The sequence below is a fragment of the Cryptomeria japonica genome, chromosome 11 (assembly GCF_030272615.1).
Source record: "Cryptomeria japonica chromosome 11, Sugi_1.0, whole genome shotgun sequence".
Taxonomy (NCBI): Eukaryota; Viridiplantae; Streptophyta; class Pinopsida; order Cupressales; family Cupressaceae; genus Cryptomeria; species Cryptomeria japonica.
This window is the reverse complement of record NC_081415.1, coordinates 526,806,753-526,950,931: the sequence shown is the minus strand read 5'-3', so window position 1 is coordinate 526,950,931 and position 144,179 is coordinate 526,806,753. Positions and strand designations below refer to the sequence as shown.

General features: G+C 36.2%; 2 protein-coding genes across 2 annotated transcripts; both read right to left on the bottom strand.

Moving 5' to 3' along the window:
• Positions 1–51,988: 51,988 nt before the first annotated feature.
• LOC131860288 (uncharacterized) lies at positions 51,989–67,686 on the bottom strand. The gene is made up of 3 exons (XM_059214676.1): positions 67,576–67,686; positions 54,408–54,851; positions 51,989–52,219 (listed from the first exon to the last, which is right to left on the bottom strand). The coding sequence occupies exons 1-3, from the start codon at positions 67,684–67,686 to the stop codon at positions 51,989–51,991; spliced, it is 786 nt and encodes a 261-aa protein (XP_059070659.1).
• A 1,078-nt stretch (positions 67,687–68,764) lies between these two features.
• On the bottom strand, positions 68,765–131,941 carry LOC131050879 (uncharacterized). Its single transcript, XM_057985176.2, has 7 exons — positions 130,742–131,941; positions 116,434–116,512; positions 109,704–109,822; positions 105,924–106,050; positions 105,392–105,577; positions 70,628–70,699; positions 68,765–70,392 (listed from the first exon to the last, which is right to left on the bottom strand). The coding sequence occupies exons 1-7, from the start codon at positions 131,179–131,181 to the stop codon at positions 69,562–69,564; spliced, it is 1,854 nt and encodes a 617-aa protein (XP_057841159.2). The 5' UTR covers positions 131,182–131,941; the 3' UTR covers positions 68,765–69,561.
• Between the last annotated feature and the right edge of the window lie 12,238 nt (positions 131,942–144,179).

The window sequence follows — 144,179 nt, the reverse complement described above, 5'->3', positions numbered from 1 at the left end:
ATTTTAATTAAATGTGAATTTAATTAAAATGGTTACAATGGGGATTTTAATTAAATGTGAATTTCATTAAAAATGGTTAGAAGGGGGATTTTAATTAAATGTGAATTTAATTAAAAATGGTTAGAAGGGGGGTTTTAATTAAAAATGGCTAGGATAGAAGAAGGGAAATATTAATCAAATCTTTAATTTGATTAATGGGTAAATAGAAGAATAGGGATATTAATTAAATCTTAATTTAATTAATTGGAAGAATTAAGGATAATTAAATGAATAAAATTCACTTAATTTGTTGTGCAACTTTTAGGTGTCTACAAAATGACCACCTTCCACCTCATCATCCTATTACTTCATCTCCATCTTCTTACAATCCCTTTGTGGTTGTCTTTCCTCGTGCCTCCCCTTTCAAAGAGAATTGAGATGATAGTATTGCTTGGATTGTTGTTCATAGAAGAAGGAAAGACAGTTTTTCTTCCTTTTCCCAAAATCATATTCAAGTTGTGAGTGAAGCTCAATTTTCTCTTGACCTATGATTGTAAGTGAGACATCAATGTTCCTTACTACCTCTTTCATTTGTATTCTTGTTTGGCAAGTTGGTTGTAGTTGTTCATCTTTCTTTTGTTTGTGATGTTTCTTAATTGTTTATGACCTATTTGGATCTTTTTCATCCACATTTTGGAAGATTTGGTATAGGATCAACATACTTGTTTCTCACTTATATTTGCTTATGTACACTGATCTAGACTCTTTCAAAATCATTTCTTACCTTAATTGAAAAAATACTCTTAAAACCCATTTATATTAAAAATTTAGCTTAAAAATAGTTGAGCCACAACAAAAGAGAAAACAACCAACAACCAAGAAAGACAAAACAACAAAATAGGTACAACCAAGCTCCCATTGAAAAACAACCCAACTAGCCTACACAATGTCTAACATTTTCCTAGTAATCATCACCTCCTTCACTTTCAAATGGGATTTTGAAATAGATTTAGGGATACATCCCTTCCTTTTTTGGATAATCTAACAAGACACCTTTGTAGTTCCACTTGTGGAGATTTTTGGATTAATTAGGTAATCACCTTAGTAATTAATTAATAGATCACTACTTGTCTCCTATTATTTTATTTCACTTAGGATAAAATTAGGTATTCTTTTATATTATTAGATTGAGCTATATTTAGGTCATGTTGTCTCCTCTAATAGGATGAGGACACTTGTCATGATCTAAATAAATCCTCACTATGGCTTTCATCTAGGGTTTTATCTTTATGCTTTTATAAGAATTCATTGCATTTAATTTAAGTTTATTGAAACAATCAATACATGTATATCTATTAGGTTTTCTTGGTTCAATCTTTCTCTCAAGGAAGCATAACACTCTATCATAACTTTTTCTCTTCAGATATGATAGGCATTTTGGTTGGAGGTATGTTTAAGAGCTATGGGGTTCACTATCAACTCCAACATGGTATCAAAGCACCAAATTTATGAGTTCCTATCCAAAGAGTGATCTAGCCTTGAAACAAAAATGGCTCATCCTCGAGAATAAATGGTCATCATTGTTGGATCTAAAATGGTAAAAAAAACCCTAAGAATTCTTGCCAAATCATTGAAATCAAAATTAATAAAATTTTGGTAATTTTTTCAAGGGCATGCAAATTTGTACTAATCCCTATGACCTTGCACACATCAGCTTCCATGCATTCATCAGTTTCACAATTTTATCCCTTATTTTTTAAATTTTGTTTATAAAAATTGTAAAAGAATCTTTGCAAAAAAATCAAAGAAAAGAAAAATAAAGAAAAACTAAAAAATATTGGCAATCACTGCCTCTACAAGGTTTGTACCTTGCCAACCTCGCACATGCAATATAGAAAGCTCCACAATCTCATCACCCTCCCTTTCATCACTTGGCAAAAACACAACTATTTTGGCATCCTCTTTTTGGCATAGAAAACCTCCTTGATGAATAGAACAAAACTAGTAACAAAAACAGTCAAAAAAATTTGTTTTCACATCATCTATTTGTTAGTATGAAAAGAGGTATAATCAAACTAGTTATCTATAGTCTATTTAGTAGAGTCTTATTCACATTACATTTAAACTCATTTAGAGGTTATCTAGACTTTTTTCTCACGTCATGTAGACTCACCAAGAGCCTCAACACTTGTCCATAGAACCCTACGCTTGTTTTATACTTGGAGGGGTAGTTAGAGTTTAACCCCTACCATCTCACCTCTTCTTGCTTGCTTTTATAAACAAGGCTTGTCTATACATTTATATTGCATGCTTATGATATTTCTCATTTTTCACATTGCTTATTTGTGGATTGTTTTGAGTTTACAAGTGGATCTTGACTACAACATGCTATCAGAGAAAGCTTGCAACTTCTCTCTCTCTTTCTCTCTTAAATTTATGAGGTTTGTTGGCATAAAATTTCAAAATGGTTCTTGCTAGAGTGAAACAAATGCCACAGTTGCACTCAAAGAGGCCCAAAAATGAATTTTGATATATAACACTTGATATTTCGACAACATACAAATTTGACATTTTTGGAGGTCCTTCCATGGACGGGAGTGCAAAAAATTATACTTTATACATATACATATCATTATTGTACTATTCAACATCAACAAATTGCATTATTTTATGTGTATCAATTTCTATGAAGTCATCTTAATTTTTTAGCTGATTTGGGCTTCATGCAATTAATTTTATTTTTTTATTTTTTTGGTTTTCACAAGGTATATTATTGCACAATGATGATAAAAAATAATCAACACACTACCTTGTTGATGTTAGTGTTGCACTATCAAAACCATCAACCCTAAGATGGGTGGTTTTGTAGCTAACGAAGGGTGTATGTGCACTTTCTAGGTGGTTTTTTGACAACCAAAAAGTGGTTTCAAAATATTCCATGTTGACATTATCATGATATCAATATGATGTCATCATGTTTCCTCACAGAATTGGCTCATTCACCATTGACCTATTTTGTTTTTTGCCTTAATCTCAAAAGGCTCATTCTTGGGCATATGGATGTCCTTTTGAGCAATTTTTTTCATTATGCATATTTTTTCCTCTATCCAATGGTGTGATTGTTTTTGCATAATGGTATATGATTTTTTTCTCTCTTTTTGTAACTTCAAAAAGCTTGTTTTTGTTTATATAGACTCCTTTTTTGTTCCTCTTTTTTTGTAGCTTGCACAATTTTTTGAGCTTTATACAATGGTGGTGTTATTTTTTCATGACTATATTCCATAATCTTATATTCTAAATATGCCTCTTTTGAGGACTTGTACATTAGTTCCAATCCGTAATACACAAAATAAAGTGTCATATCGCTCTATATTTTTTAGGGGGGTTCATATTTTCAATAATGTTGGTTTTATTTTCTATTTGTTGTCATTTTGTTGAGGTTTGAAAGACATACTTGATATGTCTTCTTTGTCCACCTCAAGACAAAAACTTGTAAGAGATCTATAAACAACAAATAACTTTGTAAATGCGCTCATATAAAGTGCCACAAAACTGAATGTGTGTTCCTTAGGGAGGGAATATTGTACTACACTAAATTATAAAGTGTATTAGGGAGTTGTGTAGTGCCTTATATTTACCATCCCTATAATGAATTCTCTCCTCATGTGAGTGTACCATGATGCACACCCTATTTTTATTTCCTTATACACATATTGACCTAATGTTGGGTCTATATTCCTATAAAAAAAATTGTGCCCCATTTCAATTGGTTTGCTAATATCACTTCCTTATTAGCATTAAGGGGGGATTATGGCATGGTTATGATATGCTTTATTGTTTTAGTGGATTAGTGGAGTAACTCTAGTGGATCCAAATGGACTTCACAAATTTTCATGGGGGTCACATGGACACACTCTTTTTATATCTCCTATAAGGGAATTATTTCAATAATTCATATTTGTAAGATTCTAATACTTATGTATAACACCAAGCACATTTTATTAGAATACGATAGGTCACTCATGCTTTGTTGATAGTGTTCCCTGATTATAGTTCTATATACATCTTTAGCTTCATGGTTGATTAGTGTTCTATATGTTCACTCATGTGAAATTTTGTATCTCTTCGTCTACATCTTTAGAGGTTCGTCAATTCCAGTAGACACCAATTCATCTTTGATAGAGTTTACATCTTTGGCATGCTTCAAGATTTCTTCATCATTGTGTTCGTCAATATATGGAAAACCTTTTAGGAGGTCTTGTCATTATCTTTCTCTTTTAGAGGGGAATTTTTTGCCACTAGGTTTTCTCATTTTCTCTATTTATGAGAGATTTCCATTCATATATAAGTACCTTATCAAACCATGTTTTCAAGACTCAAATTTTTAATGATTAGCTTACTCCCTAAGTATCCCTTAAGGGGGGCATTAGTGTGAAAAGAGGTATTATCAAACTAGTTATCTTTTAGCCTACTTCATAGAGTCTTATTCACACTACACTTAAACTAACTTAAAGGTTATTTTGACTTTTGCCTCACCTCATGTAGACTCAACAAGTATCTCAACACCTATCCATAGAATCCTACACTTGTTTCATAATTGGAGTGATAATTAAAGTTTCACTCCTACCTTATCACCTCTTCTTGCTTGCCTTTATAAACAAGGCTCATTTGCACATTTTATATTACATTCTTGCAAGAAAATCTTGGTTGCTCCAACATATTTTGCCTTAAACATCTTTGTAAAATATTTCATCAATATACTTGAAGATAAAATCTTTTTTTCGCCCAACAAGAAAGATTCCATTGGGAGAAGGAAAAATGTCAGTCATCGGTAATTAATGACATCAACAATATGACAAGTGATGTTAACACCTATACCATCCTTGCCCCCTTGACCCCTCTAATCTTGTTTAGAGGGGAGATTTTTTCTTTTTGTCATAACTTGGGCATACAAAGTCAAAATCGAGTCAAAATCGAGCAAACAAGATATCACCAAAAAATTGGCTCCAAGTACTATCTAGTGGTGCAAGTCTTCTTATTATATTTAGTTGTTGGTGCATGTTATTGTCAATCAAATTCAGGTCATCATTTTTTTTCTTTCAAGTGCACAATTTTTTGTCAATATTTTTAATTTTTTTGATTCTTGGAACATTGGAAAGGTATTTCAGAGCTATTCAACTCCATCCATTCACTTTTTCTAGAATCTACCTTAGGTACATTTTATTTGAGTCTTTATGTTTTCACATTTTTGTCAATTACTTGGACATTTTGACACCTAGAAAGGATTTGTTTTCATGAGATCATCTCATTTGATCTACTTTATATGTACTGAGGTTATCGGTATTTGATTTTTTCATTCGAGGAGGTATCGTGGGTTTTTTTAATCTTTTTATTATCATCCTAACAAATGATAATTATGGGTGTTGGAAAAATGTCATCCTTACAAATGTTAGGTGCCTTGATCTTTTTTTGTATTTGTATGGATTCATACCTAAATGAACCACATTGGGGGTAGATCATGTTGGGGCATTATCATCAACCATGTTGTAGGAATTATTTGTTCTAGTAGTGATCTTGAAACTATGTGTATTGTATCAAACATTGATTGTCCCCACACATTTTGGAATAGACTTTGGGAGATCCATGGAGATCCTCATATCTCTCCATTACTAGAGAATAATATTGTAGATTTTTTCATTCCCATTGCAAATGTAGATTGCATATTCTTTGATGATAATATTTTAGAGGAGCTTAATTATATCGTAAGTCTTGCATGTTTAATTGAATCAAAGGCTTGTCTCCTAGATCTTGTTTCTCCCATTGAGACCCAATCTCCATCTTTTATTATTCTTAATCAACTTAGTATCACCACATACATGGCCCTCATTGCTTTAGTACAACATGACATCTATAATTTTCTAGACACAACTACTTAGGATTTGTATCTTACAGAATATCAACCTTGTTTGTATAGTCTCATATTGCAAATTTGGAGAATCATTTTGACGATAGTCATATCCTCTTTGTTGATAGCCATGTCATTGTTGTTAGCCCACCATCATCCTTGTCTTTGTATCTTATTCTACATCAATCTTCACAAGTTTTTGGATTGATATCTCATTGTGTCATATGGATTTAGCAATTTCCAGAGGCACACATCATTTGGATTTGAATTTATAACTCTTCCAATTTATAGAAATGGCTTCTCCAATCATTAAAGTGGTTTATTTTTCCTTCAAGGAAGAAACATTGTTTGCAAGCAATGGATCATATTTTGTCTTCTAGATTCCATCATTGGCACAAGACCTACTTCTCTATGGGAGATTCATATCCTTATATTCTCTCTCCTATAGGGGAGACATCTATTATACTTGTGTGAATGAAGTGGTCTTTAAGGGTCACATTGAGTCTTCCTTTCCTTCTATCATAAGAGCAGTTATTTCATTCTCTCTTTTGGAGAGGAGGTTTTTCCCATGTGATTTTATTTTTTTCTTTGTTATTTGAGATTGTGTTTGTTTGTACATGGGTACCTCATTAGGCCTTATAGTTGGGACCCTTCCATGCATTCATCATTGCATTTTTCATTAGGTTTTTAGATTCTCCCTAAGTTGATCTTAAGGGGGTGTCAAAGTTGTAGACGTCTAAAAATGGTCAACGCTTGTGGAGTCATACTTTGACATTTGCGCATTGCCTTATTTTAGGGTTCTTGCATCGCATTAACATTTCTTCTATGTTGTGCACTTGGTCTTCATCATTTGCGAGCATCAAGTCCTTCTTCTGCATTCCTCATTTTTATCGCTTTCAAATTAGGTCTTGTCGATAGCAATCTTCAGTCATGATTTTGGTTGATCTTATCCTGTCGCATCATAGTGCATGCTCATTTATCATCATTTTGGACATCATCAATCCTAATTGATGATAGAATTAGGGTTTTGTCCTCTTGTCAATCTTTCAATCATCTTTAGCTTGTTAGTAATCATTTGTGATTATCAACTTGTCAATCTCATCATTTTGTGATTGATTCGTCATTGATCCTTGTCCTTGTCGGCCTTGTCATTTTGCGATCGATTCGTCATCGATCCTTGTCCTTTTCAATCATGTCAATTTGGATCAATTAGTCATTGTTCCTCATCAATTGGTGGTTATCAATTTGATCTCCTTGTCGATCTTGGTCAATTTGTCATTGATTTTTGTCAACCAATCTCAATCATTTATCAACATTGGTCCTTTATCAATCAGAATCATGATCGAACCTACATTAATTTCTTATTGTCTTGACCTAATTCCTTGTCCTCTTATTTCTAGGGTTTTATGATTTGTTCATTTAATCCTTTTCTTCTTCTTTGTGGGTTAAATAAATCTATTTATTTAGTCCTAGGTCTCTTTCATGAATTAATACACCTAATTTCTATTTCATCTTTTTCCTCAATTTTCTAATTTGCTAATTTCTCCTAATTCCTAATTTCTATTTCAATCTTTTCATAATTTGTCATAATTTTTCATACATCTTGCATAGCAACTTGCCATAATTTGTGCATAATTTGTCATACTCCTTGCATAGCAAATTGTCATTTGTCATAATTTTGCCATTCTTGATTTGAATTTTCTTTCAAACCTCTTCATGCTAATCTTGTCCTCTCTCCAATTTGTCTATAAATTGGAGGATTTTCTTCAATGAAAGGAATCAATCAATCAATCACATTTTCGAGTAACCTTATGCTACGAATTTCATCTCTCAACAACTTGCTTTCCACATGCATTTTGCACTTGTAGGTGAGATCCACATCAAATTTGAAGGTGAAAGAAGAACAATGGAGCTACATGAAGGAGATATCTGCGTCGGTTTGCTTCAATTTCATTCAATTTGAATATCTTATCTTTATGTCTTCATTGATTGGATTAGGATTGCTTTCATTGCAGTTTTAGGTTTTGTGATTGTCCTAATTGCTATTGCTTTGATGATTCTCAATCTCTTGATCTACAAAAGTAATTAGTTAATCACCTTGGTGATTGATTAACAAATAATCAATTACTTAGGTCCATTATTACTTTATTACACTTAAGATAAACTTGGAGTGCCTTTCTATTATTAGATTGAGCTATATTTCTCATAGCATAGGATAAGGACACTTGTGATGATCTAACTAAATTTTCACCTAAGGTTTTCATATAGGGTTTTATCTTTATGATTTTATAAGCATTCATTGTAATCATTGTAATTAATGAGTTTTATTCAATCAATCTCCCTCTCAAGGTTGCATAACACTCAATCATTGCATTTTCTCTTTAGATGTATGAGATAATTTTTGGGAGTTGTGTGATTCACTATCAACTCCAACAAAGGAGGAAGACCTCTATCATTACCTCATTTAAATTTTCCTTGTGTGATGAGGAAGAAAGTCTACTCGAAGATGTCATATGTAAAAAAAAATTGAATGAGTAAGAGAAATAATCCCCCCACAAACCACCAACTAACAAGTGGGATTAGATGCAGATGTTTGAATCGGTTTTAGACTATAAGTTCTAAGGGATGACAAGATCACCAAAGTTGTACCAACCCTAAGGGAAGGTACCTTAAGGGGAGCCTACAAAATCACATCATAATCCACCATCCAGGAGATAGGATAAGGAATCTCGTTTACAAGAGACTTAGGAATAGAAGCATCCATGGTCAAATGATCAAGGAGATCATTTTTCCACCAAGTAGTTAATATTACAATATTGCAAGAAGAACATGGACACTCAAAAACAAGATATATAGTAACAAAGCATTGTGCACACCTCAATGGAAGGCTCTCACAATCAAGTACCTAAACCCACTTCCTATCCTCAACCATCAAGACAACATCCCAATAAAGATCCTTGGAGATGTCAATCTCCACCAAATATGGGCAAAGGTAGAGTGGTTAATGATAGATGTGGATGAATCCACCTTCAAAATTGATCAATAAAATTGCCAATATCCTCAAATTAGGAAGCACCCTATAATTGGAGAGGGATATTAGGCAACCTCACACATAATGTTGAGAAATTTAGGCATAAGGTTGAAAGAAGGAAGCAACAGCTTGAGAGAGAGAATGTTCACCTGACATCCACCACCTACCATTCAACATTATCTCAAATTCCTCCAAAGCTTAAATATTGTGATAAAAAAACTCATATCACAAGGAAAAAGCTTGATTGTGCCACCAATGGGAGGTCTCCAAGACTCCAAAACCCACCTATGCAAGTCTAGGAGAGAAGTATAGAAGTGGTTAAATCTACAAATCAAACTTTAACATGTGTAAAAGATTTGATTATCAATCAATATTTGCAAATATATTGGATGTTTCTTGCATGATAATTGGTACTATTTGTTCTTCTAAAGGTGTTAATCATAGTTGAAAACAGCAGACTCAACAATGACTCAGATGGCCCAAAAAATTTAAAAACTCGAGACTCGCCAAAAAAATTGACAATAACTCGACAAAGTTATCGAACATTTGAAAATATATAATTTCTTAAAATATTCTTAAAAAACATACATATACACCAAATTTGTAGAACATATACTAATTTTTATCATATATAAATCAAAGTTTGAGTTAAATACATAGCATTGACCAAAAAAAAAAAAGGGCAACATCTCAATAAAATTGAGTTCAATACATATCAATGTATCATAGACCACAAAACAACTACAACCTCTGAAATTTTGAATACATACCAAGTTCAAGTTTTGATATCAATTAAAATGAGAAACCATAAATTGTATCTATGACTAAAGCTCCAAAAAGACTATTGTCACTAGGTGGGTGGTGCTGAAATAGTTGCAAAATCCTCAATAGATGCCTCATCCATAGTGATAGGTGCATGGTGCATGACCAACCTCGTGTTCCTCCTCACATTCTTCCACTTCTTCATCTCATTCCTTTGTCACCCTCACCCACTCACTTAGTTGATCGTCAATAAGGAATAGATCCACATCAACATCAACATCATTAAGGGCAACAATCCAATTTGTTGGATATGTTTCAATGTCATCGAGGTCAAGTGCTTCATGTGAATCTTATCCTTCCACCTTCTTTTCATGTACTCGAGGTTACACTGCACATACACAAGGTCATTCAAGCGTTGTTGAGTCAACCTATTGTGCTTTTTTGTGTGAATGGCATTAAAAAGAAAAAATTATGGTTGTGCTCATAACTAGAAGCACTACAAGGTTGTTATAATATGTGGATGGCAAGCTTTTGAAGATTAGGCATTATGGCACCATAATCTTCCCACCACAAATTTGCAAGGATAAAAATTTCATTTATAACTTGTAAAGATTTTAATAAACTTAATAAATAACAAAATAAAACTAAACATATTTTTTTCATGTAGCTATAGGGTGTCTCTCTTATGTTTGCAATTAGGTGAAGAAACAATGGCCCTTTGGCCTTCTTATCGCTTTGCAACTCATCAAGTAATAGGTCTCAAAGGTTCTCATCATAAACTAGTCTTTGAATGCATGTGTCGAGGAAAACTTTAACCTCTACATCTACTTTAAAAGTTATGGAGAAGAAAAACTTAAGATTCAAGTAGTAGATAGTAGCATGAATACGTTGGTGGAGTTGTCGGTTCCACCTCCAATCAATTATGTGCCATATGGGTTTATGTTTGGTCATTTTTGACCCATGCAAGTGTTGAATCACCTCTTTGGCCTTCTCCATGACCTCATATAAATACCCCATGGGGTTATGATCCCCATTCAGTATTCATAGCACCCTCACCAACAGTTTGAACACATGAATATAAAAAAATTAACAAAATCAATAGATTGTAATATTAGAAATAAATAATAAATCATCAATTAAAGATTGAAAACTAACATTGATGATCTTTTCCACAATCTTGGGAAAATTAGCATAAAAAATGCAAATCACAACCTTCTCTACTCTGGGCTTCTTAGCAAAATGACTCTCCAACCATCTTTCACTGACAAACATTCAATTCAGGTTGGGCAATGTAGCTAGTATGCTCTGCAAGGTGAGGAAATTGGTAGCAAAGCGTGTGACCCCCGATCACATGAGATCCTTACCATTAGTGCACTCTCTCATAATATTTATGGCCCATGTATGGTTCTAGATGTATTTTGTGATATTCCTTCCATATTCAACCACTTCTTTACCCAACTTAGTTTTGCTATATCTTAAGGAGCAAGTCAAGACAATGGGTAGCTGAATTATCAATCACAATCTAGATGACATTTGCACTCTCACATCCCTCACCACCTCATCCAGCATGTTGTACAAGGTCTCTACCTTTTTTCATTTGAGACATCAATTGATTTTAAAAATACTAATTGCCCACCTAAAGTAACTAGAAAGTTGATAAGTGCCATATTCCTACCATCAGTTCACCCATCAAATAGAATGGTGTTGTCATTCTATTCTCAAATTCTTCTTTTCTCTTCCACTAGTCGATGAGTGTTTTGGACCTCATCTTGCAATAATGGTTCATTAAACTCATAACGACTTGGGGCCTTGAACCCCTTACCTACCATGATCAATGCAGTGACCAATTGCTCTTAATATGGACTAGAAGCAACATTGAATGGAAATTTATTGTAGAACCAAAATCTAGCACATGCCAACTTTGCCTCATGTTGCAACTTTTTATTATGTGCAATGCCTTACAATCTAGGTTATGCACCAAGAGTGTTACATGGAACATAAATGTTTTTGCCATATGCTTCAAGTGTTGCTATTACATCCGACGTAGTCTCTTTAAGATTATTTTCATGTATGGTGTAATATCTTGGCAATCAATCTTTGAAAGGTGATATTTGAGTCGATTAATACCACCTTTCATAGGTTTGATGCAATGGATACAAATGATATCTCCTCGCACTAGGCTTGGTATCTCATGTTTCCAACAAGGGTTCCTCTTTCTACCACCACCTTTACTTGCATGCAGAAAAATGCCTTTAGAAAAATAGGAAGAGAACCTAGCAAAAAGAGAGAGACAACAGAAAAAATTAGTACTCTTTTTTGGGTTTCTGATTTTCTGATTTTCATTTTTAGTTTTTAAGTATATTGACTTCAACTATAAATTGTTAGAATCTAGATGTATCATATGCATTATTCTTACATTAAGTTTAAAATAAAAAATATGTGTAGACTTGTAGTAGGCATTGATTATTGATATTTAAGACTCATATTATTGTATGTCATTTTACTCTTTTTTGTGGGTTTGTGAAGCAGTTGTTAAATTTTCTGTATTTTCTTAAATTAACAAGAATATTTAACTGTTATTAATATAAATATCAAAATACAACCAAACTTATTAGCTATAGCTTCTCATTAATTCTGGTTGTATATAATATATTACAATCAAGAATATATTATTGTATTTATTATTTATTTAATCAACAACTTACAATACAACCAAATATAAATTACTGAATAAGATTGTTTTAAATATCATAGCTCATATATGTTTTAAATAAATAGTAAAATGAAAAATACAATAATAAAAATTAACTTTGGGTTCATAAATTATTAAGCATAATTTTCTTGTTAATTTTTTTTTGTTAAGTTCAAAATATTTGTAAATAGTTAGCTAGGCTAAAACAAAACAGAAAAAAAAAAAAACATAAAAACCATTTTTTTTAAAATAAAAAACCTGAAATGTTGAAACTTGAATCCAACCTGCAATCCCCTCATGTAATTCACAATGAAAAAGTTGAATCTCATCAGATCTTTCGTCAGTTGAACCTTATCAGATCTTCTTCTCTTCTCCCTCTATCGTAGTTGCAGTTGTGTCACATTATGTGACGGAGAAAAAATAATAAAAACCTAAATGCATTTGATGCTTTTGGCGGGCAACGAGTTATTCTGCGAGTTTTTCTTTTTTTTTAAAGAACTCTTCCTATTCTATGGACTATGCACAAGCATCTAGGTCACTATCAAATCCTTGTTTGTGGTATCCCTTAGGAATATTATAACGAGCGCTCAAAATTATTGTCATTTTCAAATATGTCTAAAATTATAGGGTCTTGTTGGTCCTAATTCAAGATATTGGGTTTGTAGGTCAATGGTGGAAATAACATTTTCATGTAAAAGGTTGGTAATGTCAATATCATTGAAAGAGGCACTGATGGACCATTCCTTGGTGGTTTCAATACAATCAAAAGTTTCCTTCACTCTCAAAAACTACATCGGGTACTTTAGTTCCCAAACTAAGTGGTGTGAATCCTATTCCATAGCGATCCACATTGCTTTCTACTTGAACAAGCTCACAAATGCCTTGTGAATGAAACCCGAGATCTTTACCATTATAATTTTTTTTTGCATATATGGGATAGAATAATGTAATCATGCTTCAAATTCTCAAATGTATCTTCATCTTTATCTACTCATCTTTGTATAACCAAGAATCTATGCGTCCTTCAATTTGAACAAAGTTCAAGGATTCTTTTGATATGAAATTCATGAGTCCCAACTACTTAATTTTTGGTGTCTTTTGAGAAAATGGTTGTTGTGGATGCCCAAATTATTATGGAGAGAGAGGTAGTTTGCCAACATGAAAAGTGTTATGCAACTCATTTTGCACATCTCGTGTTGATGGTCTTTAACTTTGTGGGGTTTGTATTTTGGGAGGAGGAAGATGTGGAAGCAAACTAATCAAGAGCAATATATGAAGATGCATTTTTAACTTTATCATGATTGACAATGTTTGTACTACGATGTAATGATGAGCATTATGATAGGAAGCCTCCATTGTTTTACAATATTCAAAGGGTTGTGGATCAGCATGAATGATAACTTCCACATCATTATGTCAATGTTTTAGACATTAGTGATAAGTGGAGGGGACAATCTATATGGCATGAATCCATGGGCAATTGAGGAAAATATTGTAGGGATGGTCAAGATCGACAACATGAAAACTTATTTATTGTAGTACAAGTCCCAGTTGAATATGAAGACAAATGATTCCTTCTGACTCTTATTTTGCATTTACATAAGCCTTGATTGTAATGACGTGGTTCTAGGTTAGTTTCATAGTACTCCAACTATTTGATTGATCTCAATGTGTAAAAATTTAAGCTAATCGTTGTTCAATAGGACTCTCTTGACTTTATGTTTAACAATGAGGACCTCAATATGGAGAGCCTTTCTATATGATGGATCAATGGGTTGCATATCATTTTGGCTAAAGAAAAGATAGTATGTGGATGAAACATGACCAAGAAGGGCTTGAAACTAAGCAAGATCAATATTGTTAGGCACTCAAAATTATTAAAAAGCTTGATCTAGAATCTCTCTATGCAAAGGACAAGTTGAAGCAAATCTATGATAGATATTTGTGCTGAAAATTTTCCAATATGCTCTTAAAGGTTGTGTAGTCACATAAATTTGTCCACTTAATTAAATGAATATTTAGTATTTATTTGATTATTTAACCATCAATCAATAATTATTTAAATTAATATTTAATTAATTCATCTTAACCCTCTTCTCCTATTAATTAAATAAATTATTCAATTTATTTGATTTAATTCACTTAACCAAATTCAGCCCATTAATTAAATAAATAAATCATATTTGTTTAATTAAATCTTCTCTCACATTTAAATAAATTAATATTTATTTAAATCCCCCAAAATCTCATCTCTCACATTTAAATAAATTAACATTTATTTAAATCACCTTTATCCTCCACCCACTTGCATTTTCCTACAAATGCAAGTTGCACAACTATTTTAAATAAATAAATTATTTATTTAAAATCCTATTTATCCTCACCCACTTGAAACCTTTAATGGTTTCCCTTAAAGTGTTCAAATTTAATGGCTTCCTTCTAGAGTCTTCTTAAGCCTTTAATGGTTTCTCTTAAAGTCTTCAAACTTAATGGCTTCCTTCTAGAATCTTCTTGAGCCTTTAAAGGTTACCCTTAAAGTCTTCAAGCATTTAATGCTTTATCTTCCCTTTTCTCATGTAAATAAATTATGATTTATTTAAATCCAAAATTCACATTCACATTTAAATAAATTAATATTTATTTAAATATCTATCCAAATGCAAATTACACCATTTAATTGAAATAAATGATTTTATTTCAATTGAAAATCCCAAAATTCCTCCCACTTGCGTTCTCCTACAAAATCCACTTGCATGCCTAAATCCCTTCTAGATTCTTTTAACTCCTTCTAATTAGCCTAATCCTATCCTAATCATTGTCACATTCCTAAATAAAAGGAAGTCACTTCTCAAAAACCATTAAAGGCTTTATGTCTTCAAATGGTTAACCTCTAAAGTCTTCCAAACCATTAAAGGCTCTTACATAACCATTTATGGTTAACTCACCTTTTACCTTTGGTTAGAGACTTTCCTCTAACTTAACCATCCTTTTGACTCATGGATCTCTTCAAATCATTTATTTCTTTGACTAAGGTAACCATTTAACCCTTGCACATTCATTTATCCATTGGATAAAAGGAATATCCATTAACCTAACCCTAACCCAACCCCCCAGGGTAACCATCATGTCCCCTCAAGCATTTAATGTTCCTTATCTCTCCTCTCAAGCCTCCTCATGGTGACAATTGTCAACATGGGATTGGGTTGAAAGTCTCACATGGATTGAATATCTTTCAATCCTAACCCTTGTTAAGATTGCTCAATCTTAACCCTTCATTTCCCCATTTCTTCTATAAATAGAACCTTTCTCCTCAAGCAAAAGAGGAAGCATTAGAGTATTGTTGTTATACTGGTATTAGCATAGAGTTTTTTCATAGCATCACTATCTACACTTGCATAGCATTTGCTTATCATATTCAACCATCTTGAATCTCCATATGGCATCCATGCCTAGTGCTAAAAGTTGAGAGCTACACTCATGTGGAACTTGAAGAGGAGAGGAACAAAGGAGGAGCAACTATGAGCATCTTGATTACCATTTGGAGGAGTATAGTTTATCTATTCTATATTTGTATGCTTTCTATTTCATGCTTAATATCTCTCTTGATATGCCTGTTTAGGATAATCTTTTGTTGCTAACACTAACATTTGTTTCTTGTGCTCTTGTGTGTGTTGCCATCAAACAAATTTTCTAATCCTTTTTGCAGAGCATCATTTGGTGAACCTGACGTGAAGCCCACCAATACCTCATTTTTTTATTTTTTTTTACTAACTGTTTGTTTGTTTATGCAGGAATGGAGGAGTTAGATTAGAAAGCATTGATTTCTTTCTTTCACTTTGTTTTCAAAGTTGGATTAAAACAAATTCATTGTCTCTTTTGGCTTAAAAATTGAACCTCACATTTTCATTTTGGATCATAAAAAGAATCACATCTTTAGTTTTGGTTTGTAAAAAGAACCCCACTTGCAAATTAAAAAGAACCACAAACTTCAAAGTTTATTTGCAAGTTAGGAACAATCTTTATTTTGGTGCTTAAAATCAACAACACAACTTTCATTTCTTGCATCAACTTAAGGAATTCACAATCAACATTTCATTTTGGGGCCAACTAAAAAGAACAAGCCATTTTTTTTTTCAAAGTTCAAAAGCGATTTTACTTCAAGCAAAAATATGTTTTTCAATTCAGTTGACTAGGATTTCAAGTTCCTAGTTTACAACATATTTTGCCTTTGAAAGTTAAAAAGAACACCATGATTGTTGGAGAAACATCTCCAAATAGTTTGATCACATTGCAATGAAAATCAGTTAAAAAGAACAAGTGTCTTTTGTGTTTGGCGCGCTTGTACAAAATCTGTAGAGTGGTCCTACTTCTAACACACACTATCCTCTCCCTTGGCTTTCGTGGTCCTAGGTGCAAGAGAAAAGTGCTAGTAACACTCAAATTTAATATTTTTAAGAGAGGCCTACCAAGAGACACATCACTCTTGGGAATGACCTCGCACTGTAAATCCTTCGAGCCGCTATAGAAATCAGGTGAGAGAAAAAGTTGTAGCCTTGGGTATAGCTATTCCTACAGTGTAACTTGCCGAAAGGACAAATGGGCCCCACCACAAGTTACAAGGCTCTTAAGTGAGTCACTGCAGAATGAACTTATGTCCAAAAACATCAAACAATACTAAACACCTTTAAGTAGTAGCCCACCCGTTCTATTGATTGAGGATATTTGTGATAAATTTAGTGCAAGAGCATAGAAGGTTTTGCTCCCAAGATACTCACCATACATATTTCCTTGAGTAGAAACATAGCTTTTTGAAAAGTCACTTGTGGCTTGATGAAAGTGATGACTCCCCCATCATAGGGATCATCTATTTGTTATGCTCGTGCAAGACTTAGTATATCACATCCTTACTTGCCACGGCGGGATTCATAAGGTATGTAGTACCAAAGTTGAAAAAATATCAAGATGTGGGCTGAAATTATCGCAACTGGCCATTTGACCATAGGGATAAAAGTGCTTGAAGTGTTTTCATTTTTGAGTCAAGACCAGTGCAAATTGAGCCGACTTCAGGCTTTGGAAAACACCTAAAATACATTTGAAGGAAAGGGTCATAAAAAGTTCAAAAGATTGGGTTAATCTAGACCCATACTTATTTGTGCCTTTTGAGGCAACATTCTTGTGTTTGTGTGTTGTTTTGTTTTCTTGTCAAAGAAACATCATAAATCCAAAATCCAAAACAAGTATTCATCCAACACAAACATTTTCAAAAAAGATTTAAAACAAAGAGCAACAACAAAAATTATCAAACTATATGACCATTCTTCACATCTTGAGAAAGAAGAATCTTCATCAATACATGAACTTGAAGAAAAGACCATTAAGCTCAAAGAATTTTATCAAGAGGAAATTCTTCTATCTTAATAGACAAATATTTGTCTCTCATAGAACCTTCTTACGTCACATGCATCTTTACCTTCAAGGGAAATCAAACGAGTTTGATCAAGAGTCATTAAACTGCTGAGCTTTTATGCAATATCGCGCTTTGAGTTATCACAAAAACCAAGGAGGCAAGATCAATCCTAACTTCTTTCCAGATATTTGTATCACATATAACTCAGCTAGGGAAGAACCACCAACCCCTGAACAAGAAGAGGAAGAATTTGTTCCTTTTGTAACACAAAGTTTCTATTGAAGTTAAACATCTCATCCATTATAATATTCATATCCCATCAATCAATTTCAATTCTCAAAACATCAAGAGGTTTTTATCCTAAGTTCTCTTTAGATATTGCTTGAATCAAACACAAAACATCACTTTTTAGAGTGTCTCTACATCTAGGATAAACTAATCCTAAGAGGCATTTCTACGCAAGTTAAAACTAGTCTATGAGTGAATCCTCTCATTACTAGGTAGTTAAGTCTGTAACACATCTCAGATTTCTCTAAACCTTCTCACATTAAACTTTGTCAAAAACAACAATCAATTCAAGAAAGAACTTTGGTAACATCTACCTTTAGTGCTACAGATCCATATGCAAAACACCCCACCAAACATAAATCTCTCATTTCATCAACAACTCATCACCATTTTCACCTAACTTCAAGAAAAACTTGTAAACAAAATGGCTCAAACTAGATCTAGAACAAGACAAATAGAAATTGAAGAAGAAGAGGAAAGCAATATCAATGAATTCCAAGAAGCCTTGGGAGGAAACGTAAATGATGAAAATCCAGGCACTCCTACTCCTATGGCAATAGAAAGGGCACAACACAACCCTCTCTTTAATAGACTTTTTGATGAGATACTCAAGAGTAATTCTGATGCTCACTTTTTAAGACTTGTTCAAGAAGGAGCTAAACTACCCTCTGACTTTGATGTTGCCCAACTAAGACAAGCATCAGAATGCCAAAGTCATAATGAGGATGAAAGAGGTCGAGAACACATTAGATACAACCTTCATCAAGGTAATCCCCCACCTCCTCCTCCTCCAAATGAAATAGAAATGTTGCGGCAACAAGTTGAGAATCTCACCCAACAACTTCATAGTGGTGTGAAAACTAATCAGTTTTCACTTAATGACATTTGTCCCTATCGCTTTGATAGGAATCTTCATATGCCACCTTTTCCACGAGGGTTTGAAACACCCAAGTTTGAAAAGTATAGAGGAAAAGGAGATCCTCGTGATCATGTTAGAGAATTCCATTCAGCTTGCCTCGAAGTGGCATACGAGGATATATACCTAATGCGAATTTTTCCCCAAAGCTTGGGAGGAACAACCACATCATGGTTTTCTCGATTACCAGGTGGCATTAGGACATTTGAAGAACTCATCCAAAAATTCCTAGCACATTACTCACACAACATTGAACGTGATATCACAATGGCTGATCTTTGTAACACTAAACAAAAACCAGGTGAGCTATTTTCAGTCTTTCTGCAATGATGGCATCAAATGTCTAGTAGACATTCTCTTCAGTTACCTAAACAAGAACTAGTGGAAATATTTATTTCTAACTTAAATGACGAAATGGAATTTCACCTAGACGTAAAAGACACATACTCTTTCAATGACATGATCACAAAAGGCTTAAAATGTGAGTGGGCTCTCATCAAAAAAGGGCTTATCAAAATATATAATGAACCAAAGGATGGCCCTCGCCCACACTTCAATAGTGACAAGCCTAACTTATGGAACAAAAACAAAAATGTCGTCAACGATGGGGTTGTGGATGCAAGAACTATCAAAAGTGCCCAACCTGTGGTACGATTTGCAGGACAGAACCCCCCACCCAAGAATAACATCATTGCTCCTCCAAGTCAAGGACGTAATACATCTCAACAGGAACCCAGACAATGTCAACAAAATTTTAAACCTAAATGAACATACACTCCCTTAAGGGAACCCATTGAAACGGTGTTACATCAGTTGGTTTCTCAAAATCTGGTGACCTTACCCAAAACATCAAATTATGAACCTCAAGTCAAACCTTCATGGTGGAGGGATACTGAGCATTGTGAATTCCATCAAGGGAAAGGACATAAGACAAGCAATTGTCATAGATTGAAAGATCTTATTCAGGATCTTATTGACCGAGGTGAAATCGAAATCGAAGGATGTGACCCAAAGATAACAAACAATGATCATCTCATGTTTAAAAATCCACTTCCATCACAAGATCAAAGGGGTCCTTCCACTTCAGGGAGAAACATAGATACCACCGATTATCCGCAAGCCACATATAATTACACTGTGAATCACCTATATGATGTCAGTGAACAAATTGCAACTATTACCATAAAAAATCCTAGCTCCACTTGCAATGTTGTTACACATCGCGGCAAGATTACCATAAAAGCAGCTACACAAGGCATCACATCTATCCCAAAGCAATATAACCTTGTGGACCAATTAGACAAAATGCCCGCACTGATATCTATCTTAGAGCTATTGCGCCTATCTCCATCCCATAAAACAATCTTGGATCAAGCTCTCCAAGAGGCGTCAATCCCTACAAACCTAAATACAGATGAGTTCCAAGCCATGGTCAGAAATCTAAGGTCATCACCTTGTCTCACTTTCTTTGAAAGTGACAACACATCCTTCCAGCAACCTCATAACGCCTCACTCCACATTGAAGGGTTTATCAACCAGCATAGGATCAAGAAAGTCTTGATCGATAATGGAGCATGAATATTTGTACACTACAATTAGTCACTGCATTGGGATATGCAATTGAATTAGTGGATCCCCACAAGAAGATCACAATCAAAGCTTATGATGATGCAAAGCGTTCATCAAAAGGAGTTGTTGTACTACCAATCCGAGTGGGCCCCGTGGTGAAACACATTATATGTCAGGTTCTGGACCTTCCTCTGCCATACAATTTTTTTTTGGGAAGACCTTGGATACACGCCATGCAAACCATCCCATCCACTTACCATAAGTGTATCAAGTTCTCGCATAATGGTGTAGAAATCATGATCCTGGGCGATGCAAACCCCTTTGCGTATTGTCATAACATAAGTCATCAACCAGAGATTACTGTTCCCAACAATAGAGAAGCCATCTCATCCACATCATAAGTAAATCCAGCCTCTCTTTCTAGTTCAAACACCACTATACCCAAGCAAGAGAAGCTCAAGATGAAAATAGTAGAGGAAGGTCCTGGGGAGTACAATTTGAGCCAACTCTTTTGTGTTGGACAAATGCCCACTTCTCCTAGAACACTCAACGGTTACTACAAACATCACTGGTCCAACCAACATGTACTTTGACACCTTTCATCCTTGGAAAGAGTCAAGAAGAGGAAACCAGAGATGAAGACTTAGCAGAATGGATCTATAAAGATCCTATCACCACCGACATTCTGCAAGCTAAGATTCCCACAGATCAATATGGCAAAGGCCTTCTCATTATCCAAAGAATGGGTTATGATGGTCAAAGTGCTTTGGGACCTTGCAAGCAAGGACGACATGAACCATTGCAGCTGGAATTAAAGCCCAAAGATAGCACGGGACTAGGCTTTCAAAAGGAGATTTTTCCTAAACTCAGATTCAAAGGGAAACCCAGCAAACCATTGTATCAGCCTATTACAAAGAGGTCACCTTTGGTTATATCAGCAGCACCACGCACCACACCAATTGCTCCATTAAGGCTAAAAATCCCAGCAAAACCATCTACAACACCCTTCATCCCACCAATCAAACTAGCGATCCCATCAGCAGCAGCAATAACATCAATAGCACCATTAGCAGCAGCAATTATATCAAAACCCATAGCAATATCTACGACACCAGCAGTTCCAGCAGAAGCAGCAGAGTCAACACTACCAATACTCCCCATGTCAGATTCATTGATCCCCATAATCCTTCCTACAGCACCAATCATTTCATCTACGAAACCGATCACACCTGCAGTGTTTAACTCAAAGGACATCCCAGTATGGTATAGTAATTGGATACTGGAAAGCAACTCAGAGACTGACTCACATGAATGAGAATTTGATTCCATCCAGCCTAATACTTCAGATGAGGAAGACGCATCACTACCTCCACCCCACGTAGACATGCTTGTTTACGAAGAAGCACAGATAAAGACCTCTTGGGTTCCTGAGCTGGAAACATCTTCCACAGACCCTACGTCACATCCTACGCCTAATTCTGACAAGGAGAGTACCATCAATGACCTTCACCATAACGTCTTAACCCTCACTGATACATCTAACAAACTTAACCTAATCGATGAGGTAATGCCCATTATCCATCCTGAACTCATCGAATGGAACCAGCCTAATTCCCCATGTCTTGATCATTTCTAAAATGATGAGGCAATCATTGACTTTTTGGAACTACGGGATAACATACCAAGCGGGGATCACAAAGTTGGATTCACCATAGAACTTAACAGTGCAACATACTTTGGGGCGGATGCCAAACTTTTCAGCTGCAAAAATATAACAATAAAACATGGATCTTCTAGTGAAAACCACATTGTGGCGTTGTTTGATCCTACAAAAGTAAAAAGAAAGAGCGTATCCAATGGTGAAAACCTCTCTGAGGCGTCGGAGGATGAAAGGTTTGACATTCTCCCTGCTAGTACACAATAGGAACGGTCAACAATTCTCATTAAAGAGACAAAAGAATACAATGTGGGGACTCTTGAAACTCCTCACCACATATATCTAGCATCTCTTTTAACTCCAGAGGAACAACCTAAGTTTGTAGAATTCTTCCAGAAGCGCCAGATTAACTTTCCATGGTCATATGCAGACATGTTTGGGCTTGATCATGATTTAGTCATGCATCACCTCACCATTGCAGAAGGAGCCAAACCTGTCAAGCAGAAGCTTTGCAAGATGCATCCTCAAATTGCAGTACTAGTCAAAGCAGAACTTAAGAAACTCCTAGATGTTGGTTTTATTAGACCAATTGATTATGTAGATTGGATATCCAATATTGTGTCTGTCGGCAAACCAAATGGGGGCATCTGTATCTATACTGACTTCAGAGATCTGAACAAAGCATGTCCTAAAGATGACTTCCCGCTACCAAACATCGACATAATAGTGGACCTAACAGCAGGACATGCCATGCTTTCTCTCATGGATGGCTTTTCAGGGTACATCTAGATAAAGATTGCACCTGAGGATCAACATAAGATGACCTTCACATGTCCATGGGGCACATACTACTAGAATGTCATGTCTTTTGGTCTAAAGAATGTAGGAGCGACCTATCAAAGAGAAATGACCACCATCTTTCATGACATGATGCATATCATAATGGAAGATTATGTTGATGACTTATTGGCAAAATCACTAATAAGAGAAGGTCATCTAGAAATGTTAGAGAAAATCTTTGATAGACTGGAACAATATCATGTTCGACTCAACCCAAAGAAATGTGTCTTTGGAGTAACCTCAGGGAAACTTCTAGGATACATTGTCTCAAGAAAAGGTATTGAGGTTGATCTTGCAAAGGTCAAAGCAATCATGGACATGCCACCTCCCAAGAATATCAGTCAGCTAAGGATAAAACAAGGACGACTTCAATCCATCTGAAGATTCATTGCACAACTGGCAGATAAGTGTCACCCCTTTACACACCTATTACACAAAAACATCCGCTTTCAGTGGGATACCAGATGCCAGCAAGCATTCCAGATGCTTAAAAACTATCTCATGAATACACCATTTTTGATCCCACCAGATCCAAGTAGGCCTTTATTACTCTATATATCAGCAACAAGTACAGCATTGGGTGTACTATTGGCACAACATAATGCAGAAGGGAAAGAGTGTGCTATTTACTACATCTCTCTCACACTGGTTGGTTATGAACTCAATTACACCCTATTGAGCGAGCTTGCCTAGCAGTAATCTTGGCAACCACTAAACTAAGGCACTATCTATTGACACATAAAGTACAGCTCATCGCAAAGATTGATCCACTCAAGTACTTACTTAGCAAAGCAGCATTGACAAGCCGCTTGGCCAAATGGGTGATGATTCTAAGTGAATTTGACATCGAGTATGTGGACTGTAAAGCTATCAAAGGACAAGTCATTGCAGATCAGTTGGCCGATGCTCCCCTCATAGGAGATCATCCTCTCATTTCTAATTTTCTAGATGAAGAGATATTCATGATCACAGCAGCACAACCATGGAAACTATACTTTGATGGTTCATACACTAGGCATGGATCGGGGGCAGGCATTTTGTTTATCACACCTCAAGGTGATAGTATCCCAAAGTCTTACAAGCTTACATTTCCACGCACAAACAACATAGCTGAATATGAGGCCTTGATCATGGGACTCAGGCTAGCCATACAATGGAAGTTACAAGAACTACAAGTATATGGCGACTCCCAACTAGTCATTCGACAAGCAACAGATGAATATCACACCAAGGATGACAAACTCATACTGTACAAACAAATGGTGGACAAATTTAAAACATCATTCACTACTATCACCTTTGAGCAGATACCCAGAGATCAGAATCGAGTTGATGACGCTATGGCTACCATTGCATCTCTCTTAGATCTTCCTCAAAATTCAACACGCTACGAGTTCTTGGTAGAACAGCTTTGGATTCCCGCTTATGATATCCCTGAATCCGAGATCATATGTCACCTTGTCGGTTCCGAATCCCCATGGTACAATGATTTCTACACCTACCTCCGCGATCACACACTTCCTCCTAACCAATCGAATAACCAATGTAAAACCTTCATTCGCCAAACCGCTCGATATACCATTATTGTTGAAACCCTATACCAACGCAGTCTTGATGGTACTCTCCTTCGATGTCTGGAATAGGATGAGATAACAAAGGCCTTGGAAGAGGTACATGAAGGAATTTGTGGAACTCATGCAAGTGGCCCGTCACTAGCTCAGAAGATCATATGAGCTGGATACTATTGGCCATCAATGGAAAAAGACTCCTACTACTTTGTCAAAAAGTGCAAAAAATGCCAAGTTCATGGAGACCTGATACATGCACCAGCACAAGAATTACAACCAATCACAACACCATGGCCCTTTTGCCAATGGGGACTTGACCTTGTGGGTAAAATCCATCCATCTTCATCCAATGGCCACAAATTCATTATTACCACCGTCGAATACTTCACAAAGTGGATCGAAGCTGTTCCACTTACCCAAGTCACCGGCAAGAAGATCGCCTCATTCATCCTTAATTACATCATCTTTTGGTATGGTGTACCCATGTCCATCATCACAGATAATGGTCTTCCTTTCAAGAATCAGGATGTTCGTGAACTTTGTGAGAAGTTTCACATCCAACACCGCTTTTCCACTTCCTATTACCCACAAGGAAATGGTCAGGTCGAAGCATCGAACAAGAACATATTGAGAATCCTCAAGAAGACAGTCAATGATGTTGGTCATGATTGGCATGTTCAATTAAATCCAGCACTATGTGCATATCGAACTAGTATTCGAACCCCTACAGGCACAACTCCTTACTCTTTGGTCTATGGCGCAAAATTTATCTTACCTATTGAGGTTGAGATACCATCCACTATGGGTTTCCTTGCACAATCTCATCGATGATGAAGCATACAGAGTATCACATCTTCAGGACTTAGAGATACTTAATGAGAAATGACAAGCTGCATATAATCACCTCAAGGCCTATCAGCAGCGCATGAGTAGAAGCTACAATCACCAAGTTAGACCTCATACATTTGAGGTAGGTGATCTTGTTCTAAAAGAGAATCCTCATAACCAACCAAATAGAGAACATTAGGGAAAGTTTGAATCAAATTGGCTGGGTCCATATGTTATCACTATTGTATTTGGGTCTAGGGCATATCAGTTGGCTACTTCAGAAGGAGAACCGCTAGCAGATCCGATCAATAGCATGCACCTCAAACAGTTTTATACAGAAGCTATACAGAGTATCAAGCTCCCATTCATACCAAAAAAAGACCAAAAACATCCAAATAAATGTCCAGAAGAAAATACAAAAACATCAAAATAGTAAAGAAAAATCATGCATTCAAATGGTAAACAACCACTCCGGTGGCACCTTGGGTAAGTGCCATGGTGAAAACCTGGCAAACAAGCACCACTCATAAAGGCTATAGCTCCATTGTCTTTCAGACTTGTTGTGATCACATTCACTCATCCATCAGTCCAAAACCATTGCTTTTTATTGATCTGCAATCAACGGTAGTACTTCATGCGTCTTGCATCCCGCTTTTTCATAGTCATATCTAAACTGGCGGCAATGTCCTTAATCTAGTTGATGGAAGTGGATTCTACATTATCTTGTGATTCGTTGGGTTCTTCATTCAAAACTGTCTCACAAAATACCAAAAACATTAAAAAACAATCACAAAATACCAAAAACATTCAAAATCACAAAAATCCAAAAACATCAAAAAACATCAAACAAACAAAAACATGGCAACACCTTGTACATACATTTTTCAAACAAGATACCAAACAAACATTGTCAAATAATCAAACGATGAACACTTATCACATCGACCAAACAATCAACATCGACACGCAAATTGTCTTAACAGGGATAAATATTTCCTCACCAAAACAAAGACAAGATAACATTTTCTTTGACAAGAAAATTTTGTTTAAGCTATCAAGTACTTGGTCGGTTTGTTAGTTATTTATTCATTTATATCAGGTTCCTACGCTACTCTGAGATATCCACAAGTGATTAGAGTGGCCGGGATGGTTCCTAAGCATTGTTTGTATGTCTTTTGTGAATTATTCCAATGAAGTTCTCGGGCATGTACTAATGGTGTCTACGTGGGAAGTTCACTAAGCTACGTGATCTTATGCAAAATACAGTCATGGATCACTACGGTTTGTTGACTACAACATATACCTTGACCATATGAGCATGAACCATTATCGAGGGTCCATATTCTTTATTCTTTATATGATGTTTGCTTACAGGTACAATGCTCCATCTTTGGTTCCTACTGCCTCATCCAAGCTCGATAAAGGTTTATCTCTTACTACGGTATGAACTTGTCTTAAGATATGATCGGCAAAAGATCAAGGAGGACATTCCAAATCATGCATGAAAGGAGATAATCCTTGTCTATTCTGCAAGCAATACTCAGGTCAACTTGATCCATTATATCAAGTTGCTTGTATAAACTTGCTATATCAAAATCCATGAAAGGAATACTCAGGTCATCTTGAATCATTATGTCAAGTTGCTTGTATTTTCTTACTACATTTTAAAGCTCAATGATGAAAATAAAGCACTATGGATAGTCATTCCATCTCATCTGTATATATTGCATTCCGTTGCATTTCGTCCATCCATACATTCATAAATAGCTACATATCATTCATACATAGTAATGACAATGGATACTCTATTTTCCTTTTCTTCCATAGGAATGTGTCATAGGTCCTCCATTTCTTCTATCTAACATCGAACCCCCCCTCACCCTCCCCATCTCGATAATCAACATCGCATACCCTACATCATTTCCCATCAACCCAATCAGGCAAGTTACTATATCTTCACAGGTACATCGACTCACACACACCTAGACTATCAAGAGTTACTCTAATCAAGTATCTTCGGGTCTCAACAGGTAATCGATTATGGCAAACCTAGACTACAACAGGCATTTATCATAATGACCTAGTCTCAATGGGGCTGCTATGATTCACCACAACCATCCATCACATGCACACACTATCAATTGATCAACCAATCAAACACAATCATAACGGACAATTACATCAATTTTCTAAGTCTCAACGAGTATTTTGCTTCAAATACCTTGACTTCATCAAGCAATTCCATCAATTGTCTAAGTCACATCAGGTCACTTTGATTCACTTACTCAGACTTTATCTTGTCCAAGCAAACAACTAACATCAACTGTCATGCTTTGACTAGACCGGGGCAATTAAACTGATTGCACTAGATTGTCCAACGAATTTTGATCAATTGTACAGTATCAATCAAAGCACAACACCACATTTGCTTTGTATCTCTTGCTTAACCTACGGGTACTCATTGGCTTGCCATTTCTCCGTATTCACTCTGTTTTCTTCCATTCTTTCACCGTTATTGCTAATTTCTTTTATTCTACCTCCCCCCCACTTCTCGTTCTTTTTCAAGAGATCGCCCAATTCTTCAAAAAAAAAAAATCGACCATCTCTCGAGGGGGCATACCACCCACTAAATTAACATTTATGGGGCATATTTCTTCACACCTATTTTTCTTTCTTTGAAACGACGCGATAAAATCGCACCGTCTCAAAGAGGGGCAAATGTAGTCACATAAATTTGTCCACTTAATTAAATGAATATTTAGTATTTATTTGACTATTTAACCATCAATCAATAATTATTTAAATTATTATTTAATTAATTCATCTTAACCCTCTTCTCCTATTAATTAATTAAATTATTCAATTTATTTGATTTAATTCACTTAACAAAATTCAGACCATTAATTAAATAAATAAATCATATTTGTTTAATTAAATATTCTCTCACATTTAAATAAATTAATATTTATTTAAATCCCCCAAAATCTCATCTCTCACATTTAAATAAATTAATATTTATTTAAATCACCTTTATCCTCCACCCACTTGCATTTACCTACAAATGCAAGTTGCACAACTATTTTAAATAAATAAATTATTTATTTAAAATCCTATTTATCCTCACCCACTTGAAACCTTCAATGGTTTCCCTTAAAGTCTTCAAACTTAATGGCTTCCTTCTAGAGTCTTCTTAAGCCTTTAATGGTTTCCCTTAAAGTCTTCAAACTTAATGGCTTCTTTCTAGAGTCTTCTGAAGCCTTTAAAGGTTTCCCTTAAAGTCTTCAAGCATTTAATGCTTTATCTTCCCTTTTCTCATTTAAATAAATTAAGATTTATTTAAATCCAAAATTCACATTCACATTTAAATAAACTAATATTTATTTAAATATCTATCCAAATGCAAATTACACCATTTAATTGAAATAAATGATTTTATTTCAATTGAAAATCCCAAAATTCCTCCCACTTGCATTCTCCTACAAAATCCACTTGCATGCCTAAATCCCTTCTAGATTCTTTTAACTCCTTCTAATTAGCCTAATCCTATCCTAATCATTGTCACATTCCTAAATAAAAGGAAGTCACTTCTCAAAAACCATTAAAGGCTTTATGTCTTCAAATGGTTAACCTCTAAAGTCTTCCAAACCATTAAAGGCTCTTACATAACCATTTATGGTTAACTCACCTTTTACCTTTGGTTAGAGACTTTCCTCTAACTTAACCATCCTTTTGACTCATGGGTCTCTTCAAATCATTTATTTCTTTGACTAAGGTAACCATTTAACCCTTGCACATTCATTTATCCATTGGATAAAAGGAATATTCATTAACCTAACCCTAACCCAACCCCCTAGGGTAACCATCATGTCCTCTCAAGCATTTAATGTTCCTTATCTCTCCTGTCAAGCCTCCTCATGGTGACACTTGTCAATATGGGATTGGGTTGAAAGTCTCACATGGATTGAATATCTTTCAATCCTAACCCTTGTTAAGATTGCTCAATCTTAACCCTTCATTTCCCCATTTCTTCTATAAATAGAACCCTTCTCCTCAAGCAAAAGAGGAAGCATTAGAGTATTGTTGTTATACCGGTATTAGCATAGAGTTTTTTCATAGCATCACTATCTACACTTGCATAGCATTTGCTTATCATATTCAACCATCTTGAATCTCCATATGGCATCCATGCCTAGTGCTAAAAGCTGAGAGCTACACTCATGTGGAACTTGAAGAGGAGAGGAACAAGGGAGGAGCAACTATGAGCATCTTGATTAGCATTTGGAGGAGTATAGTTTATCTATTCTATATTTGTATGCTTTCTATTTCATGCTTAATATCTCTCTTGATATGCCTGTTTAGGATAATCTTTTGTTGCTAACACTAACGTTTGTTTCTTGTGCTCTTGTGTGTGTTGCCATCAAAAAGATTTTCTAATCCTTTTTGCAGAGCATTAGGTTGTAATCATATTTAACTTTAGGCGTAGAGGAAAAAGATAAAGGAGCTCAATCTTGTAATCATTACACAATCAAAGGCTTTAATATTAAATATGGTAATTTGGGCATTCTCAACTTCAATATGACTTACAACATTGTTGTAGGAATAATGCACCTTGTTATAATGGATGTTGTTGGTTTGGTTATGTTGGTTTTGATCATGTTTAGGAGAAGTGTCTTGGTATATTCTCAATTTCACATTTGGTGGATTGAATGAGTTACCTTCAATTCCAATATCTCCTCAATCTACAAGATCTTGGAAATAGTTTTCAATTTCATGCTCTTGGTTGCAAAATGACCCTTAACCACTGGCTTAATGTCAAACTTCATTATCCCAACATCAATATTGGGCGTGTGATGGAGATTTTGAAATCTTAGCAAACGGATGATTGTCCCGCCTGTCCCCTTGCACGTTCCCCTGATGATGATCCCCCCGCAGGCACAGATCGGGTCGCTGCCAATGGTCCTTCCTAAGCATCGGTGGCCGCTGGGAACCCTCGCCCTGACTCTGCTCAAAAATATGATAGGGTTCCCTCTTCTTGTTCACCTAGAGGGATTGGGAGAGGGTTTATCCCTGTCTCTTGTGACGTTTTTTTTAATGTGAATAAGGAGTCTTAACAGGAAATAGAGAACAATGTGAAGGTCTTCACGGAGCATAGTGCTATTTGTAGATTCAAGAGAATCTAGCCCAACCTCCCGAAGTTGCATAAATGGATTTCCCAGCACTGGGTTCCCCTCATTTATGGTACAGTTCACATATTCTCTATGGCTAAAAATTTCTTTGTTGCTAAATTTGAGAATGCTAATGATAGAAGAAAAATCCTATGTGAGTTTTTTTCTATGAGAAAGATAATATGCCGCTCTTGGCCAAACCTTGGCATTCTAATTTTAACCCCCTTTCAGATAAGTTCAACAAAATTTTGGTCTGGGTTAGGCTCCCTTACCTTCCTCTAAACTTGTGGGTTGATTCTCTCTTTGAGGAAATTGGTGATGCTATTGAGAGATTCATTATGGTGGATAATGACTCCTTTGGGCTTTATCATACTACTTTTGCTCGCATTCTGGTTGAGCTAGATGTTTCTAAGAGTCTTCCAGCAGAGATCGCCATTAACTCCACTTTTGGCAGCTAGGTCCAAACCTTGGATTATGAGGGTATTCCTTTGAGGTGTCGTAGATGCTTCAAAACTGGTCATGCAGTTGAAAATTGTGGGCTTGAGAAGAAAAAATATGTGGCCTCATGGTGGTTAGGGGCCTCTCACCAAGATTATACAGTTAGGAAATCTCTAGACACTTCTAAAGAATCGTTAGATGTTGGGGTTTCTTCTTTGGCTAGTTCGGATTATTTATTGACGATGAAAGATTCTTTGGTTGGCACTAAGGGTTGAAGAAGTTGAAGAAATACAACTTCAGAGATCCCAAGAACACTTGCATGCAAATACCTGTCACAAGAGAAGAATGGAGGCACATGAAGAAAAAAAAACATAAATGCTCTGAAGAAGAAAATTATCATTCAGAAAGGGAATCAATTCAATGAACAAATACAATACAATCCTTATAAAAGGATAATAGAAACCCTAAAGATATGCAACCCTAAAGAAACCCTAAAGGGATAATGTGTATTTAATAATTAGATACCTACAATATTTATTAAATTCCTAAGTTTATCTTAAGCGTAGAGTTTAATAGACTAATAATTAAATAAATAATTATTAGCTAATACAAGATAACTCTAACACCCCCCCTTCAGATGAACTTAGGGAGTAGCTAAAAAACTAAATGCATGAAGCAAAAAATGCAACTACATGATGAAGGCAAATTTGGGTCCTAACAACAAGGCCTGATGAGGCACCCAATCACAACCAAATCTCTATGAACCGAAGAAATAGAGAAAACCACGTGGGAAAAAAACTCAACTCCAAAAAGAGATGGAAAAATAAGAAGAACACCACTGAAGCATGAAATAGATGCAAACATTGTCGAAGAGTAGTTGTTGATCTAAAGAACCTCCACTGAAATGGAACATGACTAGGTAGAGAAGATTGTAATCTGCATGAGAGCCCTCAAATGACACTACTCGAATCAAATGGAAAACAAAGGCAAACAACTGAACTCGACGATATAGATGGCATGAGACACCAAAGCCTAAAGAGTTGACCAATCGAACCAAGGAAGCATTAGAACCAACAGGACAAACCTCCACATAATGTTGAAGAGGGAGAGGGACAAGTACACTAAAAAGAATGGCCAACAAGAGCTGCATGACAAAGAACCAAGAACATCGAAGGTGTTGAGAAAGTACATAGTGTCGTGGAAGGAACACTCACTTGACACACATCATGAGGCGGATGTCGTGGAAGGAACACTCACTGAACAAAGGCAGATGGCAAACAAAAGGCAAATATCAACCCCCCCATGGCACTTTATAAGTAGTGCATGTACAATAAGGCACAAGATGTGCAAGATCCCAAGTAAACAATGCATGATGGCACTTTATCTCAATCTGTTTGCATAAATAAAATGCTACAATGATAAGAAGACTGGAAATAGAAAGAAGAACCAAAACCGAGACATCCTACTCATAGAAGAGATCCTAGGACCTGAAACAACCAAGATATCCACCAGAGTGCTGAAAAGCAAAAAGTTGAATAAAATATTCCTGGAGCAGAATCTGGAAAGAAAACCCATATGGCTGGAAAGTATACATAACAAAATTTCCAACAATATAAAGTTTTCAAAAAACGGAGTTCGGATGGATGCTCAAGTGATGTCTCCCGGAGTGCATAAAAGGAACCTCTGGATTTGATAGAAAAACACACTATCAAAAAAAAAAAATCAAAAGTTTAAACCTCTATAATTAGATAGAGCTCTGAAAGAGCTTTCCGACGATATAAGATTTGTCGAAAAACGTCTCCGTATGACCAAGTTATGACCAAAACAAAAAAACCCCTCTTTTAGGGCATAAAAAGGGTAAAAAAAAATATATATATTTTTTTTTTACGAAAATTTTCTGACGCATTTGCAAGTACAGACGTATGGATTTTTGTGACTCGTAAAGCATGCCAATGAAAAAATCATGGCCCAGATGCACTTGTCATTGAAATAGGTCAAATTATATATCAAAATGACTGGAAACGCCCTTTGGAAGCCAACGATGAGGTCTTTTTTTGCCCAAACTACTCTAATTTTGTTTTTTTAATGATTTTTTTAACAAATTTCTCGAAATTCGTGCCAAAAAAGGCAAAATCAAAGAAAAAATTTCAGAACCCAAATTTTTCAAAATTTGACAAATTTTATATGGGAGTGGGGGTTTTGGGCTGTTATGAGCTCAACGGTGAGGTTCGTTTGAGCCCAAAATGATCAGAAATAAAACAGCTACCCCAGATCTAATAAAAAACTCTGAAAAAACTTGAAACCCTCCTGCAAAAAATCTTCTGAAAAATCAGGAACAAGCAGCAACAGATGTAGGCTCTGATACCATAAAGAAGTTGAGGAAATACAACTTCAGAGATCCCAAGAACACCTGCATGCAAATACCTGTCACAAGAGAAGAATGGAGGCACATAAAGCAAAAAAGCATAAATGCTCTGAAGAAGAAAATTGTCATTCAGAAAGGGAATCAATTTTCAATGAACAAATACAATACAATCCTTATAAAAGGATAATAGAAACCCTAAAGAAACCCTAAAGGGATAATGTGTATTTATTAATTGCCTAAGTTTAGCTTAAGTGTGGAGTTTAATAGATTAATAATTAAATAAATAATTATTAGCTAATACAAGATAACTCTAACAAGGGTGCTTCTAAGATTAATGATGATGTAATAACGGATGTTGATGTCCCCTCTACTGAAAACGGATCGTTGTCTCTTATCCCATCGGTTTCTTCACCGTGTGTTGACACAACTTTTTCCCCACCTGCTGGATGCGGTCCTATGTTCGCGATGGTTGTTGTTCCCTCTTCTGACACTCTTTCTTCCAATCCGGAAAGATCAGTGTTGGGCCCTTCGGATTGGACATTTGAGGTAGCCAAATTTGAAGAAGGGTGGATCATTGTTAAAGGGAAGCACTCAAAGACGTCCAAACCTTCTTTTGATATAATTCTTTGTTCTCACAAGTCCAATTGCAAATCTTGAGGGCCCTTATGGTTGGTTGTTTGGGCTAGCCTGCCTGGCCCTGTCTTTGGTTGGGTTGTCTGTTGTCTTTCGAGGCAGTCCCTGTCTTTTTGGTTGTGACTCTCTCCTCTTGGCTGAGCGGTCAAGTTATATTCCTTGTTTGTTTTGTAAAGGGTTTTGAGTCCCTTCAAAACTTATTTTTCACTTAATCAAAAACAATAATCATTATCTTTGTACCATGAGGCTTTGGTTTATTGTCGTCAAATGGTTTGGTAGCAATAAATGTGCTCATGTTAGCTTTTACCAATTTTTAAAACATAACCTTCATTAGTTCTCTGAAAGATGTGTATTTGTGTCTGGGAATGGAATTTGACTTTGGTTGTCCAAATGGAAAAGTTTCATTGGTAGCTTGTTGGACATTTTGAACAAATTTTATTTAAAATGGGAATATATTGCTTGAATGTGCTTTGACTCAATTACCCCATCATCAACTACATTTTTTTGGCCTAGAACTTTGGTTTGTTATTAGATTGATTGATTGTCTTTCATAAAGATTTTGACTAGGTAATTTGAAATAAGAGCCTTGTCAATGATGATTCATTTTTCTATGATCTCATAGAATATGGAAAACAAACTTGAAGATGAAAAGCCATTTCTTGGTTGATATTTTGGACAAAGATGTGAACAAGTTGTTTTTTCAAGGATAGACTAAATAAATGCACTTGCTAAATTTCACCATCGTTGCAAATAGGAAACAAATCTTTCACCATTTTACCACTTAGCATTACACAGATCTAACATTATGATTTCTCGTTCAATTTATAAGGCAAATATGCTATGAATATCAAATAAGTTACCAAAAAAATTGATGCATCCTAGAGTTGGGTGCATAAACCATTCCAATTCTTGGCCTCCTAAGTTTTGATGGAAAAGTCTACACAAGTATAGGTTACTAAGGAGAATTCTTGAAAAGCCATAAATAATTCCTTGACAACATCTTAGGGGTCTCCTTTTCATTTATATATATCAAATTTGGGTATTTCAAATCTAGAAGGAAAATGTATTATTTTTATACTACAATCAAATGGATACGGCCATAGATCTTCAATTTTAACTTGTTTTCATTCATTCAAGGTTCCACTTTATAAGTTTTTAATTGTATCTCTCATCTCATGTCATTCTTCGTATAAATAAGTTGGACCAACAGGTGGATTGACTGGTATATAATTGATTGATCCAAAAGTTGGTGGTTGTTGTAATGTGGAGTGAAATGCATCTGTAGATGAACATGTTGGTTTCTCTGTGGTTTCATTTCATGCTAGGGGTGGTGTTATGAATTTCATAGAAAGTGTGATAATGTGTCAATGGTTGAGTTTGATTTAAATGATGTTACATATGGTGGAAATGAAGAATGTGTTGGAATTATTCAAGGAATTGAAAATGGTGAAAGTGAACGATCAAGATAAGGCATGGATGGAAATGATAATTGAGGTGGGTGTGAAAGGGAAGAACTGTAGTACCCCTCCATGCTTTGCTTCAGATACTTTTTACTTTGACTAGTTAGACTATGTTTGACTCATTATGTGTGGTTTATTTCGTTGGTTTGTGTGTGTGGATGCATTCATATGATCTATGTTATTGAAGTATTTTATGATGCCTACATATTTCAGGACATGATTATTGTTATGCTTTATTTGAGATGGATATATTGATGTTAGTGATGGTACGTTTATGAATTGGATTCTATATTGTCGATTCATTATGATGCTCAGGCTTTATTTGGATTTTATAATATTGATGCTTATGGATTTTATGTTCATGATAGATCTTTACTACATTTTTTCTTGGGGTTGGGGTGAAAGGAATGATTTTATATTATTCATTCATGAGCTCCATACGACGTCATGATTTCCTTTCACTAGATGAGATTAGATGTGTGTGTGTATGTTTGTAGACACTTTTTTGTAGGTTGCAAGTACTAGACATCGACTACACCTAGTCAGGCGGATCTGAGCATGTCTTTAAATCCCAATGGTGGTACAGGAGATAATACAAGGCCCAAAATGTATCTAACCCTAGCCATTATCCTAACCTAGGGACAATTATCTAGTATTTATTTTATCCCATCAAATGTGTCGTCTAGTCAATATATGATCACCTTATTACCAATGATAAGTCATGTTTTGATATAGGCATTATTTTATGATTTATTTGAGTGTGTTGGATTTTATGTTATTTTAATTATTGATATTAATTGTAATTTGAGTGTTATAAATTAATTAATAATAAATTATTATTTATTGTTGTTTTAATTGTATTTTCACAAAAATAAATATGTTCTTATTGTTGGATAATATTTATTAATTGATTAATTATTGTGCATGTCATATTTTTAGAGTGAAAAATATATTTTATTTTATTTTTAGTGGAACTAATTGTTCTATATTGGTGGAACTAGTTGTCCTATTTTTAGTTGGAATTAACGAATTATGTGAGATTTTGCCAAGATCAAGAGCTCAATGAAAATTACAAAATAGAGAGACAAAATATAGGACAAGAATAAATGGTATTCTCATCAATAGATAAATGATCAAAAATAGATCGATAGTTGTTACATACAATGAATATTATGAATATTAGTCTCCATATATAGACAAGGTTATATGAATATGTGAGCACACAAACATGACATGTGGCCCAATAAGAAATAAGGGTAGGTAGAAGATAGGTGTGGTAAGTAGGAGAAACAATAAAATATTCCACATGAGGTGGATCACCCACCAAAGGTGGAATTATCACTCCACAATAAGTGGATATGATAGAGTAGTAACAAGATCACACCATAAAAGGTGGAAATTCTCCTACACACACTATCCCAATGTGGCACAAACACCCAAGTATCTCATACCCAAACTACTGTGAGATGCATTTCCTAAGTAAACTTAAGTAAGGTGTAATAATATCCATGATGAATAATTATTTACACCAACACCCCCTATTAAGTGCAACTTAGGGGAATGTACTTAGGTCTACAATGCAACTAAGCAATGCAAGATGGGTTCCCGCTACGAGGCCATGTTAGGTACCCATGTACAAATGCAAATGCATGCAAACTAATGCAATGAAATCTCTCACAAAGTGGGGAAAGAGAGAAAAACCCAATGGGAAAAACCCTCCCCCAAAAGAGAGATGAAAACTATACAAGAGAACTTTGAAAAAAATCCCATGTGAGGAAAAAGTCCCCCCCCATATGAGAGAAGAAGAGAGGCTAGGAAGCTCCCCCTCAATGTAGAATCTGCACCAATGATAGAAGCTCGATGAAGTATGAAGAAACTGCTCCACAAACGTCGAACAACATTCCTCCCCTTAGGAAGAAACAAAACCAAAGGTGCATCCATGAAGTCTTCCCAATCATGAAGGGAAGATGTATGAAAAAAACTCATGATGAAAGGAAACTCTGAAAATTGCTCAAGTGTCCCCATGTCGATGCTGAAAGATACCCCCTCCAAAGGTGGTAAACTACTCCACACTACTGAAAAAGGCACTCTAAGATCTAGTGGAGATGAATGTACATCAATAGCCAAAGACTCACATGTCTCCTCAAAGGATAAAGAGAGCTCCTCCAACTATTGTACATAAGTATCCACAATCATATCAACCTCAAAAGAATGATCATGTAGAGAATGAACAAGAGGGTCAGAGTGTTCCTTGCAACAATCGAAGAAGGATAGTCTTCATCAAAGAGAAGATGAGTATCACCAATGATGTCTCCCAAATCTGCAATGTAGGATTCCACAAATAATCCTACAATGGTTGTCAAGTAATCATCCCATGAAACTGGAAGACAAGATATATCCTATTGCACTAAATCACAAGAAGGCAAAACTGTCACACTATCTGCATCATCAGGTGCAATACGTAATGTGATATCAATAGGAGGAGATGAAGCACAAGGCTCAAGAACGGGGTCACATGTGAGAATCCCCAAGTTCAAGTACCCAAAGTTCTCCTCAAAATCTGAACCATCACAAGAAGTGTGATCATCATGTGTAGAATCATCATATGTGAAATCATCATCATCAAAAAAATATGAAAAGGAGTATAACCGAGATGCATGATCAACCACCCCAGTCGCAATGATAGCTCTAGTCTCCAAGTCTCTAATGAAAACTGACTCAAGTGTGAACTCCACAATTCTCTTTGTTGTGCCATGTATGATTTGATAGATGGAAAGGAGATTGTTTGTCAAATGGGGTACACACAACACATCATTGAAGGAGTTATCCCCAATGGCAATAGACCCTTTCCCAATCACATCCATGTATGTATGATTACCCATCAAAATTTGCGGCATGGTGCAAGGCTCAAATATAGAGAACATAGACTATGAACATGTCATATGATGAGAAGCCCCTGAATCTAGAAGCCATCTCCCTGAATCATGACTTGTAGTAGCACAAAGAGCTTTTCCTTTTCTTGTCCCAATGATGTGAGTCTTCCCACTTGTAGAAGCCATGAATGCTTTCCCTTTCCCTTTTGAATGAGAGGAAGTGGAAGTTTATGAATCATCCTTCTTATAGGCATTAGGAAAATCAATGTTGTTCTTTTTGAGGATGTGTGAGAGCTCATCAATCTTCTTAGAATGGCAATGACACTCCTCATGACCAACCTTTTTACAATAGGCACAAGTAGGTATATCCCTCTTTGGTGAATTGTCCCTCTTGGAAGAGGATGAATCTCCTTGTTGTGGAGAAGGTGATGCTTTGTACTTAGGCTTTGATTGTCATTTCTTCTTGTTTGAGTTGTCATTTCCTTGATTTCCTTTGTTCCCTTGAGTTGCCACTAATGCTTGAGACTTAGAAATCTTAAGAATGCCCATACTTATCAACTTAGTTTGTTCCATCATCAACATTTCGGCGAAAGCATCAAATGTAGGCATTGTGTAGCTTGAACCCATTGTCATCCTATGGGTTTGGAAACTAGAAATAAATGTTGCATATTCTTGTGGAAGTTTGCCCATCAAATTGAAGATCAATTGAGTATCCTTCTTATTAATGCCACAATCCTTGAGTTGTGCCATCAACTCTTTTGCCTTAGTGACATAATCTTGTATAGTATTAAATTTCTTGGGATCTAACATGGTGAGATCACTATCAATATGATATCCTCTAATCTCATCAACTTGACCATACAAGTCTTGAAACTTTTGCCAAGCATCCTTGATTAGAGTACATTTCTCAATATGAAAAATGAGATCCTTTGATACATACTTTCTTAAGGTACCAATTGCCATGATATTTTTAGTGAGCCAATCCAAGTAAAAAATAGGATCAGCCTTAGGATCAACAGGAGCAACAATAGTTCCATCAATATAATGAGTTGGTCCTTTTTCCATAAGTTTACTCCATGCATCAATTTTCCAAGTAGCATAATTATGAGGAGTTAAGAGAGGAAACTTAGGAGAACCCATAGTAGAAAAAGGAAGAACACAAGAGCACAAAAGCACAAGAGATACCCCCCCAAATTCACTCAATCAAAGTAGCCCCCCCCCCAAATGATGATTTTGGCACTTAATATGTAGTGTGTGTACAATAGGCCACTTGCAAACAATGGCAAGGTGGACTTCTGATTAAAAAGACCATATGCTGAAAGTATAATTTCTACCCAAAATTGCTGCAAACTGATAGTGTATTATGAGAGTAGACAAAACATTATGCACTTTAAAAAAAAAACGGCACCTAAAAAGGAGTTTGTATGAGCCCAAACGGAGTCCCGGAAGTTGCAAAAACGGGGATTGGACAGCGACAATCACCAAAAACTAAGATTTATGAAAAATTTGTCCATCAAAATCAGAAAATAATTCCACCGTGAAAAAGTACACGAAAAATTATCCCATTTCAAAAAAACTTGCACCCAAAAAGGAGCAAAAATGAGCAAGATATGGCCATTTGAAGTTGAACTGCAAAATCAAAAGGCTCAACAGAGGGGCCCTGCCAATTTTTCAAAATAAATGATGATGTCATCAAAACACAAGGTTAAATTTTACGTCTGTATGACTGTCATGAAAACTTCACTTCCCTACTGACTGGGCGTCTGTAAAGTACGGACTGACACATGGTGCGATCTGGTTGGCCGGAAAGGATGATGTGGTAGTACGGTCAAGTGATGTGGCGTACGAAACTGGTGAAGTGGCACTGACGTGGCATGTTGATGTGGTAGACAACTGGGTTGCTGACTGTGTAGGTCGGATGTGTCACGTGGCAGGGGTTGTCGTGGCAGATGACGTGTCTGGACATGTGGCAGGGGTTGCTGATGACATGGCGGTCGAGGTGGCAGAAGATTGCCGGTGCAGGAGACTTCCTGCGGCCGGTGCGGGAGACTGTTGGTCGCTAGAGGGAGCCAATGTCAGCGGGCTGCAGGGAGGCCAGTGCCGGCAGGAGGTCGACGACCGAGGGGCCAACAAGGGCAGATGTAGTTGGTCGTCAGGAGATGCAGTGGCAACGAGAAGACATTGGGGTCGCCAGCGAGGGAGGTCGGTCGACAGGTAGAGCCGATGATTGACCCGGTATGGTGGCCCTGCAAAAAATTAAACCGTACTGCCCAAATTCGGCAAAAATTTTCCTCCAAGCCCGAAATCTTATTTTCACCAAAATAGGCCGAATTTATACTCAAAACTCATGGAAACGGCCATCCGGACACAATGGCGAGGTTGGATTTGGTCTAGGATGCCTCCAAAAGATGCTTCTACTCATATCTGCTTCTTGACGTCGCAATAATGCCTCTCAAGGACGAATCAATGACGCTCTAATGGCTCTGATACCATGTGAGATTTTGCCAAGATCAAGAGCTCAATGAAAAGTACAAAATATAGAGACAAAATATAGGACAAGAATAAATTGTATTCTCATCAATAGATAAATTATCAAAAATAGATCAATAGTTGTTACATACAATGAATATGTGTCGACATATATAGGAAAGGCTATATGGATATGTGAGCACACAAACATGACATGTGGCTCAATAAGAAACAAGGGTAGGTAGGAAATAGGTGTGGTAGGTAGGAGAAACAATAAAATATTCCACATGAGGTGGATCACCCACCGAAGGTGGAATTATCACTCTGCAATAAGTGGATATGATAGAGTAGTAACAAGATCACACCATAAAAGGTGGAAATTCTCCTACACACACTATCCCAATGTGGCACAAACACCCAAGTATCTCATACCCAAACTACTATGAGATGCATTTCCTAAGTAAACTTAAGTAAGGTGTAATAATATCCATGATGAATAATTATTTACACCAACAAATTATTTGTTTATTCTTTTCTTGGTTGTCAAGTGGGAGTTAACTATTTTTAGGGGATTTTTAATTAGCGATTTAATATTTAATTATTATTGTTTAATTCTTTCTGTGGAGATTTTAATTTTGGAATTAATTTAATATTATTTATTTAATGTTATTTTTTATAATTTTTTAATTAGGGTTTTTGTGCATGATTTTTGTGAGCTTTATTTATTAGATAATTGATTTCTATTTATTCATTATGAGAATTATTTGACATTAGTGTTTGTAATTTTGTGAAGAGTTTTTGAAGGAGATTTTTGTGTGATGGGATTGGAGAAGGATTTGCAGCACTGAATGAAGATTATTTTTTAGTTTGCTTGAAATGTGGATTGGTTTCTTTGAGCTTTCTTGATATTTTATTGGTGATTTGAGAAAGATTTGTGGTTTGGCATTCATCTGCAAATTTCCTCTCTCTTCTCTATCTTTCTTCATAGGTTTCCAAGTAGGTTCATATTTCCCAGTCTTAATTTGAGTGTAATTTGCAATATTGGTTAAAATGGATTGTTAGGGGGGTATGGAAATATATTATTGATTGAATTTATAGTTTGAAATCAGCTATTTAATTTATGTTTTGGAAGACTATGTTGTGCTAAAATCAGGTGTGTGGATTTAGTATTCTAGTTGTTCGATTTTACTTAATTATTGATTGAAATTCTTCTATGAATCCATGTGCTTGATTTATCAGTGTTTTTAGAAGGTTATTAGACCCTTCTTAAATGGGTTTTGATTATATTTTTTCTTGGAGTCTTTTCGTTACACAATTTTTAGTGTCAAGTCTTCTTGTTCCGGCAAGCAGTCTTTGTCATGTATGTGCAAGAATAGAGTGTATATATGCAGAATTACAAAACATATGCATATAAGGATGACTCATATGTGTATCAAGATGTAAAAAATGCACAACATGATTGAATGGATGTGCAGAATCATTATTTAAGGGTTTCAATTAAGTTGTAAGTTTTTGTTTTGTTTCCGATCAGTTCCAGAGGCTTGTGTAGATCCATTACTCTATTTTTCATGTGATTTTGAGTTTTTCCATATTTTTTAAAACCTATTAGATTGGATTGATGTTTATTTTCCCATTCTCATGCTTGGTTGCAAAAAGATTCAGTGATTTATGCTTTAGTTTCAATTTCATGACTTAACCCTTGTTGTTAGGGTCTTGCATGGAAAGACATATTTTAGTTATGTAAACTGAGCTTGATATTGGATTCATGTTGGTTCATTTTATTTTGGAGTGAATTATATTTGTACCTTGTGTGTTAAGATAGCTAGGTGCGTGAAGGGGGGAGTGGCTCTCTATGGGGGTTGAGGCCCTAAGTGGCTGCCATGGTAACCCATAGGAGAGTAGATTAATAAGTGATAACATTAATAATAAAACTTTGGGCTGGGTTTCACACACTAATAAGATAATTTTTTGTGCCCAATAATGGCCTCATGTGCTTGTATAGACTGAGGATGACATTGGGAAGACTTGTCTGTCTTAAGAGATGTTGGAGCTAGCATGATGTGCAATGTCATGTCTTTGTGCATACTTGGACAGATCTTACCTTGTCCACCAGTGATTCTATATTCATACGCAAATGGTTTCTCTTTTGTAATGTATTAGTTATGTATCTTCTATAAGAAATGTAAAGAATGTGTAATTGCATAATTGTATTAATATTTGAAAGGATATTTGTAAATGAATTTTCCAAGTGGAAAGGATTGTAATAGTACTGTTATGATAGTTGCCATTGTATTAAAGGATATCTTGTAAGGGAGTGTATTCATGTGTATTATATGTTCTTATTCTTTATGAAGGTTGTCATAGGAATCTTTCATTTGGTTCTTTGAAATGAACTTAACATAGACCTTTATATGATGAGTTTTATGATTAATGAATGATAGTTAGTGTTGTTTAGGAGCAACGTTAGGGAACCCTTAGAGTTTTGTTATGAGATGTGATAAAGTATTTGCTTAACGTTGTTGTAATTCATGTAAATTATGTAGTGCATTTACTTAGTGTTGTATAGAGTTAAAAGATGGATGATATATTATGTTTCCTTTTTTAAAAATATATTTTCTATTTGTTTTGGTTTATTAGTTATTATTACTTTGGGGTTCCCTAGCAGGGTGTTACAACTTCGTATCAAAGTCCGTGTTCATACACTGGGTACTTTGGTTTCATATGGACCTGTTATGCTATCTTTGTAGAATTGTGCCTTTGATTGTATTTCTTGGGTTCAACCCCTCTTTTCTCTCTTGCTTAGTTAGACTCATGAACCTTGCCTTATATGCATGCCTTGTTGGTTGTTAGCAAAGATGCCTCCTCAAGGTAGAGGTTGAGGGGAAGGTAACCATCATAGCACTCAGCTAAATCATCTTTAGGAAGATTTACCCAAGGTTCATCAGGAGGAACAACAACTTGATCATCAGAATGACCATAGAGTTGAGCAGCAGGGTCAGAATCGACAGGGTGGTTTAGAGGGTCCTCAGTTAGTCAATTTACTACTAGATCTTCTTGCTCGTTTATAACCTCATCAAGAGATTCTTGAGTGAGCGGAGTCCCATTAGTCCTAACGTAAGGAGAGGGAAATATCTTTTACCCCTCCTCATAATAATACAACACCTAATAATTATGCCATTCAAGTTGGACACATGTGGGACCTTCTTAGGTTTCGACCACCGACTTTTGATGGCACAAGCACTAGATTTGAGGCTAAGACTTGACTTATTGATTTGGATAAGTGTTTTTCCATGCATCCTTATAGTAGTAACACTAAGGCTAGGTGTGTTATCATGCACCTCAAAGGATTCACATCTACATGGTGGCGCATAGAGAAATAGAAGCTTCATCTCAAACATGTTTCAGTATCATGGGAAATATTCTTGAAGAGGTTTCATGCTTAATTCCTATCTAACTATTGGAGACAAAGGAGAGAAGATGAGTTCCATGATTTGCGTTAGATGTCTATGTTCATGGAGCAGTAAGAACACCATTTCTATCAGCTTAAGCAGTATGTGAATATTCTAGATGATGAGGCTCTGTTAGTACAACACTTTGTGTGGGGTCTCAATTCTCGCATTAGTGGTGGAGTTCAAGTTTTCAAACCTAAGTCTATGGAGGTTGTGATCAAGAAGTCACGGTTGATAGAGGAGAACCTAACCTTGGCTCTTGGAGGTAAGTCAGGTGTTCAGGTGAGTAGTGCCCCTCCATCAGCTTCTAGTGCAAGAGGTAATCAGTTTTAGGTGTCACAACCTCATAGGAGTTTTTCAGCACCTTCGAAGGGAGGACAATTTTAGAAGAAATAGAAGAACTCTCAGAACTTTCAGCATGCTCGTGGAAGAGGTTTTCAGTCATCAAATGATCACAATTGGCATCACAATAAGCACAATCATCATAGTCATTATGTTTAGAGTTCACCATAGTTCTCTATTAGAGATAGTGTTCAAGAGTCCAATGCACCTTCCAAAGGTATAGATTTTGGTAGAGGAGGAGGATGTTTTTCATGCGATCAACAGGGTCACATTGCAATTAATTATCCTCAGAGGACCACTTTTGTACCTAGTCAGAGAATATCTATTTTTGAGCCCACAGTAAGAGATGTTGGTAGATCTCATCAAGTGTTTTCAGCGATTGATAACTACCAAGTCGAGCAACGGGGAATAGTAATTAAGACATCAGGTTTGTTATGTGATATTCCCATTTTTGTCTTGTTTGATTCTAGTGCTTTTGATTCTTTTATTTCCCCTTCCCTATTTGAGAGATGTGGGTTAGCGATAGCAAGAAAAGAAGATAGGTGGCAAGTAGAGTTGGCAAATGGCTCTAAGGTGGTTGTATATTCTATTGTTCATGGTTTCATGCTAGATTTAGGAGTCTTCACCATCATTATAGATCTTTGAGTTCTTCCTTTGGGATCCTATGGAGTCGTTTTGGGAATGGATTGGTTAGATGCACACTAGGCTTACATTGATTGATGGCATAAGACGGTGTAGTGTGTAGATGGTTCTAATAGGAGTATGGACATATTAGCGATTCAGAGACCCATTTCCCTGCGTATGATCTCAGCTATGTAGTTGAAAAAGTATATGCATCAAGGATGTCAATTATTTGTTGTCACAATGAATGACATAGATGAGGATGATAGTTGGGAGGTATCTCTTGACAGACGTCATACTCTTTGAGAGTATGCAAATGTGTTTCCAAAGAGGATTCCAGGCATGCCACCTAAGCATGACATTGATTTCTAAATTGATCTTGTACCTGGAGCTTCGACGATTTCTAAGGCACCTTATCAGATGACCACTCAAGAGTTGAGTGAACTTTGGTTGTAGCTAGAGGATTTGTTGGCTAAGGAGTTCATTCATCCTAGTGTTTCCTCGTGGGGAGCACCTATTATTTTTGTAAAGAATAAGGATATATCCCTTCGTTTGTGCATTGATTAACGATAGTTGAGTAAGGTGACGGTGAAGAACCAATGTCCTTTGCCAAGGATAGATGATCTATTTGATCAAATTAATGGAGCTAAGGTTGTTTCAAAGATTAACCTTAAGTTGGGGTATCATCAACTTTCCATTTATGATGATGACATTCATCAAACAACTTTTTGTACTCGTTATGGACACTATGAATTCACAATTGTTCCATTTGGCTTGACTAATTCTCCATCATTTTTTATGAGTTTGATGAATGGGGTTTTTCACAAGTACCTTGACCAGTTAGTTCTAGTGTTTCTCGATGATATTTTGATTTATTCAAGAACTATGGAAGAACATGAGGAGCACTTGCATTAGGTGTTGTAGTGTCTTCGTGATAATTGGTTGTATGCAAATTTGGCTAAGTGTGAGTTTTTCTAAATAGAAGTGAAATACCTTGGTCATGTTATCTTTGGTTAGGGTATCGCAGTGGATCCCTCTAAGATTTAGGTTGTTGCAGAGTGGCTAGCACTAACTAATGTGTTGAGTGTTCACAGTTTCATGGGTTTGGCTTAGATATTATAATTTTTTTATGAAGGATTTTTTGAGGATAGCTCATCCTATCACTTCTCTTTAGCAAAAAGGGAAGAAGTTTGAGTGGAAAAAGAAATGTGTGAAATAATTTCAAACTCTTAAGGAACGTTTGACCAGCACTCCTATTTTGGCAGTTCCAGATCCAGCAGATGAATTTGTGGTTTGTATTGATGCTTCTTTGGAGAGTATAGGTGCAGTTCTTGTGCAAGATGGTCGTGTGATAGCCTATGAGTCTCACAAACTCAAGAATCATGAGTTGAACTACCCTACACATGATTTGGAGTTATCAACAGTTGTTCGTGCTCTTATGCATTGGAGACATTTTCTTTTGGGTCATTGGTTTGAGTTGCACACCAATCATCGTAGTTTATAATACATCTTCACTCAACTAAACCTGAATGCTATGCAACATTGTTGGATGGAGTTCTTGTGTGAGTATGATTTTGATGTTTATTATATTCAAGGAAAGGATAGTGTGGTCCCAAAACTCTTGAGCAGGAGGAGAAATAAGATATTTGTGTTGACTCTTGGCATTGATTTACAGAGTAGGATTCTTGAGGCACTTTATTTGCATCCTTAGTATCAACAAGTGAAAGAAGAGGTAGAGTTAGAGTGACCTTTAGAAGGTAGATATATGGGTTATTCATTGGAGGTGGATGGTATTTTGTGACAAATTGGATGTATTTATGTTCCACTCACGAAGGGTCTTCATACTTTGATTATGATAGAGGCTCATTGTGCACCCTATTTTGCACACCCCAGTGTGAAGTAGATGCATGCGGATCTCAGGAAGTTGTATCATTGGTTTGGTATGAAGCATGATATTGCTGATTTTGTAGCCAGATGTCTGGAGTGTCAAAGGGTGAAAGCAGAGAATCAACATCCCGCAAGACTTTTGCAGTCTAATATTGTTCCACAATGGAAATGGGACATTATATCTATATATTTCATTATTGGATTATCGATCTCTTTGCATAGACATGATGCCATTATGGTCATCATGGATAGATTGACTAAAGTGACACACTTTTCTCCTATGAGATCATCCTATGTGGCAGCTTTTGTAGCAAGAGTGTTTATGAGGAACATTGTGCGATTGCATGGGAGTCCTCGTAGGATCATATCAAATCGAGATCCAATATTTACTTCTACATTTTAGACATCTCTTCAACATGTTTTGGGAGCCCAGTTGAATTATAGCTCGACATACCACCCCGAGACTGATGGATAGATGAAGTGAGTGAATCAGGTGTTAGAGGATATGCTTAAAATGTATGTGATGGATCACTAGCCTTGTTGGCAAGATTATTTGTATCTATTGAGTTTGTATATAATAATGGGTATCATAGTTTGATTGGTATGTCACCCTTTCAAGCTTTGTATCATTGTTTGTGTCATACTCCATTGAGTTGGGATCATTTAGAGGATCAAATTGTCCTGGGTTCTGAGATGCTTCAAGACATGGAGCAGCAAGTAATCTGCATTTGAGAGCATGTGATTGTAGCGTAGGATCGTCAAAAGAAGTATACAAATGCTCATAGAGTGGATCATCAATTTTCAGTAGGAGATCGAGTGTTTTTTAGGGTGTGTCCATGTAAGAGTCCAATCCATTATGGAAAGGGTTCTAAGTTGGCGCCTAGTTTTGTTGGACCTTTTGAGATTCTTCAAAGGATTGGTCCTATTGCCTACCACCTAGATTTTTTGTTGAGCATATCCCACATCCATGATGTGGTTCATTTTTTAGTGCTTAGATAGTATATTCAAATGTGACGCATGTTCTTGATTTCAATGATTTGCAGGTCGACAACAAGCAGCTTTCTTTGGAGCCTGTGAGCATACTTCAGCATCGTACGCTGACCCTCAAGGATTTGGACATAGAGCAGGTAAGGGTCCAATGGGACTTGAATGGCGATACTTCAGCTACTTGGGAGGATGCAGAGAGGATGAGAGAGTTGTACCCCTTCTTGTTTGTAGGCTTCCAAGAGTAAGCCTAGGTCTAGGGGGGAGGTTGTACTACCCCTCCATGCTTTTCTTTAGATACTTGTTACTTTGACTTGTTAGACTATGTTTTTTATTAGTAAAGAAGCATTAACTAGGGTGTTGACCCTTAACATAGTCAAAAACTATCAATAGAACAACAACCCAAAGGCAGTTAGAAACAAACACAGACAGACAGGCAAGGAAACCTATTTAACTGGAGAACAAAAAAGACCCCACTCAAGGGGTGGAAAGCCACCCAAACCCCAATGAGGGGGGGTTTGGAGTAGGGGAGAAGACTTCCCCTTCTTCTTACGAGTAACCACAGTCCAGGCGATGTCATTAGGTCCATCAAAAGAAAGATCAACCGGAAGGGACCCCGCAGGGTTACAAACAGTGGTGTCAACAAAGTGTTGCAACATAACATCAGTAGGTTGTTGTAGAGCAGTAGCATGTTGTGACGAGACAACAGCAGCAGAAGAAGATCCGGCAGTAGGGGATCATGGCTACAGAATAGGAGAAGCAGAAGTGGGGACCTCAAGAGATGAGGCCACAAACGTAGCAATAGGAGCATCAGTAGTCGTGAGGGGCACAACATCGACATCATCATCGAGCAGCAGCAGCTGTGATGAAACAACAGCAGCAGAAGCAGATCCAATGGCAGGGGATCGTGGTTGCAGAATAGAAGAAGCAGAAGTGGGGACCTCGGGAGATGAGGCCACAAAAGGAGCAACAAGAGCATCAATAGCTATGAGGGGCACGACATCGACATCAACTTATTAGACTATGTTTGGCTCATTATGTGTGGTTTATTTCACTAGTTTGTTTGTGTGGATACATTCATGTGATCCATGTTATTGTGGTATTTTATGATGCTTTTATGTTTCACGACATATTACTGTTATGTTTTATTTGAGATGGATATATTGATGTTAGTGATGGTACGTTTATGACTTGGATTCTATATTGTTGATTCATTATGATGCACAAATGTTATTTAGATTTTATAATGTTGATGCTTACGGATTTTATGTTCAGGATAGATCTTTACTGCATTGTTCACTTGGGGTTACGTGAAAGGAATGATTTTGTATTACTCATCCATGAGCTTCGTACGACGTCATGATTTCCTTTCACTAGATGGGATTTTGTGTGTGTGTGTGTACAACACATTTATGCAGGTTGCAAGTACTAGACATCGACTCCAACTAGTCTCACGGGTCTGAGCGTGTCTTTAAATCCCAATAGTGGTACAGTGGGATAGTACAAGGCCCAAAATGTATCTGACCCTAGCCATTTTCCTAACCTAGGGACAATTATCTAGTCTTTGTTTTATCCCGTCAAATGTGTCATCTAGACAATATCTTATCACCTTGTTGTTAGTGATAAGTCTTGTTTTTATATCAACATTACTTTATGAATTATTTGAGTATGGGATTTTAAGTTATTTTAATTATTGATATCAATTGTAATTTGAGTGATATAAATTAATTAATAATAAATAATAATTTATTGTTGTTTTAATTGTATTTTCGATATAATAAATATATTTCTATTACTGGATAATATTTATTAATTGATTAAATATTGTGCATGTGATATTTTTAGTTTTATTTTTAGTGGAACTGATTGTTCTATCTTGGTGGAACTAGTTGTCCTATTTTTTTATGGATAATTATATTTTTAGTTGGAATTAACTAATTATTTTATTTTTTTTCTTGGTTGTCAAGTGGGAGTTAACTATTTATAGGGGATTTTTAATTGGTGATTTAATATTTAATTATTATTATTGTTTGATTCTATTTGTGGGGCTTTTAATTTTGGAATTAATTTAATATTATTTTTTAAATGTTATTTTATAATTTTTCGAATTAAGGTTTTTGTGCATGATTTTTGTGAGCTTTATTTAGTAGATAATTAGTTTTTATTTATCCTTTATGAGAACTAGTTGACGTTACTTTATGAAGTTTTTGGGAAGAATTGTGGTTGTAATTTTGTGAAGAATTTTCAAAGGAGATTTTTGTGTCATGGGACTGGAGAAGGATTTGTAGCTTTGATTGAAGATTTTTTTCTTAGTTTGCTTTAAATTTGGATTGTTTTCTTTGAGCTTGCTTGTTGATATTTTATTGTTGATCTGAGAAAGATTCATGGTTTGAAATTCGTCGACAAATTTCCTTTATCTTCTCTATATTTATTCACAGGTTTCCAAGTAGGTTCCTATCTCCCAGTCTTAATTCCACTTAAATTTACAATATTGGTTAAAATGGATTATTAGGCGGATATGGGAATATGTTATTGATTGCATTTATTGTTTGAAATCGGTTATTTAATTTATGTTTTGAAAGATTATGTTTTGCTAAAATCGGGTGTGGGGATTTAGCATTCTAGTTGTTCAGTTTTGCTTAATTCTCGATTGAAATTCTTGTATGAATCCCTATGCTTGATTTATAAATGTTTTTAGAAGGTTGTTAGACCCTTCTCAAATGGTTTTTGATTAGATTTTTGCTTTGGAGTCTTTTTGTTACCCGTTTTTTAGTGTCAAGTCTTCTTGTTCTGGCAAGCAGACTCTATCATGTATGCACGGAAACAGAGTGTATATGCCCAGTAATATGACACTTATTCACAACAAGATGACTCACATGCGCAAAAATATTAAATGGGTGCACATAATCACTATTTTTAGGATTGAACTAAGTTGTAAGTTTTTGTTTTATGTTCAATCAGTTCCAAAGGCTTGTGTAGACTCGGTACTATTTTTTCATGTGATTTTGAGTTTTTAAGACCTTATTGTTAGAGTATTCAGGTATTTACTTGATTAATTAAACAATATTTGTTTAATTATTTAAGTTCCCTTTATCTCTTTTACACTTAAGCTAACTTTAGGTGCATAATAATTAATTCTTTTCTTAATTATTATGTGCAAGCCTAGGGTTTTCCCTTTTAGGGTTTCTTGACCTATTAAAGGTTGAGTTCTTTCTTTTCATTGTATGAAGAAGGATTATTATTGACAATACATTTTTGGAGATTATTGAGCTCTCATCTTTTGGAGCATATTTTTCCTGTGTTTTTGTTCCTTCTGTGATTTGCTTCCTTGCTTCTCCTTGTAACAGGTTTTTCAACTTGCAGAGATCATTTGGGCTCTTGTGGTGTTGTATTTTCTCAACTCCCACATGGTATCAAAGCTTCATATCTGCAGCTATCTATTCTTGTTTTGAGAATTTTTGCATTGGAAGCAAATCTGGGGTTTCAAAAAGTTTTTTTTATGCACCTAGGTATAGGCTTTTTTCTGAGCACTTTGGTCCTAAACAAACCTCACCATCGTGCTCAGAAGGCTCGAAAACCTATATAGTCATATAAAATTTGATCTATTTTAGTTCCTGAGCCTCTAAGAGTATTTTTTTCTCAGATCCAAGGCGCACAGCCCTGGCACGCAATTCAAAAAAAAAATTGCAGAAAAAAAATGCCTTTTTACGACATGTAGGCCGAAATTTGATTTTTTGTAAAAAAAAATCAAAAAAAGGCGAAGGTTTTTTTTTGTTAAAAAAATAAAAAAATTTTGGGGTTTGTATTTTTACGCAGGGTCCAGACCTAACAATCCAACCGACGTACGGCGACCGGACCTATCAGTCCAGCCCCCTGCCAGCCTGGCCCCCGCTGGTCCTCAGTCTCCAGCCCCACCGGCCCTCCAGCTGTCGTCGGCCCCCTGCCCCGCAGGCACCTCCCTGCGGCCTCCTACAGCGCCTTTTGGCCCCATCGCCGCCCCCGGACCCCACCGCCACCGCAGCTCCTCGGCCCCCACCGCTGCAGCTCCCCAGCCCACGCTGCTCACAGCACCCCAGCCCTTGCCGCCACCGCTGCACTGCCCAAAGAGACTCCCCGTTGGCCCTGTCCCCTATCGCCTCCACCCTGCCCCGCAACTACTGACGTTGGACACCTCTGCCTGGCCCGCCGGCCACCGGGGAACCACCTGGCCACCGAAGCTCCACTCGACCACCACCAGAGCGCCGCTCACTGGCCACCTCCACTCGTCAGAGCCACCAGACTACCCCTTCTTCTTGTTTTGAAGGGGGTTTGGTTTTTGGCCATATCTTGGGCATACGGAGTCGTTTTTTCAAAAACAAATAGGCATCGAAAAGCTGGTTCCGAGCCGGACCTCATGGTGTTGGTAATTTTTTCCAATTTTTCTGTTTGACTATGTTTTTTTCAGTCAAAGTGAAGTCTCTTTTTTGCACTCCAGGGGACGTAGAATGAGCATCCGACCTCCGTTTTTCAAAAAGTTTATATTTTTGGAAAGCGTGTGCTATGTATTTTCCAACCATTTGAGTTTTATTTCCAGATTCTGCTCCATGCATATTTTATTCAGTTTTTTCTTTTCAGCACTCTAGTGGATATCTTGGTTGTTTCAGGTCCAAGGATCTCTTCTCTGAGTAGGATGTCTTGGTTTTTGTTGTTCTTTCTGTTTCCAGTCTTACTATCATTGTAGCATTGTATTTATGCAAACACACTGAGATAAAGTGCCATCATGCATTGTTTACTTGGAATCTTGCACTTCTTGTGCCTTGTTGTACATGCACTATTTATAAAGTGCCATGAGGGGGTTGATGTTTGCCTTTTGTTTGTCATCTTCCTTTGTCCAGTGAGTGTTCCTTCCACGACATTCACCTCATGATGTGTGTCAAGTGAGTGTTCCTTCCATGACACCATGTACTTTTCTCAGCGCCTTTGATGTTTCTGGTTCTTCGTCATGCAGTTCTTGTTGGCCATTATTTTCAGTGTACCTGTCCCTCTCCCTCTTCAGCATTATGGAGAGGTTTGTCATGTTGGTTCTAATGCTTCCGTGGTTCGATTGATTAGCTCTTTAGGCTTTGGTGTTTTTCATGCCATCTATATCTTCGATTTCAGTTGTTTGCCTTGTTTGCCTTCCGATTCGAGTAGTCTCATTTGAGGGCACTCATATAGATTACAGTCTTCTCTACTTGGTCATGTTCCATTTCAGTGGAGGTTCTTCATATCAGAAGTTATTCTTCGACAGAGTTTGCAGGTTCTTCATGCTTCAGTGGTGTTCTTTTCCATCTCTTTTTGGAGTAGAGTTTTTTTCTCGCGTGGTTTTCTCTATTTCTCCAGTTCATAGAGATTTCATTGTATTTGGGTACCTGATCAGGCCTTGTTGTCGAGACCCATCTTTCTTGCTTTCAGTAGTTGTTCTAGGTTTTAGCTTCTCCCTAAGTCTAGCTTAAGGGGGGGTGTTAGAGTATTCGGGTATTTACTTGATTAATTATTTAAGTTCCCTTTATCTCTTTTACACTTAAGCTAACTTTAGGTGCATAATAATTAATTCTTTTATTAATTATTATGTGCAAACCTAGGGTTTTCCCTTTTAGGGTTTCTTGACCTATTAAAGGTTGAATTCTTTCTTTTCATTATATGAAGAAGGATTATTATTGATAATACATTTTTGGAGATTATTGAGCTCTCATCTTTTGGAGCATATTTTTCCTGTGTTTTTGTTCCTTCTATGATTTGCTTCCTTGCTTCTCCTTGTAACAAGTTTTTTAGCTTGCAGAGATCATTTGGGCTCCTACGATGTTGTATTTTCTCAACTCCTACATGGTATCAGAGCTTCAAATCTGCAGCTATCTGTTCTTGTTTTGAGAATTTTTGCATTGGAAGCAGATCTGGGGTTTCAGAAAGTTTTTTTTATGCACCTAGGTATAGGCTTTTTTTTCTGAGCACTTTGGTCCTAAACGGACCTCACCATTGTCCTCAGAAGGCCCGAAAACCCCTATAGTCATATAAAATTTGACCTATTTTGGTTCCTGAGCCTCTAAGAGCATTTTTTGCTCAGATCCAAGGCATATGGCCCTGACATGCAGTTCGAAAAAAAATTGCAAAAAATAAAAACCTTTTTATGACATGCAGGCCGAAATTCAATTTTTTGTAAAAAAAATCAAAAAAAGGCGAAGGTTGTTTTTTTGTTAAAAAATAAAATTGGGGGTTTGTATTTTTACGCAAGGTCCGGACCTAACAATCCATCCGACGTACGGCGACAGGACCTGTCAGTCCAGCCCCCTGCCAGCTCGGCCCCCGCTGGTCCTCGGTCTCTAGCCCCGCCGGCCCTCTAGCTGTCGTCGGCCCCCTACCCCACTGGCACCTCCCTGCAGCCTCCTGCAGTGCCTTTTGGCCCCACCGCCGCCTGCAGCGCCGCCACTGGACCCCGCCGCCACCGTAGCTCCCCGGCCCCCATCGCCGCAGCTCCCCGGCCCACGCTACTCGCAGCACCCCGGCCCTTGCCGCCACCGCTGCACTACCCAAAGAGACTCCCCATCGGCCCTGTCCCCTATCGCCTCCTCTTGGCCCCACAACTGCTGACGTCGGAAACCTCCGCCCGGCCCACCGGCCACTGTGGCTCCGCCACCCGGCCACCGGGGAACCCCCTGGCCACCGAAGGTCCACTCGACCACCACTGGAGCGCCGCTCACTGGCCACCTCCGCTCGTCAGAGCCACCAGACTACCCCTTCTTCTTGTTTTGAAGGGGGGTTTGGTTTTGGGCCATATCTTGAGCATACAGAGTCATTTTTTCAAAAACAAATAGGCATCGAAAAGCTGGTTCTGAGCCGGACCTCATGGTGTTGGTAATTGTTCCCAATTTTTTTGTTTGACTGTGTTTTTTTCCAGCCAAAGTGAAGTCTCTTTTTTGCACTCCAGGGGACATAGAATGAGCATCCGACCTCCGTTTTTCAAAAAGTTTATATTTTTGGAAAGCGTGTGCTGTGTATTTTCTAGCCATTTGAGTTTTATTTCCAGATTCTGCTCCATGCATATTTTATTCAGTTTTTTCTTTTCAGCACTCTGGTGGAATCTTGGTTGTTTTAGGTCCAAGGATCTCTTCTCTGAGTAGGATGTCTCGATTTTTGTTGTTCTTTCTGTTTCCAGTCTTATTATCATTGTAGCATTGTATTTATGCAAATACATTGAGATAAAGTGCCATCATACATTGTTTACTTGGAATCTTGCACTTCTTGTGCCTTGTTGTACATGCACTACTTATAAAGTGCCATGAGGGGGTTGATGTTTGCCTTTTGTTTGTCATCTTCCTTTGTCCAGTGAGTGTTCCTTCAACGACATTCACCTCATGATGTGTGTCAAGTGAATGTTCCTTCCACGACACCATGTACTTTTCTCAGCACCTTTGATGTTCCTGGTTCATTGTCATGCAGTTCTTGTTGGCCATTCTTTTCAGTGTACCTATCCCTCTCCCTCTTCAGCATTATGGGGAGGTTTGTCCTCTTGGTTCTAATGCTTCCGTGGTTCGATTGATCAGCTCTTCAGGCTTTGGTTTTTTTCATGCCATCTATATCTTCGATTTCAGTTGTTTGCCTTGTTTGCCTTCTAATTCGAGTAGTGTCATTTGAGGGCACTCATACAGATTACAGTCTTCTCTACCTGGTCATGTTCCATTTTAGTGGAGGTTCTTCAAATCAGGAGTTATTCTTCGACAGAGTTTGCAGGTTCTTCATGCTTTAGTGGTGTTCTTTTCCATCTCTTTTTGGAGTAGAGTTTTTTTCCCACGTGGTTTTCTCTATTTCTCCAGTTCATAGAGATTTCATTGTATTTGGGTACCTGATCAAGCCTTGTTGTCGGGACCCATATTTCTTGCTTTCAGTAGCTGTTCTAGGTTTTAGCTTCTCCCTAAGTCTAGCTTAAGGGGGGGTGTTAGAGTATTCGGGTATTTACCTGATTAATTAAACAATATTTGTTTAATTATTTATGTTCCCTTTATCTCTTTTACACTTAAGCTAACTTTAGGTGCATAATAATTAATTCTTTTATTAATTATTATGTGCAAGCCTAGGGTTTTCCCTTTTAGGGTTTCTTGACCAATTAAAGGTTGAGTTCTTTCTTTTCATTGTATGAAGAAGGATTATTATTGACAATACATTTTTGGAGATTATTGAGCTCTCATCTTTTGGAGCATATTTTTCCTGTGTTTTTGTTCCTTCTGTGATTTGCTTCCTTGCTTCTCCTTGTAACAGGTTTTTCATCTTGCAGAGATCATTTGGGCTCCTGTGCTGTTGTATTTTTTCAACTCCTATACTTATTGGACTGGATTAGTGTTTATTTTCCCATCACCATGCTTGATTATGGAAAGATTCGGTGATTTATGCTTCAATTTCAATTTCAAGACTTAACCCTTGTTGTTAGGATCTTTTATGGAAAGTCATATTCCAGTTATGTAAGTTGAGCTTGATATTGGATTCTTGTTGGTTCATTTTATGTTGGAATGAATTCTATTTGTACCTTATGTGATAGGATAGATAGGTGCATTAAGGGGGAAGTGGTTGCCAGGGTAACCCATATGAAAGCATATTAATCAGTGATAACATTAATAATAAAACTTTGGGTTAGGTTTCACAAAATAATAAGATAATGTTTTGTGTCCCACTCATGGACTCATGTTCTCGTATAGACAAAGGATTAGATTGGGAAGGCATGTTCATCTGAAGAGACGTTGCAGCTAGCATGATGTGCAATGCCTTGTCTTCATGAAAGGATTATATAGTACCACATGAATTCTCCATGGGGGTTGGGGTCTAGAGTTAGGAGAGGGTCAGACTACCAAGGTAACTCATGAGAGGCTCTGCGATGACACTCTTTCCTTATGTACCCTAGTATCCTATTGTGTTGTTCATTTTACTTAGAAGCCTCTGGGAATCTTTCGATTGTTTCAAAAGTTTCTTTGGGACTCTTTTGTTAGTTCCTAAAGGTTTTGGATTATTACCTTTTCCTTGGAATGTTTCTTTTGTGGTATTTTATTGTTATCCTTACTTTTTATTTTGTGTAATGGTGTCTTATGCTTAGTTCTTTAATACCTAGCCTTCTTGGTTGTTGTTTGGGGCCTTGTGTCTATCTCCAACATGAGGGTTGGACCTGTTGTCAAGGGGATTTGTACCTGACGTAAATGTGAAAAATCTACAATCCCATGAAACATGGGACTACTCTCAGGCTGTGGGTATCCTATTGTGAGATTAGACCTTCGGATTATAGGTCAGCTTCCTTTTTTATCATCTAAAACTAACGAAAATTATGACTGGAAAAGGGATAGGAGGATATGCAGAAACTGAAAATTAAACTACTAAGTGATTCACCAATGAATAAAATGATCTAAAATGCTTACAAACTTACAAAATGCTCAAGTACTGAAACTATAGAATCTCACAACTCTATTATTCATGCCTGCAAAAGTAATTCTCATGAAAGGCTTTGACTTTTTGATGTATACACAAAGGAGAACAATGAGGTTCTCACAATTTTGATTCAAAAGAATGAAACAGTAAAACGGACCTACACTATGACATAATATTCTTAGCATTCAGCATTGAAGGAATTTGATAAAAATAAAGGATAACACAATATTCTATCATAAAACTCACAAACAATACTTGGAACCAAGAATAAAGGAGAAAGAGAACAAGCTTCTTTATTGAGAAATAGGAGATATATGCATTCCAAATCTGAAAAAATTGCTTACAAAAATCTAAAAACACTCATAGGGAATGAGTTATAGAAGTGTGAATGTTTGCTGCCACAATAGGTCCAAACTCAAAACTAGAGAAAACTAAGTGTAGAAGAGAGACTTATACAAAAGACCTCCAAAATTTAAATTTCTCAAAAAGATGTGTTGTCACCTCTCCTATAAATCAAGCATGTGACTGAAGAAAGCTCCTTCAAAAAATGCATCAAGAGTTTTCAATTTGAAAACAAACTCTTGGGGTCGAATGCAACTGAAAATCCCATCAAAATAGGGATATAACTAGTTGAAACAAGTAGCTATGCCCCTCAAATCACTCCTTGATTCAACCTTCACCCACTTGGACTCTCTAACTGAAGTCAAACTCACAATTAGGTGGCCAAATCACCTAATTTTACTCTCATGTTTACAAAGAACTCAAAGACAACTAAGTCCTCTCTTTTGCTTATCTTACACAACACTTAATGACACTTCACTTTGCATTTCAAAATATCTTTCACTTAAAGTGATTTATTAGTATCACCTTAAAATAAAGATTTACAAGTTTTATAAGTCAATTGCATAGAATAAAGAGGTTTACAAGAGAGACCCTAAAAAGGTTTATTTACTATTTCTTTAAGTGTTAATCAAACACTTAAAGTAATGTGACTGCATTCTTTGATATGGGATCCATGTCTAATGTAGTGAGATTTCATGTGATCGTCTTGAACTTGGACAGTCAATGCATTGATATAGTTTTGGTGTTTGGGCATAGTTCATGTGACTGCATTCTTTGATATCACTACATTTGAAATACTCAAAAATCACTGCCAAAAGCTTGGATGTTGAATGTTGCAATGTTGCCAGTATCAAATATTCCTCATGAAGGTTGGCATGATGATCTGCAACTCCAATGAGATCCATGTATATTGCCTTATCACCATTATTGTTTGATGTAACCCTTGTAATAAAGTGTTGTTGCCAAGCATTAATGAAGTTGATTGTTGTTTTGTGAAGGACTGTAGTCTCTGCCTTTGGACAGTTTAGCAAACTCTTAACAATACATATGCTTAACTTAATGTACTTGAGTCTCTTTCTTAGCTCTTGAGGTTGTCATTACTGTTTTGTAAGACTTTCCTTTCATAGATAACTAAGATTATTTTATGCTTTGACAATGATGACTGAGAATGTCTTCTCAAATCTTTTTTGCTCTGTTACTTCATTGAAATAAATTTGTCATTTATGAAAGAATCAACTTGTATTTCTTATAAAAGGTGGCATACTTCTGACTGGTCTACAACTTCGTTGATTATACATGATCCTTGTAAATCTAAGATTTATGTGGATTTGCAATCATATAATAGGTGTTCTTAATGAGTTGGGTGGAGTCACTATACTCCCGATAGGCTGCAATCTCTTTGTGCATTCATTATTCGTAGATGACTTCCTTCATTCCATTTCACCCTTTGAAGTTTTAACTGGCTTTAGGATCAGATTTCAATGGCTACATTTCATACACACAATAAGTGATCATTGCTTTGAATGTTGACTGTGTACACACCCTAATGATAGAGATAAACTTTTTGAGTGCATGATACTATTGTCACCTTCTTTTGGCACTCACTAACAAACTTCATTATATTAATTACGTGCTCTTTTTTGTTGCATCAACATTGTTACAGGTTTGTTAACTCCTAGATTGTACATGCACTATGTGATAAGAAGATATGCCGTCTCATTACCGTGAATTGTCCTTGAACTATTGCTATGAATGTCTCCTCTACTGTTCTTTGGGGTTCTTCTTCTGGCATATAGTCTTTGTATTTGTGTGAAACCTATAACTGTTGCAAATGTGTTAATCTTATATCTTTGTCCTTCACCATGTATCTACACTCACTCTTTACAGAAGCATGGATACTTGACTATTCTTCATTCAAACCACTATGTTTTGTTATGAAATTTGTGAGTTGCATTTTGAATGATCTACTCATCTTTTAGCAGCTACCATGCATTGTGTACATGTAATGGGTCTTTGGATACCCAATGTAATGGTGGGACTGTGTATGAGTCTTATGTTACATTTTTTACATAAAAATCTTTCTTTCTTGATTTATTGGCTATCATAAAGTATTGAAACTGCTTATGTCATTTTGGAGAACTCTTAAGGTTGCTTTTGGCTTTAAACCTTTTCACATTATTATCCTCTAATCATCTCCATTGCTTTGGAGATCATAATTGCACTTTGATGCTTTATCAACATGGATGTCTTTGCCCTCTTGGAGATTGCACAAAACTGATATTTTGTAGAAGTGATCTACTTTTTCACATGACTTATTACTATAAACAGTGATGCGTGGAAACCTTATTATCTTCTTATGAGGATGTTGTAAAGATATTTGCCATATGATTTGCCTTTAATCATTTACTGCTTTGCTCACCTTTTCATTGTGCCTTCGTATGGTCACTGTCATTTCTTGAATTGCACCATTGAAGTTGACTATGGTTGCAATATAAGTGTGCTAAGAAGTAGTCTTTTGATTGAAGTGTCAAGGTTTTGTTCTAGCACACGATAGTTATCAGAGCATTTTGATTGCTCTGGATAACTATCTATCCCAAAACAAAATCTTGACACCTCTTGAAACACTCCTAATCTGAAACATTGATATGCATCTATGTCTTCTCTGCTATGGAACATTTAATGAGTTGGGCTTAACCCTTGTGGGAGCCACATTTTACATCACTCATGTAAAACTGATAAACACCAACATGTTACTTTTCTTGTATCTGCACATGAAGCAAACAAGTTAGACAAAAATAGTGCATATCTGATTTCTTACTGATGATTTGATCTAGCACATGTCTCCTCGACCTATATGACATACTAGTTGTTATAATGCACATGAAGGATGGATTATATGTTTGTAGGTGCATGTGCGTATAAAGAATGATGACTTTCATTGCTCTAACAACATTGTTTTTCTCAAATGCAGGTACTCTAGGTCGGCAAGGAGGCACAACTGGATGCAAGCTAGATGACACAAAGCTACACAAAGAGGACTCGTCATTCAGGCAATGAGGAGTCACCCTTCCTTATGTGCATTTTACATTTATGTTTTGCATCTGCAAATATATAGTATTTTCTTCATTTGCACCATACCAGTTAGTCTCACGGCTTGTGTGAGACATTGTACAATCATATCAATAAAGATTACTTTTTAAAAAATAGTGTACATTTTCTATATCATATGCATCTGCATAATGAGATATGATAGTAATCTTCTTTTCTCTTCTAAAATGTTTATGAATGTAACACAACAGAATAAAAATGTACCTTTTGTTTGTAAAAACATAAAAGCTCTACCTGATTGAGCTTGTTAGCAAAAATAGGTAATGGGACCTCTGGGTTCCACATGGTCCGGTGGTAGTGTGTTACCATCCATTGGGGTTTGTCTTCAGAGTTTCTTGTTTGTGCGCACCTAGATGGATCTTACCTTATGTACCAGTGATTCTATATTCATATTCAAATTGTTCTTCTTTTGAAATGTATTAGTTATGAATCTTCTAGGAGCACTATAAAGAATGTGTAATTGCATAATTGTATTCATATTTAAAGGCTAAAATCGCAATATTGTGTCACCCTTTTATAAAGGAAGTAGCCAACATAACTAAAATTGTTTAACTTTGACCATATAAAAGTGACATTTCAAAATTGAATTTCAAAATGATGTAAACTAATCAAATGTAGAAATATGAATGAAATTTATGTCCATTATTTTTTTAAAAATTTATTAAAAAAAATTGACATTTTTTTATATATTCAAAGATAGATTTTTTATTGCTAAAAAATGCTGAAAATCAGGAGTTCTAGTCAGCGTCACCAAAAAAAAATGAAAACGAACTTTTTTTTCTCATTTTAATTTTCCAAATAGAGGACATATATATGCAGTGCTTTAAAAAAATTGATGCATATTTTTCTCGTAATAATATTTCAAAGTCCAGCATAGCTGAATTTTGTAGTTTTCATTCGATGTCACCTTTTGTCTACTAAATTTATCATTATCAACAAAAAAATTATATCCTTTTGGAGAAGATTCTATCATCTAGAGAAAAATGTTGTTTTTTTTTATTTTTTAATATCATTTAATATTTTTTTTAATTTCAAATCAACCTCTTTTTAAACTTAAAAAACCTACTTGCAATGTTTAAAAAATAAAAAATATTAAAATTAATCAAAATATTAAAAAAATTATATGCCCAGATTCCTGACTTTGAACTCTACAAAAGGGTATTTTTTTATTTTTGTAAAAAAATATTACGCCTGAAGAAAAATAGAACGGAAGTGAAAAGTTTTAGAAATGCAGACAAAATGGTGATTTTGCTACCACATCACCTGACACATAGGCAAGTTCGGCCAACCGAACTGAGTTCGACCGAACTCTTGACAATTATAACTAAGTTCGGTCAAACTCAGTTTAGTTTCATAAATGCGGACAAAATGGTGATTGTGTTGCCACATCACCTGACACATAGGCAAGTTCAGTCAAACTCAGTTCGGTCTAACTCTTGGTGCCATCTAGGCACCACGATTGCGCCAATGGGCTCCGATCGAACTTAGTTCAACCAAACTAAGTTCGGTCGGACTATGCCAGTTAGCCCAAAGGGTGACACAGCTTTTTGCTTTTGCCCTAAAAGGATATTCATAAATGAATTTTCCAAGTGGAAATGATTGTAATAGGACTGTTATGATAGTTGCAATTGTATTAAAGGATATCTTGTAAGTGAATGTATTCATGTGGATTAAATGTTCTTATTCTTTATGAAGATTGTCATAGGAATCTTTCATTTGGTTCATTAAAATGAACTTAGCATAGACCTTTATATGATGAGTTTTATGATTAATGAATGATAGTTAGTGTTGCTTAGTAGCAACGTAAGGGAACCCCTAGAGTTTTGTTATGAGATGTGATAAAGTTTTTTCGCTTAACGTTGTTGTAATTCATCTATGTTATGTAATGCATTTACTTAGCATTGTATAGAGTTAAAAGATGGATGATATATTATCTCTCTTTAAAAAATATATATTTTCTCTGTGTTTTGGTTTATTAGTTGCTATTACTTTGGGATTTCCTAGCGGGGCATCATAAGAACCGTGTTGTTGAGACATGAGAGATTAAGTGTTGTGAGATGGATTTGGCAAAGACCAATTTTGATCATGCGAGGCTTGGGGTGAACCTAAATTATCTTAGCCAAGCTGATGTATCTTTTGAGCTAGTTGTGCATTGACTAATAAGGCAGTCATAAGGAGGAGAAGGTGGTGGGACACCACTACTCACTCATTGGTCCATGTGATGGATATTATCATCATCAGAGGACTCGGGTTTAATACTCCAAAGGTTACCAAGTGTATGTGGTGGTAAGTCTTGACGAATGATGGACTCTGATTTTGTCTTATCAAAACCTTGGGTAAGTTTAGTGCCCTCATTAAGAAGGTATTCTAATAATTGATCTTTCTATTGGGCAATAATGGCATCCATATTATCTTGGGTTATCTCATCAAGTAGAAAATCTTTAAATATAGATTTGTTTTAGGAGAAGGTTGGGTGGTTGTGGGTGTAGAATTTAATCAATGCGAAAGAGAGATTTGGGCTTGGGGAAGGCAATTTAGTACTTAGGAAATTTTAAAGTGTCTACACCATTTAATCCAAGAATTGACTTTTTCAAGACAATCAAACAATGCTTATGAATAGCATCAAAGTGTCACAAACCGATCTTTTGCTTTCATAGTTACAACATTATGAAAAAAGTGGATTAGACCATTTGATTGTGCCACATATGGATTATGGGTGATGATATAGATGATAGATAGATATATTAAGTTTCAATGCATGTTAGATTAAATGATGATGTAATGTATTTGTATTGCATCGTCTATTGGTTTATTTACTAACCCTACTAATGAGAAATTTAGTACAGCTGAATTTAGACACAATGTCGAAGACGAAAACATAACCCAGGTAGAGGTATTTAATCGAATGGCATCTTTGAATATGAAGAAATCTTGCACATACCACATACTTTTATTCATTCTTACATTGCATGTAGATGGCCAAGCATGACCGTGAATGTATACTTTGTGTTTGATTGAAAATGAAAAGAAATGGATCAATTAATATTCATTTTAATATGTCAGTAAATTTCAAAGATTGATTTAATTTGAAAATTAAATACGTTTAATATTTATTTAATTGATAAATAAATGTGTTTTCTAATGTCTATTTTGAAAAAAAAAAAAATTAAATGAATAGAAAATAATATTTTAATGATTGTTTATTTAAATTAGATAAAAATATAAAAAGTAGATTATTGTTTGGTTTAACTATTGCTTTCAATTTAAATCAACTAAAAACATTATAATGATAAACTAATCTTCCTTATTTTTCATTTAATTTTTAAACTTTATTTTAATATGTTTATTTAATTTTATTTTAAAATATTAAATTAAATGGTTCTTTATTTTATACATATTTAGTTTATATATAGAAAATCTAATCAAATTAAAAGGAAAACATTACCTTATTTTAGTTGTAAATCTCCAGCCATCTGGTAGTTCCAACTGAGTTAACTAAACATATCCTTTCTTGCATAATATTCTTTCAAAATTAATTTTTAATGCAAGCTTATTATTTCCATACGAATGAGAAAATAGTAAATAAAATAACAATTTTATTGAAACAAAACCATGCATATAACTGGCAGTTTTGAAAGAGCCGTCCATTATGTTAAGACAAATTTCATGCATGATATATGAGGCGTATTATAAGTAGAAACCACACACAGCATTGAAAGAAAATAGGAGCAGCTGAGGGGGTATTAAAGTATCTTCAATATTGATTGCAAACTTAATATTTTGCAGCAATGATCAAAGGAGGCATGGAGCAGCTGTAGAAACAAGGCGTGGAAACAAGAGAGAGTACTAATTTGACTCCCAAACAGAAGCTACAGATTGTGTTTACTAGCATTTTTCTAAGGCAAGGATAAGAGGAGTTTTAACCAGCACTTTCAGCAGTGAGGAGGGCTGAGATAGCTACTACAGCCAAACATTGCCAAGCAAGTATTATTTGCCTCAAATTTTGTGTGTTAAATCTGCACTCTTGTTCTGAATTAAATCTCTGTGTTTTTTTTCCATTTCAATTTCATTATATGCTGATATGATTGTATGTGTTTATACATACAATATGTTTTGTAAACCATTAGCATATTCTGTGAAAAAACTCTTCAAATCAGAAGTTATGATCTTTTATGCTGGAAGTAGTTATTTCCTCTGTATGGAAATATTGTTTAGATCTGAAAATGAATTCTTATTAATGTAATAAGCTGATTTATTCTTACTCATGGTTGGATATAGCAATTAATTTGTATTATACATGCATATGGGTGTATGCATAAAGACATTTTACCCAAATGCACATACTCATACGAATGTATGATCCAACATTAAAGTACAATTACCATGATTGTGTGTTATATGAAAATAGTGATTTGATACAGCTTTTTATTATAATACAATATGCATACATGCACCTATACACATACCATTATTACTAATGCATTTATGCATGTATATATGTGAATACGTACACATGCAATATGAAATATAAACAATAGAATTGATTATCCTTCTACTTCACCTGCAAAATGCAATGGAATTATGATAAACAAATTGTTTAATATAGAAAACATCGCAAGTAAACGAATTCAGTTATATATTTGTTTTGATGAAATAGTACTAGTTAGTGATGTATGTAAGTGAATGATAAAAATTTGATTTCTTAGCAATTTTTTTGTTTAATCTTTAAAACTCTCTTTTTATTCATGCAAATTATTATGTTACATTAAGAAAAGATTGTCTTTATGAGCAATTTTGGGAAAGTTAATTTCTGGAATGGATGTAAAATATGGGTTAACAAGGATATTGAATAGAAGCTTCATAAAAGTAGGGTGAAATGCATTTTTTCTATGAAATGGTGGGAAGATCAGTAGCAAGATGATCTTGTAATAATTGACATACACTCTTTCACATACAATTCATAAGGAAATAAGCACAAACTCTAACTTCTGTAGATCAACGTAGTCTTTTAGACTAGAGGAGCTTATGCAAATTATTATGTTACATTAAGAAAAGATTGTCTTTATGAGCAATTTTGGGAAAGTTAATTTCTGGAATGGATGTAAAATATGGGTTAACAAGAGCATAGAATTTGTTTTTTCTATTGTATATGGTATATGCTTGGTCAAGCTACCTAGACCGTTGAAATAAATGGGATTTATTTATTGCTCATTGTCATATCTTTTATCGATCATAATATGTTATGCATGTAGATATATCAAGCACACATCAAACTCCCTCTTGTTCTTAAATTCCTTTTTGCTAAGTATCTCAAGTAAAGTTAGAGGTTCTTCATATCAAGAAGAACTCTCTAGAGAATTGTAAGCTTTGTAGTTGGGAACATGTTTTCGTTGTTGATTGCAAAAGACTATTAGATTATATTATTGAAGTCTCCCGTCTTGTACAAGGCAATGGACTACCCAAGTCAATTATTGTACACTGTTTTATCATGTACTTGTGATTCATGTATGGATATTATGTCATGTGATGGCATAGCATGTATTGAGATGTTGCTCATATAATGATGTTTTTTAGATTAACTATTTTATGGATGATATTATTGAATTGATTACTTGATTTATGAATTGAATTTGGGTATAGGACCTTACACAAATTTTACAACTATTATAGGTTATAATTTCACTATCAATTGAGATAATCTTAGATCAATATAATATTTCTCAAACCTCATCAATCCTTTTAGCATTCAATGAAAGGAAGATCATTATATCAAAATATCCTAGTATAATATTGTTACATATCATTCTTGGCTTTTGGCATCTACATCACAACTTCTAGTGAAATTTTATTTTATTTTTTTTGGGAACTTTTCAAAGTTTTGTTGTCTTACAAAGTATTCCCACACCATGCCATCTAGGTTTTTCTACCAGTCATTTTTATATGTTCAAATAAATATCTCAACATATGAGCATAAGCATTGTAAGCATTGATGGGTTAAAAATACTGAAAAAATAAACCTAAAAGCCTATCCATGTTGCTTTTTTTCTGTAGGTTAGAAAGGGCTTAAATGCATGCACCACAAATAACAAAGAGATTAAGACTCTGTTATGCATATGTTTTGCAAGCACACATGGAGTATAGTGTTAGAGAGAAAAGAATTATTATATTGAAGAGTTCAACTAAATGGGTGATCATCAATAAAATTCTTATTGCTCAATTAAAAGCTAACTCTCATCAACTTTGATGTGAAATGGGATATTAAAAAAGGCCAAAAGAAGAATGGGAAGAAAGGGCATACATTTTTGCACCAAGACATTGGAGTGTGATGTCTTTAGAGACACCAAAGACAAACATGTAAATATCTTGACAACTAGTTCATAGTATAGTCAATTCTTTTGCAAGGTGTGGGCCCTTGGGTCTCTGTGCAACACAAGCGGTGGATTTGTAACATGGCTTAACCACCTCACATGGATTCTGTGTTTGGTGGTTGTAGCAGGCATTGACAGGTCGACCTTTTGGTGCAACAGCAATCATACCCAACAAATGGTAACAGAGATGGATCGAGGGTTCAAACCTCAAATTGTTGCATGGTGTGCGCCCTTGGTCTCTGTGCAGCACAAGCAGTGGGTTTGCGATTTGGGTTAACTGCCTCTTGTGGATTCTGTCTAGTGGTTGTAACGGACATTGACAGGTCAACCTTTCGGTGCAATGGCAACCATATCCAACAAATTTAACAAGGGGACTGTTGAGAAGTGAGAGATCTCACCATCACTTCAAATAGGAAAAAGGATAAGTAAAAAATAACAAGGCTGACTGTCCTGTACACTATTTTTAGTCTCGTGAACACTAAAATAATTTTAAACCGCCACTCATAGTTGATAATGTAAATCGTTAGTTATCAATATCAATGGCAATTTCATATGTGCGAGCAATCCCCTTCATTGCCTCACTGTTAAATGAATGTGCATTGTTAACTGAGAATCATAAGTTCTGGTTTCTAGAAGGATTCATGTTCACGTCAAGTCCTTAGGTTCTTTGTTATTCAAATGCATGAAACAACATTCCTCACTACTGAAAGAATTGCCACGCTGTGTTGATTCTGATTATTACAGCTAGATTACAACAGTTTTATTTCTAGTTACAGCTCTTAACAACAAATAAACACATCTAAAAAGCATTGCACATGAAAAAAATTGATTGCAGTATCTTTCTAGAACTCTGCGCTTTACTCTTCAGAAGGGAGACTTTATGGTAAAGACAGTCATCCTTGAACCAGTTAGCCTACATAAGAATAAGAGGTAAAATTTAATTTGAAATTTGTGAAGATTAATTTCTTAACTGCTTCATACATAACAATCCAATTAACATCCCCATTCAAGAGTTGCTTAATTTACTTTGGGGTTTACTACATAGCTTAATTACTTAGTCTCTTCATTCAAACAAGATTTCTAAAAGCTATACATTATGCACAATTAAAATCGTTCACAATCTCCCAAAGAGTCCACGATAGTGTACAATTCAACCGAATTAAAGCATTGGGATAAATGACTTGCATCTAGCCACTCAAAAACAATATGGCATTACAAAGGAAAAACAAGAAATTACTTAGTCTCTTCATTAAAACAAGATTTCTAAAAGCTATACATTGTGCACAATTAAAATCGTTCACAATCTCCCAAAGAGTCCACGATAGTGTACAATTCAACCGAATTAAAGCATTGGGATAAACGACTTGCATCTAGCCACTCAAAAACAATAAGGCATTACAAAGGAAAAACAAGAAATATATTCCTTCGATATGACAATACAATTCCACCTCACAGTACCACGGTCAAGGCATGTTGCTTTGCTTTACTCTGTAATGATAATCTACAGAAAGTGCGAGTACACTCCACAGAGAAAGAAGGAATAAGCTGAATACTTGACATGCAATTGTCCCGTAAATACAGGCTATTGAATGAGATAAGCCTGATTCATGGTTCCCTGATTGACTAATACAATCAGAAACAACCATAGCCACAACCAACATAATACATTCTCGCACTATGACAAAAATAGAAAAGGAACAACATTCTGGGCTCGTCAGGGTTCTCTGTGTTTGTCGAGGATAATTGTCCAATGTTTACAAACTATGTGATGTGTGTGGAATTAATGATGCTAAGCAGAAATTAAAGCACTTGTCAACAGTTTGTAAGTGTTGACCACTAAAATAAGGTCAACACCACTGCACAATTAAAACGACTCATAATCAGGATCATTTTACAAGAAACCACTTTTTTGGCTCGTGGTAAAGCTATTAAACATACCAAGACCAAGTTTTAAAAAATTATTCTATAACTCCACTAGAAGCTGCTTTCAATGTATGCTCCAAACCACGAAAGGGGTTGTGCATGTTTCTTGCAGTTGAAATGTTGATCAGAGCAATTCTTTTTCTTACTCTTCTGCAAACTCATTATGGACATTCTCTATCATTTACTGAGCAAAGAACCTCAGTTGCAACCAGAAGTACAGGCAATATATTCTTACCTAATCCTGCTACAACCTCTTTAAGGTACAACCATCAAACAATGCTGGGAGGATCTCCAAACCAATTACATACAGCTCTAGGCCAACGGGTACGAATACAATCTACAAGTGGAGCATGTTGTGCAGGCTCGTCCTTTGACAAAGATGGACCTTGAAGTTCACCAGAACCATCCTTCCCACTTGGACCAACATCATGTGATGATGATACATCTGCCATAAATTCTTCAGGGGTCCATTTTGGAGGCACAGAAACACGTAATTTTGTTAGCCTGGGCCTCTGCTCCAATGCTTCTCCAGCATTTTGCATGTTATTTATTACAGCTTTTGCAATCCCATTGAAATGATACAAGTCAAACTGCTTCCTACCATTGAGACCACTGGAATCTTTCAGCCCTCCCAAACTTATGTCAAGCTGCATCAGAACTTGCCAAAATTCGTTCCAGACAACAAAGTCTGTACTGCAAAGACTTTCTAATTTATCATGAGGCATGTCAATCTTCATGTCTTTGAGCAACTGTTGTAGGGCATCTGAACTGATGAAACCTCCTCCACCACTCTGATCATGAGCATCAAAAGCCTTGCGAATTTGTAATTCGCGATCCTCCAGTTCATTTTCCTTCTGCACATTAGTATCAAGAGCAAACAATACTGTATAATGTGACTCACTGCCAACTACCCAAATTGGCCACCTGGGGTGTTTAAGATATTGGCCAACCTTGCAAAAATTAAGTGACTCCAGCAACGAAAGAAATCCTACTTCCACGTTAGTAGGTATCCCTTTCAGAAATAAACCATCACCCAAATCCATACGGTCATCAAAAACATTGGAGGCTGCATGTCCACAAAGTAATAAATTTACAATCTCCTGCAACATCAACATGAATAACACATGAAAAAGCTCCGCAATGAACTGTGGTGCTGTGAAAAGAATTCTCAAAAAAGAACATGCAATGAAAGTAAATTTTGTTCAGAGACATTTTTAAATGAAGCTTTAGCTCTAAAATTTTATTTCATGTTTCAGATGAACAGATACAGTCAGCATTATCTGCCAGTTAATTTGCGAATGCATTTCAGTGTCAACATGAATATGTCGCATGTACCTGTGATGCATGTCCAAAGGGATCAGTGACTAATGGTGGCCCTGGATCATCCCTATCAGCTTGAATGGCATCCTGTGACAGTCAAAAACATAAAACGCATAATTCCTTAGTTATCTTTCAGACAACATTAACTAACAGCTAATGCTCTCTTCAAGCAATAACCTGGAAATTAAATTTGTTACAAGTTTGTTTTGAGTTCCCCAAAGCCGACAATCATTTGAATGCATTAATTCCTTAGATATTTTTCAGACAACACCTAGCAGCTAATACTTTCTTCAAGCAATAACCGGGAAACTGAATTTGTTATGAGTCTGTTTTGAGAAGGCCATTGTTTAATTCTTCCAAAAAGCTTAGAATCATTTGAATGCATTCATATACATCTCCAACAGTTCCAACTAACCATAGTAGCATTGTGTGAACTGAAAAACAAAAACGAAGGAAAAAATCTAAAACTTATTGTTCACTAAAATCATTCATAGAGTTCAATAAAAAAATCAATACAGTTCTTTGGACTCAGAGTGATATAGAAATAACAAACATTCCCAAGTTCCCAACCAATACCCCTGACACTCATTAATTTATTGAGTAGGGATCTTGAGGACAGATCGTATAACACTTTCATGAGCAGAACTACCCGAGGCACCAATACCTTGTTTGGGCATAAGCACTGTAGTTTGATACAATTCAGAAGCCAATATAGCATCTGCAGGCACAGTATCAACCCAACACTCTGTGTGTGCAGAGATATACTCATCAGAGGATTTAAATTCCGTGGTAGAGTATCACTCAGAAAAAGCCCCAATTAATCCCAAGTAATCACAATCCAGAATTTTCCAGAATGATCCTAATATTCTTTTATAAATAGTAAATACCTACTTTTTTGGCTCATTTTTAAGGCTGAAAAATATAGAACATAAATAGACTGAACTATTTTTTACGCATTCAGGTATTTAAAATTTTCTTTTCTACTTGGAAATTTTGAATAGAGTTTTGGTCAAGTAAAATTTTAAATTAAAAAGAGGGGTTTCTTTTAAATTAATGATCCCTAATAAGGATTCATCTAAAAAACATAGTGCTGCCCCTAAAATTGTATGCCAACAGCTTACTATTTTAGGGAAAACCATTTTTTTTTGCTACTATGGATTTAATATTAAATGCTGTATTTAGTATTTTGGTTTTGTATTGTGCAATCATATTTCACAATTTCCATTGATGATATGCAAAGTAATCTGTATGCAACTTGTGGATCACTGGAGAAATAGAATTCAAAATTTACATGCTTTGGTATTTATCATCTGAACCCAAACAAAAATATCCTTTCAGAATTTGAAGTAGAATCTACAAATTATTTACTTTTCTCTGAATTAAAAAAGATATTTTGGCATTTTATCAATAGTAAATGTCAACTACAAATCTCAAATAAATTAAAATTTGAAATTAACTAAATATTAAATAGCAGAAATACTAATATGTTAAAGCAATGGAAGAAACGGACATTATTATCTAAACAAGGAGGTTCTACTAGCATCTCCAAACTATGTAGATACGAGATTGTAAATATATTTATGTGAAATGGAACATGAAACTTATTTTGTTAATGAAAATTTTAGCTCACACGTATTAAACTTTTACATAGCTTAAGTGTTTTATAAATGTAAATTGTATCCATCTTTATGTAAGAAATGAGGAAGATGAAATTTACTTTGTTATCAAAATGTTTGTCAATTCCTACCGGAGCCCATTAAGAATCCTTTTCTTCTTTCTTAAAGAAGGCTCTTTTGTTTTTCTATCTTGAGAATGTCTACGATGTCATGACCCATGCATTCCAGCTTCTTTCCACACATAGTTTAGCATTAACTGAAATATTATGTTGTCAATGGAAAAGTTGTCAATTCCTACCGACCCCATTAAGAATCCTTTTCTTCTTTCTTAAAGAAAGCTCTTTTGTTTTTCTATCTTGAGAATGCCTGTGATGTCATGACCCATGCATTTCAGCTTCTTTCCACACATAGTTTAGCATTAACTGAAATATTATGTTGTCAATGGAATATATGAAAGAATACTATCCTCTGGAAAGGAGAGCTACAGCTACATACAATTATGCCAATTGAGAGGCCTCTTCATTTTCTGCTCCTTACCATCTACATCAGACAAGATCCAAAACAGAATTTCAAGTCATCCCTCAATTTATAACACAGTGAGAATGTCCTTCTTACATGTCAGCCAATTGCTATCATACTTCTCATTGCATAGTTAGACATAAAAAATAAAAAAAAATGCACATGTCAATACCATTAGAGAAGTGGTTATTTAATATGATGATTATCTTAGTTCTCTGTTTTGATTATTTCTATTAATTTCATATTTTGTCTGTCTCAATTATTATTCATTGCACCAATTTACAACACCAATTAGTATATATCTGATTCCTGCCCCTTAATTAGTTATCTTGGGCACTTATAATATTTGATGGCTTCAGAAAGGTGGATGTTATCATTCATAAGAGCAAAGACTTCAGGTGAATGACTTCATGCTCAAGCCAGCAGTCTCTCCATAAATTTAAAGATTTAAAAATCTATATTATTCTATTTTTCCTAGATGTTCTCACAAACAGTACTTTGATGCTGTACAAAAAGATAATACCAAGACCATTATTATCAGAAATAGTAGAAAACAGTAGACTATTGCACACAATGATACAAGAGTAGAAAACAGTAAACTATTGCACACGATGATACAAGAGTAGAAAACAGTAGACCATTGCACACGATGATACAAGAAACTAACTTGTATTACTATTCATCAAGTATAAGAAACTCCAGATAACTCTCAATGACTAGGAGTATAAAAAACATAATGTATTCATAAAAAAAAAAGTAGCACTATTATTAAGGATAAGATAGAAGAATACAAGGCTGACACAGGGAGATCCCTTATAGGAAGCTGGAAAGAAAGTATGTATTGCATCATCCCTTAGCAATTCAATAAGTTAGACTGAGGAATCTAAACAGTCCCCTAGGAATTAAACATTGGCTGTCACACCCTGTCATAATGGTTGATTCAAATTTCTCACAATATCAGCCATCTGGTCTTCAGAAGGAAATTCATCTATTCATTTCGCATCTGCTACTTAATGCAATAATGATGAACTTCCACATGCTCTTTCCTAGTACTGAACACTGAAAGTTGTGAAATTGGAATTGGATATGATCATACAGGTGCAGGTACACGGGTACAGTATTCATATCACCCAAGAGATGGAGGTCAGGTACAGTATTCATATCAATTTAAATAAACTAAGTTACCGGGTTCGCCTCTGGGCCCCCCTGGTACGGGTCCGGGTTCGACCGGGTCCGTGATACGGGTCCGGTTCGACCTGGGTTCGACCAGGGTTCGAAAAACCCAGAGTGGGTTCGACCCTGGTCGAACCCAGTCGAACCCGGGGTCGAACCCAGTTGAACCCGGGCAGACCCAGTCGAACCTGGGTGGCTGGGCGGCCTGTAAAGTCAAAAAACAATGCAAATTTAATTTTTTTTTCAATTCCGCCTTGTAAAAAGTGAAAGTTATAACCTTAATAAGCAGAAAATTAGACGTTTTAAAAAAACAGAAAACTGATGCACGCCATGGAGTTCCGGGTGGGTTTGAAGGTTGTGATTTGGCGCTGCCCCGGGACCCTGCAAGGGGCGCTGCCCCGGGACCCTGCAAGGGGCGCTGCCCCTCGACCCCGCAGGGGGCGCTGCCCCTTGACCCCGTTGGGGGCGCTGCCCCCAGACCCCCGCAAGGGGCGTTGCCCCTTGACCCCGTTGGGGGTGTTGCCGGCAAAATCCAGGTCCTCAGTTTGAAAAATTAAACTTGGATGTTCTTAGTTTGAATCCATTTAATGATCAAACTTTAAATTGTTGAAAGTTGAAACAATGATACTTGAATATTTTATCATTTTGATATTAGACTTGATGTATATGATGCTGTTATGGTATGATCATGATGCTACGATTACAAGTTTATGTTGGTTTTGTTGTTTATATGATGCTATGTGACATGCTAATCTTAATTCATGCTTATAGGTTGCATATATATATAATTTACATGTTTTTGTACTAACGAACCCAAACGAACCCAAACCCCTTTTCAAAATTTTGCCGTACCGGCGTACCGGGTTCTTCGAACCCGAACCGGTACCCGAACCCGAACCGGTAACTTAGTAAATAAACAATAAATTACTAAATATTTGAATAAATAAACATTTGTACATTTATTTATGTTAAGTTCTTTCAAAATTCTGTGATCAAAATAGAAGAGATGGAGATATGATCTGAAAGTTGTATTTTTTCAGCTATAGTGTGATTTTAAAGATGCACCACACTTATCAATTTCGGTGTGTACATCCTCCTCAATGTAAGCATGTTATATAAGTGGATGAGGGGTTACGTAGGGAAGAGATGTCTTCCCACGTGGGAAGACACATCTCTTCCCTACGTACCACTCACCACAGCACATAAACTAATCATTGTTTACTTACCCGATCGGAAGGAGTGCGACTTGTTTGAGAATCGCTTTACCACCCGATACCATGGTAAAATGCGATAAGTTAACTTTGGTTTTATTTATCATTTGTTAATGTATATACTACAGTTTAACATATTAGTATATGTAATCAAATTAATATATATCGGAAGCATAAAATAGCACGACCGATGTTACAAAATTAACACTCTCTTAACTAGGGAGAACACATTTCATGTTAGAGAAAACATCACAATTCATCCATTGATTGTGAAGAGAAGAGATATCACACCATAGTGATATTCAGAGATATGGTTCAACAATGAATATCAAGTCTCATGATACTCACCATAACTCATATTTATCAAGTAAGGTATGTGCACTGCCATCAAGTCACATGATGCCTACCATATTGATAATGATTTCATGGCATGTCCATGAATATTATGTTTATAATATTCACCATGAAGATCTCTATCATAATTATGGTTTATTTAATGAGATCAACCAACAGATATCTACCATAATGTCTCAGAGATATATATACTATCATGACATGTCCACAGATATCAAGTCACATGATATCCATCAAGATAGTTAAATTGATAATTGTAAAATTGTCACCTTACAATATCAATTTGAAACAAGTGTTCATTATTGAAAAGTCGTCACCCTTCAATAATGTTCACAGAAGGCCCATGCAGTCATGGAGTCACACACATGACAAATAAAAGAGTTTACAAACTAAACATCTTTAAATATATTAGTATATCAGAATAAATGAGACTATCTCTCAAAATTAAATAACATTTTCAACCATACCAAGTTTATCTCTAAAGTGTTCAATCTTGATCCTAGAGAGAGGCTTGGTAAGAATGTATGCAATCTGATCACCTGTACTAATATAATTCAGTCAGATCACATTCATTTCCACCATATCTCGAACATAGTGATAAGGAATCTCAATGTGTTTAGACCTGTCATGAAATACTGGATTCATTGAAAGCTTGATGCAACTCTGATTGTCACAGTAGATGACAGTAGGATTTAAGGGCTGACCAAACAGTCCTACAAACAATTTCCGGAGCCATACAGCTTCTCTTGCTCCCATGGAGGTTGTAATGTATTCAGCTTTTGTAGAACTCTGAGCAACTGAAGACTATTTTCTACATATCCATGAGATCATTCCTGATCCTAAACTGAAGCAACATCCTGATGTGTTTTTCCTATCAACTATGCTTCCAGCCCAATCAGAATCAATGAATGAATCCATGTAGGTCAATTTCTACATGTTTACATTTCAAACCAAAACCAATAGTTCCTCGAAGATATCTCAAAATATGCTTTGCAGCAACAAGATGTATTTCCCTGGGTTCACACATGAACTGACTTAGTGCATTAACAGCATAACATATATCAGGTCTTGTGTTTACCAAATACATCAAAGATCCAATAATCTGTCTGTAGAGTGCAAGATCTGCAAACTCTGATTCTGCAACTGTTTCCTTTAGCTTGTGCAGATTTGTCTCCATAGGTGTGGTCATGGATCTACAATCCAACATTCTAAATCTCTTGAGTATATCAATGGTGTATTTTCCTTGATTAAGGATTATACCATCTGCCTGTTGCCAAACTTCCAATCCAAGGAAGTAGTGAAGAATTCCTAAATCTTTCATATCAAACTGAGAGGCTAATTCTTTCTTAAATCGATAAATACAATTATCATCTCCTGTGATTAGTGGATCATCAACATAAAGAATAAGAATTAATAATTCACCATTGATTACCTTGTAGTAGAGATTTGGATCTGCTTCATTCTTGGAAAACCCTAATTCCAAGAGATAGTGATCAATTCTTTCGTACCATGCTCTGGGGGCCTGTTTCAATCCATAAAGAGCTTTCTTTAATCTGTAGACATGTGATTCAGCCTTATGAATCACAAAACCTTCAGGTTGCTCCAAGTAAACTTCTTCTTCAATCTTACCATTCAAAAAAGCAATCTTGACATCCATTTGATGGACTTTCCATCCTTTAGATGTTGCAATAGCCAAAACTGCTCAAACAGAAGTGTATCTAGCAACAGGAGCAAATGTCTCTTCATAGTCAATACCTTCTTTCTGTAAGAAACCTCTAGCAACAAACCTTGTTTTGTGCTTCTCAAAGCTGCCATTTGCTGCATGTTTGATTTTGAAGAGCCATTTAGAAGATACCACAAATTTGCCTTTAGGCCTAGGCACAATATCCCAGACATCATTTTTCAGAATTGACTGATACTCTTCTGACATAGCGTCTTTCCAAACTTGATGCTTGAGCGCATCTCCAACACAGGAAGGTTCTGCATCAATGATCTCACTCATCAAGGCAGTATAACTGGAAAATAGGTTAGGTCTCTTACTTTCTCTAAAGGTCCCCTTTGGAGCAGCATAATTTTCAGCTTCTTGAAGCATCTTTTTAGCCCAAAGTGGTCTCTTCCTAGTTTCGGGATAATGTTCTTCTAAAGGTAAGCCTTGAACTTCATGCTCAGCATCTTCAGGGATCTCCCTCTGAATCTGAGGGGTGGAATCCTCATCCAAGCTTGTAGGATGATCTTGGCGTTCTAATTCATTAGAGCTTTTGGACCACCTGAATGCTATCTTCCTCAAAGATGACATCTCTGCTTAGTTCAATTTGTCTTTGACCAAGTATGTATATTTTGTAGGCTTTAGAGGTTTCACTGTACCCAACAAATACCCCTTTCTTTCCAGAAGGTTCTAACTTTGACCTCTTTTCTTTGGGGACATGAATATAGACTAGACACCCAAAGATTCGGAAATGACTTATGTCAAGTTTGTTACCAGTAAAGGCTTCTTCAGGGGTTTTATTGTCAAGAAGAGAATGAGAACATCTATTTTGAATGTACACAGCTGTCCTAGATGCTTCAGCCCAAAATGAGGTTTCTATATTTTGGTCAAACAACATAGCCCTAGCAACTTCTACTATAGTCCTATTCTTTCTTTCAGCTACCCCATTTTGTTGTGAGTTATAAGGTACAGTTAACTCCCTCTTAATCCAAGCATTTATACAATAATCTTTAAACATATCAGAAGTGTATTCCCCACCATTGTCTATTCTTAAGGTTATGATTTTCTTACCTGTCATATTTTCTGCAAGAGCTTTGAATTCCTTAAATATAGAAAGGATTTCTTCAGACTCTTTGTACCTCAGAAAATATATCCAGGTCTTCCTAGAATAATCATCTACAAAAATTACATAATATAAAAATCCCCCTAATGAGGGTACAGACATGGGTCCACATAAATCAAAATGAACTAATTCTAATACATTTTTGGATTTACTGTTGCTAGAATTAAAAGACCCTTTAGTATTCTTTCCCAAGGCACACCCTTTGCAGGCTCCTTCAAATTTTTGACTTAGCTTGGGTAAGCCGATCACCATCTTCTCTATCTGAGGTAGGGCATGGAAATGAAGGTGCCCAAATCTTTTGTGCCAAAGTTCATTTGAATCTGGAGTCTCATGAATCAAGGCTAGAGGTGGAGTGGTGCAAAGTCTGTAGAGGCTCCCTTGTCTTACTCCAATGGTGTGGGCTTTCTTGATGGTGGAGTTCTTTGGCCAAGCAAGTACCTTTCCTTCCATAAAGGTTAATCTGTAACCCTTATCTTCAAGTGCAGAAACTGAGACAAGGTTTCTCTTTATACCAGGTACAAATAGAACTCCAGTCAGTTGTAGGGATATGCCTGACTTTAGGTTGATATTGCAGGTTCCTATTTCCATAACTGGATAATTTGAGTCATCACCAATTGTCACTTCTTCATTTGAATTTCCACAAGTGTATCTAGGTGCTCATGAAATCCAGTGATGTGTCGAGATGCTCCGCTATCAATCACCCATGTGTTTAAACTGGAGGTGACTTGACTAGAGAGGGCTGAGTAGAAGACTAGCTTCTCGGAATTACTCCCTTTCTTAATTTCTGCCATTGAAGCTTGTTCATTGATCCTGTCTAGGCACTTCATTGCATAGTGCTCATATTTGTCACATCTGAAACATTGTACTTCAAAAATGTCTCTTTTCTTCTTTGAAGACCTCTTCCCATTTGAGTTGTTGTCCCTCTTTCTCTTAAAGTTCTTCTTCTTTCCTTTCTTGTGGGAATTAGAGTTTAGAACTTGAATCTCTTCATTACCATTGTTTTGTTTTATTCCTCTTGTTACATGTCGAGTTTCCTCTTGAATGCACTCGGTTTACAATCTATCAAACTTAGGAAATTTAGAACGAGCACTGATTCCTTGGATGAACGATTCCCATGAGGTAGGAAGTCCATTTAGGGCCATCATAGCAAGTTCTTTGTTGTCTACTAGATGTCCAATAGTGAATGGTTGATCCCTAAGCTCAGTGATCCTCAAGAAATAGGATGTAACTATTTCTCCGTTATTCATCTGTATATGGTGTAGTTGATTCTTTAGGGTGAGAGCCCTGCTAGTGTTGTTGATTTCATAAATGTCAACTAGTGCTTTGAACATCTAAAAGGCCGTCTCAAGATACAAAATTTGATGCTCCAACTAATCTATCTTCAAACCTAACTCTGGTTGCCATTAGGATTTATAGGAATGTGATCTAGTAAGACCCTGGTGAAAGTCTATGAGATTGTTACAGAATTTTAATATGATCTTCCTTAACTTCGCTCTGATACCATGTTAAGTTCTTTCAAAATTCTCTGATCAAAATAGAAGAGATGGAGATATGATTTGAAAGTTGTATTTTTTCTGCTATAGTATGATTTTAAAGATGCACCACACTTATCAATTTCGGTGTGTACATCCTCCTCAATGTAAGCATGTTATATAAGTGGATGAGGGGTTACGTAGTGAAGAGATATGTCTTCCCACGTGGGAAGACACATCTCTTCCCTATGTACCTCTCACCACAGCACAAACTAATCATTGTTTACTTACCCAATCGGAAGGAGTGCGACTCTTTTGAGAATCGCTTTACCACCCGATACCATGAACGGTGTAACCGTTGGTCAAATGTGATAAGTTAACTTTGGTTTTATTTATCATTTGTTAACGTATATGCTACAGTTTAACATATTAGAATATGTAATCAAATTAATATTGTTACAAAATTAGCAATTTAAATCAAAAGAACAAAGACTTGAAGTAGGAATTAAGTTTAGAATACCACATCATACATGTAATAAATAAGACTACCATAAATATTGCAAATACAGTATTCTAATTCAATATCAATTTAAATAAACAATAAATTACTACATATTTGGATAGATAAAAATTTGTTCATTTATTTAATCAAAAGAACAAAAATATAAAATAAAAAGACAAAATTGTAGGGGAAAAAAAAACACAACGATGAAGTAATTTAAGTAAACATTAAATATTAAAAATATAAAATATAAGGTGGATACAAAGATTTGATAAGGTTCACAAGCTTAAGTGAACTAAGAAAAGAGTTATAGTAGGCGCTGCTAAAACCTAATGTTTATCTATTTTTATATGTTTTATTTTGAAACATATATTATTTGCAATTGGCTGTGTATAGGAGCAAAGTGTCAATAATCATGACAGCAAGCTTCATTTTTCTTCCTTCAAACTTCAAAGTGCTCCTCTGATCTAAATCTATAACCTGGAGCCTATAAACGAATGCTATTTCATGCTGCAGTACTTCAGGATCAACGGTAGTTGGCTCACTTATATTTTATTAATTCAAATTTATTCTACTCACTAGATTGTATTATAGATTAAGATTGTAAAGTATAGAAATGAATCCCTAAACTTTATAGAAATACATAAACAAGTATATAGAAGTAAATTAAAGGAAACTGGCTCCTCATACCATTGACTCACTACATCTGACTCGGAATTGCCTGGGTTCACTCCTTGACGACTCCAAACAATTCTGACAGAAAAAAAATCAAACCCTCCCCAATATCATAGGTGATTTGATTCTGAATCCAATGTTTTCTTCCATCAAACTGTTCCTCCAATCTGAATCCATACAACAGCACCTACCAACAAATACTATTTCATGTTGCAGTTACTTCCATATTATATTCACTCAATTGCTTCTTGAGCCCTCTTGACCGTTGTTTAGGGTTTAATGCATGCATTTATCAAACAAAATGTGAAATTTCAGCATTTGCGGTTATTTCTTTGCCCATGGCTCATCAAACTCACAGAATGAATGAAACAATATCATTTAGGGCTTTTCAGTGGTCAGTAAGTCAAAAAATGAGTTGAAATCTTCACCCACTTCTAGAATTGACGGAAATGCATTTGAATCCTCGTGTCTGACTTGGAATCTACCAGTTCATTCCTTGCCAAATCCAAGCAAATTTGACACAAGAAAACTTCAAGTCCCACATAAGTCCAAAATCACTAATAAGTCCCTTACACTGTGTCTCACAACCAGTTGTAAAAGAAGCTTTTATATTTTTCTTTGTTGCAAAAGAAGACAAATATTTGCTTCTTGCTACACAACAAAGCACACCAAAATCAAATATAAAGTATATTGTGAAGACATAAATTTTCACAGTCCATAATAATGTAAGACAGTTTTCTGGTTTTTCTCAACAATGTTTCTGATCACACTCCGTGATCCATCATTAAGCTGTAGAGAGAGCAGGAGAAGAGAATGAAAGATGGTAGACTACGTACTATGACAAAATAAATAGAGGGGGATAAGCGGCATGAAGGCCAAGACACCACAAGGAGTAACATAAGAAAACTATGCAAAAGTAAGGTCATGGTCTCTTTTTTTTTCCTATTTTTCTTATGGTACTCCTTGTGGTCTCTTGTCTTCCATACCACCTCTCCCCCTCTATTTTTGGTCATGGTTTGCAATCCACCATCTTACATTCTATTCTCCTGCTCTCTCCTACATCCTCATAATGGAACACAAAATGTGATCCAAAACATTGTTGAGAAAAATTATCATACAGTTTAATCCAGAAAACTATCTTACAAGTATATTGTGGTATAGAACTACTCTCACCAATGTCTCACACCCAATCTGACATTGTTAACCTTGCAGAACTCATCATAAGTTGAATATAGGAATTCATTAAAGAATATAACAATTCACAGTCCTATCATTTGCATCTTAGTCAATTTGACACCTACTTCCATGTGAGTAGTCACAGGCTCATAATCCTTTATACTTAAAAGAGAAATACAAAGGCGCTCATCTCAAAAGCTTCACAAAAATGTTATTTGAGAGTTAATATTTGAAATGTCACTACAAAGTATTTCAAATCCTCATTTTAAATGCATGCTTTGATCAAGTTTGAATCCAGTGACATGAGAAGTGAAGCAATCATCATTGAGTGAATAACACACCCTTGGTACTTGCTTGAGCCCATATAGAGACTTCTTAGCTTGGAGACATGAAGAATAGGTGGAATTCAATTGCTAAAGCTTCCCACAAAATTGAGATGCAAGAATAATCAATATTCAAATGGTAGTTGTCTTTGCCATTGGTGCAAAGGCTTCTTTAAATATCTGATTCTATTTGAGCATACTCTTTGACCAGAAATCAAGCTGTATACATGACAATTACACAATTAGGTCTATGCTTCACTTTGTCGATGCATATTTAACCATCACCCTAAAGTTGTTATCCTGACTGCTTTGTTTCAACCCTCTATGGATACTGGAGGCAGTGAGCATCCATTGGATACCAGTGATTCACACTCATTTATAGACAGATCAATGGCATGCTGTTTGTGTAGGCATGCTCCTACCAACACATCCCAACCAGGTTCAGTATCCCTCTAGATGGTGTTGATATGCTTTGTTGCAGTGTTGAGAGTTCTACCCTTTTCCACAATCAGGATCCTCGATGCAGACATAAATTACTAGTTTTTTCTCTACCACCAAAGGTGCATTTGACATGTAGATATTAGTAAAGGTCCTGGGGGGAGTACCTGAACCTTTTGTGATGATTGCCAATCAGTTGGTTCTTCAAGGCTAATCCTTAATACAAACATGTGATACAACTAGTCTCCAGCCATGATCTCCCACTTTCATTTCCTTTGGCCCAATGCTTCATTTAGTAGTACCGTCACATAAAATATACTTTTACTTAGCCTTTATGTTTCAGGTTTAATGGTTGAAAGAGCTAACCCTCTTGTTTATTATTATTTTTTGTGTGCTTTGAGTTTATTTAATATACATAACCTAGGGTCTTGTTTATCCTCGTACTTCTCTATTCTAATTGAATGTACTCTGAGTTCCATTAATTTATTTTTAGTCATGCGGAAATTGAAGTTATATTTTTTTTCTTTTTCATATTTGAAGGAAGTTTAATAGTGTCCCAAGTGACAATGTCAAGGAGAATCCCATTTTCCTATCATGGTATTATCATTAGCTTTATCAAATGATGCAAGCAATGCTCAGTGAATCAGTACATTGTACATTTGAGCATGATTCACTTCAGCTCCTATCCTTGTCCTCGTATGAGCCTTCATAAATGTCAGTGTCTTCGATATTAGATTTCTTTGGGTTTTCATGTACCAATTAGGTAGCTTCTTTTGAGGAAGAAGGAAAAGGCTTGTTATAATTTCATGTATGCTCCTCGCTCCTTGTACAGCCATGCTGATTACAATCTTCATCAATAAATGATTCTGCAGCTTGCATGCTTCAGATGACTCACCATACCAAAGAATGCATTAATTGTCACCTAATTTTTCGTTTGATAATAAGTTACATTCAAGACAGTTTTAGCAGGACTTGCATTTAACAAGTTCACAACCGTATTAACAATTTATCCCCAAAACCATGAGAGACATTTCTTAATTTTAGCATACATTGACTCATCTCATTGATTGTCCACTTTCCCATTCATATACATTGGTTTGTTATGGAGTGTAAGATGCAGAGAGTTGCCTCTGAATACAAAATTGAAAAGTACACAGTCCTTCATCAGTTTCCTTAAGTTATTTTCTTCATCCATATAAGTTTCCACACATTAACTTCTGCAATAATACAAGTATCAAGGAGATGCTCCTCAAGACCTAAATCCAAATCTTCCTAATGAGATCAATGAAGGTCATAAAAAATTGGGCACCTCCAACTGAAACAATTCAAAATGATGCACACAAACCAGAGTGAACCAATTGACTGTCATTTGGACTTGACAAACTTTACCCTGTTGCTTTCCAGCTATTGCATGCACAACAAGCTGTGCTAAATTCCTAAACTATAATTTGATATTTTATTCATCATGAACTGTGAAGCAAACACAATCTATTGTAATTGTCATCTGTCTCGTAAGACAAATCTATTTAATGCATAGGCTATTAGAAGCATGTGATAGCCTTTGTAGAAACCATTAACGTATTGATCACAAATTCTTTACACTCAACCCTATCACCAGGTGCAATCTCGTGCATGTCCTCTGCTTCTGTTGAAGATACCTTTCTTAAAATGACGAACAATCAAGTTATCTGGTATATATAACAGCATAATTGTAAAACCTTCACCTAGCAACCAAAATCAAGCAACTAAAATTGTGAACCTGTAAAAATTAAACATAAAATGGATTTTGATCCAAACATAGGGCCAAATAATCACCACCATTACGAAGTAGTTAAGGTTTGACCATGCATAGACCAAGAAAAGTAGCAAATCTTGCTGCAACTTGAATCAGAGTTTCCATTATTTCAATGTGAAGCACTGGGTACAGTTGGCTCTAAAGAAAAGCAAATAATTCAAGTGCAAGCTTGCACACACAACCATTAGGAAAGCACTTGCATAACAAGCCATGCCCCAACACACAAAAATATTTGTTCGTACTAAGGGTTATGAGAATTCACTGAAAAGAGTGTTACAAGTGGCACTATAACTATTATCTTTGACCAGCGAAAAAATAGCTAGAAGTAAGAAGTACCATTGCAACGACAAGTACTTCTTGGAATTTGCACTCGACTCCCTTCATCATAGGCGTCAAAAAGTCAAAACAGGCACTACATTATAATTGTGGAGGAGTTACTCTTGGAAGAGTGCATGGATCCAACTTGGACTAACTAGACCAAGAGTTGGCTCATGGTTGAGCCCATGGTTTTGACAATCCATCAGAGATTTCATAGATAATAGATCTGTTTGGCTGATATATTGGTGGCTTGGGATGGAGATGTTAGTGAGTTTTCTGTTGTAGGTTATTCAAAGTGTTGATCTCCACTACAGCATGAATGCATCGTAACTGTTTGTTGAAGAATAACACACAATATGATTTGTAGCTGGGTTTTCCTCTTTTGAGGGTTTTCCCAAGGTGCTTTTTGTTTCTATTGCCATTACTCTGCTGGATTTGCTTAGATCTGCATCTATTCACTTCGCTTCTCTAATCAGATTAGTTAGAATGTACTCTTAGTTTCCTTTCAAAAATAAACAATCACCCTACACAATAAGATGCCAAAAAGATCAGCTGTCACAATCAACGATTCCAAAAGATGAAAAAATGAATGGTCTATGTAACAAAATCTTAGAAATAATTGTACCAATACAATCTATACATTCTAATAGGCAAGATCTAGTTCATAGGCATGCAACCTAACATTAAAGTTTACAATTTGCCATAAGATAAAGAGAGATTCTCAAAATCTCACATCATAGCAAATTAACCCTGTGAATCTATGATACCAAGTGCCTCATGACACCCAACCCCCTCCACCCTCCCCCACAAGCATAGGTCTAGTCCAAGACCAATTCACTCAGGGTATCAACCAAGTACCCTGAGTTAAACCCAAGGGGACCTATGGCACTAGGGCCAAAAAAATATAAAATATAAAAACACAAGACATTTAAAAAAAATCTCGGAAGCACAAATTCATGCTATAGTGAGGTCACATCACTTGTTTCCAATTTTTTCACACAAAAAACCAAAACAAGTTTTTTCTTCCTCCAAGCTGCCATTGCTATATTTGAAGATTGGTTCATTTTTCTTCGAAGGTGAGGGTTACAATAGAGTTGAACCTAGATCAGAAAGGGAGAAATAGCCACATAAAGAAGATTTAACTGTCATGTCCGCACCATGAACACTCTCACTCCCAAAAGAAAGCAAGAAATAACATAACAAAGGGGATTTAAAAATACAAGAAATAACATAACAAAGGGGATTTAAAAATACATCGCTATACTCAGAAAATTGCTACTTGATCAAATAATTTGATTAGCATACTAATCGACTCAGACAGATTTATTCCATAGCTGCCTAAACTAAAGCATACAGCAGCCCATATACAATGAGAAGACACAAGTTTGTTAAAGCAAGGTATGGATTTGTTAAGCAGCGAACATCATAAAATTAACAAACAGCGGTTTAATAAATGAAAGGGTAAAAGACATAATAAGAGCTAACACTTCTAGGAGGGTCATGACCCATTAAGAAACACAACCCTTCACTCCCTCTTGAGGAGTATATAAGCCAGAACAGCATTTCAAAGACTGGCATGGAAGGAGCAGGTCAGATTGATATATGATATCGTCTGGAGACTCAGTTTGGTCATAGCAAGGTCATCAATTACAGCAGATTGAATTATTTGCAATCATTATTTGTAACAGCAGATTGGCATGCTGTATCATGCTTATGATCATATACTCGTTCATTTAGGTTGTGTTATGACTGCATTCTATATATAAATGAAATACAAGATATTGTATATTCTGTTATAAATACATACAAAGAAGCATTGTCAATAAGATTGCTACAGTAACTTATTGGGATGAGAAGATGAAGGGGATATGGGAGGGACTATCTATCCCACCCTTTATTGGGGATGGCCCTGAAGTAAATCTAAGGAAAAGAGCTGAATGTAAGTGGCAACCTCCAGGTGAGGGATGGCTGAAGATAAACTTTGATGGGGCCTCCCGAGGCAACCCAGGGGTTGCAGGGATAGGATGCTCTATCCATAACTGGGAAGGAAAGGAAATTGCCCTCGGGGCTTACTCAATAGGTAATAAGACTAATAATTGGGCTGAACTGGTTGCCCTGCTGGAAGGCCTTAATATTTGCAGAAAGTTGGGAGTGAAGAATTTGGAAATTGAAGGGGATTCAGCAATTATTATCAACGCTCTAAGAAAAGGTAGTATGCCCAATTGGAGACTCAACTCTCTATTGACATGGGCCATTGAATTATGCAAGGGTTTCGAGAGATTTACGATCAATCACATCTATAGGGAAGGCAACAAACTTGGGAGCTAATGGCATTCATCTACCCTGAAGCTCTATCTTAGGTCATCTCATTAAAAGGAAACAGCAGAGCAGATGAGCTTACTTACTCAGGAGCAGAAGGCGTGGAGTTCAAAATCCTAGGCAAAACCAATGCTATGCCTGATAAGGCAATGCCTCCATCAGTCTAGCGAAATCCATATGTCATCCCCAATAGGAGGATAATCCTCCCTCCTGCTCTCTCAAATGCTAGCAATAGCTTATCCTTGTCCCTTTTAGGCACTTTAACAGCTCTAGGTTCGTTCTATTACTCCTTATGCTTCCTTGGCCTCCCTTTAGCAAGCCCATCTTATAAATCATCTATTACGGAGATCGGAGTAGCAGATTTGAAGTCATCCCGATGAAGTCGCCTTCGATCATCGGGGTAGCATCGGCTATCGGGCTTGTTCGGTGTTACGTCGACACCCGATGGTTTCACCTTAGGCGATCAGGGCTGTCATCGGCTATCGGAGGTTCAGGATTGGAGTTACATCGATACCCGATGAAGTCGCCTTAGGCGATCAAGTTGTCATCGGCTATCGGGAGGACTACAAGGAAGCTACGCCTAAGTCCGATGGATCCTCCTTGGGTCATCGGAGTGCTATCGGCTATCGGAGGAGTCTGTGAGAAGCTACGCCGATATTTGATGGATTTGTCTTCGATGATCGGGTCTGCCATCGGCTATCGGAGAGGCAATTTTGGAGTTATGCCGACACTCAATGGAGGCACCTTGTCTGGAGCCGCATGTTTAGGAACCGCATACTTGTTCGTCAAGGATCGGGGTAACCTTGTTGAGGGTCTTCTGATGACCAATAAGGTGCGACCGACTGCGGGTGCTCACTTCGAGCCGGAGTCCAAAAGATGAGCTCGTGGTCACATTAGAAGTTCCTGCCGGTGTATTTGAATTCGAACCGGTGCGATTCCTGGGTGCATGTGGGATAATTGTTAGATGTCTAACCGATTGGTCCAAACTGACAGTTGAGCTTGGCCTCCCTTTAGCAAGTCCATCTTAAGGAATCGCACCAATATATATATTCATATATATATATATATATATATGGATTTATATATATATAAAGTCACACACATATATACATATAATTACATATATATGCTGATATAAGTCAGGTTTATATTCAGTCACACTCATACATACATATATATATATATACTCACACACACACACATATATATATATACCTATATCTATATATATTTATACCTGCATCCTCCCACCTTCCCACTTATATATATATATATACCTGCATCACCCACCTTCCCACCCTCGAGGCTCAGACTATTTCAATGGAGATTGCCAAGAAATCATTGTCTCGGCGATCCTAACTATTATAAGTGTTAGATCTCCCTTCCCCGTGATTATTTCGGATATGACATCTGCCGGCACTCATTAATCCGCCTCATTTACCCACTTCGAATTGTGAAACCCGGTCGTACCTTCTTCTAAGAAATTCACCTCGCTGGCTGAGTTGTATCAATCATCTCTACACATGCCGATCATGCATATATTAACCAGACACTAAGCATGTGCAATGTTGAATGATGGAATCTCGAGGACAGTCTTCCATTCATTTCTATGCGATATGCCTCTCAAGCAAGTACTATCTCCAATGTTTTAATCATTCCGGCTCATTCTCAATTAAATTCATTCTCACACCTGACTTTCGAGACAGACTTCTAGCTTTATAAAGACCGGTTTTTCTCTGTCTCTTCATTCTCTGCTAAGCAAAATTCAAAAAACCATGGATACTATACTCAAGCTCTCAAGCTCTAAAAGACAAATGACCATTCCTGGGGAAATAAAGGTAGCCCGGCTGATAGGCCTCTTGAAATATCCTCACGATTTGGTCGTCAATGGGGTTACACAAATTTTAGGGGAAGATTTTATCACCAATGAGGATAGGACCAGAGCAAATTATGATATTTCCTCTATGTTCCTAGCCGTAGTACTCCATTTCAAGCCTAATAGGGATTTCATCAAGGAACTATGTTTAAAGGTTTTTAAGAATAGCATTTTCATAGAGCTTGACCGAGTAATGGTGAATGTTACTTCTGATCTCTTGGCCCCCAAGCCAAGACATTATGATATCTTCATGCGGAACAACCGCCAGGTTCCTCGGTTCCCAATTCTGATTCATGATAATCTTGGGAAGTTTGCCAACAAAAGGCCCATCATCCAGAGGAATGTGTTGTGACCATTTCACACATCACCCCATTTGAAATGGGGACCCCCTCTTTTTTGCTCGTTTTTCGCTCGCTTTTCGCTTCGCTTTTAGGGTTTTGTTAGTCAGTCAATTGTCTGGATTTAGGGTCAAGCCTTAGGGTTTTAATTGCCGTCTTTTCAGGCCAGAATCCAATCAGTTTTGAGAGCTTTTGAGCTTCCTTTTGTAGGATGCAATTTTGAATGCAATGATTTCGCCAAAATGGTCTATTTTCAATTGGAATTTTTTTTGAGTGCAGAGCTTAAATTTGTCTAAGTGTTGAAGATGAAGTGTGAATTTTTGTCCAAATGAGTAATTTTGACCAAATTTTGACTTTTTTGATTTTTGATCCCAGGCATGGGGAATGATTTGTTTTCGCCTTGTGAAGTGATTAAACTTGTGAAATCATGTTATTTTGGCCTGTAGGAGCAAAATCGCTCCTGTCCCTCAGTGAAGGACCGGAGCTCGTTTTCAAATATCTTACTGTCCCTGCAGAGTCAAAATGAATTTCGAATTGGAAGTGATGAGGAAGGGCGTGATCTTTCCGTTGAATATAAATTGAAGAATTTCACGAACACGGAAATGCCTGTAGGAGCAAAATCGCTCCTGTCCCTCAGTGACGGAACGGAGCTACAAATCAAATTTTGCCTTGTACTTGCAGGATTTTAATGATTTGATGATTTGAAGAGGTCCAAGGAAAGATGTTTTATCAAATGAATATAACTTGAAGTGCCGTCTTAAAGGGGAATGACTCAAAATGTAAAGATCGCTCCTGTCCCTCAGTCAGGGACCAGGGCGAAGTTCTTTGTAGTTCCCGTCCCTCTCAAAGGGACCAGAGCGAAGTTCTTCATAAGGCAAAATTCCGGCAAAAATCAAGCAAGTTATAAGTTTGAAGGCAAGAAAGGAGGTGAGTTGAACCCGTTGAAGATAAATTGAAGATTATGAAACGTCAACAAGGGACCTAAATACCTAAGTTCGCTCCTGTCCCTCAGGGAGGGACCAGAGCGATTTTTACTTTAGATGATTTTCTTGCTCAATTTGAATGGACCCCAAGGCATGGGTGAATGGAATGGAACATTACGAATCCGTTGAAGGTAGTTTTCGAAGATGATAAAGTGAAATGAAGCCCACAAGGCCAGGATCGCTCCTGTCCCTCTCCAAGGGACCAGGGCGATATAATGATTATACTATCGTTCCTCCAAATTCAAGACTTTCTAAGACGGAGAACAAGGTGGCGAGGACGTCTTAAGGCATCTCCATCAAGCACAAAGCATCAAGGGTCGTCAACATTGAACAAATTACATCAAGACCCCCAGTTCGCTCCTGTCCCTCAGGAAGGGACCAGAGCGATATTGAATATATTGGCCAATTCATGCAAAAATCACGTTAAGTCAAGACTTTACAAGGTCGTAAAAGGTTCAAGGCGTCCTTTGAAGGTCATATACCAAGGTGCTGAACGTTAAAATGCTACCAATTTGTACAAAAGGCCTATATCGCTCCTGTCCTTTGGACAAGGACCAAAGCGATTTTTACTAAAACACTCATGTCCCGTCAAAACCAAGACAAGGCAAGGATAGGCAATATCAAGGACGCTATTTCGAAGGCAATGAACAAAGAACCAAGATCAAAAGTTTGCAAATTTGAGCCAAGACACATGGATCGCTCCTGTCCCTCTCCAAGGGACAAGGGCGATGATCCTTCCAACGTTTAAATGTCTTGTGGAATTCAAGCGAAATGAGCATGGAATGAAAGAATAGCATTGTTTGTCCTTCACAAAGATGATTGAGGCTCGAATTTACAAAGGTCAAGGAGAAATTATGAGGATCGCTCCTGTCCCTCTCCAAGGGACCAGGGCGATATTTGCCAAAACACCTATTATCCTTCGAAGATCATAACAAAACAAGTTGCAAAGGGTCTAAAACGCCATTTGGAAGGCAATGAACGAAGAGTTAGAATCAAAAACGATGAATTTCAAGCTAGAAGACAAGGATCGCTCCTGTCCCTCTCCAAGGGACTAGGGCGATATCACATTTAAAGACATTCCTTCGCACAAACAAGTCAATCAAACTCGAAGGACCCAGCTAAAATGTCGATTTGAACGTGGAGATGAAGACTTTGGACGTCAAAAATGCAAAGATCAAGACCAAATTGATGGATCGCTCCTGTCCCTCAGTCAGGGACCAAGGCGATGAGGTATGTATATTTCATTTTCAAATTTTGGCGCCCAAAACAAATATTTTTGAATTTATTTTAAATGCTAAAATTCGATATGTTTTGAAAATTCAATTAAATGGCATTTAAATATTGCGCTTGGTATTATTTTATTATTTTGCCTTGTAAAAATCGAAGTCTATTAATTAAAAATGAAGGCATTTAATAATTAATTGTTAAATTATTAATAAAAATTAAATATTGCACTTGGTATATAAAGGTCGGCTTTGTTATTTGTTTAAAAAATCGTTTAAATTGCCTTATTATTTACCAAGTCGGCCTATATAGGGGTGAGAGGTAAGCGCTATAAAAGGAGGGTGAAAATCTTCATTTTCACATTATCATTTTTTGCCATTTCACATGCGATTTGGAAGACAAAGGGAGAAGTGCGAAATTGAGTTCAAGTGCGAATTTCATTTCAAGTTAGGGGGTGCGAATTCATATCCAAAGGAAGGCGCAAACATCATCCAAGGAGGTGCGAACTTGGTTTTCACTTGAGCGAATTGATAAAGGATCGATCATTTAAAAGAGATCACGTCAAGGACATACCAAAGGTGGCGAATTTGCCAAGGCATTAGAGAGTACGTCAAAGACTTGAAGGGTGGCGATATTGATAAGAAGGACATTTATTTGAAGATCACGTTGAAATATCAATTTTGCCTAGGCAAATTTTATTCATTTTGCATTTTAGAGTTAGCTCTCTATTGAGGTATGGCGATTTTTGCTTTATTGCTTTAATTTTGAACGTTAATCGTCATAGTCTAAATTTTGAATTTTGAATTTTGAATTCCTAGCTCAATCGTTTTATTTTAGGAAATGATAATTCAAGGACTTATCATGAAGTTTCCTAAAATATTCTCTAATCTATGTTATTTATTGCAAAATCTAGTTTCTCATTATGAAATGTTGTGTAGGTATGGCAACCCCAAAGGCGGGAGCATCCACCAGTCGTTCAGCTCTCATGAAAGAAGATCAGAAGACCGAAGAAGTGGAGACTAAGATCGTGTCCAAGTGGAGCAACATTGGAGATACAAACTTAGGCAACTTCAGCACGAAGAAGTTTCGAGAGGTCCCTTACATTGGCAAACCATCACCTGTCGCCCGGAGAATAATCGAGAGTGGCATCATTAAGGCGGCCGGCTTTCCTCCAGCTGTTCAGTGCCATGAGTTGATGATCGAGTGTGCTTGTCACTATGATCCACAGTCCAGAACGATCGTGTCCAAAGAGGGAAACACTTTGGCGTACCTTTCAGAGGAAGCTATAAGTGAAGCTTTCCATCTTCCAGAACACAGGGACATGATATACAAGAGCATAGAAGGAGCCAGATCAATGTACGAAGATGATCCAGATGCTTGTCTAAGCATTATCAATAAGAACTGGCTACTTAAGAGCCATCCCCGTCTGAGCAAGGTCCCGAACACACCGCACAGGATTGATTTCCAGGAGGAGTACAGAGATTTAATTACCATGCTCAACCGAGTTACAGGAGCCCCTCATGCCTTCTATTTTGAGAAGTGGATGTTTTACTTCATCCAGGTGATCGTTCAAGGGAAAGGTACCATACATTGGGCTAGGATGATTAGCCATTGCTTGGACGTTCAGTTGAGGAGACTCAAGGCTACTAAGTCCTTCCACATGAGTTCATACGTCATCTATGCCTTGATTAGGAGTGTTGAGTACGCAGGACTACCTCACAGAGGAGTGATTGGAAGAGGACCCGGCGAGGTCAGAGCTTGCGATTCCTATGCCTACTTGCATCATCCGCCAGGGAGCAACTATAAGCTGGTTAATGATACTTTCACGATGAACATCACAAGGACGTTGCAAGGTGGGATTCACAACAGATTATCTCAGGATGCACAAGAATTCATAAAGAGGTACGGTGCTTGGTTCATTCAGTTTCCCAAGTTCACTTATATTAGAGTGCATGGATGTCCTTTACCTCCATACATGTTGCCGAGATATCCGACAGACAAAATTGTGTTACTTGAAGTAACAAGACAGTTGGCAGCATATGCGAAGGCATTCAGACACAGACATCAGAATGGAGTTCCAGTACCTATCATTTTGGGTAATTCAGTTGAGGTATGTCCTAATGCTTTAGCCATGGATGACGCAGAGAAGGAGTTAGCCTTGTATTCTTTTTCATCTTTTGCTTTGAGAGAAAGATTTGATCCACATGGACATTTAGAGGAGACAATCGGCAGAAAGTTTAAGCATGAGTACCAAATTGAAGATTTTATGATGAATCTCTTAGATGATCTTGAAGTGAAACGAAAAATGCATTCTAGATTGCCTTTGGATTTCATCAGGAAATGCAGGATTTATAGAGTGGCCGACCAAGCTCAAGACAGTGGCAGACATATCCAGTCATCCTATGATCGAGAAAGCAAAACAATAAGGTTAGATTGGAATGAGCCCGAGGTCGTGGATTTAGATACTTTGATGACACCAGTCTTGTCTTGTACTCGCAGATGGGTTGACGTACAGCATCAAAAGTTGAGAGAACAAGGCATAGCTATGTCTTTCACGTTGGAAGAGAAACCTACCGAAGGTGGAGCTAGTGTGAATGAAGGCAATCCTAATCCTAGAAATTCAGGTGAAGGAAACCTTCGATGTGCCAGTGAGGGCAATCTCCATCCAAGAGGTTCGAAGAGGAAAGAGAGACCTGGAAAGAGAGAATCTTCCAAGAAGAAACAAGAGGCTAACAGAGATAGATCATCCGGTACATCTTCTAGACCACAGAAGAGAACAATTCAAGTGGAAGATTCCATGGAGTCTATGGTACAGAATGACAGGCAGGAAGGAGGACAGGCACAGCATGGTTCACCAGATGGATCTCTCCAGGACTATGAGTTAGATGAAGATAAAGAAGACAATGCGATGACATCTCCTCCCAGAGAAGAAGAAATAGTGCATAAAGAAATACAAGTTCAAGAAACAAGATCGATTATTCCAAATTGGTTGAAGGAAAGATTAACCAAGGTGATCGTAGTGGAGGACGAGGACAATGCAATTGATTTAGAGAGCCTTGTTGGACGCTCACACGAAGTAACAGAGAAGAGAAAGGCTACCAAGATGTCCAAGATGATTCGAGATGAGACTGGATCCAGAAAACTGCAGATAGCTACACCGGCAATAGACAAATATGAAGGTGAGATCCTAGCAGAGGAATATGATATACAGACATTTGAGCTAGGACCATCTACAGCAAAGCAGACTTTAGATGATGCCACCGATTCATTTGAGGCATTGAAAGACAAGCTTAGAGAAGAAATGGAGAAGAACAGAAAGCTTGAGAGAGAGGTCGGTGCATGGAGGACATATTTCAGTCACATCAATGAACCTTTGGGACGTCAGGATCCAGCTAGATCACCAGTGCAAGCACTTCCACTTCAATCAATCAATGAGGCAGAAAGTTTCAGGAACATGGTCCAACGTACAAGTAATTGGATGGATAGATCTCATACAGTGGCCATAGAATTTGTAACAAGGATGATGAAGATTATTCATCAAGCTATCCAAGTTCTTGAGATAATCCACAATTTGATGATAACAGTAGCTGCATTTGCCCATACCAAAGATGTCATCATTCCTGTCTTGAAGGTAATTAGACACACATCAAGGAAAGTTTTAGCGCAAGAGAAGATCTTGGATGGAGAATCTCACAGTTTGTTTCAGTGGTCAACCTTACTCCATATGAAGAGTGTTTTCTTCGAGGACATCAGTGTTAGATGTGGCCAAGTTGAGGAGGTGATCAATCCGATCCAGGACAGAGTATTTGAGGTACTTCGTACCATTCTTGGCAGAAGGATCAAGGTCGAGACAGATGTGGATATGCAGGAATTAGAGGATAGAATCAAGGTCATCTTTTGCAAGGACGCAAATGTTACAGATGAGCAATATGATCAAATGTTTGCTACCATGCTCCTGATTGAAAGAACAAAGGAACTTGAATCTACTTGGGACGCAGCTCTTCTAGATGCATTCGATCAGGTCATCCACTTGGAAGAGAGTATGAAGAATCTTCCCGAGATTCCAATTGCAGAAATCGAAGGAATCGTGACAAGATTCGTTGCATATGCCAAAAAAGAACATTGGAAAGGGAATAAGATTCTAGATGAAAGGTTGTTATAGATGACATGGCATCTTATTTGTCATTGGTTTGTCTCCTAGATTTTTGTGCCAAATTTAATATTTGGCTATGTATTTAATATTGTTCAGTAAAAAGGAGGCCATTTGTAGCAAACCCTAATTAGGGTTTAGGTGTCATGATCTTGACCGTTGATCTACTTTCGATCTGGACCTTTCATTGTAATTGGGGATGCTATTTATACCCCCATTTTTCATTTCATTTGGTAATGGTTAGATATCAGAGAGTTTATTGTATTATAGAGATTAGAGTTAGAAGCAATTTTATTTTATAGCAAGATTGAGTTTTGAAGAGAGGAATTCAAACAATTGTTGTATATGATGACTTAGAAATCAATGAAATATTGAAGTTATGGTGTTTTGTTGCAACTTTCTTGGTTATCTTCATGGTTGTTCAATTTACTTGAATCATACTCAATCAAAGTAGTGTGTTAATTTGAAGGACATTGTGTGAGACTTGATCTTTGGTAGGATTCGTAATCCAAACCACTAGCTTCTTGCTGATGTTAGAAACGCCTTGCGTGGTCGACTGGAGAATACTTTGAGTCCCTTAATCTTCAATCATTATTGTATCTTGGATATGTACCTTCGTGGTAGTGTTTTTGATCTTTGATGCATTGAATATCATTTTGTTACCTTAGAAGATCGCATCAATTTCAATAGAGTTGTTATCTTATGGCAAAATTGAAATTGGTTGAATCTTGCCAAGTCTTGTCTACACGAAGTCATTCTTAGGGTTAGATTAGACTAGACCTCTTTCAAACCCTACTCTTTTGTTATTTTGAAAAGTTTCTTTAGTTTTAGTAAAATCTTGAACTTTCGGAATGCGTAAGACCCCTTGGAGGAAACAGCAAATCACATCATACCGCTGGAAGCTTGTCCACACGTAGAGACCCTACTAACCAGAACCTTAGAGTCTTCCTAACTGATCCTTTATGCGAATCTTCAGCAGTTAGAGGCTTTTTCTCAAGAGAGGATAAGATGCCTATTGGTATTTTATTTTGTGTATGATGGTGTATAAAATACACGTCAACAGAATGTCAATTTCCTCATGTGGTGGTTCAATGTGAAAATTCCTCCCTATAGCCACTAGTTGGCAATATACCTTCAGGACGAAGGTCTCAACATGGACATGATAGCCGAGATGGAGAATCTGAAATCCTCTGACTCGCCAAAGGGCTCTCCATCAGACCAGGCAGGGGCTTGAGGGAAAGGGCCTGCCTTTTGAGGAAGATTTTGTTGCGACAATCTATTTAATCTAAGCTAAGCTAATCTATATGAAAGACTTTTATACTTTATTGTTTTTTGATAGCAGCCGACTTGCTTTTTGAAGCTATATGTATATAGTAATCAGACGCTCAAGATATCTACTATCATATGCAGATGCTTAAGATAACTCCTATGATATGCAATACCTTTTTTAGTGGCTTTCAAATATTTATATCAATGATTTTAGGATGTAGAAAGGATGCAATTTATGCTATAGGTTTTATAAATGAAGTATCTATCTCAGCATAAGTATACACACATAGATGCAGGTGTGCTCATATAATGCAAGGCAGACATATTAACACATTTGCATTTCACGTGGCTATAGGTATGATGTTGTAGATACTTCTCTTAATATTTCACCTTCATGCATCTATGATCATGTAGATGAGGTACGGGTACCTTTAACTCCTCCGACTGTTTGACAACGGCTGTAATGGCCCTGGTTCGCTTTATATTTTTATTTTTTGTAGAATGCAATCCTTTAGGACAACCTTATTCTGGGAATTCTCTCTTTGGTGTTTTAACTAGTGGTATGTTGGGAAGAATTGGCCTTGTTATGTCTCCGAAGAGGTTTTGGTTTGTGTTTTATCTTTGGTTTCTCTGTAAGGAGTTGTGGTGTCTTATTGATCCTTTTTCCGAATGGCTCCCCATCTCCTAGTATAGTGCTATGATACCTCTATACTTTGGTATAGGCAGGGCTCTGGATTTGAAGTTCTTTTCATTTCTGATAGCTCTGTGGTTGTTGCTGCTTTACTGGTAAGGCTTGGCATCATAGATGGAGTATATTTGCGGGCTAACATCTCTTGAAGTGATTTAATGTAGAACAGGTCCGAAGGTTTTTGCAGGTATGGTCACGGTTAGCTTAAAGGGGCTTAACCCTTTGAGGGAAGTGGGGCATTATTAATCAAACAGGGAGTTTCTTGATGTTGTTTATTTCATTCATGCTTCGTATTGTTTTTCCTGACATCGATCTTAGTCGTAAGGTGTGTTAAGGTCCTTTGCAGATCAATGGAATAGTTTGTACCTATTTTTCGCGAGATAAGAACAAACGAATAAAGGTTAGAGTTGTCTTTGGGGCATCATTTTCGAAGACATCATTCTCAAGAAAGGGTCGAATTTCAGTGCATCAGAAATCTTGGTCGAAATTTTCTTTCAAGCAGTTTTAGCCTGGATGTGATTTACCCAGGGACTCATGTAACATTATTAGCTAACTGTAACATTAGATTCTGATCCTCCAATGGATCTGGGCAAGACCGGAGGTTTTCTTCCCTCCATTCTTTCCTACCGGTGCCCACATTGAATGGAGTTGTAATTACTTTTTTAATTAATAAAATTTCTTTGGCTTTGGCCTTTACCGATCAATATAACGAAAAAAAAAAAAAGATTGCATTTGATCGTAATAATAGATCAGATTTATAATTAATTTCTTATACATTCATAATGCATGAAAGAATATTTTCAATGGCCTAGTCTTTAATCATTTGCTATTGCCTGCGAAAGGATAGGTTGGCGTGTGTAGGGAGAGTGGAGTAAATCCTTACAAGATAGGTAAGCCCAAGAAGGGGTATGGACGGAAACCTGAAACCTTGAGGGAGCCTACTTGTAGACTGGTTTCCAAGTGCCCTATGACAGTAAATCTGTGTCCTCCATTACGGTTAGGAATCAAGTGAGGGTGGAGGCCTAAATATAATAATTATTGATTGTATTATGAATAATTAATATAAGTGTGGTGATATTCGGTTTAATTATGGAAACAGACATACTCCTAGTAGGGGACATTACATATAAAGCTGACAGGTTACATTACCAAGCATAATCCAAACCCTATTTGGCAATTCTGGGGCAAACTGAGTTAAGTCCCAACAGGGGACATTACAAATGGTATTAGAGCTTTGATCCTACAATCCTATAGGGTAAAGATAAATCAATGAAAATTCTAGTCAATAAGAAGGATCTAGCAATACAGGTATTCGTGTGTATGCTCTGTGTTTGCATATATCCAAGTGTATGCTTCATGTTTTTATGTGTATGCTCCATGCTTGGTTCATACCTGATGTGTTTGTCCACTCCATGAGTGTCTACGATTACTATAGGCATATTCCTATCATCATAAGATTTCTATTTTTGGCTTATCTAGAATATGAGGATGTAGATGTGCGTCACACTTCTAACCCTCATCTTAATACATAATTTCTTTCTTTAACATTAAACCTTGGGGACAACCTAATCAAAGTGATGAGAACAAGAATGATAGAATCTTACTAACCATGACAAATGTGGATCCTGTTGTTACAAGGTTAGTCACAGCATTCACAGAATCTCAAGGAAGAAATTCAAAATCCGGCGAACTTCATCAAAATCTGAAAAATTCATCGAAGTTCACCTCAGGCTCGGGCGGAGAAGGGAGCTTGAAACTCATGGGAGCGATTCATGATCAGACACCGTTGTGATGGCATCCATATCACATCCGCATCAGCATCTATCACGATCATGTCTATTGCATCGAGCAGTGTTCAGTATTGAAGCGATGAATTTTCTTATTCCCGTCCGCTAAATACAGTCTGCTGAATAAAACCTTTATTTTTTATGTTTTTATCTTCTCTATCAAACTAAGTTATGTTTAATGTTCTTTTCTTTATAAAACTAGGCGATGTCCTCCAAGCTTTGAGATTAAATAAAGCGAGTGCAACTTTAATTAACAGAATAGGTGCCCCCATTTTCCTTTTTTATAAAATTTAATATATTAAAATGTATCAATATTGTTTTATTTTGTTTTTATCTTTTTTAATATATTATATCATTATACATTAAAAATTAATATTTTAAAATATATTTTTTAGATTTTTAATTATTAATAATATATAAAATTTAATATATTTATTTAAGTTTAATTAATTTGGTAATTTTGTGGATTTATTTATTTATATTAGTCGAATTTAATGTCGAATTTTTTTCCAAATTTTTTCCCTTGCCGAATTTCATTTGAATAATATTGATGCCGAACTCGAATTTGAATTCGAACCTTGTGACTTAGGTTACAAGTTAGTTCAAAATTGTAACTTGAGAAGTTAATTATACCAGAAGGAGCATCTGAAAATGACAAATCTCCACAGTTCAGTTTAGGGATCCACAGATTTGAAAGATTGGATAAAATTGACATTTCTTTAGGACAAGCAATTTTTGGGAAGGACAGACTGTCATGTCCCCGCCATGAACAATCTCATTCCCAAAAGCAAGCAAGAAATACCATAACAAAGGGATTTAAAAATATATCACTATACTCAGAAAATTGACGTATTTATAAGACTTGTCAATTTTCTGAGATCTGGGTTAAGGATCAAGTAGCAAGATCAAATATTTTGATTAGCATACTAATCGACTCAGACAGATTTATTCCATAGCTGCCTAAACTAAAGCATACAGCAGCCCATATACAATAAGAAGACACAAGTTTGTTAAAGCAAGGTATGGATTTGTTAAGAAGCAAACTTCATGAAGTTAACAAACAGCGGTTTAATCAGAGTAACCGGAAACTCCTTTGTCCCTCCCCGGGCGCACATATCCCTGTATCAAAAATGGATACATATCCGATACGACCCAGATACGTATCCAATACTGTACCCACGTGTGCCCAAAAAACCTTGATTTTTCAACCATGCAGGATACTATGTGATTTGATTTTTATAAAATTTGACATATAACTTCCTAAATTTGATTTTTTTTTTAAATTTGATGTTTATCTTCCTAAATTTAATTTTTTTTAAATTTGGCGTATATCTTCCTAAATTTAATTTTTTTTTTAAATTTGACATATATTTTCCTAAATTTATTTTTTTTTAAATTTGGCGTATATCTTCCTAAATTTAATTTTTAAAAACTTCATTCATCCATTTACAAAAGAATAAAAAAAATGTATAAACAAAACCTACACCAAATGAGAAAGACAATGAATGTTTTTCTATTTCAGTGACCCATTTTTTGGGTTATCTTCCAATGCAACTCTACTATTTTTGCATATTGTAAATTTTTAAATCAACTTAACATTATTTATGTAGCAATTGTGTGTCTATATTGCTTTTGAAGTAATGAAAATCTCCTCTAATAACTTAAAAATTTGTGTTAAATATATGTATATGTGTTTTATATGAATGTCATATCCAGCCGTATCCATATTAGGGTCTTAAAAAATGGTCATATCTGTATCCAATACTGTATCCGTATCCGTGTCAATGCAACTTTGGGATTAATAAATGAATGGATAAGAGACATGTTAGGAAGAGCTGCCACTTCTAGGAGGGTCGTGACCCATTAAGAAACACAACCCTTCACTCCCTCTTGAGGAGTATATAAGCCAGAACAACATTTCAAGGACCGTCATGGAAGACGCAGGTCAGATTGAGATATGATATTGTCTGGAGACTCAATTCGGTCATAGCAAGGTCATCAATTACGGCAGATTGAATTATTTGCACTCATTATTTGTAACAAAAAATTGGTAAGCTGTATCATGCCTATGATGATATACTTGTTCATTTATGTTGTGTTATGTCTACATTTCTATATATAAATGTAATACAAGTTATTGTATATTCTGTTATAAATACATACAAAGAAGCATTGTCAATAAGATTGCATTTGATCATACTAATAGCTCAAATTTATACTTAATTTCTTATACATTCATAATGCATGAAAGACTATTATATTAATGGCCTAGTCTTTAATCATTCATTATTGCCTGTGAAAGGATAGGTTGGTGTGTGTAGCAAGAGGCGGAGTAAATCCTCACAAAATAGGTATTATAAATAATTAATTGTTCTCTAAATCCCCATCCTCCATTGGGGTTAGGAAAGAAGTAAGGATGGGGACCTAAATATAATAATTATTGATAGTATTATAAATAATTAATTGTTCTCTAGTTTTAATAATCTAATTGAAGGCATGATATGTGTGGTATATACGGTTTAATTATGGAAAACATACATACTCCTAGTAGAGGACATTACATATTAAGCTGACAGGTTACATTCCCAAGCATAATCCAAACCTTATTTGAATTCTAGGGCAAACTAAATTAAGCCCCAATAGGGGACATTACATTAACCATCGAAGGTGAGTGAGTATTTCATTTTTTTTTGTAAGTTTTGAATTTTTATGAAATTTTTATACATAACAAGGGGTTATAATCAAGGTTACCAGGAGACGGGGGTACTTGGAGACTCTGGAGACTAGTACGGCTACTGGTATGACTAATTTTTCAAAAATAGGAGACAGGGGTACTTGGAGACGCCAATTTTTTTTAAATATAATTTAATAATTTCCAAAAAATATCATGACAGAGAACTTTGAAAACAAGAACAGTGGTAAATTTTAACATTAACTTTAAAATTGAACAAAAAAGTAAAATTAAAATTGCTTATACTACTAATACCAGAGCCAGTCTAAATTGTTTAGTGAAAGTAAGGTAATATTGATGTTGAGAACACTCAAAGTAATATTGATGTTGAGAAAACTCGATATTGTCAGCTAAATAGTAAAGGCAATTTTTCTTTAGACTATTACAATAATAAGAAATCGGTCCCTCTCAAAAAGTCTACACTGTCAATAGATCCGATCACTATAACTTTGCATGGATTTTTATCTTCCTGCGAAACGGTTTCCTTATTAGTTATTTCCTTACGACTTTGATTTGCTGCAACCTTATATTATTTATTTGCTTAAATTTTTTGCCTTTTTAATGTATTTTGCCCTAAGTTTTCTAGCAGGAGACATCAATTTTTGGTCAGGAGACTTTGGAGACAGCAGCCAAAAGCACCCCACACATCAAGAAGTTTTTGGAGACGTCTCCGATACCAAAGATGCGTACGGGACCGGAGACATGTCTCCGTCTCTGGTACGCGTCTCCATGGGTAGGAGACGGGTCTCCTAGTAACTATAGTTATAATACTACTTTTTTTTAAATTGTAGGGTTGTTAATTTGTAATGTTTCTTTTTTACGTTCATATAAAATGGCTGGTAGTTCTGGTTTAGTTGCTTCCCATGCAAAAAGTTTGTTTAAATTTTATGCATTGCTACCTCTTTGATGACATACAACAATGATTGAACAACGTCCTAGTGGTTGAGGTTATTGTTGACGTTGTAGCCAATGCATAACTGAGTTTGTTTAAATTTTATGCAATGTTACCTCTTTGATGACACACAACAATGATTGAACAACTTCCTAGTAGTCGGGGTTATTGTTGACGATGTAGACAATGTGGAACTTTGTATAACAGCTCACACTATCAAGTGAAAGCACTTCTACACTATTCTCTGCTTAAGAAAAAAAGTTTGTCCTAGGCCAAAAAAAAGGAGGTACCAGAGCAACAAATAAAGGCATATCTTAAACAACAACAGGATGTTGACATGGTATGTAGAAGATCAATGGAAAGAGAACATCCTCTTGCCAAGAGAAGCTTGCAAAAACCTTCTAGTTTCTTATCACAATCGATTAGCCCACATCCTTTCATATCACTGCCACCATCTTCCCAAGTAAATGTTTTGTGTAAAAGAGGCCCATTGGAAAAGGCCCTCAAGAATAATATGAGAAAGGTTGGAAATGAGAGCATTGCTAATTGCAAATATGGTAATGGGTTTCGTCTCAACCTCACTAGATCACCATAATGACAAAATATAGTGACAGCCATTGTCAATGCACCTGCTGATTATGTTAATACGTAGTTGGTTCTAAATGAAGGGTATGCATGGCCACATCTTTTGAACACCGTTTGCTGTCCATGCTCTCAATTTGATATTGCAACAGATTGGGCATGGAGATTGAGTTGATAAAAGAAAATATGGAGGTTGACGAGATTCAAATCATTTTGTCTATCATCATATGTCACAAGGCATCTTCAAGACCTTCTCCAACTTGGAAATGTTGAAGGTAATTTAAATTTTATTTTTAATCTATTTTTAAAAAAATGATTTTTAATTTGTGGATATGTGACATGTCATCTACCTTTTAATATTTTAGTTTGTATTTTTTATACCATGTTAGACTGCCCAAACTCAATTTGTGTCACACAATCGTCTTAACATTACTTGTGAAGGTGCGAGATGCATTGAGTGCTATGGTCATCAATAGTCTTCGGAATGTATGGAAGAAATCAAGTACATAGAATGCCCAAAAAGTCAAGGCATTGATCCTAGATGATGAGTGGTGAGGTCGTGTGGAATATGTTTCAAGTTTCATTGAGCCCATTATTAGGATGATTAGGTATGTTGATACACATTACCCATTTTTAGGTGAAAATTATGATGGCATGGATTACATGGTCAAAAAAAATAAGAACCATAATAGAAGCCAATGAGCATGACCCAACAAAAAAAAATTCAAAAGAGTGCAAAGGATTAATGTTGACCATTTGAACAAGATGAGCACACCCTTGCATCTCCTAGCATTTTCTTTGTCCCCAAAATATTACAGCAAAAAGACACTTTCCTTGTGGAGGAGGGTGGCACCATATAGGGATGAGAGGTTGCTGCTAGCTACAAGACTGCATTTAGTAGAATATTTCCAAATGTAGATATACAAAGTGTTGCCTTGAGTGAGTTTGACCACTTCATATCCTCAAGCAAAGATGCTCATGAGTGGTGGCACATACACGGCCAAGGCTCTATTTACTTGCAACCTCTTGCAATAAAAAAACTCTCGCTAAATTATGCATCTTTTAATTATTTTAATTCTCATTTTGTTTTCATTACAATATACTGTAATATTAAAATTTACAGTTCATGTTTTGTACTTGTCAATGTTGTATGTAAATTCAACAGGTTGCAAGTTCTTCAAATGAGCAGAATTGGTTTGCATACCCCACCAATTCTATTAAATGCTCTCAATTTAAATTAGTAAGCTCTAAATAATAGTTAATGTCAAGCTCTCGAGCCTTAAATTTAGAGGTTACTTGCACCCCTGATTCTTATTTCACATACCACTCATGTTTCAAAAAAATATTATAGCAATTGCTAGAAAGTGTGACCATATAAAACACTTTCCCATTATCAAACAATAATAATGCCAAAATCAGAAAGCATCATCAAGTTAATAGGGTATAAATTGAGCTGCAGTTACTAATTTAAGTGGAAAGTAACATGACCACTAGTGCTGGAAAATTGATTAATTATGTAATCTACAAACTACGTACATACCAATCCTCTTGAAAGCAATGCTGAGAAAAGGAATAATAGTGCTCCCATACGACTTTGAAATATAGGAAGGATATCCCTAAGTTTCTGTACAAGAGCGCTCGTAGAAGTAAATACATTTATTCTCAGGACATTCTGCAATTCTGAAGCAGAATTAATGGAAAGGCCCTCCAGTGCTCTAGCAATCATCTGGAACAAGAAGTGTCTTATCAATTAGAATGATATAAATATACAATACACAAACATTCTGGATTTATATAAAGAATTGTTCCTAACCCAGTAAAATTGACATGTATTGCTTGCAAAACTACAAAATAAAATTCAAATACCAGGCAATGAATTAAAGGTACACTGACATCCCAAAACATCATAATTCAGCACCCTCCCTCCCTAACTAATTTGAACAGGATAGAATATGATCTAAACATTCTGTCAAGACATTTTGCTCTGCAAAAGGTTGAGAATCAAATTAATGAGTAGCGTGTAGCAGAAGCAATCCTATCTATAAGTATATTACTTAGAAAATGTGACATGCCTCGTCATTTTGACCATCTTTGGCATGATTGCTGGGCTGAGGATAGTGAATATTCAATGTAGCAATAACAGCTCTGTTTCTCCTTCCAGCTAACCATAATGTTTCCGCCATTGCTAATACCAATGCTCTGCAGAATGAAAACAATTTACCAGGTTAAAATATGGAATTGACTAACTGCAAGGAAGACACTATTCAAATGTTCATAAACAAAATCCTATGAAAGAATCTACAAGAAGTAAGGTCAAAGTTAGCTTTTAATTGCATCAACATTTTGACAAATGGGCACCTTGTAAATTGATAATTTTTTCAAATATTTTGATAAAAGCAAATTCTTACATATCTAGATGCTTACTGTTTGCATGCTCCTTATATATTATTTTCTTATTTTTCTCATTAAAGGTAGAAGTTGCTTAGATACTCCTTTTATTTTCATTACCTACTTATATTATCCAATTCACCTATTTTGGTCATTACTAAACAGCACTATAATTTCTTTATTTCTTTATGTCAATTTAACATAGAACATATAAGAAAAGAGCATACAGGTAAAGTAGCTAAGACAGTTTTAAGCCTGCTTCACACATTTGCTAATTTGAGATAGAGGATGACCATCACTGACTTAAAGATACAAACATGCAACTCACAAACAACGAATCAAGGATACAATTTATTTATTTTCTGCTCACAAGTGCTATGCATAAGAAATAACCAATACATAAAGCTGTATATACCTGCCAGCTGCTATTAATTAAAACGATAATAGCAAACTTAAAATGGAAAGAGAGAAACTAAAGCAAATATAATTCACCATGACACCATGGGATACCCTGCAGAAACCCAACATGTGTTAAAAATCCAGCAAAAAGAGATGCCATGCCTCTTTTCCAAAATCACCAATTCATAAAAGATGAATTGATAAACGATGTATCGTCTTAAGATTACTGTGGAACATCAACACTCTTCCTACAGCAACCTCCATAAGCTTTCTCTACACAGCATTAATCAGATTGTAGTTATGCCACACACCTACAAAGACAGACTATAACTCTAGATGATCTTTCAATTTATATTGCATGTATACATCCTTAAATGTAATCACAGATCATCAAACACTTCAGTTGGACAAGGGAGACTCAACAACAACCTCCTGAAAATGTTTGTGTTCCATTTGAATCAATTTGGTTGCCTGCCCTAGCAAGTTGTGATGAATTCAGCAGGTGCCACATACTTTGAGATACAGGGTGACCTGCCTCTTGACTTCAGTGCACATATCTTTTTAGGGTCCAGCACATTATAGCTCTTTTGGCCTCATCAGAATATATCTCTGCACATGATCATTAAATCACATCTCCTTGCCTTTGTTGGTTTTAATGGAGTTTCATTCAAGGTAGGAAAGGATCAGTGTGTAACAAAGGTTAGTAAAACTGATAAGAAGTTGAATATGCAATCATAGCATAGCATATTGTTAGCATATATCTCTGCACATGAGTGGTCCATCATCATTAGTGGATGGACAGGCATTAATCACCACCCATTCATGAATGTTATAGTCACATGTAAACAAGGAAAATGAATTTCTGTTCAAATTTTGAGGAATGCCATTCATGAGTTAACCTTGCCAATGTAGCATTTAATATAACATTTAAATATTTATGCACAGGCTAGTAAGAAAGTTGATTGATGCTACTCGTAAACACATCTACTAGAGCCCATGCTGTCCACGTGCAATGAAAAATACACTTGTGGGCAATGGAAAAAATATATAGGTCAAAGAGATGGTGAAGAATGCCACCACAACTCATTGCCATTGTTTTGGTCCTTTTCAAGGAAGAAATTCTTAAAACAAGTTAAACTAGATTTGCAACCAATGATTATAGGATAGACGTGGACTAGATATCAGGGAGTTTGAGACAAAACAATGGAAGAGGCAGAAGAATACGGCTGTCATACATTCTTTTGGTCAGATGTGATACATTATATCCATTTCATCACTTGATTTTATTGTAAATAAATATGGAATTTTTAACACCCTGCCACCGTTGGGAAGACATTGATAATGGAGACTTGTGTATGAATCTCCACAAAACACATTACATGGCTAAATACTTATGCATCACCAAATATGCAGTGAATGCAAAATAGTTTACGGAAAGGCATACAAAAGCCAATCCCATAGATGCAAAGGAAGTGAAGAAGGGATTGATGACGACTGAGGTACAAAGTGGAAGATGGTACAATAACTAGGGATCACCAAACCAAATTTGCTTCTCTCCAAGACAACAAGACTTTGGCAAATATACTCACTATTGTATAAGATCGCATGGTTAACGAGTGATGGTTATGTAGGAGTCCATAATTGCTACAAACACTTGCCATTCACTTAGTTTCAGAAGTTTCTACTTCATCTAATGCTGGGAGAAATTTATCTATTTATAGCTTTATCCACTTTGTGAAGAAGATTATCACCTCTAAGAGACCAGAGAAGCTAATTGTTGTACATAGTGCCTTAGTGTCTCATTGATCACAACACTAATGAGTACGCCAGTAGCACCTGTGGGAGGTAGAGTCCAAGGAATGAAGGCAAGCTGATGAGGAAACAAATGAGCACGAGCAGTCATTTGTATAATTTAAAATTATAATACTCGTCTCAATAATTCAATTTTGAATTTTCAGCCTTTTGTAATGTGAAGATGTCATTCAATGTTGGATCATGTTTATTAATTATCTTTTATATTCTTTCAATCTGCTTATAATATGTATTGTCATTTTGTTTAAATTGTTATTCAATTTAATTTCCAAATATTCCTTTTATATATGCAACGCAGCTAAGAATTTACATTTTAGCAATTTGAATTTAAATGTTCAACTTTTTATGCCAGATTTATAGTTAATATAAAATCCAAATTATACTGCAATCAATTTCCAATGTCATGGATGGTCATTTATATAATTTATTATTATATACTGATATCTGCACTTATTTCGAATTTTCAGCCCTTTGTAATCTGCATTGCCATTCAATATTCAATCATGGATGCTTTTTAATATTGTCTTCCTTCAATTTGTTTAAAATATGTATTTTTATTTTGTTTAAGAAGTCTGTTTATTTTGTTTAACTTGTTTCTTAATTAGGATTTTTTTCTGATCGCTGGAGAAGCATGCTTCCATATCTCAGACCTCAGAAGAAAGAATTAGACCAACTTTTTGAGTAAGGCACATGTTACAACCATAGAATTGTTCAAGACCCTAAGCTCATATTTATCTAGACTAGATATTCCAACAAAATATGAATACTTAAGAATATGTATAATGTAAATCAACTTGCCACTTCAAGAACATAAACCAACCCTTGCATAAAGTCTACATAAATAGACCCATGAAAATTAAAATTCTAGATGTAACTATGGATCATTTTTGAACTTCAGTGAATATTCCATCTATATATCAGCAGTTAAAAATATATAGAATGCAAGTCCCTATGCTACTTCAATGACATAAACTAGCCCTTACATAAAGTCAAATGAATAGTCCCATTAAAATGAGTAGATGTCGATTACTGCTTTCCATTTTCCAACATAATCTTTTCCATTAAGAGAAAATCAAACAAAAGAGTGTAAGTCACTATGCCACTTCAAGAGCATAAAGTAGCCCTTACACTAAGTCACCCAAATAGAACCTTGAAATCCCAATTCTAGACGTACATGAGTTGCTTTCCAGCAACATTTTTGCTATATAAATAATTAGATGATTAAATTTGTCAAACGAAAAAAAGGAATATACCTTGTCTGTTTATGTTCTGGCATTGTCGCATCTGCATACCCAAGGTTATGTTGTAGCAGATTGATGGAAGGCCCACCTCCTTCCTCATGCACAAACAAAAGGTACTTAAGGACCAATGCCTGCAATTCATTAAAAAAAAATAAGAGTCAGTTGCCCTAAAACGATATGTGATGACTCTTCTGTACCTTGATAATTTAAAATTTCAGCAGTCTCTACACTCTTACTTGTTCAAGGTATTACAAGGAAAATCCATTTAACAAAGCAAATTGTTAAACATTGACCATACAAAACTTTCAGGTCACAATGGCACGCCACAGGAAACACAGGAAACATTATTTGTCGACCACAAACAAGATCATAAACATGCAAAAGACAAACACAAACATTGAACAAGTAAAAATACATCTACAACTTCCACACATTCTTTAGTTTGAGATTTCAAATCAACCAAGATAACATATATTATGAAAAATACTTCAACAATAATACACCTACAACATAGAAAATCATGCTGTTGTTCATTCTCCGCACAAAGTGGTGTCGTCTAGTTGGCAGTAATGACACTATTAATCCAACTTCATGTAGTGCAGTGCTGTGTTTGGAATTCATCACAGAATGTGTTAATCGTCTTTGTCTTGTGTCTATTATATATGGTGTCCCTAGCAAATTTTTAAATATATATCCCTAAAAACTGCATGATGCTCATATCAGACAATATTTTAGTCAATTCTTTTATACTTGATAAACCAAATGAAACTGTTACAAGAATCCAAGTTATTTATGGCAGCATGCTCACTGTAATTTCAATTGTGTGTGCAAATATTAGAGTTGTAAGTTTGACAAGGGACAAGAATAAGTAAAGAGCTGCAAATACTAAAAATTTGGTGCATTTCATTTGATAAAAGTATGCCCAAAACCCTATACAATGGTCATTTAATATTTTCAAGGTGAGAAAGGAGGCTGGTCAAGAGTGGTTGAGAAGGATTGAATGAATAGAACAGAACTGAGTCAACAAGTGCTTTGATCATTTAAGTAACAGCAGCATAAAAAATTCATAGGCACCGTAGTATGGATTTAGATCAGAGGAACACTTTGAAGGAAGAAAATCAGAGCTCACTGTTGAAATTATGAGCACTATACACCTATTCACAACAGCAAACAGCATCTATTTTCTGCATAGAGCAAAGGAGTCACAGTGAACGGCAAAGAAGTCACAGTCAACAAAGAATCATCAAATCAAAACAAACTGTAATAGCATCCAAATATACAGTTTGACCACAAATTATATCACTAGATCAAAAGTCAATAATTGCTATAACCTCTATTAAGCCAACTGGATATATAGGACATGATTTACCAGGATTAAAACTATTAAAAGCTCACCAAAGATATTTCCTTGGGTATAACACTCAATCATGAAATGCATATGATGAACCTACTTCCTTATCCTACAGTACTGGTGGATGATTTTGCTCATTCTCAAGTGCATGTAGATGCAAACGCTTTTAAGACTGGTGCCTTATAATGGGTTGCAAAATTAACAAAAGAGAACTGATCTTTAAAACTAGACATGTTTAATAATCCCTCTCCAAACTTACAAAGATCCATACGCATTAAGAAAAAGACCATTACAAATGACAATCTACAACGCATTAAACTGTCACAACACTTATCAAGTTCTTATCACATTCACACTAACAAATGTGGTCAGAGAAAACCTAAGTTAGAAGAACCTATCTTTCTTCTTTGCTTACAAAACTTCTTAAAGATCTACAACTAGCCAACAAGACATCCAGTTACAAACATCTACTACAAACTAGCTACCTCTTCATGATTTGCAAAATAAGTTTCTATAATGGCGATTAGACATGCAAGGATTGAAACTCTAGATCTTGCTTGTCATTACAGTCACGTGAAAATGGATAACTGACCTTTGTTTTGAAAAATGATTGTTATATTTAGCATTCTATTTGGTCACTCAATCCTTAAGAAATTCGCTAAGTATCAGATGTCATTAGTCCTACATGTGAACCAAGCTAGGATCCCAGAAAATCCACCAAAATAGCAGCCTAGAGCTCACATGAAAATCATTCACATCAAATACATAACCACCACATTAAAAGCAACATGGTGTTCTTCATCCTTCACTTCACATTGTATGTGAATATACGCTCTTGAAATCAAACAATTATTTTTGGGCTGGAAAATTCATTATGGATTATTTGAAATGCCTTATCACATCATTGCACACACTCTAGGTTGTGCAAGGAGATAGGTAGGGATGAATGGTGCAAAAGGCAAGAGTTCGAAGAAACCACTATTAAGAGTCAAGAATTAGGAGCAACCAAGAATTTCTCTGTTAAGGCATGCAAATAAGGATAAGTCCAATGCAGCAATTCTCTAATGAGATACATAGTGAAAAGTGTTAGGGATTGGAGTTCGAGGATACATTATACATTGTACCACATTATATGTATTCAAGCATCTCCAACTCCAAAAAAATATAAAGAAGAAAATATCAAAAGACAAGGATCAGGGATACCAAAAAAAAAAGGTACATGGGTAATAGGATGACCAAAACACCAACTCTAAAAGTTAACTTCATGTAAAGAATTAGGAGTCAGGTTTCTGAGGAAAAGTATATTCAAAAGAAAAAGTGAAAAACTCTAACAAAGAGAAAAGGATGTCAAGAAGGAAAATTTAGAAATCTCAATAAGAAGAGGTGATAAAAGCAAAGGACAGATGAAAGGTATTCTTGGATGAAAAAGCGAACAATAGAAAAAACGGATTCGGGAGGAAAAGCATAACCCACATAACAAGGGGTCAACAACAAAATAAAACAAAAACTCACATAAACGACAGGGTTTAGGGTTTAAGCAAGGTCACATGATTAAAACCCTTTTGAACCAATTAGATATAAACACTAAAAATTTGAAAGCACTACCAAAAGGTTGCACATATTTGTCTTATAAAAAACTTCGAGCTAATACAAATAGGAGCACCCTTTCTATAGACTATCACGTCTTCCCAAACAAAAGAGAGATCAGCTATTTTCCCCTTACAAAGATATAATCAGTCCAAAAGGTAAAAGCTATCTCTATCTTTTAGGCAACCAAGCTCTTGTTGTATTAAAAGCTATTCAATCCTTCTATTCTACTCTCATATTTTCAGTCTCTACTGTTTACTAGAAAGAGAGTGTCTAATAGCCATTTAAGCTGTTTACTAAAAACGCATAAAAACTTCTTACCTTGAGCAAGTGTCAAATCACCTTGTACCCTAACCTAAGAACCAAAAAGAGAGGTTTCACTTTAACTTTGTATTGCAGTTAAAAGACACACCTTTGGTTTTGTTTGCTATGAGCAAAACACCCAAAAAAATAGATCTATACAAATCATAAATAGCAAGTACATATTATTGAGATTTTAGATTAATTTTTTGTTTTCAAGGACCTTACCCTTCTAATTTGAAATACAATTCTAGCAAAGATCTATTCCATTTTGTGTCACAAAAAAAGGTGCAACTTAAAATGCTAACATAATTTAAATTTGATTTTTCTATCTCAATATCTTGGATATTTAGCTTATCAAATAAGATGTTGATTGTTAGCAAATCTTGAATTGATGAAATTACCTTGACACAATTGTGCAAATCTAGTGAATCAATTATCATAATTGCCAACATGGTAAGAGTAATCTTTCAAGCCATCAAAAAAAGCAAACTAGGGCTTATAAGAGTAGTGTTGTATTTATAGTCATTGCAAAAGTATCACCACCATTTCCGCTACAATTACAAGTTTACCGTCTTCATGAAGCCTTCAAGGACACCAATTTTCATTACAATGATATTCATGCACCCACAAACCTCTGCAACTTGCTCAAACACACACCTCTCAAATACTTTCAACGTCATGTGTAACAATTCACTTAGAAAACTGACTTAGAAAGAAAAACGAGATTGCTTTTGATGAAACCTTGGGGTATGTCTTATTAGTTACATCCAATTTAGCCTCAAAACACAAAGCTCAAAAGACAAAAAAAAGGAAATATGTTGTTTTCCAACCGGTAAGGCAGTGTTTTACAATTGTATTTCTTAGGAACTTTCTTTAATTGTGTTTGTACCTGGAGGTCTGAAAATGTCTTGTTAATGGTGTCAAATCAATGGCAAGATCAACCTCAAACTATTTCCATCAAAATCAAGTTCTTTTAACTACCACCTGTCAACAATTTAGTACATAAGATGCCCACTGACCTATATCTAACAATTGATCAATCCTCCTACTTCTCTGGGTCCAAATTATAAAATAACGGCACTTAAGTGGTTGCTAAAATGGCACTATGTTCAGAATCAGTGATTTGCTTACGTTTGTTCAATGTTGGAAAAATGGATTCCTCTCCATATGTGAGCAATGTCTTCCAAGTGCAACACTCACTATTCATCAACGATGAGTTGAAATTGACTAGGCTATGCAAATTATCTAAGACATCAAAATCCATCTTTCCTTCAAAATGGTACCATCTCAATTTACTTCTACATCATATCTTGTTTGGCCTCTAACTGGTTCTTAGTTCTATAACCTGTCACGTGATTTCTCTCACCACAAAGCATCTTTGATCATCTTCTACTAACATGTTCCATGAAAAATGGCAAGGAAGGTAAGACAGAGAGCCACAAATCTCATGACCATGCTTCTTCTAACCAAAACCCTCTATGAATGGCCACCCCAAGACGTAAAGAAACAAGGAATAACCAGATAAGAAAGATCCTTGCTCTGGAACCATTGATCCAGAGCACATTGATGATCTTGGGGCAAACAAACCAAAATAAAAGCTTCAATGTATTATGAGTGGAAATGGTTTAGCTTAATGCTTGTGAACAATAATCAGAGTACCACAATGAAGAGAAAAAACATGTGCACTCATTAAAAGAGACCATCAAACTATATGTGTGAATTGCAACAACAAATTATATCTTTGTACAAAATTAGCAACCAGATAACTTACCCTGCAACTAGAGGCTTATCATCAATGAATGACTATATGTCATATTTACATAAATGTGAATGAAAATCAACGTTGGAAAGCTAAAAGATGAGCAGTTGTTCATCTTCTGCCCTTTGGTCTTTAAAACTGCCATTTTGCAGTAGCAATGTCAAACAAATGCTTAAGTCTTTGTTGGGACTGTCAGTACTTAATGTCAAACAGGAATGAAAGGTGTTCAAAATTGACAAAGGGTAGCCAACAACATGAGGAGAGCAACAGCTGTTAGCACACATCATTGACTGCAGAAATGAGTTGAAACAACACAATCAAACTCAATCATAGATCCTCCTCAATCAGACATGCGTGTATGTTTCATTCTTTCCTAAAAAGAAATATGATATCTGCTGCCAAAAAAATCTATGACAATAATATTAGTCCCAAGATAGGGTGGGGATCGGCAACCCGTAAGCCTTGAGGGTATAGACCCAAGATAGGTAAGGGCTTGGATCTGTAAACTTTGAGGGAACCTATTGTATTTGGTCTCTAAGCGCTTTGGTAACATACATAGACCCTTCTCCCTTAAAACTGAAGTAGTAGCAGGGTCTGATATCTATATTAAGAACTATGAATAATGAAATTAATCATTTAATGAGGAAAATAAATAAGCACTTGTTAATAACTAATAAATTGAAGAATATCAATGACTGGCTTCATGATTAGTCTCTCAATCAATTTTAGTATATTGAAATAGATTAATTATGTTAATCAGGTAGGGGACATTAAATTATGCTAACATTATCATTCTGATATCAATAGTATAGTGAACTACTATGAAAGCACTAATTTGTTGTTTACTAGAGACAAATTGTGGCTTCACTACAAAGAAATACAAGAACTGTAGAGTGATATGACCAAAGGAATCTACTCAACAAGTCCAAGAGAATAAGATTTGTCCCATGCGTTTACAAGATGGAGATTCTAAAAACGATTTTTTTTCACGTATGAATCTATAGATGTTGGCATGGACCGTTCCAAAACTTGCTTTATAGATTTTGAAATACTGCGTCAAACACCAAAGCAAAAACAAAAAAGGTTTATCGGCCAATTTTTAGATCTATAATTTGAACTATAGAATAGGGCATGTGTGCAGGATGTGAGCGGATGCTCAATATATTAGCATGAGATTAAAATGGAAATATGATAAATATCATCCTCCTTGGATTGGTAACTTGGTGATCAAAATGCAATGTGTCAGATGTCAGGCGCATTGTGGTCTAGTGCCAAGGGAGAGCAATTGCGATAATGATAAGAAAGTTCAAGCCACGTTGGACATGTACCCTGTGTTGAAGTGACCTCAATAACATAGGCGACACAAGTTCAAGGTTAAATACCAGTTCCAAGAAAATATTGACGGCATAAAACCACTCAGAAGTGTCTTCTCAGTCTAATAGTGATCCAAGCTTGATGGTGCATTCTCCATGGATTAATAAAGACACTAAATATTTTTTAGTAATTTACTGAAAAAAAACCATTTATACAGGTTTATGTATATTGTATCCTGCCATACCAAATCAAAGGAGTTATATTTCCCATGAAAAGTTCTATTAAACCATAGTGACTGCCTTGCACAATACTCTTAATCATATCCATGCAACTTATTTTTGTTTCTATTTTCATTAAAAAAAATCATGAATCATTAGTAACTAGCCCATCAAGATAGGGAGAAGAAATTATATCAAAATAATCCAAACCTGAATTGGCGCAAGAACACCACAAGGTCCTCCTTCTAGTTGCACCAGGCCCATAGATGTACCAGGTTCAGAACTAAACCTGAAAAACACTTCTTCATATCATTGGAAAATTGAAATCAAAGTAACAAAAGAAAGAAACAAATTTAATACTCTTAGCTGCAGACACCTACTGCATTTAACCATTAGACAGTAGCAATCAGAAATGTACCACCAAAAACCAGGTTGTGTTCTGACAGGACAATCAGCAACCAGCTTGGCCATACCTTGTATGCTCAAAATTCTCCCAAATATTGCTTTTAATTGGCATCTTGAGTTCAGTAAATATGAATACAAAAAATTATACATTTTATACATGAGATAAATTGAGTTATCAACTTATCAAATAAAAGAATAGTCATTTCTTGCATTTTAGTCCAACATGGTAGCTGAATTTCAACCTTAAGCTTTTGATATCTCATAATACTGCTAACAAACATAGTTCTTCATAGTTCACAGTAGACCAAATTCATAATAGGGACATCATTGCTGAAAGTGGGGTAGAAAAATAATTTAATTTGGCACAGTAAAATAACAAATTGCTACTACTTCTCACTATAATGAATTTTCTGGCATAGTAGGATTGAAATTTATTTTGGGTATACTTAGCTGTAAAGATTTAATAGCCACGGTATTAGAGAAACTCATTCTGCCAGCTATTTATGAAATGGTACGTTTCCTCTATGGTTAATTAAATATTAGCAGCGGATTAAATAAATCAAATATTAAAGTTTAACCTAATGTAATTAACCTTTTTACCTAAAATAAATAATCTTGACAGTAAGGCAATTTAATTTATTATTTATTATAATGCTTTAATACCACATTTAATATATTTAGAAAAGTAAATGTAATAATAGATAAATTAATTATAAATTTATCTCAAAGAAACATTTGAAATATAACCATATAAATTTTATACATTAAATACATTCAAGGAGGAAATCCTTATAAACATTAATATATATATCAATAATAAAACATTGAGATAATAATTTGCAGTAGTGAAATATTAGGGCAATGACTATATGAAATTGATTAATACATATCTGTAAATCACAGAGAGGCTGCTTTCCGGCACGCAGAGGATTAGTTATAAGCCTAGGGTTTCCAGGCAAGGAAGCACTCTAGGAGGACACGGTTCCTACACAGAACCCCACATGCCTTCACAGCATGAAATAAACACAGCCCTGGCCAGGATAATCCCGGGTGTACGTTGTACCCCGAGTTGGACACACACGGTATACCCCTTCTCCAATGCCCAATGCCCAACCACCAGACCTTAACTATCCTCTCTCTTTTGCTTCTTTCAATTTTTTTTTCTCTATTATTTTCTCCATTTGTCCTTTATTAATTCACGGGTTTATATAATGTCACAGGGTGCTTACCAAAAATCACACCCTTTCATAACTATAATAATGTTCATAATTACATTTATTTAATTATATTTATTACAATTTATTTCCACGAGAAAAAGTCTCGTAACAATTTATAATAGTACAATCAATTTCTCCAATCACATAGCCGAAGCCATAGGAGCTTTCCAAGTAATCAACCTTGCAAATAAAATGAACTTCAAAAACATCTGGATTGAAGATGATTACAAAAACATTATTGAGTGCCTTCTTGGCAACTCACCCCCTTCATTGAATATAAAAAGTTGGATAGAAGAAGCTAAATCTATCTTATCCAACTTTGATAAGGTTAGAATTTCCCATGTCTTTAGAGAAGCTAATAAGGTGGCCGACTACTTTACCAATGAAGAGGTCAAGCAAATGGGCTGACTGACATGCCAGGCCTATAGTGAACTGGGCGCTGACGTTAGAGGCTTAATCGACTATGATGTCACTCATGGGAAAGTTGCCGCATTTAATTATGATGAAGCGGAGTAGAGACCGGTACAGTGTCATCATTCAATATGGTGGTGGCGCCTTAATTATTTCTGTGACGGTAGGCACGTATTGTGGGTGCTTTGGTTTTGTTGCTGGCTCTCTGTTCAATTCATTTGCTCTACGATCAACAGAAGAAAGGTGTGTGCGACGATGGGGGGGAAGCAGAAAGAGGGTTGAGCCAAACAATTGTGAGAAGCACAAGAAAAATTTGAATGTATGGAGGCATATTGAGCAGGGTGGGTTGGGTCCATTCCTTGAGAAGCTCCATGGTGCTAACCCTAAAATTACAGAATATTTTGCTAAAAATTGGAAGGATAGAGAATTTGTTCTCTCTGGGAGGAAGGTAAAGATAGATGAGGATCTCATTGGGGAAATCACTGAGCTCTCAACAGAGGGGGCGAAGTTCTTTCGTGATAGAAAGTTTTCGGATGAAGCGGTCCTCAGATTTCCCAAAACTGATGAAGAAAGGGAGGCGATGGTCAAAATTTCTAATAGTTATTTTGATGTTGGGAAGGTAAAGACGCTATGGAGGGATGTGCTCAGAGTTATCATGGAATATATCACGATGGATGGCAGATTTACCTAAGTCTATGGCTACCATTTTGCCCTCCTTAATCATTTTCGACACAAGGTAAGTATTTCATTTCCTTACTACCTATTTTGCTCTTTGAAACATAGTATTAAGAAACACCAAAAAAGCCCTAGGAAGTATCATGTCCTGCATGCTAGCCTTATTCGATTAATCCAAGACCATTTTGAAAATATGTCGGCCCCGTCTAACCCCATTTCGGCTTCGGCCTCAGAAGGATATAATACTAACATTAGTATGTCTGTGAAATATCCTTTGGCAATCAAAAACAAACAGAAACTCTACACTAGATGCAACAAAGAAATTTTTATTGATTTTCAGATTTCTGGAAATAAACTGAAAAACAAAATAAATAGAACCATAAAGAAATTTACTGTCTAAAGACATGTTCCACCTTATTACAATTCACAAAAGCACTCACAAAACATAGTATCCGCTGTTAGCTCTTTGTATCCCTGAAATCTTCATGAAACTTTGAGAACTCGATAACTTCTGGAAGTCTAAAATGAGTTGCGGACTTTCTAAACCCTGAACTTCATGATTGATTAAACTACTGTGAACCTCAACAGATGCTGAATGCTGATCCCACGCAGTTATACTAACATGCAGACCTTGGGTGGCCATCCAAGCTGCCTTTTCCTTGGGGTCGTCGTCCCTGAATTGCAGAGAGAAAGATAAATAAAATGATAACATAAGACAATGAATCGCCTCCCCCTTGCTGGCCGACTTTTAAAGGCAAATAACCCTAAAAAGACTTTCGCCCTAAACTCCTATAAATCAGGCAATTTTCTTAATAAATCAAGTGATGATATTTATGTTTTGCGACTAACAAATATCCAATATTGAATATTCAACACCCCCCCTTCATATGAGTTAGGAATAATTAAATGTCAAAAGTGACCCCAACCGATGACTGAAAAATAGGAATTCACTTAAGTGAAAAGGGCCCCACGTTCTCGTCTCCTTCTAAATCACAAAATGGCTAAGTTTGGGAGACGTACAATTACAAGCAGACTTAGCTAAGTAACTTTTAGAGCTTCAGCTGAGAGGGGACATCACAGTCCTCCCTTCCCAAGATTGCTGGTCCGCTAGCAATCGTAAATTAGGATGTTGGAGTATCTCCTCACCTTACCATGAAGCATCATCTAAAGGCAAACTCTTCAACTTTATGAGATACTCCCGCACAATCTTATTCCTCAACTTCCTTTCCCTCCAATCTACAATACCCTCAGGTTCAAGAATCAACTTTCCCTCCTCGTCCAATGGTGGTAATTCAGGAGAGATAATTGTCTATTGTCCCAATGCTTTCTTTAAGCAAGACACATGGAAAATATTATGGATCCTACTATCGGCTGGTAGTTCAAGTTCATATGCAACTTCTCCAATTTTCTTCAGTACCTTGTATGGCCCATAAAACCGTGGTTTCAGCTTTTCCGCTCCATTGCTTTTCAAAGAGGAATGCCTGTACGGCTGCAAGCGTAGGAAAACCAAGTCTCCTACTTGAAATGTCCTCTCGACTCTATGTCTATCTGCATAAATTTTTTGGTGGTTTTGAGCCTGTGAGATATTGTCTTTTAATACTTTGAGAATGTCTTGGTAACCTTGTATGGTTTCTTTTGCTCGGGGTACTTTGCTATTATCAAGAGCTAAATCTATAAATGACAAAGCTTCATACCCATACAATGCCTTAAACGAAGACATCCCAATAGTCATGTGGTAGGTAGTATTGTAACAATATTCACCTAAATGCAACCATTTGACACAAGCACGTTGCTGTCCTGAAACGTAGTTTCTAAGATAGCCTTCAACTCATTTGTTTACGATTTCGATCTACCCATCCGTTTGAGGATGATAACTGGTACTGGGTGTTAGTTCTGTCCTTGCCAATCGGAATAATTCTTGCCAAAATGTGCTGATAAATCTGCTATCCCTATCGCTGACAATGGTTTTAGAAAGACCGTGCATTCTGAATACTTCCCGAAAAAATAAATCAGCAACCTGAGAAGCTGAGTAATCTGTAGCAATGGCGAAGAAATGGGAATATTTTGTCAGTCTATCCACCACTAAAATAATGCAATCCTTTCCCTATACTCATGGAAGTCTTGTGATGAAATCCATAGATATCCCTTCCCACTTTTGTTCTAGAATGGGTAATGGTTGTAAAAGACCTACTGGAAAAGTGTGCTCTGCCTTATTTCGCTGACATGTCAAACATTCATGGACACGCTGTAACACGTCATCTTTAAGTCCCTTCCAAGGGAATCTCTCTCTTACCTGCCTATAAGTTTTGAAAAAACCCTGATGTCCAGCCAAAGGTGAGCCATGTAACACTTTCATAATACTTTGCTTTAGTTTAGACCCAGGTACAAGGTAGATCCTATTTTTGTAATATATTACTTCCCCCACTATGATATATCTATCATCTTGTACCTTTCCATCCACTATATCACAAGCAAAGGAGTCTAGTGTGTATTCGGACAGCAGCTGCGATTTCCAATCAGTGGAAATTTCTAAAAGTGAACATAGAGTGGGTCTTCTAGAAAGGGCATCAACAACTACATTCTTTTTTCTTTTGATATATTCCACATCAAAGTCATATGCTTGAATCTTACTTACCCACTTTTGTTGACGTTCATTGAGATCCTTTTGTTCTAAAATATTCCAGACTATTATGATCAGTCCTAACAATGAATTTTGCACCCACCAAATACTGTCTAAACTTGGCTAGTGCATGCATGATAGCCAACATCTCTTTGTCATACGTGGAGTACAATTTCTCTGGATCTCTGAGTTTTCTGCTCTCAAACATAATAAGATGTCTTTCTTGCATTAGTACCGCTCCAATTCCCTGTCCTGAAGCATCGCATTCCACAATGAAAGGCTTCGGGAAGTCAGGGAGTGCTAATACAAGACATGTACTCATGATGTCTTTGAGCTTTTCAAAGATAACCTGAGCCTCTATGGACCACTGAAAAGCCCCCTTCTTTGTAAGATTAGTCAAGGGAGAAGCTAACTGGGAAAAGCCTCGTACAAATCTTCTGTAATAGAAACATAAACCCAAGAAGCCTCTCAAATCAGAAATGTTCTTAGAAGGTGGCCATTCCAAGATTGCTTGTATCTTCTCCTAATGAACCTTTACCCCTTCAACACCAATCACGTGTCCTAGATAAAGAATCTATGACATTTCGAACTCACACTTGGAAGCTTTAGCAAACAATGACTGCTGTCCCATGATACTTAGAACAGTATCTAAATGCTGCAAATGTTCTTCCCAAGTTTTACTATATATTAGTATATCATCAAAAAATACTAATACAAACTTCCTCAACTGCTCACGGAAAACGTGATTCATACAAGATTGAAAAGTTGCTGGTGTATTTGTGAGTCCAAAAGGCATAACAATGTGTTTTCTGAATGTCTTCTTCCCTCACACTTATTTGATGATAACCTGACCGTAGGTCAATTTTGGAAAAGAAAACTAAACCATACAGCTCATCCAAAAGTTCGTCTATCCTAGGTATAGGATATCTATTCTTAATAGTTCTTTTGTTCAGTGCCCTGTAATCAATACACATACGTAATGTGCCATCTTTTTTCTTGACCGGCACTACTGAAGATGCAAAAGGGCTAGAACTTGGGCGTATGTGTCCCATCTTCAGCAACTCCTTAATTGTCTTTTCAATCTCTTCTTTGAAGTGATGAGGATGCTTGTAAGGAGTCGTTATAACCGGTTTTGAACCTTCTTCCATCTCAATCACATGCTCAAATCCCCTATCAGGAAGAGGTCCTGGAGGAATATCTCCAAACACAACACCACGTTTATCTAACATAGATTGTATATCAACATGGTAAGAGGGTTCCTTATTTGTGGCAGCATTATTAGAAACAAAGCAGTGAACTGCCCCACCCAATATCATCATGGCAGAAGAGGGCTTCCATTCGTTTTGCTAAGACCACTCTTGGTCCTGCATCTGCCATAGCCTTCAGTATGGTTTTCTTACCTTCAACCATAAACTCTAACTACATCTGTTTGAAGTCTTGAACATACCTCTCTAATGATTCAGGCCACTGTAGACCCAAAATAGCATCTACATTACTGAGACCAAGAACATAGAAGTCTCATGTTAAGCTATAGTCTCCCATCTGAATTTTCAGCTGTGGTATGACACGAGTACAACTCAAGGGAAAACCATCTGCCACAATCACATTAAATCCCGGAAATTCTTCTGCTTATAGTCCTCGTCTATTGACTAAGCCCTCATCAATAAAGTTAAAGTTATGAGTGGCACCGCTGTCCACTAAACATACCATTCGCTGCCCCTTAAGAACTCCTTTCAGCCAGAAAGGTCTACCTCTCGGAATGCCTGAAAGAGTAGCTATGTGTGGGTTTTCTCGAACAGCAATGTCTTCCAACTCAATATGTTCTGGTTGTTCTCCTTGTGTGTTATTTACCTCATAACTATCCTCTACTTCATCTTAACTTTCCTCCTCTGAATGTACTTCAATCAAATGAAGATTACCTTTTCCAAGGCAGCGGTGTCCTGGTTCCCAAGGCTCTTTACAGGAGAAACATAGTTTCTTCCTCCGTAGTTCATCTCATGACTCTTGGTCAGCCTTTGAAGGTGTGCTTTTGGGCTGATTAAAACTTGTGTTTTTCTGTTGACTTGGGCCCTTTTTATCATTTTTCCAAGAGCTGAACTCTTTCTTTGAAGGCTGATATAGTGTTGTAACCTGCAAATCCATTGCTAATCCAATAGCATCATCAAGCGAACTAGGTCTATGAGCTTTCACTAGGCCTTTTAGTTTGTCACTGAGACCTTCCACAAAGAGCATTGTGACCCTCTTCTGAGGCATATCAAGAACCATTACTGCAATCTTCTGGAATTCATTGATATATGTTTCTAGCTGTTCGGTTTGCTTCAACAGGGCTAACTCCCGGTAATATACCTCTATATCCTTCCTGTCAAAACGGGTGATTAGCCTATTAACAAATTCTTCATATGATTGAACCATGGCATGGTCCTGGGAAATGAGTCTGTGATGCCACCAGTCATATGCTACCCCTTCCAAGTGCATGGTAGCAAACTGGATTGCTTTTTCCTCTTCCATAGGCTTGAGTGTCAGGAAGGTATCCAACTTGTGAACCCATGATCTTGCTGATAATTCTCCAGTTCCATCAAAAGTTGATATATTTATCTTATTCAGGGCATCTTTGTATTCCAACGGCTCGAAGGCTTGCCTCACTAGTCCTCTAGGCCTCTTGTCTAGTCTTTCTGAAAGATTCCTAGCCTTGTCCCTATGCTGGTTCATGAACTGATTTAAGTTCATTAGCTGCGTTACATCATCTGGCAGCTGCATATATTCATTTCGTGTTGTCAAGACATCATCTGTGATTTGAGTCTCTTTCTTCTTCCACGATGGGCTCCATTTCGTTTTATCGGGGTAAGAAATTGGGATGCAATGGTCGATCAGACCTTGTGTCAGCTGTCCTTACGACATTGGAAGTCGTTTTGTCTTGGTTTCTGGGTCCTGTCTCGCTACAGTTAAGTTGACTACCTTCACAATTATGAGGACCACTTTAACGGTTGTGTTGTCTACTATCACGGCTATGATGACTACTAGACCTCCTTGATCGAGAGCGGTCAGTTCTCAGTCGTCCCATGGCTGCAATCATTATGTCTTGAAACTGTTGCATTGTCTGTTGTTGTTGGTGAGCAAACATTGTCAAGAAATTGTCCAATTGACTATTTAAATCTCTAGGCGAGCAGGCAAGGTTTGTGGCTCTGATACCACTGAAATATCCTTTGGCAATAAAAAACAAACAGAAATTCTACACTAGATGCAGCAAAGAAATTTTTATTGATTTTCAGATTTCTAGAAATAAACTGAAAACAGAATAAATAGAACCATAAAGAAATTTACTGTCTAAAGACATGTTCCACCTTATTACATATTCACAAAAGCACTCACAAAACATAATATCTTCTGTTAGCTGTTTGTATCCCTGAAATCTTCACGAAACTTTGAGAACTTGATGACTTCTAGAAGTCTGAAATGAGTTGCAGACTTTCTAAACCCTGAACTTCATGGCTGATTAAACTACTGCGACCCTCAACAGATGTTGAATGCTGATCCCACGCAGTTATACTAACATGTAGACCTTGGGTGGTCGTCCAAGTTGCCTTTTCCTTGGGGTTGTCATCCCACAATTGCAGAGAGAGATAAATAAAATGATAACATAAGACAATGAAGCGCCTCCCTCTTGCTGGCCGACTTTTAAAGGCAAATAACCCTAAAAAGACTTTCGCCCTAAACTCCTACATATCAGGCGATTTTCTTAATAAATCAGGCGATGATATTTATGTTTTGCCACTAACAAATATCCAATATTGAATATTCAGCGCCCCCCCTTCATATGAGTTAGGAATAATTAAATGTCAAAAGTGACCACAACCGATGACTCAAAAATAGGAATTCACTTAAGTGAAAAGGGCCCCACGTTCTCGCCTCCTTCTAATTCACAAAACGGCTAAGTCTGGGAGACGTACAACTACACGCAGACTTAGCTAAGTAACTTTTAGAGCTTCAGCTGAGAGGGGACATTACAGTCTGAGGACAAAGGTGAATGGGACACTGAGTGGGAAGAGGAAGAGTCTCCCTCCTCTAAGAAAGTGTCTAAGAAAACCCCACAGAGCAAGCCCTCGGATAAAAACGTTATCTTTGTGAAAACCCCCATTGGCACTTCTCAAAAAGCTAAAAACAAGGAGAAGGACCCCCCAAGAAAAAGTTGATTTCTTATTCTATGGACTCTCCGAGAGATTCCTCTACTGCCCCAGACACCACTGATGGCTCCTATTCCTCTTACCCTCCCACCAACAGAAAAAATAGGCCCAGATTCCTTGGAGATCTCAAACCTAAAGACCACTACTTCGAGCCTAATAGGGAATTTCCTAATGACATACTGGCAATTGCTAGAAACGGGTGTGTTGACTTCTTCAGGATTAATAAGTGAGTTTTTCATGAGATAAAGGACCTCAGCATAAAGAACAGGTCTGTCACTAGTAAGCTGATTGATATGGAAGCTAACGGGGTGCCTCAGAATGCTGTTGGGGTTTTGTGGACCGAGGAAGAGAAGATGTCGATGGTTGAGTGCCTTCAAAAAACAGCTGAGCTCATGGATAAGATGAAGAAGGAAAACGAGAAAAAAAGGGGAAATTGGCAAAATCCGAGAAACTATGAACACCACAGAATTGTGAAGAAAACTGCTACTACTATGGGAACCTTGGTGGAGAAGCTGGAAAAAGCTCAGCAGGGGACCCTGTTCGTGGACTTGGAAGCTGACAAAGACAAAAGCCAAAAAGAGGATTAAGGCCCCTCAAGGAGTACTAGAGCCAATCTGAAGAGAAAAGCAAATTCTTCACCTCAAGACGTCCAGGAGTTGAAGAAGGTGGCCCAGGAGATGTGCAACCTTGAAGCTGAGATTGTTGACACCTTAAAGTCCTTAGGTTAGCTTTGTTTGTCCGATGCTGGCTTTTTGCTGGCTTTTGGTTTGTAGCTGTTGTCCTTTTGTTTTGTCTGTTTTACAGCTTTCCTTTCTAAGTGAACTTTGTTCGAATATTTTTTATCTGGCTTGTAAACTCTGTGGTTTCGGGTCCCTATAAAACCCGTTTTTTCCTTAATCAAAAACAGTACAATCAATTTCTCAATGAATAAGTCAATTTGCAGGCTAGTAATGAATTTGATTGATACTGTCACCTAATCAAATGGTATGCAAATCATTGAACCAGCTACTATTAAAATATATATGTAGTTGGATGTGTAAAAACAAACTTAAATAAAATTAGTTTAGACACAACTGGCCATAGTAAGATATAAGCAGAATAACAAAGGTCAAAGTCAGTATACAGTGAACATATATTACTGTATTAGTTCATTGAGAAAGAAAAAAGGACAATGTTGTATTAATGTCCACATATGACAACAATAGATCAATGGGATCAAAATACAAGTTAAAGAGTTAAACTTGCTAATATCCGAAGGTAAATATGCTAATACACTAAAGCATTTGTGAAAGTTCTCAACAATATACAACATTCCATTTGTATTATATTAATTTGTTAATGGGCAACATTCTTATTCTTCCAACCAAAAGAATGCAAGGGGTAGCATCACATGTTTTGTGGGCTACTTAACATCGTTACCAAAGGAATGGAATAAAAAGTATTAGAAACAATGACATATGGAGAAAAACTTGGAGATAGTTACCATTTTTTCATTATTCAGCTCATAATACAATCATGTCATGCCCCAATTGAAGAACAAACAAAACTATAGAAAGACATAGAGGATTACAGCCATTTTGAAGGATTATCCCTAGTAAGGTCAGAACTAACATGTCATGCATATCCCCATTTATGGGACTCGGCAGGTTGATCTAGCTTCTAATCCTAGAGACGATGTCCAATGGGCCCCACTGGAACACAGTTGGGTTAAATTAATTTTGACAGTGCTTCTCACGGTAATCCAGGACTATCAGGAGCAAGGTGTGTAGTAAGAGAGCACGAGGGCAAAATTTTGCTGGTAGTTGCCAAAACACTACCACAATGAACCTACAACACCAAGCTTCAAGATGCATTGCTAGGATTGACTATGCGCAAGAAATTCAAAATTAATAAAATCCACCTAGACGGAGATCGCAGATAACATTAATTTGATCCACACAAAGGATATGCCAAATTGAAAATTGAAAAAGTTGCTAGTACAGATTTGAAAGGCAATAGAACATTTTGAAGACTTCGCAATGCACACTTGTATAGAGAAGGGAACAACATGGCAGACTGCTACAAATTGGGCACAAAAATTAGCGAGTTTAGTTTAAAATAGCAATCTCTAGGTCCATACACCCAGTAAGATTGAAATTTAGACTGAGATGGTATTACTAAAATCTCATTTAACATAAATGGTATTTACAATAATGCATTCACTCAGTCCAAATGAAACTTGCATTTAAAATCAAAAACCATGGAACTGCACCTTCACTTCTAACTTTCTAAATTTGATACATCATAGTGAAAGGTCAATATAGATCCCCTTTCCTCAGGTAAGCATTTTGAGAAAAGACCAAAAAAGATTATGTCTGCTTCCTGTTGAAGTCTTTGTTAAGCAGAAGTTGGGACAATTTTCATTAATTTTTGTTAGTTCCCGGTAAGTCCAGACTGACTTGATGCAAATCTTTTTTCAACATAGTCTACTTTACCTGTATTAAGCATTGGGGGGCTGTCCAACTAAATAATCTTGTTAATAAGGCCAACCCAAAGAAACTATTTTTGGCTGACCTCTAGTTCATGTATTCTTGCTTTGGTGTTTCTACTATACCCTATGCTGAGTCAGTTCCAGTGATAGAATTCTCAGAAGCCTACAGTTCATACGAAAATATATATCTAAGCAAAGTCAACAGGTTCATGTTCAAGTTCACATTCAATTCAGAACAAGTTTGTGAGCTGATACAAATGGAGAAAAATTTTGAGACTTGGTTCAAAACATAAATATTAACAATAAAATAACTAAAAATAAGACTAAATATTAATGTTTATATTACTAATTATAAAGTCATATTTATATTATATTTAAAATCAAAATGTAAAATAAAATATTATGAAATTTTTATTGCATAATACTTATAAATAATTCAATATTGAAATAAATTATTCTATTATAAATTTTAAAAGTTTCCCAATGATAGATATCTAATATAACACGAATTTCCCCAGTTCACTCTCAGCAGCTTACAACTTCAGAGAAAATGCCTATTAAACTTTTACCTACACAAACCCGAAAAGCCCAATGCTAAAACTAAATGCAGCCAACAACAGTAACAACTCACATTCACAGAACCATGCACATCAATGGAACAATGGGTCCACACAGAACATCATCACAAAGAGAGAAAGAGATCAGAAAGCCAGTGTCGAGTGTGCACATATTTCTCTGAAAAAAATAACTGTGACTCACCCAATGTTTATTTTAAATTTAAAGTCATTTTGCGTGTTCAGGAATAAGAGAAAAGAAAACTAAATTGGAAAGCAAATTTCTAATGACTTTTTAATAAGTTTCCAAAACAAGGATTATACATTAATATAGCTCAATTGCAGGTGAATTGGAATGGCTTTTAGGGGTGCTGTTTATGTTCACCATATTTCAAAAAATTTGAATGAAAATTGATGAACTCTGTGATATAGTATCTGAGATTCTTCTGGGAAGGATGCCCCATTGACAATGTGTTTACCTTCACAATTTAATGTTGTCAGCGGCTGAATGTTAAGCTGTCTCAAAGGAATGTTGATTATCTCATAGTTAATTTTGTTGTCATCTCAGAATTCGTCGACTGGATCACTATAATGTCTGGTTTTTGGAATCATGTTTGAGGCGTTTTGAACCCTAGATCTCTAGTACTTAATTATATAATATATTGCGTTAGTTCATAAATTCAAACTTCTATATACAGATTTTCATTTTACTAGATGAAGAAAAGTAGCCATGTTTGAAGAGGTGTTTTGAAACCTATATCTCTGGTACTCCATATATTGTATAAGTTCACAAATTCAAACATCTACATACAGATTTTTAATTGGATACCTGAAAATATATGATAACTAATATCTAGTCCTAGCTACTTCCCAGAGTGCCAGGAATACTAAAAAATGTCATAAAGTAACTTGTTGTTTGAAACTAGCAGGGAAAACCTTAAGAGTTTTGGGGTGAAGAGCTTTGGGAAAAAAGTTAATGCTGCCAGTGACCCCCATGAACAATATTAGTGTAGATAAGTAATTTCCAGTTTAAAACCAGCCAAATTCCAATGAAAAACAAGAGTATGGAAAGGCAATTTGAAGTTTAAATCACAGTAAGGAAAGGTAATTTAAAGCTAAAGATTAGTAATAAAAATTACCAAACATAAAAGTTTTCTGAACAACCAACAGAAAGCAAGTTATAAGGTAAAAAGCCCAAAGGAATAGGTTTGGTGCCTAAATATGATAGCTGTATTGCGTGGTTAGGCATTTTTGCCATGAAATGCAATCAAAATTTTAGGAAGAATATCACATGAAACTTGAACGAGGGCATTTTAAACAGACCATCTATATAGGATCATTCCAATATATATATTTAGTTTGTATATGATTCTACTTATAATAATGTATGTCTTAGGATTTGAAGAGCAACTTTAAATCAATAACTGCCATAAAAATATCAGTTGACAAGCAGGGTCGGCCATCAAATTTAGGCATTGGACTGTTAGTTTTTCTGACCTACTAACAAATGCCTAAAGGCGCTCTTATGCCAAGCGGTCCCCTGCCTTTTAATTATTACTAACAGACATGAGGAAAATGCCATTAATCTAATGATTATTCATAGAAGTCATCTGGAGAATCTTAGAACAGACTGATTAAATGGATTTTATCCAACATTTTCCTGATAACTCTTCTCAATTCCTTGATGATAAGCGAGATAGCTCACTCCAAACATTTGACAAAAACTCCTACGCAGATTATTCGAATGAGGAAGCTTTGGCATTTGTCTCCCTGCAACAGTTTTCGATCTAAAAATATAATGATTGTCTAATAGTTCAATTCAAAGATGGCATTACAGGATGTAATTAAATAGAAATTTGGTTTTCCTTGACACATTGATAAATTTAGAAACTATGCTTACATTTTACTCGCCAATGGACAAACCCCTCTGGAAATTTCGGGAGAATTTAATAGATTACCATCAAAACATGAAAATTAGAGTGTACCTGAAACCCTGATTACACCACTGAGACAGGATGTCTCTGGTAACTTGCCGCCCGAAGACCATGCTATATAATTGTTCCGACTGTTGAACAGACAGACCCTGACTATCTTCGTCGATGCTCCTTTTTCCTCTGTAAACTTGTTGAGGCGACGATTTCTCCACCGTCAAGGGCCTTTCTTTTACCTCCGCCTTGACCGAACCCTGCTGCATGTGTACAGGAGGGCTTACAGTCTGCACTAGAGGCGTCTGAGCAGATAACATTCTTTTCTCTGCGGCGGCCGCGCGAAGCTCGCGCTGCTCACGCCGAGCACTAGCCTCGGAGCCCTCCATCGAAGCACCGGTACCTACATTTTCCCTGGGCTTACTCCGCTTCGCCTCCGGGGGCGGCTGCAGGCTCATCCGTAATGCCATTTGCAACTCCTCGTCATCGTGATCAGCCATTAAAGCGCTAAAACCCTAATAAAATAATGCCTTAGTAAAACTTCGCTCTCTGTCCCCAAAGAACATTCCTTGGCCCTCTTTGTATTTCCACAAACCCTAGAGATGGATCTTTTTCTCTGCTACGCAAACGAATAGAAGTTTCTTGATTGGGTTTCCACAATTTGAAAATAAAGGGTTTCGATCCCGAGAGCCCAGATACAGAAGGAAAATTCCGCGAAAAAATTAGCTTTTCGCGTCGTATCCGCAGGGGGGGTTTCCGATCGGGGGGTTTTGGAGACAAATTCAATTATGTAGTACAAGAATTCCCCCGATTACGAAAATAAAAGATTTACCTTGTTTTCGTCAATATCATCGGAGGCCTTTGAATCTGCGCTCCAGCGAGTTTTTAACTTTAATTTTCTAGGTATGGGATTTCGGACTGGTTCGAAAAAGAGAACAATCCAAGAAAAACAATGGCAAAATAGTTTCGTATTTGTACGTATTTGTGAAGAGGGCATACATACGACCTGTTTAGCAGTTATTTTTTACACTAGCCAGGAAATGGTTCAGTGGCAGGCCTTCCACGTTGGGACTGCACAAAAAACCGTAACGGACGGGAAATTTTACTGGACTTTCTGTGATCGGGCCGTTACAGATTCTGTCTGGATAACTGAATTACTTTCGCGGAGGATTCGTTCAATTTACTCGACAAATTCACCGTCAAAAGCCGGTTTGCAGGTTTGCGCCAACCGACGGGAAAATATGTCTCCGTGTACAGACTTGCTCTACACTTCAAAATGATTGTGAAAATATGTGGCATAGCTTTTTCCCAAAAGTAACTTTAGATTAGCTGCCGCATTGAAAGGGTAATACGTAGGATTATATGTTGTACAAGGAATGTATATTATTAATAGTAAGAGCTTATTTACTAGCCAGGGAATGTTTCCTTTAATTAAAAAAAAAATTAAATGATAATTAAAGTTCATTAATAAATTTCATATATAGGGGAAGAGCAAGTAGTTGAGCATGTACCAATTGTTGTGAGGGTTGTTGATACCTTTTGTTCTAAAAATTGAACAAATAAAACCTATTGTTTGAAACATAAAATATCCATTTTTATTAGGAAATGTACCAATCGCTGTTAGGAAATGCACCAATAGCTGTTAGAAAATGTACTAATATTGTAAAAAGTAACCAATCAGGTGATGTCATATCAGCTGCACAACTATTGGGGCCTCTTTTGCATGCCTATTGGTCTCACTTTTTTTTTGGGCTGTTTTGGACACCTTGGCAAAAAGCATGTTGATGTGGCACCATACTTGATGATGTCGTGCTGAAAGCTTAGTTATAAGCAGAGGGCTTGCCAAGTAAGCTATTGTAAAAAAATGAGAGTGATTTGAAATTTCCACGTAAGATTTGCACGACTATTGGAGCATTTGTGCATAAGTGTTGTAGTGCACGATTATTGGAGCATTTTTAAGTAAGTATTGGGTGACACTTTGAAATGACTACTTTTTTACCCTTGCATGCAAAACGGATCCCACAAGATGTGTCATTACTACCCAAAAGTCACAACAATAAAGAGTAAAGTCGCATATAGGGACAACCAAAAAAAAGTCATCAAAATGTTTATGGATCCATGAAGTTAACTACAAGGGCTACTAGTATGCTTCCCTAGCTCCTAATGTTAGGAGGTGTAAGAATTTGATGGTCTATATGGTTGCATTTTCACTTTTAGATCGTATATGACAACTTAAAAATTACTTTAAGTTACTAATAAATCGTAAAAATTTATTATAACTAAATACAAATCTTAAAATTTAATTTATGATATTTTTTTTTATCGATATTTTAATTTATGATATTAATATATATATATTGTTTTATAATACTTATTAGAAAAATACAAATTGATCTAAAATATTTTGAAAATATAAGATATAATCATTTCTAATTTTTAAAATATTTGCATTTGAATTTTTAGAAGAGTTTCTATTTCCTTATATAAATTTAGAAACTTATTTAATTTAGTTTTAAGAATAAATTCAATAAGATTGTCTTAATTTAGAAACTTGATATAATAGATAAAATTCAATAGTTATTACTTGATTATCAATTAATATGCAATATATATGATTCCATAATGTTTATTACTAGCATACCTATCTTTAGAGATATATATGTAAAGTACTTGGAGAGAGATTTTTTATTGAAATCTATTTTTTATTCAAGTGTATTTTTTATTCAAATGAATTTGTTATTGAACACTTAATCTAAGGACATTGGTTGTGTGTATGTCAAAGAAGTGTCTTGTACTCGAATACTTCCAAATTTGAATGATGGAAATCAAGTGTTCAAAGCACAAGAAGTATCATATATTCATTTTGTTTATTTTAGATATAGAAATATCCTTAATCTCATTCATCATTTTTTTATATAACTCAAAATACCCATATATTGTTACATAAAAGGGCTTGTTAACTCTCTTTTTTTATGATCAAAACAAGAAAAAAAATATTGCAAGTTTTAAATTCTCTTTAGTTTGTCTAACTCTCTGCATCATTTTTATCAAAGGTTAGACAAGCAAGCATCTTGTTGATCCCAAACAAAATAGTTACCCTAATGAAAACCTAGCAAATAGGCATCTTATGTGATCCCAAAAAAAATTATTAAAAAAATAGCAAAAAAGTAAACAAAAATAATTCGCCCTATAGTGAAAACATGGCGAACAAACGCTTTGAGTAAGTACCATGGTGAAAACCTGGTAAACAGGCACCATGTGCAAAAGGATACAACTTTATCATCTATCAATTTTCTATATAATTAACCATCATGCCATAAACTCATTTGCCACTTTGATCCCATGCGCCATAATAAAACTTGTTCACACACCTCTCATGGCCTAAGATTCATCAATTTTTAGTGTCATCATCGCATGTTCACAATAAGTCAACCCATCTCCCATTCCTGCAATACATGGTCCTAGGCCCAACTCAAGGCAAATATTTTATCATGATTTGTAAGAAAATAATTATAAAAAAAGAAGTCCTAGAAAAAATAAGAAAAAGCATAAAAAAGTCTTGAAAAAATCAATAAAAAGCATAAAAAGTTCTAAAAAAATTAATAAGAAGCATAAAAAGTCTTGAAAAAATCTACAAAATTCATTAAAAAAGTCCTAAAAAAATCAATAAAAAGCATAAAAAGTCTTGAGAGACTACAAAAAACATAAAATGTCCTAAAAAATTAATAAAAATAATTTTAAAAGTCCTTAAAAAATCAATAAAAAGCATGAAATGTCAAAAAAAAGAACCCTATAAATTGAAAAATGTCCTACAGAAATGCCTAAAAATTGAAAAAAAAATAAAATAAAATTGATCGTAAAAATCCAAAGCAATAAACTATCTTCTTGCAAAAACAAACATAAAAGCAAACACAAAACAAATTAAAAGACTATGCTTAACAAATCAAACAACAGTAGGCAACTAATCAATCAAGTCTACAATCAAATTGATCCAAGTCTATTCAATCAATCAATAAATACCTATCCGTCATCTACCAGATTGTCTTACACATGGAAGGGTACACTAAAAAGCAAACAGATCGGTCTTACACGAGGTATTACATCTCTACAACCAAACATCATCATTATCACACAAGCAATCAACATCAACAAAGATCAATATGGTTGTTGACTCATTTAGTCAAGTTAGTCTTATCTTTTATTTATTTATCTTGAATTGTATTCTTATGCTACTTAAGGATGTCCACGAGTGACTTGAGTAGTCAAAATGGTTCATAATCTCATTGTTTGTGGTGTGTTTTCATGAAGTTATAGGGCAAATGTATTTTGGGTGTCTTTGTTGGCACAATCATTTGGCAAAGACCCTATGCAAACCTAAAGTCATGGATCACTATGTTTATGATTATCGCACGTACATCTACCCATAATACAAAAAACTAGAATGGATGGAAACATTCCTGGTCTACAGTATGTCTATTAATGCAATGGAAAAGCATCTACACCTTGCTTCTTCATACCTTGGTGCATACACCTCCATTTGTCATATAATAAGGCTCAATGGTGATATCGTTGTACACCAATGAAAGAAAAATGTGAATCCAAAGAATGAAATATCAAAGCTCTACGACAATCAATCATCTACCAATCACATTTATCTCCTAACTATTCCTTGCTTCTCACTAACTTATTCTTATAACTAACTATTCCTTTGTCAATTCACATAGTCATTCTGGTCTTATACTCTGACACACAAAAACAAGTGCATGTTGCATCCATAAACATGTTATAATATAAGTGTATCATCTCATCGCATCATAAGGCATCTCAAAAAATAAAAAAAATAAAAAAAACATGGGACATGTCATTATACATACATAAACATATAAAGGATCATGATGGTATGCATACACATTAGTTGTCTATACATAGGCATCCATCAAGTAATCATCACATCAGGAACATGCATGACATTAAACATTCATATAATCACATGCCTCTTTATATGGAAATCATCGCATCAAAAGCATGCATCTTATTAAGCATCTATGTAATATCATGCATCTTGTATAGGATAAAAATCATCATAAACGCATCCATCATAAGCATATATCATAGAAGCATTGTAGGATATCATAAAACATCACATAAGCATTATAGTGCATCCATCACATAATGAGCATCATACCATATAGAACATAGAGCACGTGATAGAATGAATATATATATATATATATATATATATATATATATATATATATATATATATATATATATATATATATAAGGCCCAAAAGCTCAATCATGAATGTGCAATTGTCTATAACAAAAGGATCAATAATGCTCCCTCAATCCTCTGTATCTAAAGGCTCGAATTATCCTCCAATAGAAGTGCTTGCTCCTCCCTGTCATAAAGATGGTGGCCTAAGTGGTCTCAATGGAGGACCCATAACCCCTCCACTACTAGCTATAACTTGAGATCGTGAACAACTTTATGATCAGCTATCTCTATAGCTTGGTGCCCTCTGAGCAGCAGGCATGACACTCTCATAGAGGCGTCTTCAATCGAAAATCTCAAACCCAAACTCAACCACCCAATCAGACATATTCCTAACACTGGGATCTTGTACACCAACAAGATACCTCTAATATTCATCCTCAACCTAGTGTGCCCTACCTATAGCAGCATCTCACTCAACTCTAAGTCTATCCCTCTTAGCAATAAGAGCATCTCTCTCTACTCTCCATGCCTCCTGCTCCTCCATATATGAAGCCCTATTAGCTACTCAATCTGCCTCTAATTGGCCCACTTGTGCCTACAACTTTGCAATAAGCTACCTTTGGGTTTGTACTCCTACTCTTAATGCACCAAGATCAAGAATCTCCTCTACATCCTCTCCCACATCAACATCCTACATCTCATCATCACCACCATCATCTCCATCAAAACTAGAATCATTGGAATCATCACTCTCTGAATTGTCATAATCACTATCTCTGAAGCTACATGAATCCTCCTATGAATCCTCTATATCTACCATAGGCATGTCGGTAATAGATGGGGCACCTCCTCTATCTCCACCACCTCCTCTAACCCCTCCATCTCCTTCTTTGTCTCCCCATTGTCTGAACCATTATCTCCTATGCCTCTCCCTCTCCCCCTCCCCTAGCCTTTGAACCTAGCTCTACTTTGGCTCTCCCCCGACCCTATCCTCGGCCCCATCCTTGACCTTTATCTTCTCTCTATCATTTACCCATCACAATAGGTATAAGAATGACCAATCTGTAAGAGTAGGCCTATCAATGGCCCACCATGTGTCAAACTAAGGAATAGTACCTGCATCGACTATATCTGACCCCTAATCCCACTACACTAGTTTGAAACTATCAAATTTTGCATAGGCTACCTACGGTCTGATGAATGGCCCCCAATCACTGTCTTGTCAGGTACTAGGAGAAAAGTAGACAATACCCTAGAAACACCTTGATGTATACCAAACTATCTAAGAATCTTGCCTAACAATCAAGAACATCGATGATCCTTTGTGAATGCACTATTTGCCCAATTAAATATCTCTTTTGTGCTCACCATCATCATCCCACCTCGTGCAATCTTTGTATGGTCTCCAAAGAAAGTGTTGCATTATGTCCAACTCGTGTCATGGGTACAAGGTGTGACCCACCTGATGTTGTGTCACGAACCCAACAAAGATATAAACATGTGGTTGTCTCGGCTAAATATGCCTTTAAACAATCGGTCGACACACGACAATGTGCTCTCATGCCCAAACTTTTAATAAAGTGATACCCCGATTGAGTGACTACGCACTTGAGTAAGCAATTGTGTGGAGCTGGTAATACAACATGGCTAAGATATATGGTCCCCATGTGTACACTGTGTTATCATAAATCATGCCCTCTATTACATGTCTCCATCTTGTGATAAATCCATGGCAACGCTATCTGGAGCCACTATACCAGCAACAACACCGATAACAATAGTGTACCGATCATACATGCACATCATAGTCCCCCATCGAATCTCCTAGTAATCATCAATACCTAGCTCAATCGGGTTGCACTCGAACAATCTGTAAAGAGCCAAAATGTTAGGGCGCAACTCATAAATCACATTCTTGGCATGTATATGGATCTAAAGGATGCGTCAGACATCCTCGAGCATCATGGAAGCCTCTCCAATCAGCGAGATAAAATAACAAGTATTTGAATGCCATTGCTCGACAAGTGCAGTGATCAAACCTTGGTTCACCCTATTCTTGGGAATATAACAAATGTGATAAAGACCAAGTGCATGCAAATGCTCCTGCTTGATGTCATCTAACTAGCGTTGCAAAGAGAGGTACTTAGGCCTACTCTCGCAAGTTCCCAACACGAGAAGAAATATTTGAGTCCACAAAGATATTATGTTAGCCTATGCACATCATACGACCTAATTGACCAAATGACTGATGGTTTGCCTATTCACGCTATCAATTAAGCCCTAAAAATACATGTCGTACACTTGAATACATATGCATTACAAATAAAGCAAATACGTTGTTCTAACATAAAATGTGCAACACAAATAACACACGTGATACACTTAACTAATGAACAATATAACAAGTGAACGCAACACAAATATATTGAAAATGCAACACAGTTATCTCAAATGTGATACACTTATTGATTGCGGTACTTAAACATCAAATGTGTAACAGAATTTGTAAATGTGCACATGTAAATGTATATAGTACAATTGTTTATTGACACACTGTGACTTAACCGAAATTGAGCAATTAATGCATCATATCAACAAGATAGGGTTGATTACTTACCTCGCCGCTTATCTCAACTAGCCTGGCAAAGGTTCAAACCCGCTTCAACTCTCACCTAATGCTTTCCATAGCTCTACAACAATCGCTCAAAGAACCCCCACTCTCTTAATATTCTCTAAGCTCACGTTGCACAAATGAACCTATTTATGTTGAATTTGAACCTATTTGTAAACCCTGACTAAGCCAACCACTAACCTATATCTACAAACTGATTCAACACAATATCAATAGAGATCTACAAATGCATGCAAATAACATAAAATAAACAAATTTATACCTTCATATGCAAAAGAGACTTGTCTCCATTGTTCTCCTATCCTACATGATCTTGTATTTGATAATGGGTGCTCTCAAAATTGTATGCTCTTGCACAAGAGCTCAAGGAAGAACAGATGTGACTGTGATGATGTATTGTTGGAGTGATTTTGATAGAGTGTAAGTATGCTCAAAATATGTTCTATGGAAAATGAGAGGAGGAAGCCTCTTTTATAGAGATCATCTTAAAAATGGAGGGTTTGGATTAAGAGGTGGGAGGAAGAAGAATGACTAGGATCACATAGATGAAAGAGAATCAATAGGATTTAAGGGTAGGTAAAAATGAAGGGAGGAGATTAAGAGGTGGAAAGGTAAAAGATAAGAATCAATAGGATTAAGAGGTTAAATTTGAAATGGAGCCTAATGAGATTAAGAGGTGTGTTGACTTTTGAGAAAACACAAAGTGAATGAAGAGATGGTTGGCACTTATCAAATGCCTACGATTTTAGATTATAATCCATGTGAACAAGTTGGAGGGCAAGGATTAAAAGAGGAAAAAGGTAAGTGAATTAACTAATTAAAACAAGTATTTATTTAATTGATAGAGGAAATGATAGATAAATTAAATAAATAGTGTATTTATTTAATTTAGGAAAGTGATGGGATTAAATAAATAATAAATATTTATTTAATCAAAGGACAATTTTAGGTGTCCACATTTTGCCCCTCTTTAAGACAATGTAATTTATTACATTTTTTTAAATAATAAAAATTTTAACTGATACATGTCCCGATTTGGGAGGTGGTATATGCCCCCTTAAGAGATTCAGTGAAAAATTATAAAAAAAAAAAAGGGTTCAAACAATCTCTCGACAAAAAGAGAGGAAAAAGGAGAGGCAAGAGCGACAAAAAACATGAGTTGGTTTAGTGAAAAAATAGAGAAAGATTAGGTTACAAAGATTATGTGGGAGAGTGGTATGTTAGCACAAGTGATTAGGGTTTTAGCACCTATAAATAGGAGCTAGGGGGGATAATCTCCTCATTTGCATCCATCATTTTCATTGAGTCGAGCGTAGAGCAGAGAAGAGGAAGGAGCAGTGAAAACAAAAGGAACATATGCATGCAAACACCGATTTGAGTGAGTGTGATGACACGAGAGGCTAAAGGACATGAGATATTTACTATGTACATCTTCCTTTTCATTGATTGGATGCATTTAATGCATCATTGATAGGGTCAAAGTCTAGGTTGGCAAAAATGCCTTAGGAATGAAACTATGTATACGCTTCTCAAAATCATGCTTTTGGCATGTAAACATGTATCTAGCGTATTTACTTAGTTTTACATATATGCCAGATAAAAATCCATTTATGATTTTGGATGCATACATGAAATCTTGATGCATTTTTGTTAGGATCTTAGCACATTTTTGCTTAAATTTTCATGTATGATTAACAAAAGTTCATTTTTGTTATGTTGATGTGTATATGCTAGATGCAACATATTTAACAAGAATAGCACATCTAATATGATAAACTACATGATTGATAGAATTAATGGTTGGCTAGTTGATTAGGGTTTTGCTGATGTGATGATTGATATGATTGTAGGTTGATTTAGTGTCATTAATTTCATACAACATTTTCATACACATAGTAAATGCAGTCATTATTGATGGATGACAATCACGCGGTCTTAGGTGCAATTGGCTTGTGGCATGTGACATTTATGCTTAAGATTAGGGTAAACCTAAACATGTTATTTGTCTTGGCTAAGAGGTGGCACAATGAGCATATCTCTTTTCATCTCCCAACTGGGAAGATGTCTATGACCTTAGAGGACTCTGATGAATCATACAGATACCTATAATAGGAGAGTTAGTTGTTTATGAGTAGCATGGAGATGCAGATTCTCTATGTCGAGTATTTGATAATGATGACTTATCAATCAAGCAAGATGAAACAATTAGTTGGAGAAAGATGTTAGAGTCATGTCATCCACTCCCTTCAGTTATAATAGGTGTTATTAGGGGATACATATGCCATTACAAGCAGTCACATGGATTCATAACCAGATGGGATCATATCTTAGAGTGGATGAAACATGATAGCACTCACTTTGCTTAGAGCCCTTACATGTTAGCCCATTTATCTTGTGATCTTCATCAGTTTGTATATATGGATTCAGTGAGTCTATCGGCTGGTGTTATGCTTCTACATTTATGGGCATATGAGCGCATTTTAGTTTTGAGGCTTGTTTGCATGAGGTTTTGAAGCATGTGACAAACTTATGTCCACATGTATAGTATGATAACTACTCAGCCAAAGTTGCGCAAGATGGAGTATTGGCGTCATGTGATTGATGACATAGATATGGTGGATTGGCGACCATATTTAGACTATGAGGAGTGGGAGGATAATGATGTCGAGCTCCCTTTTTTGTTTTAGACCATGTGTCTTATCAGGTAGATATAGTATATCATGAAGAGACACCTACCGGAGCAGGTTTTGAGATAGTTCAAGAGCATACAAGGTCCACTAAGAGGTATAACTAAGTTTACTTGGATAATGCAGGAGACACCGCAGTGGGTTGTGACCCTTTCTTATGATGTAAGACTGGCAAAGTTCTAGTCTCTTTGATCGATACCTTGGGAGTTACAAAGGGATATAGTTGTTGCTAGGATGATACCAAAGTTTGAGGCTTAGTTCATGGCACATCCCTTTCCTCAGCTAGCAGGACTTTGAGAGCTACATGCCTACATTGGAGATGAGGAGGATGAGCCAAATGCTCAAAGATGGAAAAGGAGGAGAGAGTAGGCAACTAAAGGGGATAGGGGACAAGTTGCGGAGGTAGATAGGCCAACAACACCTAGACCATCGAGGCCACCACAAGGATGGGGAGTTCCTTAAGTTCGAGTACGTGGAGTATAAATTTGGGACTGAATAGGTCCATAAAGACAATATTAATCTTTAGGAGAACCATAGGTACAAGATCAAGGATAAGGATAGGGTGAGCAAGATAAATAGATAGCAACCTTATAGGCACAAATTTGAGCTCAGGATGACCAAATAGGGATCCTATAGGGGGAGGTTACATCACTAAGGTGATAGCTACATGAGGTTATGTATGAGAGTGATATCACAATCTAGCAGTAAAAACGAGTAGAGGAGATCATCAAATAGGCGATCGCTAGAGCAAGGTGACATGACCAACAACATGGCCTGCATTTATCATGTAGGACAAGAGACTCATTATTTGTGTTAGTTAAATGAGTTAGTAGTGCCTCCAAGATAGAGAGAAGATAGTTACCAACAAAGCTCCTATGGGAGACCCAGGAGAGCCAAGATGGAGAGCAAAGGTGTTATGGGACCTCCACCATCACATGTAGCAGTATTAGCAAGGGGCACCACCTCCATCAACATGGACAATAGGGGCAGGACCTTCAAGTGCTCAAAGACCATCAATACTGATAGGTTTTGAGGGTGAGAGCTCATCATGGCTCCTTCCAGCCCTTTTTTATCACATTTGTGTGATGTGTATACATATATGAGACATGATTTTTGGGCTTTTGGTAGCCATTTTTTATATGTGACATCATTGTATTCGACACAATATTACTTTTTAATTATATATATGAGATGACATGATTCCTGGTGGTGATTATATACATGTGTTCGTATACGATGCCCATGCATGCACCTATATGATGTTACGATGATTATGCACTGATGGTGGTATGTGATGTAGTTATGACTCATATGTTATGATCCTATGATAAGATGTGCTTTGTTATTTATCCTCGATGACATAATTCTACATGACATTTCTCTATGCTTCATATGATGTATTATATCTACATGTATGCATGTATTATCAAGATATGGATATGTTCATGGACTTATGATGTTTTTATATGTGTTATGTATGGATGATGATATATATTATAATATGATTATGAGATAACTTATATTAATGGAGGATGAGGTATTATATGATGTGATTATAGATATATATTCCTAAAATGTGGTGATGTAGGATTGGATATGATATGGTGTGCTTATATATGTAGTCCTAACATGTGGCAATGCAAGATGGGGTCTAATGCAATGCATGCCCCTAATTTTTTTGGTGTGTCAACATACTCAATCAATTGATGCAAAACTACCAGGATGGGGAGAGGAAATGAGCAATTGGCCTTAGAAGAAAGGAGCAAGGATGGATTGATAGAGGAATGAAGGATAAATGATTGATGGATTGTTGTACAAATTTTAAAGTGCTAATATCATCATTGAGCTTATTATGGCAAATAATTGCAACTATCTGGATATGATTTAGATGTAGATAATCCACATACCATTTGCACAGAGAGAAGACACTCACAAAAAAAGGAATGCCTTCGTTCACACTAGACATAGGTCCTCGATGATCATAGACTATCATATTCTCAAACAAGTCATAGTATTACTAGAGAACACACCACAAGAAAAAATCATGTGAGCATGTCCCATTCTGACCACTCTCGTCCATAGACATCCTTGAGTAGCATAGAAAGCATGTCACAAAAGATCAAATCACAAATAATAGTAAAGACCCAAACCAACAACCAAGGAAATCCTCATGCCAATGATGTTTCTTACCATAGTTTAGACATGGTCTGATTTTGATAGTATCTCGATAAAGGACATATGATGTTCAAGAAAATATGTTTGTTAGTTTTGCTAAGCCTTGCTCCCAATCAAAAGATTGACTTGGTTGAAGCATAGCACTGCATAGGTTCATCTAAAAGTCTCTTAATCCATAAAACAAATGCTTTATTGCGAATAGAGACAAAAAACTTACTATGGATTGATGATGCAAATCTAAGTTTATTTTAGATTATGAGCACGAGAAGGAATATAGAGAAGTGAAATTCCCCATAACATATGGTGTGAAGGATCCAATTACATCACTAGGTCAAGGATATGCCCCTAGTTAGGGATAGGACTTTATTATTATGGGTGAAGGAAGGCGACAAAAGGGTTTTTATTATGGAGGTGATGACCTTGGTAGAACAATAATAAGCCATAATAGGGATGAATGGTTTATTATGGAATGGGCATGTGAGCACAAAGTGGAAGGATGGTGTGGATTATTGAATGGGAGAGGAGCGAAGTATCTACACATGACACTGGTTTCTCAGTTTTCATCGTGGTACTTTCCCAGGGCACCACCAAAGTGGTTTTCACTGTTAGATGAATTTATTTTTCTTTACTTTTTTTAGTTAGTAAATAGCTGGATAAGTGAGCACCTATATTGATATAAGAGATTTTTTTACATCCGCCAGAGGTGTCTATATACCTTTTCCTCCATCAAAAAGATTGGGTTATCTCCAACACCAAAATAGAGTAAACAAAAAAGGCCAATTACTG

What these genes read in the sequence shown, in the direction of transcription:
- LOC131860288 (XM_059214676.1), bottom strand. Translation starts at nt 67,686, where the DNA reads ATGTCCGTTACAACCACTAGACAGAATCCACAAGAGGCAGTTAACCCA. An exon ending in ACACCATGCAACAATTTGAG is followed by an intron (nt 54,852 to 67,575) that starts GTTTGAACCCTC and finishes TGACGAGCGGAG; the next exon opens with GTGGCCAGTGAGCGGCGCTC. An exon ending in GACTGACAGGTCCTGTCGCC is followed by an intron (nt 52,220 to 54,407) that starts GTACGTCGGATG and finishes TGGGCAGTGCAG; the next exon opens with CGGTGGCGGCAAGGGCTGGG.
- LOC131050879 (XM_057985176.2), bottom strand. Translation starts at nt 131,181, where the DNA reads ATGGCTGATCACGATGACGAGGAGTTGCAAATGGCATTACGGATGAGC. An exon ending in TGGTGTAATCAGGGTTTCAG is followed by an intron (nt 116,513 to 130,741) that starts GTACACTCTAAT and finishes AGTGTTTTTCAG; the next exon opens with GTTTAGTTCTGAACCTGGTA. An exon ending in GTGTTCTTGCGCCAATTCAG is followed by an intron (nt 109,823 to 116,433) that starts GTTTGGATTATT and finishes AATGAATTGCAG; the next exon opens with GCATTGGTCCTTAAGTACCT.